This window comes from Seriola dumerili, unplaced genomic scaffold (genome assembly GCF_002260705.1).
Source record: "Seriola dumerili isolate Sdu_G_001 unplaced genomic scaffold, Sdu_1.0 BDQW01000044.1, whole genome shotgun sequence".
NCBI classification, from domain to species: Eukaryota; Metazoa; Chordata; class Actinopteri; order Carangiformes; family Carangidae; genus Seriola; species Seriola dumerili.
The window spans coordinates 6,978,108-7,100,003 of NW_019174299.1; the positions used below are offsets into that span (position 1 = coordinate 6,978,108).

Sequence of the window (121,896 nt, forward strand, 5' to 3'; positions counted from 1 at the left end):
GGCACTAGAGGATCAGCTGTACGAAAAAGACCAAAAGTTGTTGACCAGATAGCGTCAGGTGAGGTCTTAGTGTCGACAGGACTGAACTTACACACCAGCAGGCTGTGAAAATAGAATTGAAAACCAGTAGGGATGACAATGGCCTGGAATTATTTACCAAGTTTATGCAGTACCTCCCAGCTGTATAGGGAAAAATGAGTCCCTTTATAATATCATTAATAATCATTTAAAACACAACCCTGACCGAGATAAGAAAGCAGTAAATGGGTGGATGGATTAACCAATTAAAAAAATAACCAAATTTTAATTTAAGTTCGATACAGACTAGGCTTTGAAAAAAAGCCACATATCTAAATGAAAGGTAAGACTCTAATACTTTCATCGCTAACAGTGTTTTAGAGTGAAATACAGTTAAGTTCCGGTGCAACACGACACTTTGTATCAAACTTTGTACATTAATATACTGAATGCTCCAGCTAAGGTTTAGTTATTGTAACGACAAAATGAAATTGAGGTGGGGTCTCCCTCTTTGCCAACTTCATGGCAACAAACTCACCAAAATATCAAAAAGAAGGAAAAATTGCAGTTGAAAAGATGAGATTTAGCAGTGATAATAAACAATTTGTATAGATGAGGGGCCCTATCCTCCATCTTGGGGCCCTGTCTTAAAATCTGTGATCGTTTGTTTTAAGGGGACAAACTTTGGCATATTTTTCCAATATAGAAGAAATGTAAGGATTGCAACACAATTATTTTTCAGCATCAACCACATCAGATTGAGTCGTTAAATTGATCATTGAAGAGTTCAGAGTGTTAAACGCTTTTATAGTGAAAATACCCATCATTATTTTTCATGAAGCCAAGGTAAGCATATTCAAACGTCTTTTATTGTTTGATTCTAACAGTCAAAATACAAAAGATGTTAAGTTTAACTTTCATAGAAAACTCAGTGAGAAGCTGTTGCCGGTTCATTTTTGCTGAAGAAACTGAGATTAAATGATAAACCAATTATCAAAAATTGTTGCCATGTCAGCTCTATAGTTCTGTTAGCTGCAGGGCTGCCTAAGGGAAATAATGAAACGGCCCAAGTATCAATGGGACCCAATAATTATTTTTTCCAAGGCCACTTAGAAGGTTAAATCCAGCCATGGTCTAACGTATCAATACAACTCGTTTCAGATGTGTTTCAGCTCTTCATGAATGAAATACTCTATTCAAACCCTCCAGCTCCATGTTTTCTCTAAATGGCTGCATTGTTCCATCAATAGATATTATAAACCAAACTTTAGGACACTCCACTCATTTTCAAACATATTTGCCTGCAGAGCAAAGTTTGCTCACTGGCCATTCAGTGGGTTCAGAAAAAGTCAAAGACAGTAAACAATTAAAACTTTTAAAATCTGCAGATTAAATTTTGATTGCAAAACCTCTACGGGGGGAGCTGTTAATTAAACCCTTACTTGCTGGCGAACCACACTTTAAAAACCCTGGCAAAACTTTAAGAACTCATTTTATTTCAATGAGAACAAATAGTTTTACACCAATTCCCAAGGTGTGAAGGCCAATAACTTCATTGCTTATCTTTAAAAATCACAGAAGTGGGGGAGCAAGAAGCATCTTGTCGATGCAAATCGCAGGGCAGAGAAGCCGTAAACATTCTATTGGTCGGCATTAATTTTCTTTCTTTATAGTGTTTTGTGATGTCTAGCAGCTCACAGGTGCTTGAATGCCAACACAACTGCGCCTTGTTCAAACAATAAAATAAAAATATATACTACTGAAATTCTATCATATATTCTCCTAATGATTTATATGGGTAATATGGATTTAAAAGCTGCTTATTGGAATAAGAAGGGTTGCAGTTAGAGGCTATAGTCCAAGTGAATTTTATTGCAATGAGGTCTCAACGAAAAGCAACATTACAGCAGCGGGAGAGAAACATGTGTTTTACATGTTGAATATCTAAAGGACATTATAAGTATGTTATTACTTGAAAAAGACAAACACTGCTTAAAATTGCTCTATGAGTGGTTTCCTACTTTATTTCACAGTGAAATAATACCCACCATCGCCAGTGGTGGAGTGCCATAACACAAATTGTCGTTCACATAGTGCAATACAGGAAAATTGTGATCCTCTCATTTTTTCTTCATCAGGAAAGCACAAACATTAACATACATTTTTGGTTTCTGGTCTAAAGTTACCTGTCAATTCCTTTTTAATGTTAACTGTTGCGCAACCACTCTAATCCATATTGATTACTGCCCATTTTTTTGCCATGGATGTGAACGCGCTGTGCATTCTGCAAAATCTGACTGAGGAAACAAGTATAACACAGATTCGGCCTCGGCCAAGGACCGACATAAAACAAGTTGCATAATGATTGGCTTATCACGTACCATCAGCATAATCTTATAAAATGAAATGTTTGATCTTACTAAAGATCATTTTGTGTTTAAAACATTTAAAAACGATATTCTATATTTTTATCTATATTATCAATTTATCCTTGCTCTCTCCAAAATCGTACTGTTTTTCAAAACGATTTTCTCAGCCACATTGTGCAATTACTTCGATGTCCCACCAGTGGCCCTGTGCCCACAGTTTGAGACTACTCTCTATGCCTCGCAAATTCTCCAAAATATGCGCTCAAAAGGAATGAGAGAGACAAAGTAGTGATCATGAGTTGTGTATACTGAGCGACTAAGACAATCACAACAAATGCAGACGATGACATATTTTATAGGATGCAAGAAATTTAACATAAATTTCAGGGGAAACAAGGGCAACATTTCTCAACCGGGTCAACTAACATCTGTCGCACACTGGGTGGGGAGCAGGGAGGTCTCTAGGGGTTAAGGAGTACATACTATAATATGACCTTCAAGCATCCCCTGGTAGGATTCTGACCAGTTGCGTAGTGTAAGTATAATACACCCGCCCCAGTTTTTTTTCTCACACGTCTCAGTATCTTAGTAAGTGCAAACTATTCCCCCAATAAAGATGTCAAGGTAGCTTTATGTACAACCTAATCTTAGGCATGTCCAACTTGCACAATCAATCATGGAGGTTGCACCAAAATCAGGAAACACTAGAGAACCATTTGATCTGAATTCCAATTCTTGTGACTTATGTTTAACAGAAGCGCTAAAGAGTTTACTTATACATTTTTCCTTCATGCTTGTGCTGCAAAAAGAGCAAGCCCACTCTTTAATTTATTGCAGTTATTACTCTAGCATTTTGCTAATAGCCTGTGTTTGCAAGCTTGCTCGGCTGTCCTATTTTGCACGACACCTTTCCTTGTAATTTACACAGCCTTTTTCCATGAAGCAACAGACTTACAATATACCGCTAAAAAATTGGATATGAAGACGATAGATATCCAGGGATTGTATTTCTGTGTTTAACTAGTCCGTATTCCTTTCTTTATTCCAAATGGACAACTGTACATGCGGAGCCTTTTGATATTCAATTTCAAGAGTCTTTCCCTGGGCTGGATTAAATGCTTGTGTGTAGCTCCATTCTCGAGTTATGCGTGCACTCAACCAAGTGAGGAGCCTCTCACTGATTTCTCACTGACTGATGAGGGCACTTTTCATACTGTGAAGCTCAGGTTATCATATATGAATGGACTGCCGTAAATTGGACAAAGAGAGATTAATTTCCACAAGAACTTATATAAGTGTGAGAAAACTGGACTCTCAGCTGAGATAAACTTAATTTCTGGTAGCCTCCCCTGACAGTAAATGGCTATAAGATGGAATATATGAACTCTTTCAACACTGTGTCCCGACTGACCAGACCAAGTCTTCATTAATTTCACACGAGTAATTAAGGAGTAATTCTGTGAATCTGGTGTGCTTTTGTAACGTGACAAATCCTATTCCCTCGCACTCCTCTTGAAATGTATCACTCATAGAAGGGTGAGGCATACAAAGGACAAGCCATGCAAGACATTGTCATTTCCCAAGGGTTTTAACACTATAATACTCGACAGAATTATATCTAGGAGTCTGGGAATCTTTATGAATATGATTTCACTCTCGATTCCCCTCGGCCATATTTGAAAATATTTAAAATCTAGAAAGTCAAGGTACATCTGAGCTGCTGATGTACAAGTACCACTAAAAGCCTTAGGGCGTTCACTTTGGAAGGTTTTTAAAAAAAGATGGAATCTAACTTCCCATCAAAATGAACAATTCATTTTCAACGCTGCCAGCCTGAAAACGGTTGAATTATTGTCATTCCTTCTTCATCAGCTGAGATGACCTGCAAACAAACAATTCTTGTCAAACCGACTCTTCGTCATGTTTATCAAACATGCATGCTGATTTAATGTGATGTTATTTTTCACAACAAGCTTAAACAGCTGCATTGATTCTATGCCACTTGTTGGCCCACTTACTGTGGCACTTGTTTTTCTCTTTTGCGGCAGGGAGGAACATGGGGTTTTTTTAATCCCACCTAACAAAGATTTATTGAGTTTGGTTGTTTTTCCCAACAGGGAAAAACAGTGTTCAGATGATCACAGCAGCAGAGCAATTTGAATCTCTGAAAAAGGGTCTGTTAATTTTGACAACTTTGTGTGACAAGTAACAAAATGCCACCTTGTTCCGTCAGCATTGTGAATAAACAAGACCGTTGGACTTTGCTTGTAGGAAGCCAAATCAAAATAGAAGAGCTTCCATAGTGTCTCTGCCAACTTCTTACAAACCTTAAACATTGGAAATTAGACTTTGCAAACAGCATCTTCTACCACATCCCGCAGGGGTTCAATCCCAGCAGGTATGCCTTTATAAAGAGGGACTTGGACTTTGTTCTGTGTGACCTGTGAAATTCAGGTAGGCGCGTGGATGTGTGGTGAGGAGAAGAAGTTAGGAAGCGTCAGAAAATCGTTCTGTTTTGTCTCTTCACACATAGCGGATCCACAATAGTTTTCAGCTGCTGTATTTCCTCAAAAAGCTGACCGGGGCCTTTATTTACCTTTACTTTTACCTTTTGCTGTAGAAGTAACAGGTATTCATGTCTAACTTCCTCTGTTGATGTAAAATTTGATCATACTGGTATTTTAGGTGTTAAGCCTCGTTTTGGGTTGCTCCCGTTTGCTTGTGTTAAAGTTCCTGCATGTTAATAAAGTTTCAAATTGAAAGCCCTGTAGCGTTTCAGTGAGCGCAGAAAACACTTTATTTCTTAACAGGAGTTTTATTGTTTGCTGCAGTAAGCAGTTAGTGTCTCATTTCAGCTGCTTGGTGTTTCTGTTGTTTACATTCTATTCAGCTCAGCTAGCTTCTTTTAGCAATACCGATGACTTGTCTCCCTCCCTCTCTCCTGCTCTCTCTGTTCAGTGTATCTTTATGTTTAGTTATTTCCTCTGTCTCTTCAGTAATAATAAAACATGTAATGAAAGTAGTAATTTGCAGTAATGGAGGCGAGATCAGTGTATTGGAAGTGCTCCTCCACTTCGCATGCAGTTAGACTGCCCAAGAGGTGTAGCCCTAAGCACAACAGTCGGCATTCATACACGGTCCAGTCACATGGCATTCGGCTGACCAAGGTGGAAATACAGTTATGAGTCACTTAAGTCAGTCAGTCAGACATTATAGGGCTGCCCCCGTTGTTGCGGCCCAGCCAAAAAAACTAAAACAACTCACTCACAGTGCTTCAGTTACTCTCTGATCGTTTCTACTGCCTCTACTCTACCCTTCACTTTTTTCTCCGAGAGGCCCTTTACTTAACCCACAAGACAATGTGTTATGATGTGTTTAAATCTAAACCACCTGGATAGATAAGAGCTGGCAGACAGCCACACCACCACACACACGCACACACGCCACGCACGGCACGCACAGCACACACACACAACACACACAACACACACACACACAACACACGCACAGCTGACCCATCGAGGCCCTACTCATTAGCTAGTCATGATGTGTGGAACCCGGGCTGACCAGCTGAGCAGGTTTTCTGCAGAGACTGAAGCCTGCTGTTTGTTTGATGAATCCTTGACTCCCCTTCCACTGCCAGGATGACAGCTCTGCGGATGGAAATGCAAAGCCATGGGGAGGGGGGGGGGGCTGGATGGGTGGACAAAATAGCAGAACATTGTCATGAAAAAGATAAAACTCTATCCAACTAAAATCGACAGTTACAAAGGCAATGAAGAATGGAGAAGTCGAATGTGTCTACCTTTAAAAAGATGTCTCATAATCAGCCACCTCTACTAGTGAGAAATGATGCAGCTGAGATCCAACGAGGCAAGCAGTGGTGCGTGCACTGAAGGTGTATCAGTCAAACATGGAGTAACTTACAGCTACAATACTACATGAGGTGATTCCTGTAGGGAAACAAAATCAGACTTTTAAAGAATCGTGAAACATGTCGAAATTGCATATGTTCATGTGGAAAAAACCATATTATTCATGGATTCTGTCAGTATGGCCGACAAACTTGGACAGGGAGGGAGCAAGGAGTTACATGTGTGTTGGTATTAGGGCAGTGCATGTCTATTTGATGGAATGAACTGGATCCATTTAATCAGAGTTATGTGGTTGTTATTAACTGTATGAAGCCCTGGGGGGGGGGGGGGGGTTTGAATGAGGTCAAAGGGTGCAGTAGATTAGAGCTAATGGAAGTATAAAATAATTCAGTAAAGAAATTGGTATAAATTAAAGCAATAGTGTTGACCCTCAATATTGCAGATTTAATAAAATCCAGGGCCGTTATATAATATATATATACATATATATATGTATATATATATTGGAATATTGATTCTCCTTGCCTCTGCATAACGGCTCTGCAATTTTATATATTTTTTGTTTACTGCATTATTTTATACATATATATATATATATATATATATATTAGGGCAGGCATTATATTGACTTCTGAAAACATTCAAATGTTTTGCAGAACACTTCTGCTCAGCTCCCACGTTCATCACATAATCTTCAGCAAACCAAAATTACAACCACTTTTATCTTTGTCTGTCGTACTGACTTTTATATGTGTATTTTTTTTGTTAATATTAAATAGGGTTCATAATGTGTTCATTTCTGTTTTCCATTTTTCCTTTTTTTCCAAGAAACCACAAACGTATTTTGTTAGTAAGATGAAATCATGGAGAGTACATAAAGAGTGGACTCACACAGTGTTTGTGTAATCCCATGTAGGACAGGCCAAACGTTTGACATGACCATGGGACATGAGGATTAACTAAAACTTTACTTATTTGAATGGCAGGAATTGGCCAATCCAAAATGATGAATTTATGAGTCAGTTTGAGGCTTCTTCAAAAATGCTCTTAAGAAGTAGAAACTCACACACGACAGCCCAAAGGCTTTCATTCATGTTTCAAAAAGGAAATCATTGTAGGGAATAATAGCATAACTTCCCAATGGTGCCTGGAAAAGGTCTGACAATAAAGCTGTTCTTTATACTACAAGTGTTTGCTGGAGTTTTTACCACTTTGAAAAGAGAGGTGAATAATTCATCTTTTCAGGTCATTTTGAAAAAAAGTGCTAATACAGAAGATAAAATCTTGATGTATGATTTCATTCAAATTCTCTCTCTTCCATCATAATTCAATCAACAGAAATGTCCTTTTGCGACATTCACAAATCTGCACACATCCTGACTGAAGTGAATGAAATGAAGCGGTTTTAGTCTGTGCAGGATGGATCCATAAACCATGGAGACAGGCTGGTGACGACCCCTGGAGGTTCCCGTCCACTGGGGCCCACAGGGCATCAGCGTTACATTGTATCTGTGGGCAGATGCTGTGGCATCTTGGGCCCAGGGTTAGACAGTAACCATCAGCCTGTGCTGGCACTGAGAAACTCCAGGCTATGCGGGGCCTGCCAGGACATGGGGCCAGGAGCCCTCAGTGGAGCAGATTGGTGGCCATGATGGAGCTTGATTTCCATCATCCATTATCCAAGGCCTGCAGATAAGTCAGGGTCCCACAGGGGCCTTCCTCTGAACTGCACTCTCAGGAAAAGTATGGTAGCCACATGTGACAGTCTGTGGTGCCAGGACAGCAAGGGAATGGGATGATGCAAAATAGAAACAGGTCTGTTGTTCAGTATTTTATATGCTGGGCTCAGATTAGGTAATCTTTCTGAGGAGCGAACTGTCTTGGCATGAATGGATTGATGAGATCCAGTGACAATTGCTGTTTTGGTTGTTGGAGGCTGTTAAACTGCTTTAGATTCACAAAAACTATATTTGATATATTTGTGTGTACAGTAAATCAAATGTTAATTCTGCTTTGTTTTTCAAGATTTGCACGCAGAAAAATTAGATAAAGATAAACCCACTCTGTAGTTTCATGAGGTTTTACCTAGATATGTGACATATTAAAGGAATAATGAGTGGAAAACATAATATAGGCCATGGCACTGAGGTGATAGAAAATTTCCACCACGATCATAAAAACACTCAAATGAGGCAATACCTTTTGGAGACAATAGCATTCATCCCTCCAGTGGAGTTTAGAGACTTGACAAGGCTCACTGAAGCTGTTATGTGAGCTTGTGGCAGCCCAACACCTTAGTAAAACATTTTAAGTTTACTGTTTTTTTTCCATGTACTATGTCATTCATCTGTATTTTTCATACTTTCATCCATTACAGCTCACCGACTCTAGATCCTCTCTACTGCAGGTCTCAGGGAATGTATCCTTGCTCTCCTGCAGCTGGTGCACCAAGATTTAAACAGTCATGACACTATATTTTATTATTCTATTAACATACACATTCTGTAACATACATCTTACAATATCATATTAGCATATTTTTTTGTCGTTAGATTTATTATTACTCCTTTTTTTGGTACCACTTTACAATAAAACTACCCTTATAAAGGATTTATAAATGGTTTACAATTAGGTCAATTTGGTTAACACTTTATAAGTAATAAATAAACAATTATAAACACTGATTAAAAAAAAAATCCATTCATGAAGGAAAAAAAAAACTTTTAGAATGACTTTTAATATGTAATGTTTAGAGATATTATTAAAGCCATTTGGTCATTTTTACCAGTCCTACAACCTGAACAACCTCCAACCTTTCTTTCAAACCTCTGATACGACCCATGCAAGAGTTTTCCTGAAAAGGCGCCCCTACAGCGGGAAGCGTACTGGACCTAGGTTGTCATGTTACACACGTACTGTACCTTCATTGCCATGGTTACTATAATAGCAGTCATGGCTTGGTTAGGTTCAGGAAAGGATGGTGATTTGGGTTAAAATAAGTACTTCCTCAAAATTAGACGATCTTTGTTGTCATGGTTACAATAATAACATGGTTTAACGGTTTATATTCATCCATCCACCACAACCTCCTCCTGACCTGGACTTTCTCCCTCTTTATACTACGTCAACGACACTTTTCCCTTTGCTCCTGTCATAATTACTATGGCCACTAGATGTCGCCTAGCAACAAAACGTAACTATGGGTCATTATAACCTGCTGCACGGACGGACTATGGGCTCATTTTTTTCCAGGAGGACAGTCTCAGTTGTTTAGTTCTATACATTTAAACTGCATCTGAAATCCTAGTTCTTTTACTTTAGCTTTTAATGCTTGTTGAAGCCTGGCCTTAATTATTATTTATATATGTGTGTATATATCTTAATATAGGCCTACATAAATACCTTTTCCATTGAGCTCAAAATGCACCCATAGGTTGTCTATGGAAGCAGCTTAATACGACCCCAAATTATGATGCGAAGAGGAAGTCAGTGTATAGGCACAAAGTCTGCATTAGGAAGAGGTTGGGGTGGATGGATGGATCAACAAAACATAAGGCTTTCACACAGGAGACTGCAGCTTGTTTCCTGTTTGAAACCAATAGTCAACGTTGTTTCTTTTAACCATGGCCGTTCTACAACCTTAACCACGTGTTTATTACTGTAACCATGGCTATGGAGCTCCGGTACGTCTCCTGCCATAGAGGTGCTATATCTGGGTTGTATCAGAGGGTAGGGACAAATAACCTAGGGCAACAATGTCTTAGTTGACCGTGTTGGCCTGACATGACATGTGTACCCTTGAAATTTTGATGACCGTGTAGACCTTACCTCTAAAATCCCAGTGCCGGTTAGCATTTACGCTTTCATCATTCACTTTCTCAAAGGACAGCGTGCCATCTGGCCCAGGCATTCAAACCAGTGACCTGCTGTTCACACATACACACTTTTCTACACAGTGTCGGTGTGTGATGATATGTTTGTCATCAGCTTGATCATGCAAAAAGAATGGCTGTGACAGGAGGATAATGGAGGAAAGATTTGATTTAAAGTGCATTCCTTTAAATGTTTCATATTTCTGTGTGATGTCTTTTGTCATGTCAAGTGTACCAGTTTTATTGTAGAGTATATCTGGTATAATACACCATAAAACACAAATGTCAGAATCTAAATCCTGATGAAACCCATGATCGTCCTTCTGTAGGGGAGTCGACTTCACGACCTTGCGACATTGATGAGTATTCTCCATTAACGTGGCATGCCATTAATTAAGCTGCAGTTTGATCAATTAACACAAAAAGCAGCGACTCGAGACGATTTGGAGACACAATTGATTTTATGACCTCTGCTTGTTCTCCTCCCTCCTCTTTTCAGCCATATTCGTGTCACTAATGTTATGCCACTTATCTGCTCTGCAGCACACATGCTTGCATTCAAATTAATGTGTTCATGTCAGTGGTGTCCTACAAAAACCTGGTGTTTTTCTCCTCATTACACCTGACACAAAGAAAAACACACACATACACACACACACACACACACAAATACACACACACACACACACACACACACACACACACACAATATGTAAGAAAGTAAGAAAGTCAAAAGGGCGCTGGTGTTTATGGCAAAGGCAAACATTAATGAATTTCAAAAAGGGTTCTTTGTCTTCTTTATGAAATAAAGACGAACACACACACGCACACACAGACTTGGGGACATTCGTTGACATAATGCATTTCCTTTCTCAGTGGTCCCCAACTTTTTCCAACTCATGGCCCACTTGAAAATCTCAAAAATGTTGGTGGCCCACATCCGTCCCCATAACATCTGTCTCTTGACTCTTTCATTTTAATTCTTCCTGTTTCTAACCAACTATCTATTTTAATACTTCAGTTTTAGCCATGAACGTAATCCTTCAGCACGTATTTAGACTGAGACAGCAGTATACGATGTGGTCAAGCGGCAAAGTGGTCCAGCCGGTGACAACATAAAAGTTCCTATCATTGGCTGATCCCAGTGATAGGCCTTAATAGTAGCAAATGAAAAACATAATGAAAGGAGTTTTAAAGATCATTTCATTTTAAAACATTTATATTATTTATAGAAAGATATTTTTTTATAATTACACGTTTTCACCAAAATTGTATTGCTCTGCGAATTATGTCAGCCCACGTGCGATACCATCATGGCCAACCAGTGGGCCCTGGCCCACCGGTTGGGAACCACTGCCCTTGTCCCTTACCCTAACCTTAACCATCACAAATAAATGCCTAATCCTAACCCTGGAACCAAGTTTTAACCCTCCAAATGCAGTCTCTACCGGAGGATTTCAATTCTTGTCCCTACACTGACACGAGTCCCCATGGGTCAGTGTGCATCCAGGTTTAAGTCCCCACCTGGAGATAAGAGCAAGACCACACTTACACACACACACACACACACACACACACACACACACTGGCTATTGTCCTACTGTCCTCCTGAACCTTCCGTTAATCCACAAAGCAGCTCCATAACTGAATTCTTGGGACATCCACACTTGGAATAAATTACCTCACACTCCATAAATTTTCCCAGATGCCAAGAGTCACTTTGAGAATAGGGTGGGCACTGTGGTGGGGTGGTGTGAGGGTGCACATGTGGATGAGAATAAGAAGAAGATGGAGTTCAACAGATAGAGAGTAATATACTTTTCTCCAAAGCTGCTTTATAGAGCACAAGGAACTTTAATATTTTCCACAACAAAACAAATATATTTTTTTTTATTTTGACAATCTTTTCACTGGTATTTCTTACCACTGACAGTTTACCAACAATATAATTGATTCTATGCTTGTTTGGATGTCCACATACTTCTGGCCATGTAGTGTGTCTTGTCATATGATACCTTCTGTGGAGGGTTCCATGTCTTATTTCGAGTCCAATTTTTAAATTCAGGACATAAACAAACTAATCCACGAGTGATAATGTGTGTGTGATTTTTTTTAAGAGTTAACAATTCTGCACTAAGTTGAAATGAAACATGAAATCTTCCTGTTGAAGTTTAGACTCTTTTAAACATTCTAGCAAGTAACATTATGATATTGCATGAGGTTTGGAAAAAAAGTAATGGATGGTTTTCCTAATGTCTGATCATACTATGCTGAATTTCTGCCTTTCTTCCCTCAGTTCCCTCTGCATGCACGTGAAAATGTAGTTAGATGTAATCTGCCACAAATGGCACAATTCAAAAAGCAAATTAACTCATAACAGACAATTTTTTATCAGTTCAATCCTTGTGTAGATTGATTTTTTGGCTATGAATGGATGTTCGACAGTATTTAAATTTAAGAAGCTGGCAGTTTATTCATATTGCACAATGCATAAATCTATTACAGGCTAAACTAAGGCCAGAAATGATGGAATTACTCCCTTCTCTACATCATCAAAGCCAATTGGATAATAATTCACTGGGCAGTGAAAAGAGACTTTTTGTTCTGGATTTATCGTAAATTTTCCACCATAAGAACATGATGATGCAGTCTGCCAAAAAACAAAAAAAAAAGAAGAAAGCGAATTTCAACTGGAATGAGTCTTTGTATGTGTGTACAGTTGGAACAAACATGTGACTCTTTTCTAGCGGCTGTGTGCCACACAAAGCAGCGGATAATGTTTTCATGTGAACACATTGTCAGGACCCAACAACTGAAACCATCCCTAAAGGACGACCTGATTTATAAGCAGCAGATATCTTGTACCATGGACACTGTGTGCCTCACGGCTAAGGTTTGATCAGTGTATGGGGTTGCAGATCAACAAAGCCAATATTGACTTGTTGGGAAAAAAAAAAGAAGCTGTTCAGTGTTATCCACTTCTAAGGTCATCAGGTATTGAACTTCAAAATCTCATATCAGTCATATGCTTCCTCTCATCATGTGCTTAATCCCCTAGCATCGCATGTCTTTGGTTATGGCTGGTGCAAGGGCAATGGGGGGTGCTTTAAAAGGGTCCTCCTTTCCTCCTCCATTTCATTTCCCATGTCTGTGAGATACACATGAAAGGAGGGCAGGCCGGATCATTATGGAGAGCGATTCGCCTTCTGGTAATGAGACATTGCTGCAGCCAAGGTTAAGTTAAAAAAAAAAACAAGAAAATTCTGTGTCCCATTCGCTCATTCACCTTTTCTTCGGCACTCATTTGTAAGACTATTGTAGAGACCGTGTTTGCATGCACGCTGAGAAGCCTGTGAGTAATCAAGGTAAAATCAATATAAGGTTAATGTTCCCTGAAGAAACTCCAATGTCAACACGCCTGTCCATTTAACCCCCCCCCCCCCCCCCCCCTTTTTTTAAAGGAATAGCTTTACAAAATGACTTTACTGAATCTATCAATCAATGAACCGAAGGGACTGAGTTATATGAGACACTTCCTCTATCTGCGAAATGATTATGAGGGCAGCTTTTACATAAAGGGTTACGTTATCTAAACATTGCTAGTTTATCTGGGATGATAAATTTTAACTGGGAGGCAAATGAAAACGTGTCCCTTAGCTGCTGCATGGATGCTGCTGTATGGCAAACGGTGTCCCCTTTTTTTGCACTTTTCAAGACTATCACCTTTACAGAAAATCCCATTGCCATGTTTGCTCAGAGGCACCCACCGCTAAATCCATGTGTACTTCTTGTCCATTGAGTCAGTGTAAATTGCCTTTTGTTTCACCCCAGTGCCCCTCTAATTAGTCCAAGTGCCCAAGAAAATGACCTAGTCAGTCCAGTGGCTCTTGTAGTAAGCTGATTCAAAAGCTCCTGCAGTTGGCCAAAGTGCATTTCTTGTTGGTCCAAATGCCCTTTTGGTTGGCCCAAGTGTCATTTGAAGTGCCCATCTGGTCAGTCCAAGTGTGCAACTTCTAGTGAGTCCAAAAGCCGCCTTGGTTATCCCTACTGCCCTCTAATTAGATCAAAAGCCTCCCTGGTCACCCTAAGTGCCCTTTTTTTTATCCAAGTGCCCATGTGCTCCTCAAGTACATATAATGACCCTCTGATCCCCCCATCTACTTCTGGCCAATCCAAGTGCCAGACCTCTCGTCCAGGCACCTTTGTAGTTGTTTTAAATTGGCAGTTGGCACAAGCATCACTTAGGTCATCTTAAACGTAGAAAAAGACCAGGGGATTAAAACCAAAAGTAACACAGAACAAAGCAGTTTCACTTTCAAAATCAGTGATTCACCATTGCTCTTTGGCAGACATGGGACGTCTTTGAGTGGATGGGAGCTGACCTGCCTAACATTTACTTGGCTTTTTTCTGTGATTAACTTAAGATCCAGGCTAATGACTAAAATCCTTCACCAGGTTAAAATACATAGTTGAAATTGACCAAGCTGTAAAAAGTCTACTGTATCTTAAAAATGTGACTTAAAACTGGATAAAAGTGCATTTTGAGCTTCTGGCAGGAAACAACAACAATGACACATGATCATAGAGGATATGATGTAACTGACAGGTGACCAATGAAACAGACCGTTACCATGATTAAAATCTCAGATTTCTCTGGTTTGAGAATTGATGGCAACATTTGAGATAATATCAGAACACAACTCAAAAAATATATATAACATAGGTCTAGTCATTTTTAGACATTTTAATGTGGAAAAGCTATCATGTTTAGATAGATTATAACGCTAAGTGCCTGTTGGTCCAAATCTCTAAGAGATCTTCAAGTAAGTTTAAATAACCCATCTGGTCAACCAAAGTGCTAGCCTGGCATTACCAGACCTATTTGTGTATTACATGCATACATTATGTGAAGATACTTCAATAAGGTTACAAGGTACTTGATAGACTAAGGTTGGCCCAGGCACCATTCTTGTGAGTTTACCCATGAGCCCAAGTACCCCCTTTGCTCCTATAGGCTCTGTGTACACCACTGCTAAGACGATACTAGGCAGATCCTAGGTGTGACTGTGAATAACGGTGTGAGTTTGAGGCACAGTGTTTGTTGAAAAAGAGCGTTCATGCTCAGCAAACCTTCCCTGGATAAATAAAGCGTAAAGAAAATCAACAACAGCCCTTTCAGTCGACATCAATCAGCTGTTGTATATGAACATCATAAACTACTTGCAATATCTCCAAATAGTCTTCAAGGCCAGGAAATGTAGTTACAGTACAAGTGTCATAAAGCATATCCTCAGCTCCCTCTCTCTCCAGACAATGCCATCCATCAGTTGGACTTGATCCATGAATTGTTTTCTGCGCCGCAGTTAATGAGCCTGCAGTCTGGCAACAAGGAATCGACTCATCCTCATACTCTCCTATGGATTTCACCATCACAGACATTACAGATGGTTGACTCTTGATCATTTTTGTTATTGATTTTCTTCACAAGGCCAAATGTGGCACAGCAACGACGCAGTAGAAATGACCACATAAATCTGCTGTGATACATGCAGCACGTAGGAGGTTCCACTGCAAAATGTACTAAGTCTGCAGCAAAGACAAAGATGAGCAATTAAGAGAGTGAGGGTCATCCTGACAGTTTTTGGGTGCTGATGAAAAGACAGGAGGTTGTACAATTCATGTTTGGAGTTTGAGTGAAGTTTTTGATCATTTTAGTTATTCTTTCACTGCTTTGACATTTAGACCCCCCCCCCCAGTGCTTCTAACATGACTTGCATCATTGCTTTTGCACAGTATCTGTAAGGATTAGGATCTTCACTCAAATCAACAGGCTCCAAGAACTAAACTCAGGTACCAAATCTTGAACTTGACTATATAACTGTATATTCATGGATGGACTTGCCTGCTGGGAGGATGTTGCAAGTTTGAAGTGACTGTTAACACTTCTTGTTGGACAGTTAATCAGAGGACTACATAGGGATGCAAGACGACCACAGACACACAAAAGAAACAACTACAAAGAGACACAACTTAACTACAAATGATACGGCTGATTTAAGTGTCGGGGTCTTGCCCTTATGTAGAAGAGTTGGGGTTAGTTAGTTGGGTTGTCTTATTATTTGTGTATATTAAGAAGTGTATAATTTAAACATCAACAACATAAAAAAATTGTCATAATACTTTCTTGCAGTCTCGGACGAAAAAGCATATCCACTCCTGCAAGGACAAACATTAATCACACCCTGTCACACATAGAAGGGATTACTTATTTATGTATAGCAATATTTCATTACAAGTAAAACGCTTTACATTAAAAATGAATAGTACAAAAAGTTACATGTATAAAGAAAAATATGATAAACATAAGAAAATACCATAGAGCAAGTGCAGAAAAAAGACACCCACACACAAAAACAGCGATGAGGACAGTAATAGTTTGTGTGAGAAGGGAGGTAAGGAGTTTAGAGCCACTCTTCTCTGAAGTGGAAATTTCCCCAGAGGAAATCAGCAAGAAAGTAGAAACCATTTATGTGCTCAGTCCTCCCTATTGCAAAGAAATTATCCTGTACAACCCCCCCCCTTCATATCTCTGGAAGCCGAGCTACCTTGACCTTCACCACGCTCTACCTGTTGTAAAGCCTCTCAATTTGCAGCCCATTTTGCGCTGGATATAAAAGTGGAGCGAGATTGACCATCAGAGAATAACATGCATTGACATATCCATGAATTCCAATGAAAACCAAATGGACACAAGGAAAAGAGTAGCGCACAGTTTACTTCACTGGTGAACTTTAGAACAGGACACCTATGGCTGCAATGTTTAAAGAAAAAAAATAAGTCTGACTCACCAGCTTGCATGGCTTTCACACAGAGGTGAGCAATGCCATTGTCTCACTGGAAGAAACTTTCAGTTTTTTTAACTCTACAATTCTCCAAATGTAACTTGGCAAACCGAAAGACATCTCAACGTGAGATAGTATATGAACATATAGTACAATAGTAACTTGCACATTCAATATAGAGTGAGCTATGGGAAAACATATTAAGACCAAACATGGAAGCTGAGTTGTTTTCTTGGTTCTCTGTTGAATTGTACTCTAAATATCTGGGTTCATAAGTGATTGAGTAGCGCATCAAAACTGTGTTTCAGTTGTTAAGTATTATAGTCATTTTATAGTGCAATGCTAAATTGGTGTACTGCTGTAAAGGTGCAAGGTATAATATGTTTGTATCCCTTGGATGAAAAGTATCTGTTATATAGATATGTATAATATATATTGCTATATATTATCATTTGTTGTAACATGGCACTGCCTGACTCAATTGCGATTGAATCATTTACAGTTGTCAATTGTGAGATCACACACCCTCTTTATAGCATCAAATAACTAATTATAAGCAAACTTATAAGAAAATTGAACACCTGAACATATATCAGCGTGAGAAGAACTACCTAAAATGACCATCTTTGGGGAAAATTCATTTGACATGTGTTTTGAGTTTGGCCCATGTCCCATCCGCTGACCTATGACCTATACTGCAGCCAGCCACCAGGGGCGGTCAAGATGCTTTGGCTCATTGTCTGGACTGTATTTGGAAAGCACAGGGGAACTTCAGCTTTGAGGAGTCGTACCATTTATTTACTGACAAACAGCCCAAAACACACATTGCACTACTATGTTCAGAGCTACACTGCTAACTGCTAAGTAACTAACTCGCTGCTCTCTCGCGCGTGCGACGTACAACGTACAATGTACTTACTGAGCTGATCTACTCCTGCAACAATATTCCGTCTCAAACTTCTCAAACTTACTGCAGATCTCACACAGAGATCATACATTTGTGTAATTTGCTCGTTTTCTTGCTACTGCTACCTCTTAATGCTTAATTTGGTTTCCACACACGTCCCTGCATGTGCATGATGCGAGCAATATCACAACTGATCTCAGAATGGTTGAAGCTGAGTCAAGGACAGCTTGACAAGCACACTTTGGCTATAGCTAGTCAACAGTCAAAGATCTCAGGATTATCCTCCCTGCGCAGACCTCCAAATTAAGCTGCTTTCCTCTCCAGTTGACAAGCTTCAGCCTTTGTCAACGGGACACAGTCACACCCACAAAAATGACAGGAAAGACAGATACAACGGCTGCTAGTCAAGCTAGCATGCAGGGAAAATACTTGAAATGAAATTTAATGAATGGAGATTACTTGATGAACGCAAACAGGCAACAGATCCTTTATGAGACAGAATGCTGTTCTGAGATCAGATGTAAGGAGAGTTATCACTTCCACTTCAGTATCGTTCTAATTGATGTTTATTTTTAGCTTAAACTAGTCAAGAACCGCTTGCCTTACTTGACCTAACTGTATGCCACTGGTACAGAGCTTTTTCTGTGTTTTTTGAGTGCAGATATTCCAGTTCACAAAATACAGTTTACTGTACATGTAAAAATGCTCTTCTGGGCCTGTATTTTAAAAGCCTGCTGATATTTCAGACCCTAGTATTTGAAGCAATACTATGGCAGCCTCTTGACATCAGCAAAAATGTTTCTTTTTGAAAACAAGAAATAGGTTTTTAACAAAATGATATAGAACAATTTTTACAGATATGTCTATCACATTAACCTTCACGAGTTCAAAGCAATTTTTGCCTTTGTCTGCCTGCTAGTAAAAAGTGCCTCATTAAAGTAAGTTCTTTACAGTTAATTAACATTTAATTTAGAAAACCAACTGATGCCAAAGATATGCACTGCTGTTTTACAGGTATTGACTGGGGGAAAAAAACAATATTAAGCATACATGATCCCATTTATATACTGTATTTATTAATGTCAATGTAAGACATAACACTGTTGATTAGAAGCTCTTTTAGTTTTTGGACATTTTCAATTTCACAAAAACTGTGATAAAAACTCTCCATCAGTCCATCCATCTATACAAGTCTCACAACACTTTGCTTTGTGACGACAACTGAAACTTCAGTAATGGTTTTGCTTAAGACTGAGTCCCAGTGATGATCTGATAGAGAGAGACACTGCAGTCAGTGTTCCTGTGTAGCTCTCTGACTCTTCAACCAACAGATAAGAAAAACAGGCAGCTCACTGAACAAAACAATAAGAGTTCAAACAACAAATGTCCCTCAGCAGAACAAGAAGGGGAGAAATGGTGTTTAATCTCCACTTTGATAGATCCCCCGCCAGAGTGTGTGCGTATGTGTGTGTGTGTGTGTGTGTGTGTGCATGCGTGCTCTGTGACAACAGCAGCAGCTGAGTGTGCTCTCACACTTTGCCCTCTGCTGCACCCTCAGCCCCACAGGTCTCTCATTCTACACAAATTTGTTCCCACTTTACTCGCCCTCTTGACATTTTCCCGCTAACTCAATTTATATTTATTATTTATCATTACTTTTCTTTTTTTTTTTTCTTGCAGAGCATGTGAAAACATTTCAAAGTCATTGGCAACAAGGTAAAAAGTTTCTTCACATCACAGCCCCTGAGAACACAGACATACTTCAGACACTGAAGACAGTTCCACTTAAAATACAAATATAATACTTTTGAAAAAACCCTACCTGCAGCCACGAGGGTCATATTATATTATTGTTTCCAGAGACTAATGTCATGTATATATATTGTCATTGAAGGTTTACTGCACATATAGTAGATGGAGGAGTAATGTACATCACTGTACCCTGTAGCAACTCAGATCAATGATTTCACTGTAGAAAATATTATGTCACAACAGATTTCTTGCACTTTTAAACAGCCTAAGATCTTGGATTAAGTAAGAGTCTCCTGCACTAGTCTAGATTAGTTAGACTGAGGTGCTGTGAAAACCAAGAATGCACCAAGAACAGTTTATAACAGAATCAGGACAGGAAGTGATTATTAGAAGAATGTATGTGCCATGTTTGAAATTATTTATAAAAACATCATGTATCTAAATGGTAGTAGGTTGCAGGCTACGGGACCATCTTCACAAGCTCAAACAAGACAAATCATTTATATGAATGAAATAGTCCTTCAACACATCACAGTATGATGTGGATGATTAAACCTGGTTAAACAATGATAAACCTGAGGGTCGTTGTTCTCAACACTCACAAGTTCATCTTCAAAGTCTAACAACTATAACAAAGTAATACACTCTGGATGAATGAAATGGCCTCACAACAACTATCTAATGTCACCTGTTTATTTTTCCCACAGGTTGTAGTGGCAGGTAAGCACCGCTAGCTGCTGTAGTTGTAATATTATATGAAAAAACAAAACGTCACATAAGGCAGATTCAGAAATATTCAGGAGGAAGAACATTGTGTGAGCTGTGTGATTTGTGAAATTACAGTTTTCCACAGTATTGTTTGTGACTTGTGTGATACCAGTGTCAAATTAGTCCAAATTAGTCTTTGAAATAACATATGATTTTCATTGATTGTCATACAGAACATATGTAGTTTACAATGGCAACTTGAAAGAAATACTTTTTTATGCCTCCGCACCGACGACAGCCGGAGCCAGGTTGTCCATCTGTCCATCCATCTGCCCGTACCTGTGTCCGTCCTTTTCTTGTGAATGTGATATCTCAGTAACGCCTTGAAGGAATTTGGCACAAAAATTCAATTAGACTCAAGGATGAAATGATTAGAATTTGGTGATCAAAGGTCGAAGGTCAAGGTCACAGTGACCTCACAAAACACATGTGAACGTAACATCTCTCACTTTTTAGCTGTAACTCTTCACACAGCAATTAGGACAAAGTTAACGAGTTAACCTGAAACCAGTCTGAATGATGAATGAGACACACGAGTGTGAGGCGGTAATGATAGTTTTTAATTGGTCTTTGATTTCAGGCTTATTTAGACAAAAACAGGCCCCTCATTTCCGGCCAGTCACTGTAATGAGCATATTTTATCAGCTGGGCTAGCTTGGTAACTGAGCTAATGTTAGCACCATGAGCTGAAAATGCCAATCAGGACAAAGCTGCTAACGTTACATAACCTCTGACATAGTAGCATTTAGGACAGGCTTCTACACCAGCTTTTGTTTTTGTTTTTTTATGTTTTTTTGACATTTATTGACAATACCTGTGACCCCACAAATGTAGGAAACATTTGAAGCCAATGTAAGAGCAGATAAACACACTGTTAATCAATTCCTTATACTCCAGACCTTGTGTTTTTGGTTTTGAAATAACTAAAAGAGAGACACCATCCTCCTTACTTTTTATATGCATTGCTCCTATTACACCCCCATGCCCACCGCCTTAGCTTGTAGAATACAACATATAACATATAAGAGTCTGCCACACTCAAAAATCTAGTGAAAGGGTTTTAAGAAACAGCTGAAGAGGTTGGTTACCCTTTTTGGCTGGATCGCAACAGCAGGGCCAGCCCTATTATCTCGAATCTCACTACTGACTGACTGACTGACTGACTGACTGACTGATGATGATATTTCCACGACTGGTCAGCGGAGTGCCGAGCTGCAGTTTACCAAGCAGCTCCGGTTCTGGGAATGGGAGGCAGAGGAGGACTTCCAATACACTAAACCTCGCCTCCATTAAATAAACTACTTTCATTACATGTATCATTATTACTGAAGGAGGCTGAGGAATAACTAAACATAAGACACACCGAGCAGAGAGAGCAGGAGAGAGGGAGGGAGAGAGAGAGAGGTCATCGGTAACAAGACTTTGTACTAACCACTATGACCAACTCTACATATCAAGCAGAGGGAGTTAGACATAAAGACCTGCCTCTAGTAAAAGTCTGTTACGTTCTGGAGGTGAAGTAAATAAAGACTAAACTATTGTGGATCCCAGACGGAGACTGTGCTCTCTGAGAGACTAAATAAGAAAGATAGTCTGTCTCAAGGTGCTCCAGAGACTCACCTGCTGGAGTGTGTGCCATTTGGGCTTAGTCTTTGGCCCTTTGCTGCGTGTCATCCTCTCTCTCTCTCTCTCTCTCTCTCTCTCTCTCTCTCTCTCTCTCTCTCTCACTATGACTGAAAAAAAGAAAGATAGTCTGTCTTGCCTAACTTTCTCCCTGAGTGATCATGTCAGTCTTTGTCTTTCATTTATGTGTTTGGTGATTTTGTCAGATGATGTCACAGTAATAAAATCAGGATTTGACCACAGGCGGTCCAGACATATACTAGGTTTTGACCTTTCCTTGTTTTGATCATGTTTTGTTTCTATCTTGTGCTCTTTTAGCTCCACTCACAAGAGTTCCCCCCCCCCCCCCCCCCCTTTGCGCTGATTGGCAGCTGGTGGCAGTGACCATGAAACATCCACGTGTGCTTGCTTTTCTTTTCTGGTTATTATTATTCTGGTGACACACACCAGAGTCCATAAATGGGGACCTGTGAGGATTGTAAGTACTGCAGTGTAAAACAGGTACAGACTGGTAGCTCTCTGTGCGCTGATAAATGTGTCTGCACATTAAATCTGGCTGTGAAACTCTAATGACTCGACTTCTTGTTCCCCTGCTTTCCCGCTTTGACTCTTAGATGAAGCCGTGGATTCTTCTGTTCACTTGCGGACACGTTATCTGCTATTTATCAGTGTCCAAGATTCAGGAAACTTTTTTTTTTTTTTTTCTTTGAATGGGCGCCAGCATTGCACCATCTGTTTCCCCCTGTCCAACGCTGGAGCTGCTGCGTGAGAAATTGATATCCAGTGCTCCGTCTCCACCTGCAAGAAAAGGAGAGAGGGGGGAAAAAAAGGTTGCAGACTAATACCTGCAAATTGTAATAGGGCAAAGGTACAAAACTGTGATCCACCATGAATTAGACGGTTATCCACTGAGCTACTCAGTCATGAATGTGCTATCTTGATCTTTGCTGGTGTCCTCTCCCTCGAGTCATTCAGTGTACTTTCCAATTTGCCAGAATTGGAATCAAATCTGATCGTCCCTGTCTTGAGTGGTGGCCGAGAAAAACAAACAAATGATACAAGAAAAAGAAAGAATGTTCCTTGATGTGGGTTTGAGAGCAGCTGTTGTAAGGTTTGTGCCCTGCTTAGCATCTGCCTTTGCAAATAGATTACCCAGGGGGGAGGCCACACTCTGCCCACCCCTCCATCACACACTAACCACAGCTGCTGCTTTGATGAAAAGCTGAATGCAGGTCCGCTGTTTTCTCCTCGCAAAGGTCCAGCTCTGAACCGGGGCCAACAATATGTGTAGGGGGTAGAAACAGGGGGTCAGTGGTGGTGTTGAAGCGGCAGGATGTTTTAGAAGCCAACACTATGATTGTTGAGCTGAGTGTCATGGTCTGCCCTGAAGGACTCTTGACTCTGGACTTTTGTGTTATAATTGAACTCTTTTGGACACTTTATGTTTGATTGTTTTGGATTTGATTTATTTCCTGTTTTGCTGTGGCACTCCTGTTTTTCCTCAGTTTGGATTTTTGAAGTTTCCCTGAGTCTCTTGCTCCGGTGTTTCCTGTGTTTAGATTTGCTGTTTTACTTCTGTTTGAGAATTCTCAGTGTCTCCTTGTGTTTTTGTTTTTTGGACTTTTGTTTCCCCGGCCGGAATTTATTTCTTCATCAAGTGTGACTTTTGTGTTTTGTTATTTGTGTTTGGTCTGCATTCGGGTCCTCACTCTACAAAACTTGACACTGATGATTTGTGTCAAGTCCGACTGGACCAAGTTGGACTTAATCTGTTTCAGTCTGCCTTTGCAAATAGTGATGGTGACATCTGACAGGTACCGTCATCACTGTACAGTGTTTGATTATTTCTATTATTCTTTATATGACTATGAACATTATGATGTAATACTTCACATTGAATACTTCCATCATGGACCTATAATAGCTTCATTAGACAGCTGTAATTAGAGGAATGTAATGCCATATTATTTCAGGCATATGTTATTTGGCCTTTATTATTTCACTTTCTTACCGATCATTTGTTGCTCATTAGAAGAAAACTGTCCCGTAAACTAAAGTCAACAGTCAGTCTACAGCATGACAGCTGGAAGCGATCATTGGTCCATGATGGAAGTATTCAATGTTAAGTATTATTTATAGAATAGCGTCTAACTGTAGCATATTTTCGATCTGATATGACATTGTATTTTATTTCTCATTAACCAATGATCTTGTAAAACGCTTTCTCATAGTATATTAATTAATCAGTATAATTTGGTGTAACAGTGTCTAAGTATTGTTTATTTTGGATATAACATGTAATTACAGGCGGTTTCTAATTGCAGCATAATTTATGTGTAGCCTCTAAAAGTTTGTTTACTGTCTAATGAAGAACATATTTATAGTTTTGTCTAATTTGATGCAAACTACGGCTTGCTGCGTCTCATTTTTGTGCCACCATGATTATTTTATTAAAGTGGTTTGGCTCTTACAACTGGAATCAGCAGTGTGTGAGCAGGAGAGAGAATAATTGAAAATATTGGACAAAAATAGATCAACTATTAGAGATCAGTGAGAGCCACAGTTCATCTGAGTGCATCAGTTCCTTCACCATTCATGCAGCACATGACAGGATCATTTTTGTTTTAATTCAAGTACAGAAGATAGAAATTTGTAGTTTCTGTTAATCAATAGCACAAATCACAAATTCAAAAAAGTTTTTTTTTCTTTTAGTTTTTTTCTTCTTCTAGCCTCCATATAGTATATTTCTGCAGTTGTTGCAGCATAAATAAGCGAACTAAACAGTAGCCGGGTTTCCGTTGCAGTTTTGACTCATGATATTATTCCAATTAAACGTAGCCATGGATTTCCAGCCAGTCTGCTTCCCTGTTGAAACTGGCTCCCTGGGGCACGATGCAAAAAACAGTGTTTCTATTTCAGTTTTGCGAAATATTGCTTTGTCAAATTGTCTGTAAAAACCATAGCATATACAATTTTTTCCAAACTCACTTGTTTCCATTACTCGTTTTTTTTTTTATTTTGCAATCTTAAGTTGTGCATTAAGCAGGTTAATGGAAACGCACAGAGTTTTAATTTATTATCTTATTGTCTGAAACATGTTCTAAAGGATTCTCCCCTGTATGTGGTTATATGCTGTCTTGTCTTTTTTTTAAATAATAATAAGGTCTGAGTGAGACTGAATGTTCGGTGCACTGGCGCTGTGAGCTGCAGAATATGTTGAATAAGTTTTCTTCGGTGATCACTAACCACCTGAGCAGCAGAAATTTGCCGTGCTCAGTAAAGAAAGAAGAAAAGTTACTCCGGAAATTGGTCTCTAGTTTATCCTGCCTTCACAAAATTACATCTTCATGGACCAATGAGAAGACCCCTCAATATGTGTTCCGTCTTCCAATAGCTAATTACCTCAGCCACCTTTAACGGAAACAGGAATTGACCCTCGAGTGTTTGCTGACATTTCTGGAGCCAAACATCAATCTAAGTTATCGCAACGGTGGCCACTTCATCGCTCTCAGAAGCGGTTCCATGCTTCATTTCAAGTTTGGTTTGGTGTGGAAACCCCCCTCCCACATTGTTCCTAAACATTAGAGTCCAACTTGTTTCCATTTTCTTTGCAATATTCAACAAAAACCAACCTAAATCACGAGTCTCAGAATCAGAAGCTGGATGTAACAACTCAGCCTGGGGTTCTATGTCTAGTAGACAGTAGAGCAGCAGTAGCAGTATACAGCACTGTAAGGACATCACACTTGCTGGATTTTAAAAAAAACATTGCCAGTGAACATAATCACAGCAGTGAATATACAGTATTTGACAAAGCAAATTACTAGTCTAACTTTGAGGAGGTGGGGATGGAGGGGATACTGATGAAACAGCCCTTGACAAATTTTCCCGAACTGATTTTGACTTTCTATAAAGCCATTACCATCAGAATGAGTCCACACTTTTATCCCTTCTCTTTGGCCTCGTGCTGATTTAAATGGGAACATAAATTCAGTGTGCTTGTTCAATTCTGTAGGCGAAATTAAAAAACTGAATAGGTGCACTGCATTAATCAGTTGCAGCTTTTTCAAGCACTACAAGCTCCAAGTGTAATTATGATGATGAATAAATATTGATGTATCCCTGAATTAAATTATCAATGCATTGCAGTGGGGATTCATCATTGTCCTATGCAGCCACTAGAATAGAACTTTAATATTTATTTATTTTATGGATTAAATTAAATTCGTATATTTTGTACGTGCGCACTGATGTGAAAAGCTTGGACTGAAAGTTAGAGGCCGGGGAGATTTAAGAGGACAGTTGTAATTGCTTTATGTCATCAAAACAGATGAATACAGAAGGATTCATGATTTCAAATACAAGACATTGTTTACTTGCATTAGAAGCATTTCATTTAACACAGGATCAGTGTCAATTTACAATCCTGTCTCCTAAAAATGACTTATCTACAACTGCAACAGAAAATACGCTGTGTAAAAACATCATCACTGGCTGGATTATGTTCAGGGGTAATGTGTTTTTGTTTTTCTATGTAGTGGGTGGTGGACATACAAAGTGCAAGAGAGTCAGACTACAGACCAGGGTTTGCCAGTGGTTTAGTTAACAAAAGCACTTTTGGTTTTGGTTAAATACTCTGGTGTCAGAACAAAAGCACAGTTCAAAAGTCATCATGTGCCTCCACAGACTGTGATTCATAACAACAGGAAGCTCGTCTCAGTTGGAATAAATATATATATTTCATACATGCGATGTTCAAGAATGCACAGAAACAGACAGTTCATCACACAAACACCAAACAAGAGAAGTATATTTAGTTACAATAATTCATGTTTTGGTGAACATTCGACTGGTTCATGCAAATGGATGGAATGCAAATGGATGCAGCAAGGCAGGGCAAGTTTATTTATGCAGCACCACTCAGACACAAAGCAATTCAAAGTGCTTTACAGAGGCATGGAAATACATGAAACATAGAACATTAGATGACATCGCAATAACATTTACAAACAATAAAAACACATTTGAATAAATAAACTTATAAATAAAAAGTATATAAAATCAGGTAGGAGACTTAGGACACCATTTCAAAAGAAGTGCTGCGGTGATAAAAGACATTAAAAACAAGCAAATGCACAAGATTAAAAATATGTCATGTATGTGTTTTATTGGTGAGCTGCAGCAAATAGTCATGTCCACATTTAAATGAGCTGACAGTTTCTCAGGTGTTCAGGAAGCTTGCAGCAGAGAAGTAGATAGAGCCACAGAAGTGACCAGAGAAGCTTCTATGGATGTTTGGACTCTTTTTATTCAGAACTTTTGGGGAATGTTATTATTTACAGGAAAAAGAGAAATGACAGGAAATGAGGGGAGAGACAAATGGAAAATGGCATACAAACCAGGGATGTTGTTCGTGGTTCATGGTCAGCGCCTTAACCCCTTCAGGCCACAATGGAGTATTAATTGGGAAATCCAAATTAAGCGCTAAAAATGAAAAGTTTGTGGCCTCATGTTACATAAAGGAAGCACTCGGGTAACTGTTCATTTGTGCAGCCTGTCATGAATCACTGTCATATGCCATTTTATCTCTGACATGAAGTATACTTTCTCAGAAATAGCCCGCCTGCCCCGTAACGAAAAACGATGACAGCGTGACATGAATTACGATGTTCAGTGAGATGAGGCAGGTTGTTTTGATGGCTGTGTAGGAGGCTCCTCAGAAGACATGGACAGAAAAATAACATAATATCGACTCAGTGTAATTCCTGGAATGAACCTGGGCGTTGAAAGGTTTGGAGCAAAGGTGCTGATGCCAGAGAAGGAGGAGGAGGAGGAGGGGGAGGAGGGTGGGGGGGCAAGCAAGTACAGCTGGTGGATGAGTGAAAAAAAAAAAAGGAACTAAAAAATAAACTAATGGCCAATAAAAACGTGACTCTCACTGCTTTTTCTGCCGCTTTATGTGACACAATAAACAGGACAGCTTAAAGGGGGGGAAAAAAAGGAATGGCCATTTTATCAGCTGGAAATGAGTCTGTCTTTCTCAGCCCCAAAGACTCATATTCATTTTATCCTTGTCACTGCCCTAGTGCACTTCCCACTAGCTTTTGCTAGCATGCTTGTTTAGCCTTTCTGCGCAGATTTAAACAGTCAGTCTGCATCCTCGATGCTGGAGTCGGAAAGGTGTTACTGGATGCTGACACACTCACTTTTTGTCTTCTTCAATTTGCAATAAGGAGACAGTGCATTAACAAACTGTTGGGTTGTGTCTGTAAACACATAGCAGGGTTTATTATGTTGCCTCTTAGCTCTGGGCTATTTGGTGTACTGTGAGCGCACTGTTGAGTTGCACATGCTGGTTTTAAGGGGTTTTATTTGCAGCCAACCAACTCGTTGGATTACTTTGACCCAGCTGTTCGTTCATTCGCTTCCCTGCACGGAACATTGTCGAGCTGTCTGGACCCATCGGGTGTTCAGAGGTTCTTCAGAGGATTTTATGATGACTGATATTAAGTGACAGTAACATTAGCTGCTAATTCTGGCCATCACAAATTTAATAGGTGTTACATTCCCTGCCAGCGTTGCCTATTTAAGACTATTTAGATGAAATTTAAAACATCATTAACATTAGCTGGCGATTTGGTGATCAAAAATCAAACAACATTAAAGTTACATCAGGTACTATGTTTAGCCATTAAATGATTAAACGGATTAATCTGAATTCCTGTTAAAATATAAATTTTTCTATAATTTTGCCTAAATATTTGGCCTATGCTTCACTGTCCATGCAAAAGTAACAGAAAGGTTACCAGAGCAGAAACTAGGGCTTCAAACTTCCACCGGACAAGAGCTGGATATCAGAAACTATGATCCCGGTCGCCCCTCCTCCTGGTTTTGACTTATTTTTCACTAATTAAAACAAACGCCATACTTGGGCCTCACAATTAGCATGCAATACACCCCTGCAGGACTTTCTAATTTATCTCCAATTTGCAAGCAACAATCATCTGCTTAAAAAAAAAAAAAAGATGTATAATGCGACCATTTCTGATCCGTGTGGAGGGAGTGCTCTCACATCACTTTTATGAAATGGGACACAGTGTTGACAGAAAATTCATGGCCAATTCGACACCCTTTCCCCAGGAGAAATACTTTAGTCACGTTAGCGGTGAGGTTCTGGGGCTAGCAAGGCCAGTTAATCTATCACTTGATATGTTATTAGTTGTGCAGGTATTTCATCACAAAGCAAACAAGCATTAGAGAAAGTGGAACTTCGGTAATCCCTCAGCTTTTCATTTCTCACCATCATCTGAATGCCTGTCCAAAATGTCATGGTAATCCATCCAATAGTTGTGAAGACATTTCCATCTGAACCAGTGACAGCACAAGTGGAAAACTCACAGAATCCCTAAAAGTAGGAAGGATACATCATCTGAGAACCATAAATGTCTGTATAAAATTATGTGCTAATTCATTTAATAGTCATGGGGACATCTCACTTAATACCATAAATGTTAAGCTCGTGGTAGCAAAAAGATAAAAAGCCAGAGATCAAGTTATTAAGGTTTAACCTCTGGGTATTATGAACGTCTGTACTGCATTTTGAGCCAATCCGTCAAGTGGATGTTGAGATACTTCACTGGATATGTGAAAACTTTGACACGCTGCTGGCGCTACAGCAGATGAGAAGGTCAAAGGATCACCAAAGTCGGTAGGATTCATCCACAGGGGCCTTGGATATTTGCACCATATGTCATGGTATTTCAGCCAATAGTTCAAACTGAGAGCTATCTGAGTGGTGGTCCAACCGACCAAGACACACCGCCACCCCTACAGCCGCGCCACCAGCACGACTGACAACACATCCCACTGCACGATCTCACTGTATATTTGTGTCCTCTTGTCGAACCTTGACACTGACCCTTGGCAGCTACTATGACAGACATCTGTCACGGATTGACCCTTTCAAGGCTGCATGTCTCTCGTCTCCGGACCTGGGGGAAGAATTATTCTCGGTGTCTGCAGGTCTTACATACGTGGAGGGAGGATTTGTGGAAGTCAAAGCTCGACATTGTGACTAACGAGATTTCAGCATCATAGATATCATCGATCTCGAATCCAATCTAAGAGGCATTGATTTAAAAAAAAAAAAAAAAACACACCACCAGTGATAACTGCTTCTGCTACAAGATTCAGAAGTGCATCAACCTGCTCACATGGACCACAAGGCCCGTAGTTACATTTATTCAAGGCTCTTTTCTACATAATCAAAGCTGTAAGCCTCACATCACTTCCAGCACAGTGCCAAACAACAGTCGGCTGGCACGCATTGAGTGGACAAACTCCCAATCTACAGCAAGGTCAGAGGGTTAACAAACAGATCCTTCATTATAGCCAAAACAATCTTCTTCTCCCACACAATTAGTGCCAGAGCTCCCGGCGGAGCCCAACAGCACAGAGCTGCCGTCTGTCTGCTCCCAGCTCCGTCCGCTGCTTTCTGCCGCTGTGCTGGCTCGAAGCATCAGGCGAGGCGTGTTTCCACGGCCAGCAGTGAGCAAAGACAGCTACTGCCGAGGGCCCCGGGGCCACGAGAGGGTCCCCAAACACATTAAAAAAAAAATAATAAAGAAGAAAAAAAACAAGACAAAACAATAAACAATGTATCATCAACTTTGGGTTTCATTCTTGGACCATTATCATGTCTTCCATTGTTCTCTTCTGCAACTAAATGAGAAATTTAGTGCAAGAAAGCCTCACATTTTACATAATGTGTTCATTAGTTCATCAGTTATTTTGCACATTGCAAACTTCATTTTGAAGATGTTATGCAGAAAGTGGCTTTATGTTTTATTAATCTGAATATTTATATTTTTGTCTTATTTTACTTTAAAAAAAAAGGTTTCAAAGTATTGAACACACTCCCTCTGTAGACTTGAAAGGTGGCTATAAAAAGTTTGTCATTTTGTCCTTTGGTGGAATCATGGTCACCTGAGGCATTGACACGCATTAATAGTATTTAAGTGAGTTCAGCATATTTCTTTTAGCGGTGACTGAGAGATCACCTGCCAGGATGATGGAAGCTACTAAAATGTGAGTCTTACAGTCTGAGACCTGACATGTAGTGTGGGCTGGTACAGGAGCTTGTGGCGGCTGAATTGTCTTCTAACTGGACAGAAGCCATGGATAATTCTATACACTAGGAAGCTGCTGGGCTCATTTCAGGCACTCTCGCACAGAGCCAAGGATATAATTTAAATGAACTTTATTTTGTCAGGGCATATCAGAGTAAAATGTCCAAAACAGAAATCCCAAAAAGGGAATTAAACGCCGACCGGTTTTGACTACTACAGGGTTTTCCTCATGGCGTGGTGGGAAAGAGAAGTGAACCACAGTGTTGTGCTTCTTTATATATAGACAGATCTCACCAGCATTACAAGTAGGCTATATAAACAAGAAGTCGATAAGTCTCTCTCTGAAGTCATTTATTGAGACGATCACCTCCTCTGTTTCTACATTTCAACTTCAAGAGCCCCTTGCATTCACCTGGAGACTCACTACGGCATAACCCAGAGTATTTTTCTTTCTGTGTTCTTGAATTCTATATAATATTTCTCATAATGTTAGGTGAGCTGTGGGGGGCGGAGGCACAAGGGGAAGATTGGGATGGGGGGAGCTGAACAGCTTGGTGAAAGAAGCTGTTGGTTGTCTGATCAGAGACACGCCTCTTGCTGTCTCCTCAGTGCTAACTAATGCTTTAAACAGTAGGGTCATTTTCACAGCACATGACAGCTGAGGGGCCCCGGATTGATTGTCATGTTCAGTTTGAACGACTGGTCTGGGCCAAGTGGCTTGTTGGGAGGAGCTGTCGTTTGACAGTCCGGGCTTGTTTTCGAGGCTCAGCCAAGGCAGCGTGGTCAGGGTTTCCTCCACGTTTGAATGCACCATTGTGCCGGGGGGGGGGATAGATGAGGAACAACAACAAGACGAACAGTAATGTGCTTCATCCATAACATGCTGGGCACATATCCCATAATTACTGAGCGTGTTGGGGTCCAAACATACATTAGCATTGATCATCACAGCACAATGCTACCTGGTTGAAGCAACTGATGACACCAATCATAGCCTAAATGAATCCCACTTAACACTATTGGCTAGTTATCCCAGAGTGATTACTTTCCTTTTAAATTAGAGGCGCACATCTGTCACAAGGTGTTACAGACGCTTCGTATTCCTGTAGATCAGCATTGCAACCAGCAGGAGAACTGTGGAGTTCCAGTCGTGGTCGACTGTAGAACGGCTACAAGGACCTTGGTTGTTCTTTGCAAGTAATTCTCTTTCATGGTAAATACAAAGTGTTAAGCTTTTTTTCTCCCCTCTGCTGGTTTTTCAGAGTGCCCTTTAGGTAAAAGTAAATGGAAAAATAGTTTTGCATTTTTTTCCAAATGACTTTGGTCACTTAGCGGAGCGATGAGCCGTTACGTGCGGCCTTAACGACTTTCCTCCTACAGCTATTAGCGGAACAAGTCGGTGGATTTACAGCTTGCGGTGGGTCAGTGTCAGTAAAATGATCCGGATTATTATTCTCCTCAGATGCAGGGTCAGAAACAGCAGGCTTTAGATATTTGTGGAGGGGTTCAATGTAGGGAGATAAAAACAGTCTAGGTTTATGTTGTGTTAATGATCCGCGCAACAGTTCAGTATCAAACCAAAATGGATCATTTACATTATTTCAAACATGAGAGGCACTAATTAGCCATTAATAGCAAATAAATTGCTATTAGACAGTCATATGTCCACAAAACATTATAGTGCTGTACTTTAAAGAGCCCAGTCACCCTCTGCTGTAAAATCTTAATAATATGTGGCCTGTCTTGAAGTGTTTTGCAGCCTGTCTTTATTCACCAGAGAACGGTTAATGCATCAGATGACAGGTGTAGCTAGTTAGCAACACATGCTAACCTGTGAGAGAGAATTTGCAGACTTTATTGTTTGTTTGTTTTGCATTCAGGCTAAACACAGATTTGAAATGCACCTTTAACAAATGTGAATAAAATACATTTTCCTATAAGAAACTGATTGCATAATGGAGACACTCTTTGTGACAGTAACATGCAGCATTCTCACACTGAAGTAGCCACGGTATATCATCGTAATGTTTCCTGTGGGGTCTTTTTAATTCAACTACAATGACCTTGCTTTTGATTCTTAAATTCTTGATCACTACCGTGACTTTAACTTTAACCATAGTAGACAAAGCATAGAGTTTTTGTTGCCTAAATGTCAGTTAACTATTTAAATTGACCCAAGAACAAGCATAGGAGTGTAATATTCACTTTCATGGACTTTCAAAGTGTATCAAGTGAGTTGAACCAGTCTCATTAGGAGCTTACTTTGGAGATCATGGCAGAAAAACTGACCTTTAATCACATCCTGATATTATATGGCAACCAACATTCATGTTCAAATGCATAGAGTTAATTCCTGAGCACAAATGAACAGATACTTAAAGGCTGATCATTGCTAAAGACTTCAGATTTTCACTATGAGGAATTGGCTCCTACATGAACACAACATTTTTTGCAGTTAAGAAAGTTTTGGGTATTTTACATTAGAGATGTTTGTCTTGTCTTGTTTTTGTCTGAGAGCATTTCAATAAAAATATGAGGATAGTTAACATAGTCCCGATGAAGCAGATTAGCTGGGCTTTTGAGGATTCTAATTTCATAGTTCATTAATAATCACTGTTAGCAATAGATTTTTTTCTCTGTCAGGAAAAATCGACACTGGTTAGAAAAAGTTCCCACACTTTCCTGCCAACCAGCCCACCTCTCTGCGGCACTCATCCCCTTTGATTTGGTGAGCATCCAACACCAATTAGGAGTCAGCGTGAACAAGAGGAGTTAGGAAAGCTCAGGTTGAATCCAGAGGACACCCAACCTGCAGCTTATCTGCACATTTCCCACGGCCATGAAACGACCAGTGTCTCCCCGGATGCAAAGCGCTAGCAGAGATTTAACCACGCTCTTAACCCAGCTTCCCTGGAGACGGAAACAGGCATGCTGGTTGCCCATGATAGAAACGAAGCAGGCGGCTGGGAGAGGAGCACAAGTGTAAATCTCAGGACAGTTTCAGAGGCTAAAGTTTCAGAAGGACAAATATTTTGTTGTGTAAATGCTGCCCATAAAAACGAACATATGCTTTGGTCCTTGGAGAGTTTTCAGACAAACTGGCTTAGATTACTGAGACAGCAAGGACAGTGCTGTTTATCAAACGGACAAACTTGAGGATCAGGGCAGTGTAGCGAGGTATTTGGATGGGATATTAAAGTGATATTTCACTTTCCTCCACTGCTTTTTGCTTTTTAGCACCCAGCAGCATATTCCTCAAGCTGATAGAGTTCATGCCACCTTCTCAGAGTCCTATCTCACTCATTGATGATCAATAAAAAGAAGGAAATCAACCTGGTTTCTGGAAGCTTTGCAGTGGAAAGACACATTTGTTCTCTTTTAGATGACGCTTCAAAAACTGTAAAATAAGGGTTAATCCATTACACTTCAACTAGTTAGTTCAGTTTCCAAGGTTTCAGCTCTGGTCTCATTTTTAGAGCTGCAGCTTTACATTATGCAGTGATATAAAGCCAAGAACCAGCTCGTAACTGTGATTTATGGTCCCGTGCAGTCTTTCATCTGGAGCTGTGAAGTGGTTGACAGGTCGAGACCGGGCAGGTAAAACAGTGAGCGACAGCCATGAAGAGCTCAGTCCCTGCATTGTGTGAACGCTCAATAAACAGATGAATACTTGTGATTGTTTGCCAAAGCAAACCTCAACCAAACAGCAGTTGACCGATCATAGCTTAGCATCTATAAGTAAGCACACCAGGCCTGTCAATCTTTGGATTCTGCTACATGCAGTGTGGTATAACTCTGCATTTGAAGTGATTAGAAAGGTGGTATTCTTCCCATAACCAACAGCACAGAGAAAAAACAGTGAACAGGAATTGACCAGAACACCGTGTATCTGCACTAATGTTAAAAGTAGTATCTCTCTCGTTTTTGTGTGGAAACCAGTCCAGAATATGTTAAATGTTAGTAGACCTGTTTTTTATTGAATTTGGGGAAGTTTGCACTCCAGTAACACCAGTCAATGTTACTCAAGATAGCAATATGTCTGCCAGGTATTTTCATCAGGATAGGGGAAAATTATTTCAGCACTTAGCACAGCTATCAAGCGCACCTTTCAACACCATGGACACCATGAACGCAGCATTTTCGTTGCAAGGTACCTTACCAAGGAAGGAGTAAGCCTCCCAGACAGCACATTTGAGACCGTCTCTATGGCATATTAGCATATTAGCATAGCGACAGTTTCTGTCAGAAATGGCTGCCAGTATCTGACGCTTGCCTATGAATCATAGGCTAGCAACTGCCTTGGTAACGACATACTGATTGATTGACACACATACAGACCAATTTACACAAATCTCATTTTAATTGAGTTAGCTTGTGACTTTTTAATGTTACAATCTAACTTGTTTAAAATTAGATTTTTTTTTTTTTTGTTAGCAACATTAGTTTACTAATCTGCCAGAGACAAGTCAGTTCAGCCAGTAAAACTAAAGTCTAGATAAGCCTGCTTTTCTTCTACCTAAAATCAAGGATCCACTGTTTCAAAATTTACAAAACATTTCGAGAGGTAAATCTGCCACTGTTATCTCTGTAAACTGCATATTTGCTGTACGAGAACAAATGGCTTCACAAGCTACTGTAACTTCAGTGCAATAAAGAATAAATAGAGACAATACATATATTCTCTGAAACACCTGAGCGTCACCTTGAGCAGAGGTGACTACGTGACAACATGAACATCTACAAGACCGTCGGGTGAATTCTTGGCATTTGTCAGCACATGTAGGGTATAATCAAGCAGCCTTATTGACCAGTCATTTGGGTAAGAACAAATTGGAGGCCGAGGTTGGCATTAATGGACCAAAGTCATGGAGAGATGGTGGTAGGATGGGATGGGCAAGGGGAGAAACAAGACACCTGGTGACTAATTAGATATGACATCCAAAGCCTGCTATCAATTTGTACCTTACACACACAAGCTTTGGCAGGACTGACCTAGACCAAGGACAAGGCAGCGAGGTAAGAAAAAAAAAGAAAGAAAAGCTCATTGAAGTGTAGAAGATGGGATCAACACTCCTCTATTCTGATTATTGTGTTAGATAATTAATCAATCAACAACAAGCATGATTTGACCGATGAATTGTTGAAGTCTCATCAAGCAAAAATGGCTGGATTTTCTGCTTTTCTGTTTTATACAGACTGCAGCTCTGACAGACGAAACGAGTCTGAAATAAACGAATCCGGCTTTTATTTATCATCCAGTGAATCATTAAGAACCAGCTGATGTGAAGATGCAGACAAACACACGCTCCCAGTCTGAGGCGAGAAGCCAAAGTCAAAGCCTCTGAGCCAAATAGAAATCACATGGCATCATCGTGATGTCAGAAATTCAGTATCTTTTGGTTGTGAACTGTTTGTTGTGTGATAGCCTGTTTCTTGACTTTTTTTTCAACTTCACTGGACATTTGTTTATGTTTGGCACGCTCCAATACTTACCTCACCTTACCTAGCTTTTTGATCTTTTTGATTTCATTTATTCGCAGTCATTAAACATTACAAATACTTTGTATATAGTTTTTATGGAGAGAATGTGCAGGTGAGGTAAGAAACGCTTTTGTCTACCAGGTGTAAGTTGGTGTTCCACGGAAAGAGCTACAGGATGGGATTTCTGTCGTGACTGAAGCTCTAACCCTCAGAGAAACGCTATTATTTACAACAACAGTGCCGCCACACATGTGCCCTGCTGGCCACAATGCAGGGAGCAGCAGTGGCGGACGGAGACAGGAGGGACAGATGGCTTCAGACGAAAGAGGAGGGGAGATGTACAGTATGCCATATTTTCATTTGAACTCTAGCCTGAATCCAAAATGATGCCCCTGTAAAAATTTCAAAGACGCAGCGACAGATTGAACCTCGATCCTGTGAGAAAATCCAGGCAATGAGAGTTTAATTGGGAGCGCACACATGTAAATCTGCTGCGGCATCAAAGGCGACTTCAATTACTACAAACTTGTCTGTTCGGACTATCTGTTGTGTGCTACTGCAAAAGACTTTGTGGGTAAAGTTCAATCTGATCACTGTGGCCAACATCACAGCAACAATATGTAACAGGTACACCTTTAAATATTCAATATAATAAAAACTAAAAAAAAAACCATCTCATTTAACCTGACAAAATGTTACAAACATGCAGAATAAGTCTCCATTACATTCTGCTGACCTTGTCAGTGCAGCGGCTGAGACAGTGAATCAATAGATGCCCTGTCTGCTGAGGTAGACAGCACCTGAGGCCGTGGATTTGCAGGAGGAGGAGATCGGTCACCAGGGGAACGCTGGAAAGTCAAAATTTGTGTGACTGATACAGTACAGAACATCTTAATCTGCTCTGAGAACAGCGAGGCACTGGGATAAGCTCAGGAATCTTCTCAGCTCAGTCAAGCATGTAGCCACACTCATGCATAAATCCAAGTCATAATACAGTTACACACACACACACACACATACACACACACACACACACACAAACAAAACGTCTGAGTGGGACAGCATGAGGGAGGATGAGACAATGATGCTGGTGGGTAAACTGGGTCAGTGCAGCAGTGAAACTGTAAAAACTGAATATGAATGAGAATCAGAGTATGAATGAAAATGAGGCACAGTGTTTAGAGGGTGTCCGCAAAAAAACATTAAACAGACTGAGGCAAGGAGAGATATTATTGTATAGACTGTATATTCAATATGAAAATATACTAGTCAAGACTAAAGATCTAAAGCTGCTCTAGTGGCCCCTAGAGGCTGCCAGGTTCATCCCGCCACAATATGCGAGTGTCGGACAGAATGAAAACATACTAACAGTTAGTAAAGATGTTGAGATAAAAATCATTTTTCCTGAGGATAACGCAGGAGAAAAGGTCATTAAAATCTAAAGGGTTCATCCTCTGGATAACATGAATGAACTAAACAAATGTGATTGAAATACAGACGTCAGCATCCTGGCGCTGCTGGAGGAAATGTCATAGTGAGTGATTTTAAGTCCAATCAAACTGAGGTGAGGTAAAAAAAAAAAAAAAAAATGTGATGAAAGTGCGATTTCATCAAACAACCTGTTACCTGAAAACGCACAGACCACAAACAATACATAAAACAGGCACAACAGCACAAATGGTTAAACTAGAATTACCGCCTCGTGGTTGTCTTCCTCCGAGCATTGGCATGTGAAGTAAATAGATACGTGAAAATCAGACAGACAGTATTAGTGCAGACTGGTTTAGCAGAGCAGCACGTTTATGTTTTCTACAGACTCACATTAGGGAGATGTTCTCATCTCATGTCTCTTCCAGATACAGACAGTGTGTCATGAATCCAGCGGGTGCTACATCATGTTGTACAACACGGACAGTCAGTGTAAATGACACTGTAGCCAGAGTCAGTATGGGACACAGCGGGCTCATGTCCAACCCTACACCTGCTGTGTCCCACTGCGGCTGTTTCGGCGTCATCGCTCTGCGGGGTTCAAGACACTGTCAGTTTCATCGCTTTGCATTCTGACGGCGAGTCCTAATGAGGAGTGTGGAGGTGACTCTACAACCCTCCCGCCCTGCTGTCTGACCACATCAATCCAAACTTTGTCACTTAATCCTCAGTGGACGGAGCTCACGCCAGGCTCACGTCCTGACGGAAGCTCCCGGAAAAAGATGGCGGCCGCTCAAAATGCAGCTGTACCTTTGACCTTAATTTTGCAGAGGAAGCTGGAAACATGGAAAATGCTGTTTTGCTACCAGGAAGAATACGGTGAAACATTGAAGAGATGTTGGACACAGAGACCGTGACTGGCCACTAGAAATTCAGTGCACCCAGAAATGCCCATTCAGAATGGATTATCATTGTGATTCTCAAAAAAGGAATTTTTTTTTTCCCTATCTTGTCTGACACAACTTAATAAATTAGCCAGTGGACGTGTGAAGATGTTTGCTGCAGCCATTTTAATACTACATATGAATTCTAATGGTTTAGAGTATGTGGTACATTCACACTTGAAAAATGACAAAATCTAATATGCTCAAAGATGTCAGTACCCAATCTATGTGCAAATGTAACTTTACTGGATTAACATTTCTAATGCATTAACTTTACGTAGTGGAGTACCTCAAGTTGTACTTAAGCACAGTCATGTGGTGAATGTACTTCGCTGCACTGCAAACAGGAATATGAACAGGTACCCACAACTACATGTGTGGATGGCAAGCTGATATATGAGAAGATATATTTGTGGTTTTAAGAACCAAAAACCATCTCAATGTAGTTTTACATCTCCTCTCTCAGGCTTCTCTCTGGAGCTCTAGTGACAACAGATCAGTCAGCCAATCAGAATAGAGGAGGCTCTGAGCCTCCCCTTTGATTGACTGACTGTTTTCTGAGTGATCTAATAAAAATATAGCAGATTTTAGGTAAACACTCAGAGAAACCAAATCCTGCAAGGTTGGATGGTGGGTCCAGGTCTTGGGGCATGGCTGAGGGCGGTGACTGATTTGTTGTGACATCACAAAGTTACCGAATTCCTGACACCTTGGCTCAGTTCCTGAATACAGGCTGTGTGCATTTCCCTGTGGACTGAGCACTTCGATACTTTCACAGTATTAATATAGAACCTAGACCTGCCAATAAAATGATAAATAAAATTACACTAACAAAGAAAACAGTGGTGTTATACAGGACTGCGTCTCCACCATGAATAGAAAAAAGAGTGGGTGCTGCATAGGTGGGTGAAAGAATTTAAAATTGTCAATCAGTGTCTCTGGCAGGATTGTTTTTCTTTCAAACCAATTATTTCAAAGCTCTTTTCACTCGTAGAATAAAGACATACAATCGTCTGCACAGCTTAATGCCCAGAATGGCCGATTTCAGTGATTTCATGCTGTCAATGCTGAGTGGGTCCCTGCTGCACAACACACGACTTCAGGCTCATACATAATGAGTGAAGAAGACATTGTGAATGATGATTAGCAGTCGCCTCGGTCGCCCTCCGGGAGGGCAGTTAAATACTAAATAATTAACTTTGTTAACCTTCCCACAGGTTTCCTACAGGTGTGGCACTGATTTCACCCCTGTGAGCAGACTGAGACGTGGGGGAGAATTTCAACGAGCAGATTCATGATGCACTTAATGACAGAAACAGACCTGGACTCACAGATATGCAGCATTTCATTTAGTGCACGCAGATGTACAGCCGAGGTTTAACGCCGTGATTTTATGGGTGATTACCTGAAATGACACCCCCCCATGTTAACAGTAATTATTAGCAACACTTCAGCATTAACTGCACCCTCATCCTGATGAATTCAGGATTTATGGAAATAAAGAGACAAGCAGACATTTTTCCTGTCTGGACTTTCAAATATCTTTATCACTATTCGTCACTTCACTTCTATCACTTATAACATGTAGCAATAACTGTCAAAACACAAGTGCGGATCAACATTTGAATGGTTATTTAATGCAAATAGAAACAAAGTCATCCCACTGGATTCATGTTTAGCAAAAATAGTTGTGTACTTTGATATTTTTCCTCAACACAACTTCATTTCTAAAGGATTAACACAGTGGGAGAACAACAGGAAAAAGAGAGAGACGAAAACTGAAGAAAAAATAAAACTACAATTATCTCCTTGCAATTGTCTGCCTCTGCCAATCAGACTGGTTTCCGGTTACCTCCCTGTTTATCTAGAGCCGTAAAAAATATGAACCATTTGTGTGAAATTTTGACGTAATTTCTGTGTGAAGTTTGTGCCAAATCGTAAGATTGCCTCGAGGAGTTCTCGAGATATTAACATTCACAAGGCTAAAATAATGTTTGGTGAGGTCACCGTGACCTTGACCTTTGACCTTTAGCCACCAAAATCTAATCGGTTCATCCTCGAGTCCAAGTGGACATTTGTGCCAAACTTGGAGAAGTTCCTTCAAGGCGCTACTGAGATATTCGTTTCTTAAATGGAAAAGCAGCCAAGACGATTAAATGCTTGGTAAACAGCAGGATTTCAGACTCATTCTGGACTTGGAGACGGGACAGAGAAGTCTGAGTGAAGAGCCTCAGTAATCAAGGCGGGAAGATTTGAAGGAATGGATGACTCTCTTAACTCAATAACTTTCCTCTAATAATAATAAATAATCTGTTAATGTGTGGTTTTTGTCCCATGTAATTAGTGTGGACTGATGGGGCCCAGAGAGGAATTGCTTCACTATAAACAGTGACTATTTAATTTATCAAACTTCAGCTGAATTAATTGTGACTGCGTGTGATTTGTGGGCATGTGATTTGACAAAATGAGACAAAGTGTTGCAAACATTTTGCTCAGTTTTTGACACGAATACACAACAAAGGACTTGTACCCATCAGGATCTGCACACTCATGTTCATGCTCTCAGTGACGCAGCAGACAGACAGGCAGAAAGAAAGAGCACTGAGGTGTTTATATAGAGAGCACAGTAATTAGCCCCAATGCAAAAACATATGCGTATCTGTGACTCATGATCACACTGAAGGGGGTTGTAGTTGAATGGCATGTGAGGACTAGAAAGATGAGAGTTGATTTCTCCATGTTTTCCATTTAAAACTATTTTTTAAACAGTTGTGGTTAGTTTTTTTTTTTTTAAATTAGTTTTCGACCAAACCAATTTAGACAAACATTATTTAGGCACAATATCCCTCAAACATCCTATAATCAAAACACAGCCCTTAAAGTAAAAATTTCTGAATTTGAATGACTGAAATTTCCCTTAGTTTTATTGGAGGACAGTCACCTTAAATAGACTTTCTCATGCAGACACTTTGAATTAATTACATTAACGACGGGCCCGGTGAGCACAACACCAGGAGACATTCAGGACACATTTCAGCTTTACGTGACAAATTAAAGGAGGTTTTAAGAGATCGAAATTAAGTGGTTTTGTTCCCTGATGAATATAAAGTGACCTCAGACTTTACATTAAATTAGATTAAATTACACTTTAAATTCAAAATTCACAATGATCAAGTCAAAATCGCCACATTTGTTGTTGAGAATATGAAGATGCTGCCACACCTGTGTATAGGAGGAGGTGATTAGTGAGTCTGGCATGTGACACGTATCGCAGCGTTGGCTGGTGATGGATGAGGAGGCTTCAGACAGCTCTGAGGGATGAAAGAGAGTCTTTACCCTCAGATCAGATTCATAGCCTGCCTACTACCGACGCCACACCTCCCTCATCTCACTGACACGCTGGTTATCATGTTTTTAGTTTTTCTTTTTTTTCATACAAAGTGGCACAATCCTTGCATACAAGGAGGATCATCAAGAAATGGATCCAAACCACAAACCACAGCCTCTGCATGGAGCAGCAGCAGCAGGGACATGAGATGTTTGATTGTGAGAGAATTTGTCTCTTTTGGAGCAGATTCTAGTCAAGTTTAAGTTTAGTCTCGGGACCTCAGATTACAAGTTAACACTCCCCGACCACTGCAGTTTCAAGATTCTGCACATTATCCCCACTCACCCTAAAAGAGGTTGGGAAATGTCACAAAATTACCTGAAATCTGTCTGACACATTAATGGGTTTTTGAAGGTTGAAAGTGATTCAGATGTTTTCTCCCCCGAAGCTGCCGATAAGCCGAATCTTTGTGCCTTCTAATCTGACCTTTTTCCGACCAAAGATTTCCATAAAATTACTAGGGTTCACTGTTTCCCCCTGGAGATGTTATTTTTGTCACAGTGAGAAAAAAAATAACCTGCAATGTTATTTAGACCAGGGCACATTTAAAGTCTACGGTAAAACCAGGGATACATGTTACAATTATAACCGTAACAATAAACTGTACCCATCAGTTAGGTCCAGGACTGTGGGGTAAATGATTCAGCAGTGGGAATATACACTTCATTTATCAACTTGGCATAGATGGGAAAATTGTTTTATTAGCCCAATGTATTATTGTGTTAATGTAGTGTTACCATTTGGCTGTTGTTATTCAAAAATTTTAAATGTATTTTTCCATTTCAGTTTCTTCATTAACAACGTAGGGCCCATGAACAAAGGCTGTACAAAAGTTTGTTTATAATATCTGGTGGAAAACTGAGTCAAAACCATAGCAACAAGCTGGCAGCCCGGTCTCGGATTAATACATGTCCTGAACATCTGGTTTGGATAGTGATTCTGTAGCTTGTAGCAAATTTTGCTCAAACAGGAGGAAACAGTGCATTTGTTGGACACTATTTTCAGTGGCGGATTAATCCACATTTGGTGCTCAAGTGAGTATTTAGTCGGGTTTCCAACGCAGGAACTTTCCCCGGGAACCAGGAACTTTTTGAGGAACTATGCGTGTTTCCACCACAGGAACCAGGGTCTAAATTTAGTTCCGGGGTAATTGATCAACCCCCAAAAAAGTTCCTGGTCAGGGGGGAGTATTTTTCAAAGATTCAGGAACTCTGGGGGGTGTGGTCTGCAGTGCTAAACATTTCTGACTGGTCCAGTACTCGCTGCATTTTATTTCACCGGCGATGTTTAAAAGTCCGCAGGGAGCGAGCGAGCACTGAGCGAGCAAACACATTTTGAAAATAAAATGCTGCGTCCTGTATTGAATATATACTGGACGCAATTTGTCCTGTATTTTTTTTCATGTCATGTCCTCAAAGTGCTGTGGATTATGTAATCGTCATGTAATAATTTTGCATAATCTTCCCGGGACTTTAGGCTGCGATGGAAACACAGACAACAATGGACCACAGGAACCTTTTAGCTCCTGAAGAGAAGTAACTGGAACCTGGAAGCTCCTGGTGCTTTTCAAAACGCTGCTTTTGGTGCAGCAGTGGGACAAAATAAACTACAGTGTGTGTGTTGATGGAGATGAGGGAACATGTCACCCAGTGACACACTGATGTGTTTTTAATAGTTTTTGTAAACAGTGGAGCTCTGGGGCTCACAGGAAGATTTATCAGGTGGTGATACTTAGAGGAGACCCCATAAGATACCTCATTTACACCTGTGTTTTGAGTGGTTAGATTTCAATCAGATAGAGCTTGACCACATGCAAGTCCAGGTGTAAATGCAGCCAAAATGCACTGAGGCCGATTTGTGATCGGTTGCATTGAACACAGGTGTAAATGCAATTGCGTTGTCATTCCACATACAACAGTTACATGGTTGGACGTACGTATTCGCACACGACTGTTCTAAACCAGCGAGGCAGTAGTCAAGCAGCTAGCAGCCGTTTGCCAGCTGCAAAAAAAAAAACAGCAAAAAAAAAAAAAAGCTTAAAAAAGCAAACACAGTAACACAGCTTCACAGATGGCTGCCATCTTCTTCTATTCTTCTTCTATCTTTTCCTTTTTGATGTTTTTATTTTTTGGACCAACGCACATATAAAACAAACACATGATAATAATACAAAACAAATACAAGAACAGAAATGTGCTGCAAATGAAAAACACGTGCGGAAGGAAGTCAAAACAAATGAACAGTAAAACACACTGCAAATACAGAAACAATGCAAAAACAAAATCACATGAACCTCCAAAACAAATGCAACAGAAAAAATGCTGCATATCCAGACAAGTGGAGTGGAACACCCATAGACGGTATATAAACACGCTAACACTTGCTACATTATCTGTTGCTCTTTTATAATATTATAAAAACTATGACCAAAAGTGAAAAAGAACACAAACCTTTATATCTCCTTTTATTGGCTTTTTATGTCACCTACCCTTTCTTCCCTCATATGCTCTCATTTGGTCAAAGGTCAAAGGTCAGGTAGTAGGTCTGGTCTCTCACGTTGAAGCCCAAGCTTATGGCGAAGGTGTTCCACTTAGAGCTCCCCCTGTAGGCCTGGAGGACTTCTGTTGTGTTGGCTGGATATGCAGCGTTTTTTCTGTTGCATTTGTTTTGGGGGTTTGTGTGTTTTTGTTTTTGCGTAGTTTCTGTATTTGCAGCGTGTTTGCTGTTCACGTATTTGTTTTGGCTTCCTGCAGCACTTTTTTGATATTCAGTATGTTTCCGTTCTTGTGTTTGTTTTGTTTTTTCGTATGTGTTTTTGAATCTGCATCGTTTCTGAATTTGCAGCTTCTTTCTCTTAATGGAAGCACTTTGGGCCGTTGCAGCGCGCTTGCCCTTGTCGGCCACCATACAATTTAGACACGGGAGACACATTAATACCAGGTGTAAATATAATCAGATTAAAATCATATCAAGATACAATCTGGATGTGAGATGCATTTTAATGTAAATGGAATGATCTGTATCAGAAACACCTACAATGTGATGCTGGTTTGGAACAACCTTAAGCTACATTTTGTCAGTTAATACTCAAGCAACATGACAACATCACAATGAAATATGGAAGTCTGACTGTATCTACTGTAAAAGGGACAACAGTTAAGCTGTACTGGCGAAACAAAACTTCTTTAATATATAGTAGTTTGTAAGTGCAGAAAGCAGCAGAGCAGCTCTTTCAAAGGTTTGTCCTTAAATCATTACATAAAAACCAGTGGAATGAGGAGATCCTTGGGAAAACAAAGTGGGCTGCACAGTCGACTGTTTGCGTTTCGTCTGGAGGACGATCCCCCTGACAAAGTGACAGGCAGAGAAAATACCAGCAGCAGGTCTGATGACAGCAGCTCAGTCTCACAGTGTTTGCTCCTCCTGATCCTCTAACCGCTGAGGCTCCTGAGATTTCTGGGTACACACGGGCAGATGACGCGTGAGTTGACATGGAGCTCTGCAAATAGTCCGCAGCGAGGAGGAGGTGAAGGCTGCTGGGACCACGGAGAGGAAACCCACTGGTAGTGTATTGATACTGGGGTTTACTGGGACTGTGCTCTGTTTACCATCATCTCACAGTAGTGGTCGTAATTGTTGGTAATAATTAGAGGTGGATAAATAGTGTTTATTTCATTTTTTTTTGTTAAATTATCATTTATTTATCATATCACTGTGAATCACTGTGGTGCAGATGCAGATTTTGTTATAACAACCAACCCTTTTTGTACCATGACAATAAAGGCTTTCTATTCTATTCTATTCTATTCTATTCTATTGTCCTTACCAAACTGTCCTCTGAAAACAATTACTGCAGATACTTACTGGTTTATCTCTATTGTACTATAGTCACTCAGAAATTGGACACACTCACTTTAATTTAGTCTTCCAAACAAGTAGGAGGGTTATTTAATTTAAACTGGGAATTTGTTTAGAAAGTTGGCACATGCAGCTTTCACTACTTGACTCTGGTCTGGTGATTCATTCTCAGTTTTTAGCAAAGAAATTAGATTAGGAAATGGAGTCGTAAACAGCAGAAACACCAGATAAAACATCTACAATCACTGGTTGTGGGGCTTTCAACCGTAACATACTGTTTTCATCAGAAACAACAGAAGTGATGATAAAATCGGACATCTGTCCCTGCTCTTGTAGCTCCTGCATTTTGTTCAAACTAAATGAGTATTGTTTGTAGTATGGACTATGTATTAATCTGTACAGTACACTGTATTTTGCAGTTAGCATTCAAGAAATATACATTATGTAGTGATACAAAAAATACAACCACAGAGCCGTTGCCAAATTAACTTGACAAGGAAGAAGCAAAATGTTTTTCTAAATAAATAGTGCACTTATCATTTCATCTTCAAAGATCGACCTGAAGCTGTTCACTGTGATGTTTAGCAGCTGTGAGTTTCTCTTCCACGTCCTTTGAGAATTGCACAAAGTGTCCATCAACACCTCATCTGCATGCAGCCGCTCACCTGCTGAACTGGAGCTCCATGTTGAGTTTGAGCAGCCATACTGTACAGGTACAGATGTGAGTGGTGTGAGCGGTTATGAATGACAGAGAGCCGTGTGAAGCAGCGCTGTGCGTTACGTGTCATGGACTGAGTCTGTTAACCAGACAGGTGTCAGAGTTTCCAGTTCCAGTAAAAGGTTTCTCGGTGAAGCGGTGAGCTGACAGCAGACAGCAGCCTGTTGACCCAACAGCTGTAATAGAGAGCTGAGCTCCATCCTGCAGCCTGTCAGCTCCACAGAGAATCTCGTCTTCCTTTTTTAATTTTTTTAAATCATTTCTGCTAGAAAAGTCAAAACTACGGTGGCCCTGAGAGCTCAACGTACTGCAACTTAAGAAAACACATGCAAATAGCCGAAACACAAGCAACTTCAGAAAACATCTTCATCATGTTAATGTTCATCAGTTTTGCACTTTCAAAACGTGCTGCAAATACTCACAACACAACAGAGGTGTTTACAGGGGACACGAAGAAGTGATGAGTGATAGTGAGAGAGAGACAGGAGAGTCAGAGAGAGAGAGAGAGAGAGAGAGAGAGAGAGAGCGATGGTGAGAAAAAGCAAAGGACCATGGGTTGGACTCAAACACTGGCCACTGTGATTAGGACTACACCTTCATGGTACACGCTCTACCAGGTGACCCCTCCCCCCTCTAGTGTGTGTCCACTGGAAACACTTTTGTTGCGTTGTCTGTATTTGCAGCTCATTCACGTATTTGTTGTCAAATTGATGAAGATGTTTTCTGAATTTGTTTGTGTTTTGTCTATTTGCATGCTTTTTCCTCAAGCATCAACCTCCGAGGCTGAATAATGAAGCCAACGTGGAAGTGCCAAAAACTGCATTTTATCCAATGGTCGCTTGAGGCTGACTCCAAAAGTGAGTCAATACTCTCAATCTTAAAATGTTCAACTTTATAGCAGAAATAAACATATTTACAGCCTGGTACAAAAAACAGTTTTGGTCTTCCTCCTTCATGACAACCAGGGGGTGAAATTTTATATAACTATTTCTTTTATTAAGGCTTAAGGTTCTGCATAATTGAGGGCGTGGCCTCTCTGAGTGACAGGTGGGTCAGAATATGCTTGCTACAAACCGAAATGCACCAAAGTCCTGGCTCCACACATGCTCCACCTCTTTGCCCATTTTTGTATTAGCTGGGAGTTCGGCATAGTCAGACTCTGCCAAGATGGCGACGGTGGAGCAGCTCACTCTGAGCTTCAAAACTGCTCTTCAGAAACCTGTGGGTGAGGTCACAGAGGCTACGTCCATCTTCATTTACAGTCTATGGTTTTCCTAAGATGCAGTGCTTTGAGCTCTCAGGGCCACCATACAAAACTCCTCACTCCACAGAGAAATGTTTACTCTGACACATATATGAACATGAGGAAAAGAAATAAGCCGCTGTTGGCAGGTTTCCCCATGTTTTTACCACACATTGCTGGACATTTGTTCAGCTCAGATGACTCCTGACACAGACACATAATACAGAGTGGATTAGGACCAATATGGGTTTTTAGAATCTGGTCCTGACACTTCAGTGAAAGTATTTACTATTACCACGCCTCCCCAACCAGCAACAATCCTGCCAGGAAGTACAAGGATGCAGAGATTAGTGATTCCCTCAGGGTGGAGAAGCCTCTAAAGCAGCACTTGACCCCCATGTGACACTGAAACACACACAAAACAAAGTCTTTTCTTTTAGGCCGACTGGCATCTCCTTTAATTATATAAATAAGTACAGCATATGAGTACTAAAGATTAAGCTCATGATTTAAAAAAAAAGCCAGAATCTGCAAACTGATGTTGGTGAAAGGTGGAAAAAGGAATGATGAATGATGAACGACTGCTGGGCTGATCGGGTCAAAGACGGACGTGTATGGTGCCTGTATGTAAACAACACGTCATCTGCATGTTAAAAGTGTAATGGTTATAAATCATGCACTGTGACACTCTCCCCAGACACGACACTGGGAGAATATTCAACCACAGCCTCTGCCTTTCTGTCAACACGTCAGAGAAGAAGAGGAGAGGACAGAGGAGAATAAACAGCATTTGAAAACATGGTGCGAAAAATAAAAATAAAAAAACAATTTCTAAGGTCAAAATGTAAAAATAATACCAGGGTTTGAAAAAGTGATTGAACAAAGTCATACAAAAACAAAATAAACATTTTGTGGATTTATGAGTCTATAGCTCAGTTCATTACACACTATATGACCAAACATGACAATATGTCCAGTGTTGGATCAGATTTATCCTGAGCATGTTGTCAGAGGAAACACCACAAGACAATTGGTTTTAAATGGTTTCTGCTTGTGGCGGAATAAATGCACTCCGCATATGTTGGTGGCAAACTGCCCACTGGATGTGTGATGTGGATGTTTTTGTCCAAGAAGATCATAGAGTTCCCATACTGAATCTGAATGAGTCAGATTGTTCCTTTTTTCAGTTCCCACAATTCAGTACAAGGGAACTAGAGATCATCTTGTGATGGGATCACACCGGTTGACGTGCTCATGGGTCTGACCTCACCCATCCTCACCGCAGTATGCTGCATGTCCTCCCCTCTCTCTCTCCCCAACTTCCCTGCCTCTCTCTCTCTGACAATAATTTAAAAAAAGGCCATATGACCCATGGCAGTGTCTCCTGAAATGGTGCCCCTATGGCAGCAGGCGTACCAGAATTTAGTTGTCATGGTAACAATAATAAACACAAGGGCTGTACCAAGATCGGTGTACCTATAATAACAGTCATGGTGTGGTTAGGTTTAGGAAAAGAAGGTGATTTGGGGTAAATTGAACATTAGATGATATTTGTTGTCATGGTTACAGTAATAACCACATGGTTAACTTTGTCAAACGCTCATGGATAATAGAAATAACATAAACTGCTACTCCTGTGTCATATTCATCCATCCACCACAACCTCCTCCTGATGTGGGCTTTGTCTTTCTTTATACTACGTCACTGACGCTTTTCCCTTTGTTCCTAATAACCATAATCCACATATCGACCTGGAAGCTAACATGACAGGTTATAACTGTTCATACAGATTTTGTGTAATTATAACTCTACATATTACTGTTGTATATTTGACTCTGTCGCACCAGTCAGCATCCTGTGAAGGACTGGCAGCTACAGGCGAGTCTGGACTGAAGAAGCGACTGTTCGTTAACAACAATGGCTGCAGCTAAAGAGGTTAGCATAAATGCTGCTAATGCATCAGTTATACCAGAACTGGAGAGTATTTCTTAATTGAAAGAAGAGCGGAGAAGGATGCAGAATCTGACTGGAATACCCTTTTGTCCAAAAACACATAGTTTTGTTCTGGAAGTGACTGTAGAGACATTTGTGTAAATGTTCTCAGAGTCTGTCTCCAATCAGCAGGAGCACACAGCTACCTCTGTCCTGCGTGATGATCAGCCTGTCAGAGCAGCTCAGTCAGGGCTTGGCTACCATCCCTAAAATACCGTGACCCTAATCTCTCCCCAAGACTTCTACTAATTCCTGTTTGTGCTAATGAACCTCACAGTGGCGAGGCATGAGGGACAGAAAAAAAAAAGGGTCATTAAAAAAAAGGGCAGCATCTGTCTGGAATTAAAAGAGAGCCATCTGTCATTACAAGATGAGCGTACACCTGGCAGGTAATGAGTTCCAAATGTGCTAAAAACCTCAGGCAGGGAAATATTAAATGTGAGTGATGTTGGAAACTAACAAAGGGAGCTGGCAGATGAGGAAGATCACTACTTTTAATGCGTCTTTTTGATCCTGCTCTTTCTTTTGAGTGCTTAGTAATTGTGCCAACACTGAGTAAACAAGCCCCTGGCATTGCTTTAATGCATTCACGTTTTATCTTGTGTTTCCTGCCACCGCCTGAAATGCCTCCCATTAGTGAGTGCCCAAGGTGAACACAACCTCGCAGCCATGATGATTGTACAGCACGACAACGGACAGAGTAAACATGCGACCTGCTAATGAGCGGCCTGAAACAGGTCGCTGTGTCCGATTCCCTTCTGCTCCGTCTGTGACTCGGGTCTGCGGCGGCTACAGTGTCCTGTCTGCTGCTGCTGACACTTAATAAGAGCGGTTGATAGAGTCATAATCGCCTCCACTCCTGGGGCGCACCTGTGAGGGCGTGCGGGTCTCACAATAGCACCTGAAGGAGCCAGAGTAAATAAATCTAGTAATAAAGCTGTGGGCCAGAATGGATTCGACTGCAGATGGTGCAGTGTGTGTGTTAGTGTCTCCTCACAAGGACAAACGTAGGAGCAGTTCTCTGACCATTCAACCGGCTCGACTCGAGTCTCTGTAAGGGGGCAAAAACTAGAGTTAAACTTTCCGTCTCTTCAGTGGGAAAACTGACTTGTTGTAGCAACAACAATTATGATACAGCAAAGAAAGAGAAGGGATAAGATGTAACACGACTGAGGTGGTGAAACCACTTAAAGGTCCCTATTGTATGAAGTGAGATTCCCATGTGTTGTTTGATTATAAAGCAGGTCTAGGTTCTTTATTAATACTGTGAAAGTATCAAAGCCTCAGTCCACAGAGAAATGCACACAGCCTGTATTCAGAAACTGAGCCTTAAAACCAGCCATCAGGACTTCTGTAACTTTGCGATGTCACAACAAAGCAGTCACCGCTTTCATCCACGCCTCTCCCAAGCCCCGCCCACCTGGACCCACCATCCAATTTTGCCGGATTTGGTTTCTCTTAGTGTTTTACCTGAAATCTGCTATATTTTTATTAGATCACTCAGAAAACAGTCAGGCAATTAGAAGGGAGACTCAGAGCCTTCTCTCTTCCGATTGGCTCACTGCCCTGTTGTTACTAGAGCTACAGAGAAGCCCGAGAGAGGAGATGTAAAACTACATTGATTACATTACATTTTTGGTTCTTAAAACCACATATATCTCTTTATGAACCAACATTTAAAATAAAGCGCAGGAGAAGAGTAAAATATGGGACCTTTAAAAACATTATGCTGTGTTAGTTTTCCCACACCACACAAACTGATTTGATGCTAAGATTTCAGTTCACCACTGACATTCATCAGCTCTCAAACAAACAAATCATTTCTGACAGGCTGATGGGACTGTCTTTATTTTAGCAAGCTATTGGACAAATTAAAATTTCAGAACTGATCAGCAGGACATTGGACAGCTGTGTGATTTTGAATGTCAGCATTCAATCTGACTGAACTCTGCACAAAGTGAAAAAAGCATTTTTAATTCATGACTAGAGGTGAAATTGTCTCACAAAATCCATCTGACTGCATCATTAGCTCTCCCTAAGAAGATTTAGGTTTTTTTTTCCAACTGCAGCACCACACCTTTGAAATGCTCGTCACAATTTGAGACAGAGCTTTAGACTTCATGATGTAAGGATATATGGTGACTTATGTTGAACAGATTGTACGTTGTAAAGCCCTTTGAGGCAAAGTTGTGATTCATAATTTTGGGATATTAAGATAAAACTGACTTTACTTAACTCGATGTGATGGTGGCACCAGATGAAAAGTCAGGATCTCCAAAGGTATGGTCACAAGTCATCCATAGGGGGACATGAATGTCATGGCAATCCATTAATGGGCCATAAATGTGAACACCATGGTGCTGCTGAAAAGTCAGAGGATCACCAGAGTCACTAGGATTCATCCTCTGACAACTGCTACATAGTGTTGGATTCTGTTTTATTTTGGTGTTTCCTGTTGATCCTGTTGCTAATTCATCTCCGTGGATCGCCCGATTGACACACACCTGTGCTAGACTAGTTGGCTGAGTCCGTTTAGGCTGGCCCTTTGTTTCAGCTCGCTCTCTCTCCCTCCTGTTGCAGCAGCACCTTTGTGGTGCAAGCTATCTGTTTTCTTTTCAGGGTCACCCATCTATTTTCAATAAACTTTAAAGTAGTAAACTTCATTCTGGTGTTGTGTCCCTGATTATGTTCGGTGTTTGAGCTAGCCATAACACAACCATGAATGTCTTTGTGAAATTTTGCAAGAAACTTTGACCTCCCTGGATGAAAAGTCAAAGTCATCATCGAAAGTCATAAATTAAGGTTTGTAACAACAATCAACCAACAACAGCAGGCTGATGTAACTTTGTGCTCCACCATCTTTACTCTGTTCTAAATGTGTTGTTGGTTTTTGCAGGATCAGTCCAATACCTTTTTTGCCAATTTAATCAAACATGGACTAACACAGTGTTAAAGGAGCTATTTGAATGTTGTTTTGCTATTGCTACATAGCCAACATTAACATTAACAGCTGTTTACTTTCCAGTCTGGAGGAAATGACTTCATCATCAAACTTCATTCCTTTATTCACCAACAGCACCACACTTGTTTCTATCATGTCTTTTCTTCAACTGAAGTTAGCATGCTAACCAGCTAGCCCCGGCCCGTCTTGTCACTTTCCTGAAGACGCAGATGTATTATAACCTCTTGTATTATAAAGACAACAATGGCTGAAGCTTTTGTCAAGCCACAATCACCAAGAAACCACGGCTGTGTTGCTTAGGAAGGCTCCTAACTGTGTGAAATGACTATCTAAGCAGCCATGATGAGGAAAGGAGCTTCCATGCTTCTCACAAATCTTCTCTCCTTCACATCTTTCCTTGACCTCAAGATGTTTTCCATCGAGGTCGAGATGACTTTTTGACCGACTTATTTTAACATAACTGTGCTGACTCCAGATGTATGAGAATAAAATGCAACTCTTTCAACATATTAAATAGAAGTTTAAATGGAATGAAATAAAAAATACAACATTAATTAAAGTAACATCAAAATATGTCCAGTGAGCTCATCCTATACACATTCACTGTAAATGTACATTAACAGATAATTACGCAATAAATAAATGTGGGGAAAAAATTCCCTTGAAAAATTAATCAAATGTATAAAAACATAGAAAAAAACAGGGGAAGTCATTAATGAGATCAGAGTTTAATTCTGAAGATAATCAGCTCCAGTTGCTGCTTGAGCGAGGAAGAGTGCAGCTGCCTGACTGCAGGTTTGTGATTAGTTTTCATAGACGCTGATGAAGAGAGGAGTTTTTTTAAAAAAAAAAAAATCCTAAATTTCACACCAGGTGATCAAATATTTGCAAACAAGCAGCAGCCAGTACCTGCTCTCTCTTCCAGCCTGCGTAACCGCTCTGTATAAACCACTCAGCAATTAAACACACTGTGAATTAATTAAGCCGTGCCAAGTTTGCATTTCCAATTAAAGCTCTGCCCCTAAACAGGCAGACACACCCCACATACATAAAAGGGCAGAGAGTGAATCAAATTACAGCGGAGCAGCCTCAGTGAGATTGAAATTCAGCGGGGGGAGGTTTGGTTTGATAATAAAAACAGGGATCTGGTATGTCAATAAAAAAACTACTGAGGTGCTTCAGGAAAGATTGAGGTGAACAGAGGTGTAAAGAAAAAAAAAAACGATGCCAATTACCCAGAGAGCAGATACAAATACTACCAAACCAGAGTCTGTGAAATTGTGTAGAAATATGGCTGAATACAGAGTGATATGACTAAAGTAACAGCGAGACTTCTCTGATTCACGTGTTCAATTCCCAGAAGTGGATCTTACATTTTTATTGGCACCGGGAAAGAACTGGATTTTGTTTCTCAAACAGACCGGGCTGTAATTTGTCTTTCAGGAGGTGAAAGAATTTTATATCACACCATTTAAACCCTCCTGTCACCCCGCTTGCAGTCACACAACTCTGACTCTTTTTTTTGTTTCCAGTCTCCAGGTGATGAGACTGTTACTCAGCAGCTTCACTGTGCAGAATCCGCATATTGGGACATTACTTCACAGCTCGACAGCTAATCATCTCAATCACTTGCTTTACAGTTCCTCAGCCAAGGAGGCGTCTGTTCGTGTGTCTTAAACGCAACATATCCTCTCCAACAAGCCTCAAGATTTTATTGATTTTAAAGTTCTCTGTGGCTTCTCTCCCGTCTGTATCTCTGACCACTCAGTTCCCTACACACCAGTACGCACCTTGAAAACCCGCAGGTAAACGTCTTCTGTCTGTTCCAGAGGTCCAGCTGAAAACTAAAGGGGACAGAGCGTTTGCTGTCAGGGCCCGAGGCTCTGGAACAATCTGCCCGAGGAAATCTGTGACCTCCTGTGACCTCCTTTGAGACTCTTCTTAAATATTTTTATCAGGGCGCTTTTCCTGCTTTTACTTTGCCATGAATTATTTTATTTCACTTAAAATATCTTTTGGTTTTTTATACACTTGATTGTTTTATATGTTTTATGTATTTTTCTCTGAAATTTATGGATTTTATTGATTCTGTTTTTTGCTTTCTTTGTCAAGCACTTTGTAATGTAGATTTTGAAAAGTGCTCTACAAATAAAGATTATTATTATATTATATCACAAAAAACCTCATGGTTCAGTGTGTTGCTCAGCTATACATAGGCTGCTGACTAAAGCCCATTTCTACAATCTTGTATTCGTCACCGCACTAATATCTACCTGTGTCACTATTCACAGAGATGGTAGTATGTATGCAGACACCGAATCATCACAGCCATAATGTGATTGCTGAACATATCCTATCAAAACCATGGGCTCCACTCCTCTGCCACTAGAGCAGCAGCGGTGCTGATGCTGGCCGATAAGGTCTGGCTCGCGTTCGGCATTCCAGTTCATCCCAAAGGTTTTTTTAATAGGTGTGAGGCCAGGTTCTTCCACACTGAACTGGTGAAAACCATTTCTCTGTTGACACGTTGTCTCTGACTGAATGTTGACACGGGAGAGTTGACACATTCAGTCAGAGACACACTGTTTAAATATAACTGTGTGCGGATTTAAAGGAGCCGTTTGTTAGTTTTGTTATTGCTACATAGCTAGCATTTGCTTTAACAGTTGTTTACTTACCAGTCTGGAAGAAACTGCTTCTATTGCTCCTATTTCTATCACTTCCTTTCTTCTACTGATGTTAGCATGCTAAGCAGCTAGCTGTGGCATGATCGGCCCGTAGCGTCCAGGCTGCCTTGAAGAAGTAGCGCTGCTCGGACGTATTATAACCTCTTATGTTGTAAACACAATGATGGCTCAAGACTGGTAAGTTAACAGCTGTTAATGCTTATGCTAGCTATGTAGCAATAAAACTTACAAATAGCTCTTTTAAGACTTCCTTTATGCTCTGTCCACATTCTAATGCTCATACAATGTAGTCTGAAATACAATTACATATTATAATGGAAATCTTCATAAAAGTCTGACAACAAAAGACGATGCAAGTTGAAAGAAAATCCAATTTCTATTTAAGTAATTAAGATTCATGAGGTTCAGATGAACATAAAGCATTTATTTTTTTTGTGAATCATAAAAATCAAACATTGAACCAGTAAACATCCATATCACAGGCTGGCCAAATGATTGTAAACAAACACCAGAAACATGGATCTAGAAAGACAAACCAACACAATTCTCAGAAACACACTGAACTTATGGAAAATTCATGTAACAGAAAAAAAAGAACTGAAATTACAGAGAAGACAAGAAAAGAAAGGATGAGGATGTATTTTGGGGACACACTGATTGTCAGCTAAATGAAATGGCAAGCTGCTTTTCAACGGACGACAAAAACAGTCGATAAGTTTAGGGCGAGAAAATAACCCTGAAAAAAAAAAAAGGCACATTTCACAACTCCAAACAAGAGTCATCGAAACCACATTCAACATATTCAACATCTGATTGTTCACTCACTCACGCACTCTCGCACAATCTTGTATTTGCCTCCAGCTGATGAAATTATAAATATCTACTGTATCAAAGAAAATGTTTTCATTTAAATGTTCCATCTTCAGGTGAAGAAGGAAAAAAACTAAACAAAACAAAAAAAAAACACCTGTAACATCTGGATCTGGGAGGATGAAAACCGAACAGCACAACAAGTGAGAACGTAAACATATAAATGACGGATAACAACGATGCTTTGTGTGTTTCTGCATGCAGAGACTCTTACAGACTCCTCGTCCATGACCACCCAGATTAGACAAAAGCTGACGGAGACAGACAGCTGTGTGTGACAACCAGCAGTGTTTACCGATCATCTCTAAATGATGAGGATCTGCTGCTGAGATGCAGATTCTCACTGCAGTTTGGTGACGTTGATGACGTTTGTCTCTGCAGCACCGCGACCGGAGACACCTCTACAGCCTTCAACAGTGCACCAGGGCTACAACAGCTGGGGTATGTGCCAGGAAGAAGTCTCTATGAATAATGATATAATAAGATTTTTTATGACTATTTATGTTTTCCGGAGGGTGCGCATGTAGGAGAAGAAGAAAAAAACCCAACAAAAACATTAAAAAGCTGTTTGTGCTATGGATTTGTTGACCGAACAGGTTGTGTCGACAGTCAAATTACTTTGTCACGTAATCATGAAGCAGCTGTTAAGAACAACATTTCACTAATCAAGATCCCAGATGATTTGTAGTCTCTCATATCATGACATCATGTAAGCAATAATAATGGACAAAGTGTCTGGTTGGTGTCCATCAGGTTCTATAACAGAACATCTTTGAGTGTATTATCATGCTTATAACCACGGACAATTACAGAAGTAAAAATCATCCATATTTTTTTTTTTTTTTTTAAGTGTTTCTAGTTTGTTTGTGCACTTTCAAGGTCTGTTGCTATGGTTACCGTTTGACGTATTTATCCACTGAGCACCGAGTTAAAGCTGCAGCTGTGTTTGAAACTCCTCGTTCACTCACTCACTGTTTCCTACATAATAAAAACTGACAGGTCACATGAGTAAAACATCCATCACAGGTGAAGAATGGAGGAATTCACACATATACACTATTTACACTGTAGTAGCAAATGGTGAGTGATTTCAAACACGGCATTTGTTAAACAGTGGACTTGGTATGAATCAACACATCATCCAGCTCCGGTCTCCTACACTGCTAAAGTCCCGTGGTACCCTGAACACTATAAGCGAACGTAAAGTGCAAAGGGTCAATTCACACGGTGACATCTGCCTCTGAGATTTCTCCCGTCACCATGGAGGTGGATGGAATATCATAGGTGGTGCACACACATTTGAAAAATGACATTTAAAAATGAAAAAAAAGCAACATATCTTTCCAGAAAGTGTCCTTGACAATCCACAGAACGCACTACCTACAGTTCGCAGTGGCGCTACTTTCTCCTGAATAAATAATCCCTAAGAAAACAGCCCACAGCTAGTTGTACTTAGAGCACCTCCATTGTACATTTCATTCACCTAAAAATCTGCAAAACAAATCCACTAAAAATGAAGAGGAAAAAATGTTTTTTTTTTTTTTTTTTTGTACGAACTGTGAAAAGCAGAGACAGAACCATTAGACGGGTCCGAGATGGAAATGTAAGGGGAGTAAGTGAGTTCATTAACAGGCACAACTCAAGAGAGAAAGCTGCCAAGTGTCAGTGAAATCAGGATTATTGAGCTATAGTACAGAGTGTAGTGTATGAAGCTGTGTAGTTACAGTTGGCCCAGTGGTGGCCCTTCACTTTGGGCCACTGTTGGCACTCCCCACAGCCATGGGGCACTGTAGATCACGATTATCCTGTCAGGTGTTGGGCTGTGTGATAGATACAGATATGAGCCTGACAGAGTCATGAATGGGTGCTGAGCAGTAAGAGACGGGAGACATGCCCTGTGTGTGAACTACAGGTGCGAGAGCGTCTGGTGATAAACTGAGATGGAGCTCTTCCTGGAGGCCCATCTGTCTGGATCTGTCACGGACGGAGCTTCATCGTTCACAAGCGGGACGAGGAGATCGGAGGCGGCCGCCGCTGAGGAATGGATACACGTCAGCCGTGAAAGACTGATCATCCCTGATTTGTTCGTTTTTTTTTTTCTTCTTCTTCTGTTGGTTTCTGTTCCAATTTCATTATTAAGCTGTGTGGATGCCAAGCAGGACACGAGTCAAGGTGTGACAGTCGCTTTTTCTTGTCGCTACTCGACTCTTTCAGTCGCTTCAATATATTTTTATTGGAACAATCTGCCCTGAAGGTCCAGTGGATCATTCACCACCTCAACACTCTAACTTCCCCATAGTTTGGGATTTGAGTGAGGCATACTAAGATAGCATCTGACACCCCCTGTCCCTGTGTCCGACAATCTTTGTGACTTTCCAAAACCGACAATCCGACAACCCTCCCAACTTTATACAGTTTATACATGTGCGTACAACACTTTGAATGAAACAGTTCATTTGAAGCGTATTGAACCCCCCTTTTTGTTTTTTTTGGGAAAGTTCTGTAAGTGCAAACCTCAGACTGTCAGGTGTTTGTTTACAAAAGATCATTTTAATAAATTCCCTTTCAATAGTTTCATGCACTGTTCCAGCTTTTATAATGGAACATAAACACTTGACATTTGGTCCCTTTTAACAAATTTGATAAATTACTCTTAATTACGTTTAGTTTATGCAACAAAAGTCCCATAAAAAAGGCACACTGTCCAACCAGCAGCAAGTAAGGCCTCGTGTCAATGAACAAAGAAACCGGCCGAACAGATAAGAGATTTTTTTTGTTTAGAAAGTTTTGGGAACAGTGAGTTCTCATTTCCTGGTGTCAGTCAGGATGATGTTGGCTGTGACAAACATGAGGCAGAAGGCGGCCCACAGCAAAACAAACCACACCCAGAAGGCATGGCGGAAGGGGGACTGGTGCTTGTTGATGGCATCTCTGCCCACCACGGGCTCAAGATGGCGTCTTGCGTAATAAACAAGGCAGGCCGGGATAATGTACTGGATGCCTGTGCCAGCATAGGATCCTGTAATACCCACCAGGGACTCCAAGTTGTGGGTGCAGAAGGCCACCACGATGGGGGGCACCAGGGTAATGAGGGGAAACACAACGCGGTCCACCACCCACGGGTAGGTGCCTCCGTCCCGGTGGAACAGGGTCTTCCAGTTGTTGCGGAGCGTGACGGCGATGATGGGGAAGTTGGTGCTGATGGTGAAAACTGGGAACAGGCCTAAGAAGTAGCGCAGCACTGGGATGTCCAACACGTCGCAGTTGTCCGTGAAGTTCAGGGTGTACATGTCGTGCAGCAGCGAGCTGTCGAAGCAGAAGATGGCGGTGAACGAGAGGAGGACGTAGAAGCCTAGGATCAGGATGTAGTCTGCCAGCACCAGGGTGCCGACACGTTTCTTCTCGGAGATGGGCGTCACCAGGGAGGGCAGGGAGTGCTGGCACATGAAGGAGTAGACGCACACCCCGAACAGGTTGGGGACTCCAGAGAGGGAGGCGACTGGCGGGTGGCCCTCACCGGTGCCTTTACCAATGCGGATAAGAGCCAAGATGATCATCATGGTGAAGGCTGTAAAAAAAAGAAAAAAGAAAAAAGAAAAAGTAGAGGAAATTAATTAAAGAAACAATAAAACAAATTTACATTTAACCAAGTTACTACGGTGTGATGACGGACGTTACGCCTCTTATGGAGGGATGCAGCGGTACGAGGTATTTTGAAGGTTCAGGCGTTTATTGGTCAATCACAGAGGCAGCTACTGTATGTGTAGCATTTTTAAACAGCAACATACACAATGTCAAAGTAATGGTGATGCCTTGGAACAATTACAATGAAAAAACGCAACAGCTGAGACAACTAATACACTATCTTACATTATTTGTATTACTAGGACTACGTATCATTTCCCTCCTTTTGCACATCACCTCACACCGTTCAAAGAACCTATAACAAATGTGAGTTTCCACTAGAGGAACAACCCCAACCTCCAAAGCTTTATATTGTAAAGCAATTTCCATTTTCTACCACAGTCCACCAATCACACAGACCTCCCACAAAATCTGCACCGGTAGTACCACTGCACAGCCTTTAACACAACTGTCTACCTCATGAATCTCTCTGGGTTTGGACCAAAATGCGTCTCTGATTGTCTGTTACCACACGAACCCTCAGTGTTCCCAGAGTCCAAACGAAACGTGGAGAAGCAGCTTTTACTAAACATCACACAGCTGGAAAAAACTTCCAGAAAACAGAGAGCTCAACTTTGATCCGGGTTAATGTTTTGGTGCTTGCTCTATCCCTATCCCCTTTTATCTATCCCCTTGGCTATTTTTGACTTGTCCTGACCTTTAACTGCCTTTTGTCACTTTTAGGATCCGTAATGTCAATCATTTCAATTGCATTACAATGCTTGAAATGAACCTGCCTTACCTTAGATATAAAGATTTAAAAAAAAAAAATAAAAGCAGTAAAGATATTTTTCTGTTGAAACTTTTAAGGCAAAGCAATACAGCTCCAGCTCAGGTAGATAAAGTTCATCCTCTCAGTATGGAAGTGCCTTCCAGCTTTTTGTCCCAGAAACATCAGCCGTAAAAACCAACTAAGAAACATTTCATGGCCCGACATAAAGTCACCGGAGACGGGCGAAGATAGAGAAGGCCCCCGGCCCCGCGAGTCTCCACCCCCTGCCGTTCCCATCGCATCTCCAATTGATTTCTGGAGATGCTTCTCTGGAAACTAGCATGACCGTATCTAAAGGAGACCTCTGAGCGTGGCCTGCAGTCCCGATACGGGCTGACAGTCATGTGTCCCGGTAAGGCGTCTCACCTCCACGCACACTCAATCAGCCCGTGACACCAGGAGTTAGTCATAGCCCTGCGGTGGCCAGCAGCCAGCTCCTCAACTTTCATCATCAGCTGTCCTTTAAACACAGCATGACATTTAGGAAGTGACACTCGGACCATAATTTGCCACACATATGCAGAAAATGATTCTATACTGGACACTTCCACATAGTCTTTGAGACTGGGTATAATGCATAACTGAAGGGGTGAGATCCCCGCTGCCTTTGATGGAGATATTTCAGAGGGGCGGTACTGCAGTTCTCAGAGTAGAGTAGTTTCTGTTTTCGGCACAGGTCGAAGTGCTTTAACAGGGTGGAGGGGAAGTGTGCAAGGTGGGAACTTAGAGTTTCAAACAAGCTCTATTAATCAGCTCCTGTGTGTCCTTGCACTGGCACTTTAATGTATGTCAGGAGGATAAAATTCATAAATTCATTCCAATTATCAGGAACAGACTGTACAAAGGGAAGGAGACGCCATCAGAGACAAAGGCGTTCAGGACTGAGGTGAGTGTCTGGAGAGAAAAAAAAAAAAATGACCAAGAAATCCTTACTGTTAGTATTATGAGACGACGACAAAGAAGAAGAATGAGAAATTACTTTAGAGAAATACAATATAAGACTGAAAAACAGTCTTATATTTTAACAGCAACAGCACAATTCAAACAGGAAGTGAAAAACAAATCTAAACCACAACTTTCTGTTGCCTCTATCTTGAGATCACTGAGATCACTGATTAAATTTTATATACAGCCAGACCATACAGCACATTTGTTAAGTTTGTAATCATGAAATATTCAGCAGATGAATTTCTGTAACTTTTGTTAACCGTTAGCATTTCCTGCTAGTTCAGTTGTGGGACAACAGAAACAGCAAAAATTGTACAAATGAGAACAACTAGACTGTCTGACCCGCTCCTCCACACGTGTTGGCTGGGAGGAGCACATCTGTTGAGAGGGAAACATATTTAGTTTCAGTGTGGATGGACATCTTTACAGAAACAACCTGATAAACACCAGCATGGGACATACTGTGGATCTGAAAACGGGGGCTCTAGGGAACAGACCAGCAGAGCACAAAGGGTCCACACCTTCGTTTCACACTTTGCATAAACTCGCATCAGTGTAGATGTGAACGCTCACACACATCAGTGGCCAAAGTCTATAAACTTGTTGCATGAGTGTTCAGTATTTAATGCATCTCTGGCCTCCGTCCAATGTAATCTGTGGCTCTAGGAAAAGCTCCACGAGGTGGAATCCTCCCCACTCTGACCTAACCCCCCCCCTCTCTTATATAGGGAGGTCAAATGGTTGGGCAACAGACCAGCTTTCAAGGACAAGGACACACAGATGTAGTGCTGCAACTATCATCATTTTCATAGTCTGACAGTTATTGTTCTGATACATTTTAAGTGTTTAGATGATAAAATGCAAAAAAGAAAAAAGATTTCTGATTTCTTTCCATAAAATCATTAACAGTCTCCTATCATCTTCTATGTTGGAGACATGCGCTCCTTTCTCCGCTTTACTCTCCACTCCCCTTTAATGTGTGAGAGAGCCATCACTACATCCCATCTGTCTGCTCCCTTTGCTCCTCCTGTCTTCTTTCTCCTTCAAACTCTCATCTTCTTCCCACCTTTTTGTCCGCAAGAGGCTACGTGTGAAGCGGCGAGCGCAAGCCACCTGTCTGTCTGCTGCACCATGAGAGGAAAAAAATGCAGGTCAGGAGAAAAGAAGCTCTTCTCCTCCTCCTCGACACCCACACTGGCAGGCTGCGCAGGAAGGAGACAGGCATGGGGCTTTTAATTAAGAGTACCTCAGGGTGGCTGGGCACCTTTTTTTTTTTTTTTTTTTTTTTTTTTTTGTCCAGCCAAGATTAAGATGCTGCAAGAGAGCCTGTAAGAAAACTGCTGGTTGCACTGGTGAGCTCCCAGTGAAATGTAAATGAGGGTTAAAAAAAAAAAAAACACACAAAAAAAAACTCCAAATCCCTCCAAAATTGCAAATTCTAAAGCATAACATCTTTTTTTCTGCCCACAATTCACAAGACTTTATGCTAATTAGCGGCAGAGAACTCATTTGTCTTACTTAAGACACAGGAACCAACCCATTATTTTTCAAAGAAATTGAAAGTCGATCAAGAGCAAAGCTGCTAGAATAAAGCTTTTCATAATGTGCTCATTTGTCACCAACTCTCGGCTGCATCATGCTACATGAGGTGGGCAAATCACATTCGCCTGTGACAATTTTATCACACTCGTTGCACATACAGCTATGAATCTCAATGGTGAAGACCTGTGCAGCCATGAAATAAGAGCATATTGGCTCGGATCACATCAACTGCTTTGAAGGGAAGTTCATCCCCTCCCCCTCCCCACTCTATAATTTTTAACAATCATTAACCATAGAGGAAGCAAATAAGAAAAAAATGTTGAATTTCAGTGAAATGGCATCAGCAAACTCTTCTTCGTTTACTTTCCCTGCATAAATCTTCATCTTAGTTTCACTCCATATTTTAACCCTGGTCATCCACGCCCCCTCCTGCAGTGGCTCTATGCCCCCCCAGTTTGAGAACCACTGGATTAAGGAAACAGACCCTAGTGCTTTATTTACATAGTAAAGTCAGTCTGGCCATCTTGGTCAGTGGCGTCGTGCTAGAGAGGGGTGTAAGTCACATTCACATGCATTATTCAGTGACTATTACGAATCATACTGAAACCAGTAACGCATACCAATGAAATCTACATCAGCCTGACATTCTGTTTTAATCTGAACAGGACTTCCTTTATGGTCCTCTCTCTTATTATGTTCTGACAGAATGAGAAAAACCCTTTAAGAGATGCTGTTGACTCCCTGTTGTAGTTTCAACTGACAAAATCTCTGTCACCCACCTACAATCCCGTAGCAACAACCCCTATCTGCCCAAAGACCCTCCACAAAACTCATTCATTCTGATGCGATGAGCCATTTACCTTAGCCGGTATCTGTCAGGATATGGTGATTACATGCACTTGCAAACTGCTCCGCCAATACTCTCCAGCACACTTGACATGTGAACACAGGAACTGAGTAAATTAAGCAGGTGTCAAACGGCCACACGTCACGTCCACATAACTAGTGGCCGTCCATCATGCAGCCTGTGATTTATATTACCTGAATGGGGATGGGAATGACCTTGTGAGGAATGCTTCAACTTAACAACCCTCCAGAGGGGAGGCTGCTATAGCTGTATTCTCTCTGCTAGCAAACAAAGCTGTTGCTGTTAACCCAAGGCTGGCACGCACTCTCAGTACTCCAAGGAGTCATTGACTTCCTATGGAGAAGGACTCTTTGGGGGCTATCTAAGAAGAGATGGGATTCCTGGAGTCAATTAATGAGTAGAAAATGGTAGAAGGTGAGAGGTGATCAATCTCATGTGCGACAGAGCACGAGGAAGCTGAAAGTTGGGGGGGTTCTCTCTCGCTCCTTGGAGAGAATGACTCGGACACTTAAACGTGAGCAATTCATTGATGACAGTGAGAAGGTCAAGGACTTCTCAGCTGTGCCTGAAAAGAATGGCGCTGCTGTGACAGCCTTTTCAACACTAGACAAACACGTTGTGATCTAATGCAATGCAAAGTTGTGGTGATGCAGCTCTACTGTTTTCTTGTTTGCCAATTCACCCCGCTAGTGGTTTTAAAGCAGAGCAATCATCCAATCATCAATTAAGAGAGACACTGCTTGAGCACTCTTGGATAATCTCTGGGGTAATTAGCACCGGCTCTTTGCCCAGTTCTCACCAGGGTTTCAGGATCTCTTGCTGTGGTAGAGCTCTATCACTTCAAACCTATCAGGACCGGAGCTGCTGCTGCTGCTGGTGCCGCTGCTGTTGTGTTTGGTGGGCGACTGGGTGATAAGTGGCTGCCTCGCCTCGTAACAAGTTGTGTGATAGCAGATAGGACTATCAGTAAACACAGCACAGAGCGGCACAGCAGTTGGTCTACTGTTTAGCACCCCACACTGCAGCTCAGGTTCACAGGGAGGAGCCAAACTCCATGACACTATCTAACAGCTTGATGAAAACATCAATTAGTTCACTCGCTGAGCCACAGCCCTGAAAATCTGTACTTTATCCAAAGATAAGAGGCTAAATGCACCTGCCTCTATAACCTGCAAGAAAAGGAACAATCCAAAGAATTCACATCTCTACAACAGGGAAATAACCAATCATTCGCCTCTGCTTGATATTATTCCATTATACACCATCCACTCCATTATGATGCACAGAGCTGGTGTGGAGGAGAGGAATTGATTTATATGTCACAATAAAAACACAACTTTTTTTTAACTTTAATGCAATGTAGGTAGATGTCCACAGAGAAATGCACACAGCCTGTATTAAGAAACTGAGCCTTAAAACCAGTCATCAGGACTTCTGTAACTTTGTGATGTCACAACAAAGCAGTCATCGCCCCCATCTCAGCCATGCTCCAAGCCCCGCCCACCTGGACCCACATTCCAACCTTGCAGGATTTGGTTTCTCTGAGTGTTTCCCTGAAATCTGCTATATTTTTGTTGGATCACTCAGAAAACAGTCAGCCAATCAGAAGAGAGGCTCAGAGCCTCCTCTCTTGTGATTGGCTCACTGACCTGTTCTTAAATCCACAAATATATCTTCTTATGGATCAACAATTCAAATAAAACACAGAAGAAGAGGAAAATATGGAGCTTAAAGACAAGACCTTGGGCTTTTTTCATTATTCTATGATTTCTTATAAACTAGGCGATTGATCAATGAAGAAAAAAGAATCTAGAGATTAGTAATGAACACAATCAATAGTTCTGTTGCCAGAACATTTGGTTGGCCTGAGGTTAACTCTTAGGTTTAAATGTTATCAGTTACATTCACATAAAATGAAAGAAGTCTTGGAATCGAGACAAAAGAGTGCCGCTATTTTTTACATCTTTAAAAGGTTTGTGAAGAAAAATCAGTCTGTTGTCGAAAAGTTCTGTTCCATCTGTAATTTAATAAGGCAAAAGGTATAAATGAGCATTTAACATCAATGTTTAAATGCAGCATTTTTTTTTATTGAAAAGGCAATAATTAGTAAGTGAAGAAAGGCTCACCGGCTCTGGATTTTAAGCAGCATATTACAAGTATGAACAAGTGATTTATCTAATGTATCTCACTTATTATTAAAAACATAACTTCTTTTGAAGTAAAGGGTGAAGGTGCAGCTTTAATTCCTCCCCTCAAATCTCTCATGCCTGGGAATGAAGGCAGCTCTGAGGTATACAAAGCACTGAGGTCACGACTATAATTAAAAGCTTAGTTACTGGATATGGATCAGATTGATCATGTTCTTCTACCAAAGCAGACATCCACCAAACAAGATCTTAATCACCCTGCAACTCAACAAGGAGTCAGCTCTCACAGTAGCCAAACAAACATCGGTACTGAGCAGGGATACAGTACAGAGGCCACCAAGAACAATGAAAGTGACTGTGATCATTTTGATATCAATAAAAACGATACTGAAGTGGAAGCGATGTCTTTCCTTACAGCCCCACAAAGGATCTGATTTCTCCTGTTCGATTCCATCTTGTAATTTACTGCCCTCCTGTGGTGGCGGCAGGACATTGTCTCTGTTAGCTAGCTTCACCACCAGACGTTGCATCTATGGTTTCTGTCATTTTCATGGGCATGGGTGTGTCACATCGAGATTTTTTTGGATGCTTTCACATTGAGGATAATCCTGGGATCAAGCTATAGCTATTTACAGATGACTCAAGCGGTCCTCGATTCAACCCCCACTGTCCTGAGATCAGTTATGATATTACAGTATTATTATACACATGTCCAGATGTGTGTGGACACTGTAGTTGTGCATTAGAAAATTACTTCAGCAATCTTTTCTTCCTAAGCATTAAGAGGCAGCAGTAACAAGTAAACTACAAATTACAGTGATTTATCATCTCAAATCAGCATGAGACTATGTCCACACTACTACGTTTTCATTTTAAAACAGCGTTTTCAAATGAAATTGATCTCTGTCCAGACTAGCACACCAGCAGATTGTCTACTCTGCAGTTGATTATTTGCAAAAAAAAATACTCTGAACGAGGAGCAGCAAGAACAGCTAAAAAATGCAGCTGTTAAAAGGAGGAACTTAACTGAACAACAGCTGCTAGTAAAACTTGTAATTCATTATCCATGTTGCTTTCACCACTTGTAGTTGAGGCTGATGAGACCCAATCAGGGAGCGATCATTTCCAAAGGTCTCTGTTTTCACCCATCCCGACTACAACACAACCCCGGAGTTTTCATACTAAACCGGGACCAGCAGCGTCTCCGTTTTCGGTGCTCGAAAACGCCGGAGTAGTGCGGACGGGAGGTGAAAACACAACAAAAGAGATGCATGCAAAACGAAAACGTATTGGTGGGGACGTAGCCTAAGTTGTCTTACTAATGACCTTGGTCAACATATGTGACGACGAGGAGTTTGTGGAGCTTCTCTCTCCACTGCCCCGGTCCAACCGACAATTACACACTGGACAAAAATAGAAATGCAACAATTTTGTTTTTGCTCCCTTTTTTCATACGTTGAAATGAAAGATCTAAGACTTTTTCTCAGCACATAGGAGGCGTCTTTCCCTAAAATTTTCTTCACATCTGTGTTTAAATCTGTGTTTGTGAGCATTTCCTCTGCCAAGATAATCCGTCCATCCGGCATATCAAAATGCTGATTACATGCATGGATCTGAAAACCAGTCAGTACCATCTGCCTCGCCTCATGCAGTGCGAAACATCACCTATATATATATATATATATATATATATATATATAGGTGATCAGGTTGCTGATTGTTGGACCGCTCCTCGTCAATGGCTGTGAACAGATGCTCAATATTGGCAGGAAGTGGAACACGCTGTTGTACCCGCAGATCCAGAGCATCTCAAACCTGCTCAGTGACATGTCAGGTGACCACGCTGGCCATGCAAGAACTGGGATCTTTTAAGCTTCCTGGAACTGTGTACATCATGCTTCAACATGAGGCGATGGCGGCAGATGAATGGCACGACAGTGGGCCTCAGGATATCAACATGGTATATCTGTATGTGTATGTGTGTGTGCGTGTGTGTGCGTGTGTGTGTGTGTGTGTGTGTGTGTGTGTGTGTGTGTGTGTGTGTGTGTGTGTGTGTGCGTGTGTGTGCGTGTGTGTGCGTGTGTGTGCGTGTGTGTGTGTATGTAGAAAAAGTCTTAGATCTTTTATTTCAACTCATGGGAGTAAAAACTAGTGTTGCCTTTATATTTTTTTTTAAGTATAAGATAACCGGTATGTCTAGACTTTTTTTATTTTTTTTATTACACCACTTTGATGTTTCATACTTATTCAATTTGCATATTAAAAATTAATCATGTAATGTAACACCCAAGCCTTTTAATTCTGTTCTCATTTTCATATTATTATCTTTTCCTTCAAAATCTGCAGTATGTTTGAGAAATCTTAGGCAGCATGTTGAGACTGAAGTGCGTCATTGTCTATACTGCGCATATGATGTTTACTGTCAGCTCAAAGGAAAGACCCTAATACTTCTTCAGCCAGGACGGTGAAGATGTCCAGGCAGATGCAGGAGAGAGAGACAGGCTGCTAAAACCACGACACAGGACAGGCCCTGAATTTAAGAGGGATTTGCTGCCAATGCTGTCATGAACATGTCATCGCACATTCAGATGGTGGTTTGTGGGCAGTGGGGAGTGTCGTTCGGCTTTTTTTGGCTTTGCTTGCTTATCTGTAAAAGTCCCCGCATGCCGCTGTGTGGTGCTTTAGTCCTTGGCCGTAAACGGGAGAGTCGTAGAAAGACAGAAAAGGAGTGATATTTTCCCAATCGGGATTTTTTTTTTTTTTGTTTCCCTTAAATGTAATTTTCCAGAACCTCTGAACTGTGGTTCTGTTGTACGGCTCATTAAGACCCGCTCATATTTCACCATCCCCCTGTGAGCTGCATGCTCTGGACAAACTGAACTTTCCACTCAACCAGCCACCAGAGTCCCGCTGACCTTCAAAAACAATATCTCCCTCCCTCACCCATTTAGAATGGCACTGGGCAGCTGTGAATATCCCTGCGGGCACTTCCTCGGCTCTTTATACTATGCTGTAGTAAACTAAGAGCATGGGATGGATGGTGAGAGCCACGGATCACTGAAGCTAATAGTCTTTGACTTGCACTCATGTTTTCTTGGTGCAGTTTACTGTATTTCACATAAACATGCAGTTTATCAACAGTCAGGCTTACGCTCTAATTATTTGACCATCATTGCTTTTAGGTGTGTTTGAATATAATCTGTAAGAGTTTGTATTAAACAAAAGAAACAAAAAAAAAGTAAACATTACCTTTTTAAATAAACTATATAGTGTTAATACAGGCACAACTTCAAGTGCAGAGCCAATAAAATGTGTCCACCCCCTTTAAAGTTTCCATGTTTTATGGTTTAACAATATTGAAAGTAGAATCAAAGAAGATTTAACGTGGCCTTTAATGTCAAGGAGAAAGTGTAAAAAAACGAATTAAATTTGTATCTACAGTCTTACTCCATGTAAAAGCAAATTTTTTAAAGCTCTAGTAAATAAAAAGAGATGCTTCAGAAAGACAAATAATCCGGTAAATATAATCCAAACCAGCGATATAACGACTTCTTTTCTATCACTGCTCTACTCTGAAATAAATGTGACAGCTGCTCTTGAAAAACGCAGGATGCATATGCTACTGACTCAACAGTTAATATAGAGAGTAACCTCAGAGGCTCCACACGGCTATCCACGCAACCCAGGAGAGACGGGCGGAAGTGATTAACACTCGTTTACTGACTGAGGAGGCTGTTAACAGGTTCCCTTTCCTCTCATACCACTCAATATCAATTAGACAAGCTCTCTGCTCCACTCAGTGTTGCACTCAGGAGGTGGTGTTGTGGAGAGCTGACAATGTATCATGTCGATGAAATATTCTGTAAATGGCCAATAAACCGCCATTACTCCAACTACCACCACTAATTTTACCTGCTAACATGCACTGGTAACATAAGGGGTGTACAATGGTTCTGCCACTTGCAAATGAGGATTTATCAAAAAGGTTAACGTCGTGTTCTACAGTGAATGAATGATGTATGTTATGACTACACACAGCGTTGAAAAGACAGATGTAAAGGTTAACGGGGGGGGGGGGGAACTCCAGAAGAACTCCAGTTAGTCATTAACAAAAATGTATATAATATAAATGCTTTTCTTTCAACCCGAGGTCCGAGTTGTTACTATGGAACACTCTCACAAATTACTCCACAATAGCTCAGTAAATACATGTAAATAGGAGGCCGGGCACTGTGCTTTGAAGCGTTCATTGCAACAGCAGTTCTTTGCCTTTTCAAGCAGAATCAGGTAATTCTGTCTGGATGGAGGAACTCAGCGACAACACTGTATGACAAAACACCCAAACGGTACAAGGACGTAACCTTGTAAGTAGTGTACTACTTTTCCCCTTATCTTTATTAAAAATATGTGATGACCGATAATTATTGTTACTGATTAATGTGAAAATCCAAAAAGCTAAAACGGGGTGTTAAGTTGCTCTATAAAGAAGTGAATTATCCTTATGTCATTCAGAAACACTTAAAATGTAATTGATATGTTGTTCCATTCTTATTGTATTGTTCTGTACTGTTCTTGTTTTTTTGTAACATAAAAAATGAGAACACATGTAAATGCCTCTCTGGGCCAGTCAGTAAAAACTATGATGTTTGATTTGCCCTGAGTTGCACTGCCCTTCTTATCTCTATGGGTTTTTATCTTGAATACACCAGAGCACAGTTGTGAGAGGCGTCATTTTCTGTGTGTTTGGTAAACGACTGATCACTAGTGTCTCAGATATTGAAAGGAGACACCCTCAGGTCATGACGCAGAGGGCGCTAAAAATGGCAGAATAGCTAAAAGCATAATCCCCTTTAGTTGTGTCAGATATAAATTTGCAGTGTTTAAGATATAGCGCGGTGACAAACCAAAAAGTGTAAATACGTCCAGAGACTTCCCTTCGCGCCTATTTCCATTGTAATCCAGGTAGAATTAAGTGAGATGAAAAAGGGACAAAAAGGAAGTGACCAAATGATTGCAGTCACAAGTTGTGATGCAAAAGGTTTTCAGACTGAGACGTGCTAATGGCTGCTCCATTGAAAATCCCAGCATGTTGCAGGCAGCGCAGCAGCAGGCAGCCACACCATCACTCATGTTTGGTGTAAAAGAAACAGGGCTCACTGGACAAGAAGGTGACTACAGTTGAGTGGCAACGACCGTGACGAGGCCTGAGCCGAGGGCAGGAAGCAGCGCCCCGACGCACCAGCCAGCTGCTAACCCTGACATCCAGCACACATGTCGCCACCCAGGGCAGCGCAGGTGTATCCAAGGAGTGGTGAGGAATGAGGAATGATCGGGGGGGGGGGGGGGGGGGGGGTCTTACTGTATGTCGGCAGAGGGTTTGGTGTTAGTGATTCAAAATAAAATAGATCCTGAGACCCAGGAGCACAAATATAATCAAACTGAGTTGATACTGTATAAATGCTGTGTATCAGTGGGCCGTGGCCCAAGAGGGCCATCAATTCATTTGCAAAACAGTAGGATACAATTTTGTATAAATAAAAAATTATATATATTTAATATATTATATAAAATATTAATAACTATATTTTATTTACACATAATGTTTTAAAATGAATCAATCTTTAAAAACATAGTTTAAATCACTGTGATAAACCAATGATGATGATGCCACTGGACCACATCATGTACTGGTTTTATCTCTCTGTGACTGCGCAGTAAAAGATTACATCCATGGCAAAAACTGGAGAATCACAATGTAGAGCTGGTTAGCAACAAGAAGAATTAAAAGGAAAGAGAGTCAAGAAAAATCTTTGATTGTTATCATTAAAATAAAAAGTGCTCTGACGATGCATTATTTGTCCTCCACATTGTACATGTTTTTAAATTTTCTAGTGGGCCATGCGTTGGAAAAGGTCAGGAACTGCTGCTGTATATTTATTGTATTTAAGTAATGTTCCAACAAAGTTTCCTCCTTTAGTGACCAGTGGCTGTGATTGATTTCATGAAAAAGCAAACTAAGAAGCTTTTACAGTCACCTTTAAAGCCTGCAAGGCTTCAGTGGTTGATACTACAAAGGCGTTTCACTTTAAGCTTGTTATTTCTGAAATGGATCAGATGTTGACATGTTCGAAGCAGCTGTAAAATAGCTGGAAAACTACCTCTGACTGTCTAACATTTGATTTAAAGGCACAACCACGTGTAAACAGGGGAGTGCTGCAGGATATTGTAGCCTCTTATTACAAGGCATTACAGCGCTTTTGAGAGCAGAACACCACTTTATATCACACCAAACACCTTGCAGCTGTCCAAAAACTGAGACATACTTATGCATTTCTGAAAAGAAACAATGTCTTAACAGCATAATACATTCTGTTGTCCTCGAAAAGCAGCTCTGTCAGAAAAGCTCCAACAAACCATCCACATATGAGACACACTGTCTCCACGGAACAGGAAATGTGCTCGGTTCTGCTCATTAAACACAAATATTTACAGCTAAAAAGCTAATGGTCAATATTAATGACCTAAGAGAATACCTACTGGGGAAAGAATGGACATCTACGGATTGATAATTAGGTGCTGTGATTCCAAGCATTCCACAAGGTTACTACCCCTGTTCTTCTCTTCTCCTGTGTTTTATTTGAAGTGTTGATCCATAAGAAGATATATTTATAGTTTTAAGAACCAAAAACCATCTCAGTGTAGTTTTACATCTCCTCTCTCTGGCTTCTCTCTGGAGCTCTAGTAACAACAGGTCAGTGAGCCAATCAGAAGAGAGGAGGCTCTGAGCCTCTCTTCTGATTGGCTGACTGTTTTCTGAGTGATCTAATAAAAATATAGACCTAGAAGATTTCAGGTAAACACTGGATGGTGGGTCCAGGTGGGCGGGGCTTCAAGCGTGGATGAGAGTGGCGGCTGCATTGTTGTGACATCACAAAGTTCCAGAAGTCCTGACGGCTGGTTTTAAGGCTCAGTTTCTGAATACAGGCTGTGTGCATTTCTCTGTGGACTGAGCGCTTTGATACTTTCACAGTATTAATATAGAACCTAGACCTGACTTATAATCAAAGAGCACATGGACATCTACCTTTATATATATGGAACCTTTAAAGGATAATTCTATTTTATATAATTTTATTCATTTTGCTGTTGTGTTTTCTCATGTTGTTGCTCAAATACTTGGAGGAAACATAAGAGATGGAGATATCCTGAATCATTAACCAGTGCTGTAAAGAGCCCTGGAAAAGGCACAACCAATCAATTACATAGAGAGCCGAGGGAGGGTGAGGTTATTTAGCCAGCCAGTGGACAGTGTGTGGACGCTGCTGCGTTTGTGTGTTGTTTATGCGAGCTTGCACGCGGCTGTGCGGGGGTGGCGGGAGCACCATGATTCAGTGGTGTTGTGATTTTAACAGCGGACCCAGGACGGGCGGTTTATTTTCGTCCGTCGCCCTGTGAGTGACGGTCCAATCAAGCTTGGGACGGGCTGTCAAGCCTGTCAGGCTGAGGAATGAGAGGAGATGGGAATCAAAGACACAGAGCAGGACCAAACCATGATGGACGGACCTGAGCACAGCAGCCACACAGGCGAAGGCAGGGGGAGAGGAGGTAGGGTGGGGGGCATCAAAGAAATGTGGGGAGACATCGAGAAAATGGAAATATGTGTAGGTTGAAAAAAAGGGAGGAGAAAGAGGCGGCTGGAGGAAAGCAAAGGGAATCAGGAAACAGGGAAAGGAAGGTGAAAGTCAAAAAGAAATCTCATGTTTGAAGAAGTCAAAATGTTTGAAGTCCAAAATCTTCAACATGTGAGTAAACTGAATAATCAGAGTTAGAGAGGGAATATTGTAGGATATTTTTTCTTACCGATCCAGCGCATGAATGAGGTGAGGATCTGAAGATATTTGGTCTTCTGAGCGCTGAAGAAGGTAAAAGGTCCCAAAAGAACAGTGAACACACTCTGCAAGATAAAGAAAAGATGTGGTGAATATTTCAATTGGTGTATAAGACACAAAATGCTTTACCAGTTCAAGGTTAGACAACCCTCTTATGTCACTTTTGTGGGTTTTCTTGACCCCTGTTAATATCAGCTCACAGCTCTGTTTTGGACTCGCAATTGTGATAATTCCCCAAACATGTCATTTTGAAGCACAAGTGGAGACTCATTGTGTGCTGTCAGAATCCCATCAGCACTCTCAAAGACAGGGGAACAGACGAACAGCTGGACCAATCCATAGTCCAACAAAAAAATTTCAAATCCTCTCAGGCCACAGCTCTGATTGCCTATCAGATACTTTCTTTATCAAGAGCTGCAATCAGAGGCAGTGGCTCAGCTACTGGAGCTCCAATTCCATCAGTTCCCCTCACTCCTCCTCCTCCACGCGTTTACCCCCCCCCCCCCCCCCCCCATCCCCATTCTCTGACTGCACAGTCTGAGAGCCATGTGATCTCAGAGGCACTCACTTGTGTGCCATTTCATCTCAAGAGCAGCCAGCAGGGTTTCAAAGAGGGACCTTACTCCCAGACAAACATATGGACAGACACACACTTACACACACGTCTGTGAGGACATAGAATAAGACTTCAGTTCAGTGTTGGACATGTAGAAAAAAGTAGAGTGGACAGAAAGACGGCTACTAAACACTCAAAATATAAGCATGTTGTTGACTTTTCTAGCCATGGAAGAAAACTACAGGTACTACTTAGGTTTTTATTGATTTTGAAGTATAAATACCAATCCATGGCAATATGGCTTGATATCATGGAGCAATTTCAGATGAGGCTATGCTCTAAATTAGTCTTGATAAAACGAAGGCTTAAAAGTTTCCAAGTAACATGTCTGACCTAGTTCGTTAGGGAACAAGAGAATTTCGGACACAACAAGAGTCAGCTGTTATCTCCAGATGTACAGCTGGACAGCTGGAGTATCTGTGGGTGTGTGAGGAAAAAAAATAACAGTCTTTAATTCTGCTGAATAATGATGTTGCCTACGTGTCTATATATTAAAGTATTACCCGCTGTCTTCTTGGCAAAAGTGCAGCCTAAGCTCAAGACGAGCCAAAGCATAAATCTGCACGACCATCGGAGGCAATGAGTGAATCATTATGAAGAGGGATGTGTCTGAAGAAGAGAGTGAAAATGATGGCAGCTGGCTGACAGACAGCAGTGTTTTTAGCCCTGCAGGGTTCAGCACAGTGGGTCTTTCCTGGCACCTTTCCTTTCTGGACAAAGATCACTTTGTGAATGACAGCATGTCGTCACGCAGCGTGATATTTGTGTCTGAAACGTATTTGTCATGCCTAATGAAAAGAGCTACAACTGATGACCGACTTGGCACTTTGAGAGTGTTTAGTCATAATTTGTTCAAGTTGACTCTACTGAAGAAGCTGTAATCTTAAAGGTCCCATATTGTATGAAGTGAGATTTCCGCAGAGAAATGCACACAGCCTGTATTCAGAAACTGACTTCTGTAACTTTGTGATGTCACTACGATACAGTCACTGCTCTCATCCATGCCCCAAGCCCCGCCCACCTGGACCCACATTCCAACCTCGCAGGATTTGTTTTTTTCGGAGTATTTACCTGTAATCTGCAATATTTTTATTCGATCACTCAGAAAACAGTCAGCCAATCAGAAGGGAGGCTCAGAGCCTCCTCTCTTGTGATTGGCTCACCAACCTGTTGTCACTAGAGCTCCAGAGAGAAGCCTGAGAGAGATGTAAAACTACATTGAGATGGTTTTTGGTTCTTAAAACTATAAATATATCTTCTTATGGATCAACACTTCAATTTCTTATGGATCAACACTTGGGACACTGGGACCTTGAACATAGACTGCAGGATAAACAAATAAGCAGAAAGTTGAGCAACAGATCGAGCTAAGCCAAAAAAGGGGTAATGTTCAACAATGACGTTTTTTGTTAAAGGGTAAATATAAACTTTATTAGTTTCTCTGGAGCCAAAACAATCTCCAAGTTTCCATACTGATACAAAAGAATAAATTTTTGTGGAATATAAACATGTTTGGTCTAAAGTCAACAATATAAAACTAGGAGATTATTCTGATTGAGATCAAGAGGTATCTGATCCTAGAATAAGTTAACCAGAGAAATAATTTGATCAAATGTTCAATGTGTTTGGTTTTTGATTCTCAATGATACAGATACATTTGTGGATATTTAAGAAGTACTGATGTTCGATGTCCTAGCCTACATCACATATCTTGATTTCATAAATACTCTTATTTCACAGCTGTTAACATAGTTACATAGAGTAACAGCTCCTAAACGGACAGCTCTTAATACCAGGTTACAGTCCCGCCTCGATGGGGAGAGATTCAAGAAATATCCCTGAGGGTTAATAGCACTGAGCCTGTTGTAGTTTCTCAGCAGTTTCAGGACCACTCATGAATCAAGGCTGCGCAGCCTCCCATAAAACCCCCGACTGAACAATGGCCTGAGGACAGTGGACTGCTCAACTGTATCTCAACAACAAGAGCAATATAAGAGCACAACACCACCTCAAAGATAAACAACTACAACACCTTCTTCCCTATAGAGAAAACTACATTTGCACCAATATATATTATATTATTTGGATTTATATTTCTGTTATATTGGTAAATAACTGACAAAATTTCACATCACATCCAGCTGTTTTTACAGATCACCAGGAAATGTCCCTCAAGATCAAAGAGCACCACTGCTGACCACCATTTTCAAAGCATACCTTTATTTTTATGTGTATCTCTAAAACCTTGTTATGGTTAATGGGCTAAATCGTGTAAGACTACTATGACAGTCCATTAATTAGACAATGAGGGCATAAACTAAATATCAGAGGATGTATATACTCCCACAGCAGCGACAGGAAAACCTTGATCCTCTGAAAAAGGCGTTCTTGAATTCGGTGAGTAGAAATTGGATCACAGAGGGACTAGAGCTGCACAGGAAAGAGATGAAGTCACAGAAAACGACAGCATGGGGATGGAAAAGTGGAAGTGTGAGTGGGCGAGTGTGAGGGCATCAGATGCCATGTGGCTGTAGGGTGACTCAGACCCAGAGAGCTGGCATGACCCTACCAGAGCAGAGAGCGAAAATGGTAATGTCCCAGTGAGCCAGAGATCACACTTGTCCACCAAAAAAAAAAAAAAAAGAAAAAAAAAAAATGGTAGTGCTGGGGTGCACGTTCAAGAGGATCTGGCTCTGAGGCATTAAGTAGGAAGCATATAAGAGGTGCGTCTAGTCCAGGATTGACAACAGACTGCCTTTATTCCTGGTACTCTTCTTTTTTTTTAAGTATACTTTAGCCATATTCTAGACAGACACATTTTCTAATCTGTTCCCACTTTAAATTGCTATTTGATGTGAATGGAAATGTAACGCGTCCTCCATGTTTACCCATCGTCTTGACAAATTTAGGATGATGTACATTTCCACAGCACTGATTCCATCAGCACATCAGCAGTCATGTCGAACTCAGCACATAAATACTGTTACGACTAAGAAATTGTTCAAACCCCTTTTACTTTACATCTTTTTGTGCAGCTGAATTCTTCCTGCACAGATTTTTCACACTGAAGCCTATTCGCTATTCAAACAGCATAATCCCCCTCGTTACAGATTGACATTTAATCTAAAAAGGTTCAGGAGTGTGCTGAGTTTTGGTTTTGGTTATTATTTGAATATCAATTTTTTGTTTGTTTGTTTTTTTCTTTATCAAAATCATTGTTTTGTCATTTTGTCTTTATTTGAAAACTGACTGTATAAAAGGCAGACAGGGAACAAGAGTGGAGAGAGTGGACCCCCCATGGATACCAGCTTTTATCTGAGAATTTACAGCATGTATCATCACAAAGCAGAGCAATCTGGTACAGGTGAGAGTGTGCTGTTCAAGGCAGACATTAGCGACCTCTAGACAAAGACACCCACAGTCAGCTAATAAGGATAAATGTATATGAAGCTTCAGGTCATCTCCTTTTCTGGTCTTTCCTTTCCTGGCTACCACAATGGATGAGAACAGGGTCACTTCTGACAGTGCTCCATGACCCACAATTGTGTGATTATTTATTCAGAGCCCGGACTGTGAGCACCATCTCCACAGGTAATTACTGAGGAGCCGCACAGAAAGTAAACACTCACGTGTAGATTTATTCTTTTACACAACAAATAGACAACTACAATGTATCCATACTGTTTATCCCCACACTGTGTGGCTGTGCCGATGTGCAGTGAAGTGGCACATAATGTTGGTGCTGACGGCTTTATGTGATGGGTGTCACATGACGAGCTGCTGCACTACAGCAGCCATGTTTTTTTGCACTTCAGACTTCCTGATGTGTGAAATGATTGAACACATTCACACATCTCCATGTGTCAAATCTAAAAATGAAGCCTCAGAGAGGGATGAGCGAACCTGCTGAAAAGCCACAGAAAAACCTATGAAAATGAAGAGATATCATCTTCTATCATTCAGCGAACTCCACGCTTGATTCAATTTAAATAGTAGTAATTATATTAATATTACAGAGAACAACATTAGCTCCAGTTTCAAAGGTCTGCATCAGCTAGAAATGTGCAGCAGTGTCAAGAGAAATAAAACTGCCAGACAACAGGAAAACAAAGAGATGAATATAACTAGAATTTCATAACGCTGACAGATTGACACTTGGTTCCAATGCATTTATTCATTTAATACTTTGTTCAGACTGTTCTGGCAATTTCATCTCACTCTGTACGTCGGCCTTGCAGACATACAGATTTCTGTGTGCATTTTTGCGTCCTCACCACAGAAACTGCTTACGTTTCTTGCTCAGTTTAATAAATGTCTCAATAAACCAAAACAGAGTCCGTCAGGAGGAAAGTGGCATGAATCACTTTTGGCTTGATGCTTCCCTCCCATGCTTGCCTGTTCGGCAAGCTGATGGGTATTGCTCCTCTGGAGCAGCGCGCTCATCAACTACGGGCATTTCACTTTTGACAACAAAGACATTCTTAAAAAAAATCTGCCATTTTTCCTCCTCAGTATGAGACAACACCTGGCTGGCTGCAATCACACACTTCAGTGAAACGCAATAAACACTGAGTCTGAGATGAGAAACTGTAAAGGTGACCAAGCAATGATGGATACAAACACTGAGATCTGTCCTATTACCTCTCTGTGGAGGGTTCACACTGAAGGAGCATCAGCAAATACTGAGGAAAAAAGATTCTTGCATAACCTGCTCTCAATGTGAGGTCACGGGCTTTCATTCATTTGCAGAAAGCACGAAAGGCGCATCACATAAACAATGAATTATCACTGTATTCTAATAATGATGGACAACGCGTTGTGTGCAGCGCTTGGCCCAACATGTATTTGATTTTTTGTGGTGATTTTAATCCAAATTTCAGGCCCTGTCACTAATAATATTTAGAACCCTTAAAATGTAAATATCTGAGGTCAAATTGGGATTCAGAAATGGCCCTACACCATTGTGACCTAAACCGTGAGACAGCCACAACAGTATGAATTAAAATGTAATAACTAGAAATACTGCCTCATGGTTGTATGCCTCCACCACTAGTTTCAGGTTACATTCCTTTTTATCCAGAACCATATAAAATATTAACCATTTGTGTGAAAGTTTGCTTGAGTAATGTCCAAAAAGGGTTTTCTGAGGTCACCGTGACCTTTGACCTTTGACCACTAAAGTCTAATCAGTTCATCCTTGAGTCCAAGTGGACATTTGTGCCAAATTTGAAGAAGTTCTGTCAAGGTGTTACTGAGATATCTCGTCCATGATAATAGGACAGACGTCCAAGCCAAAAACAATATGCTTCCGGTTCTGGCTGTCGTGGCCAGAGAGGAATAAAAAAGGAACAGAAAAATTAATAGAAGAAAAAGAAGAAGAAGAACCTATAATGACAATGTTTTACTTCAGTAAAAAAGTATCAAACAGTTATCAGACTGAATTATCTAAAGTCTCTCCACTTCACCGATCAGACAAAGCTGAAATAGGGTCCTTTTGATCTTGTACTTCTGAATATTTTGTGCTCAAGTGAGCAGTTCAGATAACAGATCTTTATTGTTAACTCCACTTACCGGGACTGAAAAAGTCTGCAGATGATACAACTCAGATAATTGCCATCTCTGGGGATCTACTTTTTAAAACGTGTTTCATCCACATTCAAACACGGGCTTCAGTTCTTTGTGGTGACACCATCGTTATTTCGCTTTCAAACAACACCTTTGTTGCCAGTCCTCACTGCTGTACCAAGGTCTCATTACAGACCGTGACTCAAATCATGGCAACGCTCTGAGGGCAACATCTTTTTTATCATTACAGTCTCAGCCACAGGGATGAACAACCCGCTGCCTCCCTGTTCTCTAAACCCATTTTTCCAGTTCTCCACAAAGCAACAAACAACACTCCCAAACAGTCAGAGTTACTTCACATTGGCATATGCGCACAGAACTACCCGAGATGCAGTCGGTCGGGAGTGTAGATGAAACATGGAACTGATGTCGAACTCTGCAGCATAGAGCATCGATCTCAGCGAAGCTACCCTGGCTTTTAAATGTAGGTTGTGAAAACACCTTTGTTGTCCATTGTCTTCCATCTTTCAGCCGTCATTAATTATTTAATTATTTAACTATTGACGATTATTTCATCATTAATTACATAATTAATCAACACATCATTCTCTCTACTGTCCTCTGTCTAATAAAGGGAATAACTACTTTTAAAAAAGTAACAAAATAACTTTCCCTTGACTTTTTTTCGACAGCCTCTCTGTGAAGCTGCAAAGTTATAATTTGGGAGTAAGAGATTAATGGGGCTTAGATATGGTGAATGATCTCAATTATGGTGAAAACCTGCCACCAACTGGCAACCCAGGCCGTGGCTGTCAATCACTTTCAAAGTCTTTAAAAGACCAGTGTTTTGGATTTGTGCGGATGAGAGGGTGCCAATCCAATCCGGTGCCAATCCAATGCTCTAATTAATCGCCACATATGAGTGTTTCTCCTGAGCCATGCATTGCGCAGGCTCTTCATCCATCACAGTTGGGCTACGCTAGTCGACCCCTGACCGTCCAGCCCATTAAATAATTAATCAACATAGTTTTTTCTTCTTTTCAGCAGGGTCGGCCAAACGCTGCGGTGGCACAGATGTCCTCGGGCTCTTGGAAGTCACTGTAGCTGAATTTATGTCCAACAGAGCCATATGAGGGCTTTGTTCGTGACTGCCAAGTTGGGAAATCACTGTTTAGTTTTAGAGTTTGGCTGGTGTTTGTCTGCCGCAAAGAGGGTTAACAGTAAGAGACCCTGAGGGCGAGCAGAGATCACGGTGGGGAGGAAGTCCAGCACTGAAAATCCTAAGTGCCCTGGTGGTTCCATGCGGTGGTCCAGCCTGGGCACTGATAATCCACCCACAATCAAACATAGAAAGAAGGATTATAATAGCCAATCCCCACAGTCCCAAGATCCCTGGCCATTTGTGTCTGATGTTAATCTTTATTCCAAACAGATTTCAAACAGATAAAACTGAAACTGCAGGTCATTATTCAGTCACTTTTTCTGTATTATTAATCATGAAATTTCCTAACCAAACTGTTTTTTCTCAGACACTGCTGCCCTGATTAACAAATGCAATCTGAACCCGTTTCTAATCAATTACTGTCACCTGTAATCCTCACTCACACAGATGCAGATCTCACCTCATTACTATGGAAAGATGATAACCACCTCATTTATTAACCACGAGATCGTTCCTGTTCGGCACCTAAACTCGTTTTCTGTGAAGCCTAATCCTATATTTCATAAAAACAGGCCGTCATTCTGTGAGGCAGCAGGTCTTCACTGTAATACAATGGAGAAAATCCTGTATTTCAGTTATCTCACCCACTACAATTAACTAGATTTTTCAAATGTGGTACAAAACTCATGTTTTCAGTCACATGAAAACATTTCGCATGACGTACTGTAAACACTGCCCACTGATCGTTATTATGACCCATAGTTACGTTTCGTTGCTAGGTGACATCTAGTGGTCATAGTAATTATGACAGGAGCAAAGGGAACAGTGCGGTGACGTAGTGTAAAGAGAGACAACGTCCACGTCAGGAGGAGGTTGAGATGGGTGGATGGATGGGTCAACAAAACACAGGAACATGGAGGGGTGTTTAATTCCCATGTGAAACCAGCAGGTTATGTTGTTTCTAATATCCACGAGCGTTTGTTGTTATTATTGTAACTATGACAACAACAATGTTGAGGAATTACTTATTTTAACCCAAAACACGGTCTTTCCTAACCAAGTAGTTTTTGTGCCTAAACCTAACCGAACCCTGACCTTTATTATAGTAACCATGGCGACGAAGGTAGGTGCGCTGCTCTCGGTACAATCCTTCTGTTATTATTGTAACCATGACAACTGAGGGGCGCTATTTCAGGAGACACTGCTATGGGTGGTATCGGAGGGTTGAAAAAAAAACCACCTGTATGGTTGAGGTTCAGGTTGGAGGACTGCTTGGAAACAACACGCAGTTATAATGGAGACAGCTAGATCTGTGCCTCCTGCTTCCTCACCAGAGAATAGCTGCAAAAAGTGCAAAAATTCAAGACCTGTACACCTGCACACATCATTTAACTTTGATTAAGACTTTGAATGTATAAAATATAGAATCCAGCAATCTAAGACTTTTTTCAACCTACAGACAGTTTGACAGAAATTAAGACATTGTTTACATTCCCAGAGTGAATGATCCTCAATTTGCATTTTTTGTCATTAAGACTGATTGAAATTAATTAGCAGTGAGAAAGGAACCAATTACTCAGTACACATTTAAATGTCTCAAAGCCCAACAATATTATATGTATATGTATACGTGTGTGTGTGTGAGTGTGTGTGTGTGTGTGTGTGTGTGTGTGTGTGTGTGTGTGTGTGTGTGTGTGTGTGTGTTCATGACAAAACCAGGAAAAAGATTATTTAGATTCTCAGACAGTATTTCATCTTAATGATGCAAAACAAAATAAAATGCGGTGTGACTGCATGATGCTGAGAAAAACAACACGTCAACTACATCATACACAGGATGTAATGGAGTATTGGATATTACGGGCCAATTCAGTGCCTTGGTGTTGACATGTATGATTAAAGACTTGGGGGTAACCTCACCATGGTGGTATGGAACAGAAATGGCATAAAATAGGCCATAAAAGCCCAGGAGACACGTACAAACCCTTATGATAGCAATAACAAGTCATCTGATTCACTGAACACACACGGGCAGCGGGGAGGGAAGAGAGGCATAAGACAAAGATGCTCACCACATGATTGTGGGGATGGTGCTGTGAGGAGAGGCAGATAATACAGAGGGGAGCAGAGGTGGTGCCTGGGAGGCAACACGGTGCAGTTACAACCATATTGGAGCTATACGTTTGTCAGGATGAAAGAGGGTCTACCTTCAGCGTCATTAATCACCAGCAAACGTGATTAACATAAATAAATAATAAAAGAGAAAAAATGATTTGACGTGTCATATTTCAAGAACCAATTAATGAAACCAATTAAGATATTGTGGCTCCATTCTGCTTTATGTTCCCTTCATCAAGAAAAAATGAACTGAGTGTGTCGGAACGTCAACATGAAGCCTCTAAGTGATTGTGTTTGCTAAGTGACAATGCAATTAATAACAATTAATAACAAGATGAGTTCACTTCAAATGATCGTTGGATGAATCATAAGTCAACTGACAAAAAATGTTTTGATAAGTGAATAATTGTTTGAGATTTTTTTTTTTTTTTATAATTTAAGTTTCAAATATTTTCTGGTTCCAGCTTCTCAAACGAGACAATTTCTGTTTTCTATCACTGAAAACTGCATGTGTTCACACTGCAGGTCAGACAAAACAAGCCATTTTTTTTTTACATTTAACAATTAATCAATTCATTAATCAAATAATTGTTTGTTGCTCTGTCACCCCTTGCGCATATAAAAAAAAATAGGACTTGGCAACAATTAAGACACATGGTTTAAATGTTATGTCATCCATTTGACTAGGATGAGTTAATTTGTGGGTGCAGCTAATGATAAAATCTGGACATTTACATTAGATGTTTTCTATTCAATAATCAGCGTGACTGACGACGTGTGTATAAAAAGGTCAAATACAGGGTCAAATTACAGCAGCCTCAGGTCAAAACAAGCTCACCTGTGACCTAAAGTGCGCCTGTCTCAACTCATTTTCTAAAACTTGCCTTTTACTGTAGTTTGTAAATGTGTTGGAGAATATTTGCCGCGAACGTGACCTGAATTGGGTTTCTGGGAAGTCAAAGCCGACAATAACAGCAATGGAGGAGGAGTAAACTTAATATAAGGCTAGATCTGTCTTTCACCTCAGCGGAGGTTTTACAAATGAGCCTCTTTCTTGGTGCCATTTCAAAAGTGTTGACAGGGCATCAAGCTCACCTGTCTCCTGAGTGACAAGTGTTGGCCCGGCAAGTTGGACTACACTTTTGGCTGACTCAGAGAAAAGAACAAAACATCATCACTTCAGCCTCCACAGGATCCTGCAATGAGTAGAAGAGACTTGCCTGAATTCTAAAAAACCTTATTAGAAATATTATTAACAAATGGCAGATTTAGGGTCAATGTTATGAATTTCTCTGAGTGTGTGTGTGCATGTTTTTTTTTTAATGTTTTACGAGATAGGCATAAAGGGTGAATGTAACAGGGCTTATCTGCTGCCAGCAGGAGCCCCTCCATCCATCTCTTATGTCACTGTCTCTGTCAGCTCCGGACGCTGCTCCCAACCCTTTGGGTCTTTGGGTCAACATCAAGCTACAGAAATTCAACTTCCTCAAAGACATACACACACACACACACCACATGAATAAATAATGCTGCCTCTCCCCGAACATGCCTCGCATCCAAAAGACAACTGAAGCAGGCTTCAGGAAGCCAGTGAACCAGACTGTGGATCACCTGTCAGGCTTGATTCAAATCACTGGAGGTCCTCAAAATCTAGTTCAAGTTCAAGTCTAGGTTTGTATAGTAACTCACTAACCAAGCACATAAAACATATTTTTCTTAGTAGAGATTCCCTTAGTATGGATATCAGGGCGGATCCAGGCATATTTTGGGATTGCTATGGGCCAATAAAGCCAATCAAAATCAGAGTCTTTCTTTACTGGACTCTACTGAGTTTAGTGCACCTCAGTTCCTTCCTACAGTGTGAGCATTTTGTGGTATAAGCCAGTGGAAATAAGAGTGTGTCAATGTGAAAAATGATTTGGGCAGACCAGGTTTCAACCTCCAGGGCTAAAAAAAAAAAGTGCCAAAAACTGCAGTTCCTCTCATGACCACTAGAGGCTTCAAAAGCTCCAAAAGTGAACCAATCCCCATTGATCCTCAAAACCGCTTTTCAGGTGATGTCACAGAGGCTACATCTATGGGGCATATCGATGCAAGCGACTATGATTTCTGATGTCCAGTTTGGCCAAATTTCAACAAAGATTTGTCAAACTCTCTTATTTGCATAGAGCTGCTATAAAATATTCAGGTAGCACTTTCTCCATGGAAGCAAATCACTGCTGTAAGAATTTGAATTATATCATCAAATATAATCAATTTCATTCAGGTTCCATTGCTTGTCCCTGCTGTCCCGAATGCTCAGATATTAATTTTTAGCGCAACCAAAGTGATTTTTACAATTCATCCCCTTGTGCAGCCAGAGAGAATGAAAATAAGTACAAGTTTTACTGATTACGTCACACGGAGGCACATCTGAAACCAACCCTCAATACAGAATCTCTCCTCTACAGGAAATGTCTTTTTCACGTTATGTCTACATTGCTGGGACTGTGACTCGTGGAGGTCAAAGACACTGTCCTACATCAACACTGAGAGCTGAAAAACCGCTGCTTCTTTGCTTTTTTTTCCCCTTTTTACATGTGGACAATGGAAATTGGACAATAGCGTACACTGATGTAGACTTGCCTCGTCATTCTCTGCACATCTCTATGGCAGCAGTGCGTGAGCTTACGTACTGTAGATGTAGATGATAATAAAAGCACAAGACACGCATCCTATGCTGCCTGTGTGTTTTGGCCTCGAGTGAGGGGGAGTAAATGTAAGTAAGTGATACAGTGAGTGAGTCACAGATTCACACACAGCTGGTTCATGACCTCATAGAAGCCAGAAGTCAGGATCACTCACTCACCTGCTCTACAATAACGCCGCAGTGCACCGTCCAGCAACAAACTGTGCCCTCGTTAAATAACCTCATCACACGGGACTTAATTCCTATAATAATTATCAAGACCACTTTTAAGTTTACTAGTCTGCATTTTTACTGTTACTGCATTTTTGCAGAGCCACTTTACAACATGATTTATGCACTAAGAATTCTACTTTAATAAAAACACATTTGCGTTTAGATCTTTAAAAATTACAAAGATCAGTGGTCTGGCTAGAGGACACAGTCCATCCACTATGGAAAACAGGCAGGAAAATGAAAACTGAGTACAGCAAAGGAAACAATAGAAGAAAAAAATCTGAATAAAATCTCATAAAGTGCTAATATCTAGATGGCTAAATTTGAAAAAAATCCCATTAACCCTCTGGAGTCAGGGTTGATGTTTTCAACTGTTCGTACTCCACATGCATGGTCTCAAACTCTGGATCCTTTTGAGTAGTGTAGCTGTGAGAAAAAGAAAAAAACGTTACAAATCTTTAGCTCTTAGAAGTACGTGCTATTTTGACCATTGGTGTGCTGAAGGTTCAAATAAGAACAACTATAGACACACTCTCATAACAGCTTTCATTTCATTTGCTACTGGTGAAAGTGAAACACACCCAACACGGCAGCGCTACACTTTTAATTAGGTATGTGGCCCTGGAGAGTGCCATGTCTCTACACGATTAAAGATAGGACTTTAATGAGGGGAAGGCAGACGACTCAGACAAGAGCAGAGGTGGAGCAGGGATAAAGTGAGGGCAGAGATGCAAGGAGAATGCATCATCGTGTTCCCTGAGAAAGTTCAGAGCCAGTCAAAAGATTTTATACTTCGAATATATACGGATCACCAAGTGAAGATGACAAGAAAACAGATTGTACAATTTTGGGGATTCAACTCTGACTCGGGCCTCCATGCTAAAAATTAATGCAATCCAAGGACTGTGGGTAATATCATCCACCAAGAGTCTGGAAAGATTAACTATGTGACATTCAAATTTAGACCATAGAGCCAACCTGATTGAAAAAAAATATAGAGCTCAGACACTTTTATTTGACTGCAGTGCTACTAAATCACACAGTCTCATCACTGTCACCCAAAGACTGCTCCAATATGGAGGCACAATTAATGAGTTGGCTGGACTGTTTGTGGCAGAACTCATGTGTAAAAGTTAATCACACACCGGTCCTCTGCAGTGTGATTTAGCAGGTGATCAGGAGGTTCCACTTCTGTGATTTTAAACAAAAAGTCGCTCTGCAGAGAGCCCTCAACTTCCATTAGCAAGGTCACATTTACCTTGGACCTTGTTTACAAACCCAGAATGAAAATCAAGCATTTACATTTACTCATTTGGCAGACGCCTTTATCCAAAGCAACTTGCAAGTGAGGGACAACACTAAAGCCTCAGCGCGGTAAGAGACCTTGAAGGAAGTACTAAGAACTAAATCTGTTCAATAAGGCGAAGCACAAGGGGATCAGGTAAAGAAGTGTGACCAAAGTACATAATAAGTACTAGTAAGCATGTTATGGTGTCTAACCCTGTCTAAAGGGGTTTTCAGAAAAACAAAATCTAAGACAAACGGTTACACACTGCAACCCTCGTCCTAGGAACATAGGGAAAGACAGCTGTTGTGAATGGTCACACTCACAGGCGGGGGAGAAAGGTAAAGTTCAAATCCTTCTCAGTCTCTCAGGGCAATTGCTGCATGAAGTGCAGTAGTGAATTTCGGATTGTCGGTTTTAGAAAGTTTACAGAAATGGCTGAATGTAGCCCCTACTGTTCCAACACAGGAAAGGCGCAGGGGGGAGGTGGTCTGAAGATGCTGTTCAACCAAAATTGAACCTGTTGAAGTATACTCATGCCTTTAATCTCATTCTTACTACTGCTGTTTAGGAAAAAAAAAACAACATTTACATTGTCATACAGGAAACATAGCACTGCTAACAGGCAGGCCGTAGGGTTTCTATCTATTAATAATCACCAAACTCAAACATGGCTGGAATTAAAGAAGGTACCATGGAAAGTGATAATCATTTTTGGAAAGATAGATCCAGACTGTTTTGTTCAAACTGCAAAAACACTGTATCCTACCTTCCCATGATACAATCCAATAGCATCTTTCATTAGACAAACTTTGTTAAGACGTCTTTGAATTACTGTTGAGTCCAGTGGTTTCAGACCAGGTATTCATTTTCTCTAATCTGTTTTATTTTGGGGGGAATTGTCGGAACATTGACCTCATGAAGCCATGTGGAACTTCAAACAACTCAGAAATCTCAAATGTGATGAGGGACCCCAAAAGGTCAGAAGCCAAACAGGTTGGGAACAACTGGTTTAATCTTTAATAATATATAATATTATTTAATCTCATCGTGTTAATTATTATTCTGTATTGTAAATGGACTGCACTTTCAATTTCAATTCAATTCAATTTTAATAACGTGGTTGACAAAAACATGCATTCACAGGCATTAATCCTTTTTGAAAGCAAAGAACAGTCACTTGTAAGTAAACACTGATGAGCATCTACTTGCTGAAGACTTTATGACTTTGAATAAGCTCCTGTTTCCAAGACATTTGCCTAATTAAAAGCCATAATATGCAGCTCTGCTCTTCAAAAAGGAAACCATTACACGCCTACCATGCTAAAAAAAAAAAAAAAAAACGAGCAACAGCACACAGTGAAGATTTATGACAGGCTTCGGACATATCTGGGGAGGAAATGAGAAACGATAATTTGCCGGTGGTTTAATAGGACGATGGCTATTTCACGCCACTCATCACCCCCACTATTGTAAAAGGGTAGACAGAGGGGAGGGAGGAGGAAGAACAGGAGGGAGACTGCGTTACAGTACACCACACTTCCCTCCCAAATTAAACAGATTAAAGACCTTAGGAAAAAATAAAAAAGAATAAATCAACAAAGAAACTGTTTTCTGCATGTTCGATACGTCAAGATGTAATTGAAAAAGAAAATGAGTGGATATTTTATCCTCCACTTTAGAAAAGGGCACAGTGGGTCAGTGGACAGCACTTAAGCAGCTGCTCCCTGAGGAGCGACTAGAGAGCACCATGACCTACCTACCCAATCCTTTCAGAAAGGCACCGAGGTGCGCTGCTGCTCCAGCGACAAACTGTAGCATACAAACCCACAAAAATGCAGCCGGACGCGCACTGAGCTCAAGGTTACACTGGTCGGGTCTCAATGAGGACAGCTATTGTTAAACTGTCTGCATTTTAAATATGGCCGTGAACCGCCATCTATTTCATGGAAATCACGTTCATTTGCCTTCAGCAAGTGAGACCGCTACAACACTCTGGGACGTCCTTGTAGCGGATAACTAGCTTCACACTCCTCATGTTCGGCATGTAGATTTGCCCCCCCCCCCCCCGTGGTCAAAGTCGAGTACATGTCTGTCAAATCCTGATTTTATAACCACAACGTCATCTGACAAACTCACCAAAGACAATGACTGCGCTGTGATTTCAGCTGTATTTACTGTTAATGATCAGAGAGAAAGTTAGGAGAGACAGGCTATTTTTCTTATTTAGTCTCTCGCTCAGCTCACAGCCTCCTTCTGGGATCCACGATAGTTTAGTCTTTATTTACTTCAACTCGTCTTCAATGAAACAGACTTTTATTAGTGGTAGGTCTTTTTGTCTGACTCCCTCTGTTTGGTATGTAGAGTTGGTCGGAGCAGTATTTTAGTACAAAGCCTCTTTTTCAGTCGCTCCCTTTTGCTGTGTTAAAGTTACCGCATCAAATGTTTATACAAACTCAATACTTCCTGTATCATTTCCAATTAAAAGCCCTCTAGCACTTTAGTGGACCAAAAGCCTTTATTTCTTAATAGGGCTTTTATTGCTGTTGCTGGTGTTTCTGTTGTTCACATGCTATTCAGATCTGCTAGTTGATTCAGCAGTTACTGATGACTCCCTCCCTCTCTCCTGCTCTCTCTGCTCGGTCTGTCTTATGTTTAGTTACTCAGCCTCCTTTAGGAATAATGATACATGTAATGAAAGTAGATTATTTGCCATAATGGAGGCAAGGCTCAGTGTATTGGAAGTGCTCCTCCTCTACCTTGCAGTTCCAGAGCAGCCAGGAAACCAAAGCGGCTCGGTAGACTGCCCCTTACAAGAGGTGCAGCCCCCAGTTGGCATCCATACACGGTCCAGTCATGAACCAGGTTTATTCCCAGTCTGTTTAGAAAAAAAAGTCTCTAAATCTAGTGACAATGTGCTACGTTGGCAACACGGCGTAAACAGCCCCCTAATAGAACCTGTTTGAACCAGAAACTCCACCTGAGTCAGGTGGCATTCAGCTGATAAATGTTGAAAATGTCATCACTCAGATTCCAAGGCTGGCCCCGCTGTTGCGGTCCGCCTTGTTAAAGCAGTAAAGTGCATTAACTTTACCTCAACCTCCAAGGAGAGACGGACACTAACAACTGTGTCACATGAAACAAGTGCAGAAAAGCATAACTAGGTTTGAGGTAACTTAACCTCGTCTCCTAGAAATTACGTTCATACAGACAGTTACATTGTCGTGGCAATGTCATCCATCTTTTGCTGACCTACTCCCACCTCCTCTTCTGTTGGTTGTGGGGCTCTGTAACAGCGTCACACTATTTCCTCCTGTGATGCTGACAAACAGGAGTAATTACTGAGTGAGAGTAATTAATGTGGCTGCCAGAGGGTTTTATCGCTTGAATGTAAACATTCAAGTAACTTTTGTGCATTTTCTGAAATGAACGATGCTGTTGTTTTGTTGAAAGCGCAGTGTCATCAGGGCCACACACACACACACACACACACTTATGGTGCCCTTGAAAATGATAATATCTGTTAAGACTCTAGTTTGAAAAAAAGCTGTATTACTGTTTAGGAAAAGCATGATGCATTAGTGTACAGTGCACGTTATCTAGTATAAACAACTCGTCATAATGAATCATTCAGATTATCAGACTGCAACAAAATGGGCTGAATAAAAAGCTACATTTAAAGAGAAAAGGTCTGTCAGTTATTCCTGCATGAACTCTGTGTCTCCTTGACAACTGCTCCCTCATCACCAGTCACCACCAGTCATTCGAGTGCCAGCAGCATCGAGCATCTCCTCCCCGGCCTGATCCGCTGCTCTGATACAGCTTCCTGCTGTTGTGTGGAGTGGAGTCCCCCCGTGTGGATCGCAACTCAAACACTTCTTCCTGCTGTGATAATCTCTATTAAACCATCTGTACTGTCATCTCCCCACAGACCCAGCCCTGACTGGGAAAGTCGCTGCCACTCGACTGCGCTGTATATGTGTGTATGTATATATATATATATATATATATACATATATACATATATACATATATGTATGTATACTCCTTTCTGTAGATGGGAATGGAGGCTAATCCTGATCCTGAGTCCCTGCACTCAGGTGCGTAAAGTTCATCTGATATAGGTATTTAAATAGTGTGAGCGTGGAAAAATATGAAACTTCCAGCTATTAGTGTTTTACCAGGAGGATAAAAATGTGGCCTGGTTTCTCATCTGTTTCTTTCAAACTCTCAGTTTCATATAACTAAATACAACACACATGATGAGTTCTGGGTACGTTGCAAAATCACTTAAATAAGGTCCAACAGGACACGAAACAAAAATAGTCAGACAACCTGACGGGTTTTAAAGGTCCATAATTTAAACTTTTGCTGTGTTTTATTTTTATATTTTAGGTTTTCAAATTGCAAATATATTGAATTTCTTGCAGTTGTTGGGGAGATAAGAACCAGGTCAATAAGATAATCAGCTTTTTTATATTTTCCTCTTCTCCTGTCTTTATTTGAAGTGTTGATCCATAAGAAGATATATTTGTGGTTTTAAGAACTAAAAACCATCTCTAGTAACAACAGGTTCCAGAAGTCCTGACGGCACATTTTAAGGCTCAGTGTCTGAATACAGGCTGTGTGCGTTTCTCTGTGGACTGAGGCTTTGATACTTTCACAGTATTAATATAGAACCTAGACCTGCTTTATAATCAAACAACACATGGACATCTGCCTTTGTACTATATGGGACCTATAACACTTGTAGAGCCTACAATTTGTAATCATGTGGGAGCATTACAGTGGAAACCGCCTACAGTGATCATGCCTGTCTGAGTCCAACTGATCACTATAAGTGGATGATTATTATGACCAAGTTTTTTTCCTCACATGCAGATTACCACCTAATTGATATTTGTATATTCATTAAATAAATATAAAGTAATGATACAGACATCTTCGCCCCTTTACTGTCCTGCTCCAGGCCTGGTCTGAGTGGTCAGGGTGAAATCATTACACTCCACTCACGTAAGACATCTGCTGCCGCGAGAGAGCGGGGCCGATAATTACACACTGCAAAAGTCCAGAAACATGAGCAGAGCAGGAACGGCAGGCAAAAATAACTCACTAAGCTACAGCGGTGAAGATGTCAACATGGAGCGCAAGTGCACACAGAAAGCGCACGCACACACATTTACATACAGTGAACTTATGTTGGGAGAGCATGCAGGGACGGTCACTGAGGCACCAAAAACCTCTTACTAATAAGTCAGAAGACTCTGAGCATAGGACAGAGTGGCTAAAAAACCCGCTATGGGTTACATATGTTGTCATGTATGAGAAGAACCAAAATGAACACTGTAAGCAGAATACGCGATTACTATAAGCCAATTATTTAAACAGCATTTGTATTGGAATGATTCTTTTAGATCCATAGAAGCGGTCTCCACTGTATTTAAGCTGAATGATAAACTCCTGTTTTTGTTCTCTTGCTGACATGTGTGAAAATTCAACTTCAAAATTCAACCAGCCTTTCTTCTCTCAACATTTCTCTCTAGTGTTTGTGGTCGCGGAGAAAAGCAAACTCTCTTTCTGTACAAACTTTATGTGCCTCACAGAGTGGGTGCAGTTAGCTGTGTGCATAAAACACTGCAGTAAAAAGATGGCCTCCACAGGGAACAGTCATCAAGGTCACTCAAACTCCTCTTGGAATAAATCTTTATTAGTCAGTTAATTAATCAATCAGGTCTGTATTGAGGAAAATGGCAGGGTGGGTCATTTCTGTACTCTTGGGGGACGAGCAACAACTTTACCTGTGCTTAAAATTATTTCAATACATGAGACAGTGTAGGCTTAATAGACACACACTGTAATTGAAACATCTGCATGCAGATAAAAGTGAACAATGCAGTGTAAGCATCGTCTGCCTTTGACCTCATATACTGCATTGATTTTCCATCACTTCCCACACACTGGGAGAACAATAAATCAGCCATTTAAATTGTACCCGCTCGTCCAGCAGGGTGGAGTGTACCGACCACTGCTTGGCTAGCCACTGTGACAAAGCCCCTGCAGTGAAATTCAAAAAGAAAACTTAGCAGGGGACAATCAAGGACAGAGAAGTTTAATTGAGGTCTTGGGAATCTCTACTGGAGCTGAAAAAAAAAAAAAAACCACAACGGCTCCACTGTTGCACAGGCCCTTAATCTTTTCAATCAAAGCTGTGTAAAGGGCCAGGATCAACACTGAGGGCTCTGTTATGCAATGGCCTCCATCATCTCCCTTTCACACACCCAAAGCCAACAAATATTGTAGATATTTGGAGAAAAGCCCTCAGCTGTTCACCCAGGCAGAGGACATGAGAATCAATCAGCAGCAGAGCGAATCACGGTCAATTGATCCTCTTAAGAGCTTCCAGAACCTTGGATGAAGAAAATGGCTGTCATGGCATGTCCACAGCTGACAGTGCTGCTGTGTGAAGTCAATACTGATTAAGTCAAAAGATGAAATATCAACTGGGCTGCTTCAGGCCTTACTATCATGAAGTAATTAGCCTCTATGTGAATTCAGCGCTGAGGTCTTTATAAAAATGTAAACGTCTGCTATAATGAGAGCTTCATGTTATGATTACAATATCACATCACTCTACATTTGCTTGTGGAAGGCTGAGTAAAAGTCAACATGACAGAACTGGACAGATGCACTGAGAAGATCACAGGCAGAATCCAGCTAATTTAACTTTAAGGAAACCACACATTTATCTCCGTGTCCCTATAGGCTGGGTGTCAGTGTCAGGACTGACACTCAGTTGATGTGACTGACACATGATGAAGGGAAACGGGCTTGAGGTGTGGAACTAAAAAAGAAACTGTGATGCCTGAAAACACACTAAATTCAATCATGCCATTCATGCGTTAAAGTGAGAAACAAGGGTCAGGCAATAAAGAAAGCAACTCTCAGTCCAAGACACTGGGAGCAACAGGTTGAAAGAAAACACTGGGCTGATGCACGCACATTGAAGTTATTGACAACAAACTCAAAAATAAACTGGGTTTAAGGCAGGATGTTTTCCTCACTGTTGTTGCCGTAGTGCTGTTGGGTAAAGGTCTACTCAGATGCACAGGGACAGCTGTTCTCAAACCTAAAAATAGCTCACAGTCTGTTGTCCACTGTGAACAAAGACCCCCCCCAAAACACTGCGGTGCAACCGTCTGGAGGAAACCTGCCAAAATGGTTGGGAGAGGTTCACCTGTAAAATCTGAGAACACCACGTCCTCACAGTGGAGATGCCACCACAGAATAAGGTCAACGGACACGAAGCTCTGTTAAAACCCCCGGCTGTTAAACTGTCTGTTTTTAGGGGTGAGATGGATTACAGCTGAAATGAAAAGTCTATTAATTGTCAGAAAAAATTATCAGCAACAATTCTGAGGATTCATTGTTGAAGTCATTTAACAAGTAAAAAAGTCATTTTTATATCTTACTGAGTTTATGGACTTGCTGCTTTTTGCTGTTTTCTATCAATGTGAACTGAATATCTTTCGGTTTTGGATTGTTGGTTGGACAAAAACAATCAATTTAAAAAAGGTACCAGCTTGGGCTTTGGAAACTTGCAATATGCATTTTTCACTTTTTTAGTTAGTTGAAGCCTGATATGTGATTCACTGTAACATATTTGTGGTGACTCTCGATATGTGGTTCCTGTGAGCCAGACAGATACTCAAATACATCCACAGGTTTTCATATCAAGATGAAGTCCAGAGGCAGGAAAGGAGTGAGTAAAGGCATTTTAACTCCTGTGGACAACAATTTATCCTGGAGGACTCACAAGGGAAAGCTGTCCACCAGTACAACAACCGCTGTCCTCAGTCTGCATCACTCCGAAATCAGCCTCCCTTTCCTGTCTACTCTTTGCGTCTCTTTCCCTCTCTCAGCACCAATCACCCACACAGGGATTAAAGCTCTTTAGAGCAACACCATAATCAGGCTGCTCTTTAATCTCTCAACATTTTCCAAACTCTAAAAATGTTATGGCTGCAGTAATGTCTCTAGCATCACTCCGTGAGTCCCTGCAACCAAGCAGCTCCCTTTCCACTGCATGGTCCGAACATAACACTGCTACAGCTATCCATTGGTGTTTATTAAAAGGTCCATATAGTACAAAGGTATGTTTTAATGTGTTGTTTGATTATAAAGCAGGTCTAGGTTCTATATTAATACTGTGAAAGTATCAAAGCCTCAGTCCACAGAGAAATGCACACAGCCTGTATTCAGAAACTGAGCCTTAAAACCAGCCGTCAGGACTTCTGGAACTTTGTGATGTCACAACAAACCTCACCCACATGGACCCACCATCCAACCTTGCAGGATTTGGTTTCACAGAGTCTTTACCTGAAATCTATATTTTTATTAGATTACTCAGAACACAGTAAGCCAATCAGAAGAGAGGCTGATGCCCAATATTAATGCCCTAACAACATTCTGCCATTTCCCACATATTCTCCCATCATGCCTTTAAACATCTAAACACACACCTTCCAAAAAAAAAAAAAAAACCAACAGAGGTCATAATAAAAGTGTATATTTTTCAGCTAGCAATTTTGAGCATGGCTTCCCTTAGTGACCCCCTGAAAGTCTGTACCTCAGGAAGACCTGAGTGAAAATGGTCCATTACAGAAATGGACAACAGTGTGGAAGAAGGGCACCTTGTCCTTGCCGCTCAGCTCACAATTTAACCCTGAGATTATAAAGGAGCCCAGGTGGATCCTGGTTGGGTCTAGGTTTTGATCGCTCTTTCCACAGGGTAGAGCCCACCTGATGAAAAACAGTCAATTATTTAGACTCATCATTCAGAGTCTGGGCAGTGTCTTTAGGGCAGAGCCTGTGACCCAGTGAGGGCGCAGGCTCTGCCCTACACAGAGTGGAGTGACGAGCTAGTCTGGCCACTGTGCCGTACGCTAACAGGACTTACTGAATGTTTCATCACAGCTTAGTGACTGCAGAAATGAAAAAGATTTCTAGTGTAAAAAATATAAAAGAATACCATGAAAAACTGACAATGTCAATTAGAAGATGGAAAAAAATCCTCAGAAACCATCTGAGTAATATCCATCTGCAGCAATATTTAAATTATGACAATCAAATCTTTTGTTCAGCAGCGACATCTTCACTGTTGAAGACAAGATACAAACAAAGACTACTGCAATGCCAAACTGTGCAGCCAAGTTTTGAGACTAAGCAAATAAAATCTCAACAATATAAGTTATAAAATGTCATGACAAGCAGTAACATATATATATATGTGCAAAATTACTTGAGATAAATGTTTAGGAAACAAATTAGAAAATGGAAAACAAGTTAATTTGTTGGCTTACTTGGCATCTGAGACAAAGAGAAGTCCACAGCAAAGAGACACTAATTACTTGATTAAAATAATGACACATCAAGTACTTCTTATCATGACATCATAGTTTTACAAATTCATTAGAAAATATTACTGTGAAAAACATCATTGAAGCTGCAGACTGCTGATAGTGACCTTATAAAGCAAACAGGATATTGGTCATTTAATACACATTTCTGCTCTGGTTCATTCATTTTGCTGCCCCTGGTATTTGATGCACGGCTGCATAATCAATGCATTTTAATGTGAAGGCAACAGTAGGCCTTTATTATGAAACTGGAAATGCTGACAGGGACATTTGTGGTTAGCTAACATTATCAATATATATCTTTTCTATGAGTAGATCTACTGTAAGAGGTTTCTGTACTTTTTGTTCAGGTGGTCCTTCTGGATTAAATCATTTTAATACATATTTAACTACAGTTGGTAAAGGAGACCAGCTCAAAACAAAAGCTGGTGTTTAATCTTATTAATGCCATACTTTTAACAACTGGAGTTCAAAAAGACACAGCAGACAGCTATGAGGTTAAAGCATGATGAAGTGATTTTGGTGAGGAGAAGCAGAAGCATGTAATTCAGGAGGTTTGAAAGGCCTGTATCTGTTCCTAACACCAGCAACCGCACAAAGCATGTTAGTGTATAAACCTCCTGTGACGTCACCTGCAGGTTTCTGAAGAGCGGTTTTGAAGCTCAGAGTGAGCTTCTCCGTGGTCGCCGTTTTAGCAGTGCCTGACTCCGCCCCTAACTCCCAGCTAATCCAAAAATGGGCAAAGAGGTGGGGTAAGACTTTGGTGCATGCCGCTTTGTGGCAAGCATACGCTCACCCACTCAAAGAGGCCACGCCCTCAGTTATGCAGAATTTTAAGCCATAATAAAATGTAAATAGGTGAGTTATATAAACAGTTGCCATGAAGGAAGAAATAGAAAGCTATAGAGACCAAAACAGTTGTTTGTACCAGACTGTTAACATGTTTATTTCTGCTTTAAAGTTAGACATGGGAGTCTAAGGGGATTGAGCCAGACTCTGGTGGTCATTAGAGGAACTGCAGTTTCTAGCACTTCAGTGTTGTCTTAATTTTTCAGCCCTGGAAGTTGCTGCTTTTACCTTATTCACAAAAGAATGGTTCTAATCAGTGCCACACGGAGAGGTTTCACATTTTAACTTTGGGAGAAAAAAAAAGCCCACTGATATTGGAGCAGAACTTGTACGGCCAAAACTGAGTATCAGTATAATTGGAGAAAAAGGTCAGAACAGGACATCATTATTTGTCAGTGTCGACTGGTAAAAACGTTGTTTCCTGTTATATATCTATTTCCCTAAGCAGTCATGATGAAACTGGGAAATTAGTCTGCAAAACCGCAAGTGGAAACAAGTTGACCGGAGATTACAAATCAGCATTATTTCAGTTTGCGTACATACACTAAGAGGCTTATCCCGCAGGAGACAAAGGAAAGGAAAGTTCATTTTTTGGCAAATTATTTGAGGTCGGCTCATTTCATTAAAATATAAGCAAGGCTAGGAAGGAGAGAGCGCAGAGAGCGCGGAGGCTGAGAAATTACACAGGAGGAGATCAGGACATCTATCACTGTCGCCGTGCAGAGTTAAAGCTCGAGTGGAAATCACAGCGTTTGGCTGGCTCTAGACTTCAAGGACACATACAATTCCTGTGGGCTGCAGACGTGGGGTGTGAGGGACACAGAGTACAGGAAAAGTCTGAGCTGAATCTGACAGAAATGCAGGCGAGGCTTGGCCCACTACACCTTTTACAGAAATGTGTGCACAGCTGTGCTGGGTCGGAAGTATATTCTTACAGCAGCTGCATCACTGTAGCGTTCAAAGAGGAGAAATCCCCTGTGGGGAAAAAAGCTGTACTTACATTGTTCCAACATTTTAACCTTGTTTTTATAAATATGTCAAAACAGTTCAGTGCAGGAACTGATACTGTCTCTCTTATTCACTTTTTCAGCTGGTATCTTGACTTGTAATTAAGCATCATGGGACCTATAATGCCGGGATCAACTCTAAAAAATTTGTGTCTTATTGATGGTCACTGTCTCAGATTAGAGGATTGTTGGGTTATAAATTCTTGCCATGAGTTGGCAGAGAAACTTGACAGACTACATGTTGAACCCCGACCAATCATAGCTGGCCGTCTTTCACAACTTGAATGACGTACAACGGTGGAAACACCTCACTGCTACAGCACAACAGCACAAGCATGATTTTATAAATGAAAAATCAACTACAGTAGCAATAAACAACTGCATGCTGGACTTGACTTTTCCCTGCTTACACATGCTTTAATGGTCTCATACAGTATAAAAGGTAGATGTCCATGTGTTGTTTGATTATAAAGCAGGTCTAGGTTCAGTATTAATACTGTGAAAGTATCAAAGCCTCAGTCCACAGAGAAATGCACACAGCCTGTATTCAGAAACCGAGCCTTAAAAAGAGCCGTCAGGACTTTTGGAACTTTGTGATGTCACAACAAAGCAGTCACCGCCCTCAGCCATGCCCCAAGTCCCGCCCACCTGGACCCACCATCCAACCTTGCAGGATTTGGCTTCTCAGATGTAATGTTCGTGTTTACCTGAAATCTGCTATATTTTTATTAGATCACCCAAAAAACAGTCAGCCAGTCATTGGCTCACTGACCTGTTCCAGAGAGAGGCTTGACAGAGGAGATCTAAAACTACATTAAGATGGTTTTTGGTTCTTAAAACCACAAATGTATCTTTTTGTGGATGAACACTTCTAATAAAACACAAGAGAAGTGTAAAATATGGGACCTTTAAAAAAGCAGATGATTTTATTGACCACTGGACTGTGCTTTGATTAGCTGCAGCTGATTCAGAATTATGAAAAACTAGAAATAGACACTATATTACACCAGTGTTAGCGTCATTGCACTGGCTACCTGTAACATTGAGGAGAGATTTTTAAATTCCTTAACTTGTTTTTAAAACCAAAATCGGTCAAGCACCTTCGTATCTTTCATGTTGCCTGGAGTGTGTTCCAAACCACTCAATTTGGTTGCTTAACGCTGGTTTGCTAAAAGTGGCACAAATAAACATGCGGTGAAGCAGCTTTTGCAGCTATGCACTGAACATTTGGAATATACTCCCACCACGATCCTCTGTTGATATATTCAGAACTTATTTTTATGGTCTTGCTTTTAATTAAATCAACCCTCTTTTATATTGCTTTATGGTTTTTATGTCTTAAAATTGCTTTTACTACTATCAGGTGTTTTTACAACCAGTATCATCTCTTTTATCTCTCAATGATCTTTTCTCTATTTTTTTCAGGATTTTATTGCTTTGCTGTCTTTTATTACTTTAATGCGTCCTGTCTTTAAGCAAACTGATGGTCATTCATACTTGACAACTAGGTAATTAACTGTCAGAATATGACATGACTTGATCACCTGGATCTTTTCACTCTGTTGGTCCTTTAAAGTATCAACATAGATTTATCGCCTTGTGGTTGTCTGCCTCTGCCAATCAGACTAGTTTCAGGTTACATCCCTGTTTATCCAGAGTCATATAAAATATTTGTATGAAATTTGTGTCATGATTGCCATGTGAAGTTTTGCGTAATGGCTAAAAAGTGTTTTCCTCGAGTCCAAGTGACATTTGTGCTAAATTTGAAGAAGGTGTTATTGAGATATTGTGTCCATGAGAATGGGACGGATAGACAACCCAAAAACAATATGCCTCCGGCTCTGGCTGTCGCTGGCATGGAGGAATAACAAGCAGAGCGCTCCTCTCTTTTATTAACATTTTTGGGGGAGTCTAAACAAGGACAGACAGTGGTCTGCAGAGAGTACAACAACCAGACAGCTGCCAACAGTTTTATTTTGGCATTAGGCCAATTCATGGAATTAACATTAATTAGCTACAGCTGATAAAATTTGCTGCTGAAAGTTGTCATTTGAACTGCTGGGATTGACAGTTAGCAATTCAAAATGTGGAGTCTGGTATGTCAGTTTATAAATATATTCATTAATTAATCAATAATGCTAATTTGTCAGATTAGTTGAGAGCAGATGTGCCTGTTCACCACAGACTCTGGCCTCAGTTCTAACATTTAAATGTTGTCTTAAAAGGTTTTCAAATTGCAAATATATTGAATTTCCTGTAGTTGTTGGGGAGAAAATAACCAGTGGTCAATAAAAGAGATATATTTTTGGTTTTAAGAACCAAAAACCACCAGTGTATTTTTAAAGCTCCTCTCTCAGGCTTCTCTCTGGAGCTCTAGTAACAAAAGGTCTGTCAGCCAATCAGAAGAGAGGATCAGAGGCTCTCTTCTGATTGGCTGACAGTTTTCTGAGTGATTGAATAAAAACAAAACAGATTTCAGCATCATCAACTTCATTCCTCAACACTCAGACAAACCAAATCCTGCAAGGTTGGATGGTGGGTCCAGGTGGGCGGGGCTTGGGGTGTAGCTGAGAGCAGTGACTGCTTTGTTGTGACATCATAAAGTTACAGAAGTCCCGTCAGCTGGTTTTAGGGCTCATTCCTGAGTACTAGTAGTCCTGCAGACTATGAGGTAAGAAGAAAGGCGTTAGAGAGAGGTGAATGCTGCTGGGATAAGGAATCAGCACTTACCAGAAACACCCTGTACGCATCTTTCCTTGTGACGGAGCCCCAGCAAGGGTCTGTATCGTTGTACTTCACACTTCCCGCGCTGCAGGAGTGGTTTCCACTGCAGAGCAACATAAACACAAACAAACACAGCTAAATGTTTAACATCCAACCTTGTGAGATAATGCCATCTGAGACTGATGCACGCACCAGATCATCCCCTCTGCTGTTTTAAATCTATAGTCTGAACTCTCATAACAGATTGGCACCTAAAATGTCCTGGTTTACGCATCATAAAAAGACACAATAAGATTAATCAGCTAAAGGAAAAGCTGAGGTGCAGCAGAGGTTGTCAAAACTTGAAGGGCATCACTTACAAACAGTCACAAAGCCTATCACTGCTTCGTGACAGAGTGAGCTTTAGTTAAATCATCTGGTTCTTCTCATGCTGTGAAGAAGTCTGCAGTTTGTGCCCTCAGGCAAAGAAAACTGCTTTTGATGTTTCAGTTACATCTCACATTTATTCTTGCTGGAAGGTTAGCAAGGTTTGGACCACAGTGGAGGAGAATTTAATATGATAAGACAGCTTCTGTACTGTGCCTCAGGACAGAATGAGGTGGAGCGGCTTTGTTACAACAACAATTAGAAGAAGAGGACAGAGATTATACTTTTTCACTTCAAATCACAGGTGATTTTATTATTTTGAATTAACTCAGAGAAGCAGGGAATGAAAGAACACTGATGCAGGGTCAAATGAAAGCAGTGATAACAGTGTCTTTTATGAGAGATTTAGCTGCGTGTCAGTCTGTCTTCAATTGTGCTCAGGTTGAGTGGACAAAAGCATAAAGTATCAGGTCAGGGTCTGGCTTGGCAAAGAACTCGTGAAGTATGCATTTTTCCTGTAATCACTGGTCACAACACGTGATGTTTAGTGTCAGTTTAGCCAATCACACAGCACAGCTGCTGTCATTTACCTATATTTATGTGTAATTTGGGAATTTTAGAATAATTATTTGATTAGCTTTGTTGGTGGTTGTATCCTTCCACCAACCAGCCAAGATGCAGGAAATATGGTCACAATCTCTGTATTGATTGATTTCCAAACGTCAATCATGCATTGAGTAACACGCAAGAAAACATTCCACCTTAAAAGTGTCCGGTAGCTGCAGGTAGCCTCTGAGCTGCTCAGTGAATTCAATTGTTGTTGAGTGAAAGGATGTTTTCTGTCTTTTCATCTTTACTAATCATTCACTCTTCTGACAGTTTCTTTGTCTGTGATGCTTTTACTCACTCTGTTCGACCTGGACAGCTTGTGCTGCTGGAAATGAAAGCTAGTTTAGCTGCGTTTTCATAGCCTAGCCTGTTAGCTTAGCCTGACCTCTGCCTGCACTGCAGCTTCTCCTCTGAATGGATGTTTCCAATGCGGCTTAGTTTGCTTGACACAAATCAATAAATGAATGTAAACTTGCCACCATAGGAGCAGCGGTTACATAACCTTTGAAACAAGCCCCAATTTAACAGTGCACATGCACCATAGGTGCGCTCGGTACATAAACAAACAGCACTACACCTCTGCACATGACAGGTGAGATCCCAATGAAGTCAGCGGCAAGTCTAAAGACAGATGTGTGGCTGCATTTCAGATTTAAAAACTATTTAGACAGTGAAGAGCTTGGAAAAAAACAAATCTATATGCAAGAAGCCATGTGTACCTGTTCATACACAGTATAGCCAGGGCACTGGGGTACATTAACAACGACCATTACATCTACTATTTGTTGAGATGTGTCCAAAATGTAACTGCTTTAGGTCCATTCGTAATGTAAGCATTAATGTTTTTAATAATGCACCAGGTTAGAGGAACAATTTACAGCATTAGTTCTCTCAGAATCTCAGTCATATCCAAGAAAATTTGATGATGTAACTGAAATATCTGTAACTGAATCGATAATGAATTGGGACCTTGTGAATTGGAATCGAATCAATTAAGGAAATCAGTGGCAATACCCAGCCCTATAAAATAGTGAAGAAATCATCAATTTAAGCAAAGGTTATAGAAAGAATAATACTTTCTCCAAAAGTAAAAGTTGTCGGAACTGTCTAAAACGATCAAAAACATCCCTGTCAGAAACTTTAACCATCACTCTCCTGAAATCATCTCACTAAAACAACACTAAAGGGGGAATGGCTATTTCTGTGGCCGGGGGTCTGACGGGCAGAGTCTCTAACTATATGAAACACCTTATTCTCGCCCAGTCTGGCCAACGGACTTGCAATAAAAACCTGTCTGGAAGCAAGTCAACAAGACACAGACGTCAGGATCACCAGTTAGAGGTCAGCAGGCCTAAAGGCCTCTGTCAGCAGAGCTTTATTGTCTCAATCTTGAGTTCAGAGGGTGAAAATTGGACCCAAGTGTGTGGGGGGACGAGAGGAGCCAGTGAGATGAAGAAAGATTAACTTTGTCTTGCCAAAACGGAGAGAAGCAAATGTTCCAAATGTTCTTCAAGGAGAGCATCTATAAAACCCATCTATATATAATTTTATTTCACAATAAAACTGACAATGAATGTGATAAAGTGAGTACATTGGTCTTACCAGGCAACTTCCATTAGCGATATAGGCACAGCTGCTGCGTAGATGGCCAGGTCCCCGTACAGATAGACTATGATGCAGATGTAGAACATATTGACGCCGACTGAAAGACAAAAATGAAAAGATCAAGATATGAATGAATGACTAAGGGAGACGTGCCAAGTTTGTGTTTGTGGATGAAAATGAAGATTCAAGACGTAACATGAGGTTGAGAGGTGACACGCAAACACATTCTTCAACTTTGTCAGCTGTCCAAACACTTCATTGTGAAATATGGTTGATGCACCATGTGTGTTAAACTTTACCATCTCTATTAAAATGCACCCTCATCTGCACACCTCCACTCATTACATCCCTTCATCCTTTTTTTCTGGGACAGCAGCGTGGACTGCAGAGGCACGTCTCATTGGACCAATGAAAAAATATTAATAGCATGAATTTAAAAACCAATCACTCCATGAGGGAAATTTTTCCTCGTCAGCCTTTGCTCTCCACAGCGACAAGCTCTTAACCATCTCGCCCCCGCCCTCTCCTCCTCCCCTCCCTCTTCATCCACACACCCCAAGACTGGCAGGCCCTGCCCAGCAGCCTTTGCCAAGCAGAGATCGAAAGCTTTCACCAGCAGTCAGATCATCACAGTGCCCCTCACATCCATCATGCTCTTCAATTCTCAGAAGGGGGTTCAACTGTCCAACTCGACCTCTCAGCTAATTCATTACTGCCAAGGAAATTAGAGCACAGAGTCCATTAAAAAGAAATAAAAAGTGACAGATTTACAGATTTACAGGCTACACTGATTCTTTTATGAATTAAGCACTGAGGGGGCCCATCAAACAGCGGAAAACATACGGAACTGGCAGCCTAAGAAACAAGCACTCATCTAGTTGTAAAAAAAGATGTTAAGACTGGAGGCTGAACAGAGTACTGCAAGTCCAAATTAGCTGATACTTTATCTGAGCTAAAACTAATTATTTTACAATCAGTTAAACTGCAGCTTATTTTCTCATTTAATCGTTTGGCCTATAAAATATCAGAAAATAGAAAAACAAAAAAAATTTTTTAACTTTCATCTGTTAATTTCATGCCAGGCCCCATTATGATTGAGCTGCTCACATTTAAATGACTGGATCAGAACTGGGATTATATATTCTTGATCCTATTCTAGGTCAGTATTTGCTGAGTGGATTTTAGGGATGAGCTTTGGAAGAGCTGGTTGTGTAATAAGCCAAACTGCTTGTCTCCTTTGGCACGTCATATTTGAGGATGTTTCTGTGAAGTTGTTTCAGGGAGACCCCTCAAAGGAGTGTGATAAAACTCATTAGAAGACATACAGTCATATTATGTTTACTTGATACTGGGATTATGTATTTTATTTCATTTTAAAGTAACTTCAAAACAAATCAATGAAAGCATTAACCAACACTGAAGGAGATAATCGATAGATATGACCGTACTGATTTAAGGATTTTCTTAGGTTCTGCTTCGACCTCAGTTCATTTGAATTTAATCAATATTTTGAAAATGAATGTCTCTCTTCAGTCATAAGATGCAAATGATGTGAAAAGTTAGACAGGACCACTTTTATAAAATCAGAACTTCTATTTGAACTTTCTGATTGTGAGTTTTGTCGGTTACCATGGCTATGTTTGCTGGTTTATTCCCAGCTCAGCCACTGAAACACAAATTCTTTCTCTCTGGCTACAGATTGTATTGCATAGAGTTACACGATTTCAGCCGGAATGGTAATTTTTTTCATTTCATTTTTGCTGGAAAAAAAATGATGATGTGATTTGTGTTGGCTCTGTACCAAACAAGGATGATCCCTTACATCTGGAGAATATGATTGGTAGGCTGGTGCATCTCTGTGGCACCACAACGCTTCATTCATGGTTTGTTTGTATGATTTGGATATTCCAGTTGACCATACTGTGATTTCAATAACATTTTGATTACTTGTTCAGGCCTATTGTCAATTATAGACTATAAGTATGTGTGTATACTATGACTGCATATGTATAAACAACATTTAACAGCTGAGAGGTTAAAAAAACTGTAGTTCATAAAAGCAAATTTTTTTTAGCAAAAGCTTTGGTATCAGTGTCAAAATTCAGGTCTCAAAAAGTCTCAAATGTTTAGCGCAGCCCTAGCACCGATGCTTAATTATGTGCAAAATTATATGCAAAGTACAATATAAGTAGTTCTGTGGTGAAACAGTTCATGGGACAATGCTAGCAGTATATGATAGCATATGATATTAAAATATGGTCCATATCTTTTAGGGTTGAGATAATGAGAATTAAGTCTTCCTAAGTCTTACTTCTCATCAGCTGAAGAAACAAATCCCTCGCTATGCTGCACGTTAAGTCTCCTGTGGCACAACATACACGAGGCATATTAGTGTCTCAGTAGCAGTTAGCAGAAACAGGACGTACTATGCTCTGCTGCTGCTGTCGGTAAGCGATAGCAAGGCGAGAGCTCTGCATGACCACAGGGATGCAGGCCTTCACGGCACTGTAACTAATATTTCCCAATTACCCAGAGCCACAGGCGAAAATGCAGCAAAATGGGTCTTCACGTAGGAGCCCGGCCTTTCATGTAGCTGTGAAATGCAGCACTATCCATCAGCACATTGCCTCTGACTGACAGCAGACCTGACAACCTCTCTGTGAGGAGCTACACAAAAAAGCTGCTGGGCCACTGTTTAGTTAAGTGCACAATAGGGAAAGGCAGTTTTATTACCTTGTAAAGACTCAACTGTGCTGATATACTGCTGCATTTAGGGATTTAATTCTGTGTGCTGCATAATAGGAGTAGGACAGGATGTTATTTTAATTTTTTCCAAACCCTGTAAAATTAAATTGTCTTGTTTGGTTACAAACGACTCATTAGAACCTTGGTCACATCTAAAGCCTCTGAAATAAAGAACAAAATGAATTTTAACTTTGAGTTTCACTTCATTACCATCTCTCCTCTCTTTATATTCAAATTCTGCTTCTTGTAGGAATGTCAGAGTGGAATTATGATGAACTGAGATTATAGACATTAACAAATCAAATCTAAATTGAGCCAGCCCCAGCGGCAACAACACCATTAATATATGTCTCTAAAAATAAGTAAATAGGACAGTACAGAGATAGAAATGGCTGATTGAGGTCTACCTTGTACACACACAACTTACTGTATGTGTAATGCAGAAACCATTAGACTGAATCTCTTTGACACTAAAAACACTCAAAGATTTAGGGGCAGTGGAATAAATCCAAGAATCCTTGGAGAGATCCAGATCTTACCCAGGGCCTGCATGACTGGATTTATTAAGGACAACACTGATGTTTGAGATATTTAAAAGCAAATAAATCTACCAGTGTTCATGTTTAACAAATATTTTCGATGAACAATATAATCTGAATGAATTGCCATTTTGTTTTCTCTTCAACCTGTCATCATTTTCAGTCGACTCCTAAGCAATTATTGGTTGCAAGTTACAGTTAACATTTGTCGAATCGATTCTAGAAATATGCCAATTCAAAAGTGTTATCTGTGCAAATCGACATAACAATAACCTGTATTGTGGCATCATCCATGCTTATTACCATCTTCCATGTCTGGCTCTGGCACAGAAAGAAGACATCCCCACACTAGACCTATTTAAATGATTAAAATTTTAGATTATTGAAAGTCAGGTCTGAATCTGTGACAATTTTTTGATTGAAGTGATCCATTAAAGAAGCTATAAGTAAGTTTTTGCTATTGCTACATAGCTAACATTAGCATTAACAGCTGTTTACTTAACAGTCTAGAAGAAACGTGGGTTCAGCATCAAACTTCATTCCTTTACTCACCAAGAGCTGTCTCCAGAAGGTGGAAAGCAACCCTCTTGTTTTGTTTCTATTTCTATCACTATATTTCTTCTATTGAAGTTAGCACGCCAAGCAGCTAGCTGCAGGCTAGTCGTCCCATCGTGTCACTTTCCGATACCGAGTCACTGTAGTGTCCAGGCTGCCTTGAAGAAGTACCACTACTCAGAGGACGTATTATAACCTCTTGTCTTGTAAACGCAACAATGGCTGAAGCTCTTGCCAAGACTGGTAAGTAAACAGCTGTTAATGCTATGGAGCAATGTAGCAATAAAACTTACTAGTAGCTATATGAGCTATAGCCAAGATATATACTGAGCGTGACACACGGATAGTACAATATAAACAAAGTCATGTTCAATTACCTCTAACATCCCTTTGCCATTTCTGTATTGCAACTCCTCATCAGGTGATATTTGTGCTGATTGCACATATAAGCTAAAATCACCTGTTCACAGCAGCTTAATGTATCAGACCAAGGGTGCCACTCGAGCCAAACATACTTTCAGCATTTACTTCATATACTTTATGTTTCAATCCATCAGAAAGCAGAGCTGACTGAATAGATTCTAAGTCATGACAAAACAGGCTTCACTTGGTTCCATTTTGAGAAATAAATGAAGCTTTCATAGGGCAAACTTCCATCCTGGGACTAAGCTTGTAATATCGATCTGTTGGGTTGATCACAGTTAGCCATTATAACATACTCCCTGAAATTAAAGTGCATCTTTTAAAAAGCTGACACTGAAGACTATTGTAGTAGTGGTTTATGGAAAATAATTGGGCTGCACGATAAAGCAAATGTCCATTTATTTTCCCAGTGGCTCAGGCACTCGTGATTTCATTTTGCCAGTGCTCTCAATGCACAAGTATGACATTTAAGTAAAAGTCACTGAAGTATTAAAAATAGATGTGCCCATGTTTGGTTCTCATTAAAGCCACAAGCTCAGGGTTACAGTGGAGTAAATTAGTATTCGCCACCATGGGTCTTCCGTATGTCAGGGGAAGGACGGCTCACGTTGAAGAAACAATCCTGCTGTTTGCACAGCCACCATGTTAACCACTGCATCAGATCACAAAGGTAAGAAAAGCTGAGACAAGATGCTGATGCAAGGACAGCCCTCTGTAAATCTCTCTGTCTTTGTGACTTTAGCCAAAGTCGTCTTCTAATCAACTTTCAAATCATCAATGTGAAGGTTATAGTAACACTTTTCCACAGTGGTGCAAATAAAGAAGCCTCCATCAACATTCCTGTCAGTGGCTGCGGGTCAGGCTGATACGATAGCCATGGCCTTATTCCAAACCTGACTTGCTGCTGCTGCTGCTGCTGCCATGTCAATTTCAGCCCAGAAGGAAGTCAAATGCCCTCTAAGATGAGATGCTTTTAATTGCTAGCAAAGGTGCAGGGCAGAAAGACAGTGTGCAATCAAGCCTACAGTTTATTACCTGTGAAGAGTGGGGAGGTAGTGTAAAAGCTGTCCTGTAAATTTAGCAGAGTATAATGGACTTGTTTGCACTTTCTTGTTAATTAGCTCCATAAATCCATTAAGAAAGAGCTGAATATAAAAGGAGGTACAGTCTGCAGTTTGCCCTCAGCTGATTTTATTTTTCTATGATTTCCAAGAAAAAAGGTGCTACTGGTTATCAAATGTCAACATCCGTCTCCTCACACCCATAATCTCCTATTTGGAGTAGTTTGCTGTCTAACAAACTGTCACATATTTACATTTTCAGGCATTTTGGTGCAAATAGCTCCCAACGGCCTGATTGTGTTTGATCTTAGGTTTAGCAGATTATTTGAAGTGCGAAACTATGAAACCCAAATGCACACTAACCAATAAGCAGTATTGAAATAGTGTATATTGTCTAACAATCACTTTAAAACCCAAAGATATTTCTTGAACTGATAGAGAAGACCAAGAAAACCTGTAAATAATTACCATTTGAGGACCTGGAACCAGTGCCTTTTCTGCACAATAACGATATTAATAAGCCATATAGTATAGAGGTAGATGTCCATGTGTTGTTTGATTATAAAGCAGGTCTAGGTTCTATATTAATACTGTGAAAGTATCAAAGCCTCAGTCCACAGAGAAATGCACACAGCCTGCATTCAGAAACTGAGCCTTAAAACAAGCTGTCAGGACTTCTGGAACTTTGTGATGTCACAACAAAGCAGTCACCGCCCTCAGCTACACCCCCAAGCTGGGGTGTACAGCTACACCCCACCTGGACCCACCATCCAACCTTGCAGGATTTGGTTTCTCTAAGTGTTTTCTGAAATCTGCTATATTTTTATTGGATCACTCACAAAACAGTCAGCCAATCAGAAAAGAAACTCAGAGCCTCCGCTCTTCTGATTGGCTCACTGACCTGTTGTTACTAGAGCTCCAGAGAGAAGCCTGAGAGAGGAGATGTAAAACTACATTGAGATGGTTTTTGGTTCCTAAAACCACAAATATATCTTCTTATGGATCAACACTTCAAAGTCTAAGGGCAAGTCTAAAAAAAAAATATGGGAACTTTAATGCACACATTGACTGATGGAAATCGTAAAACTGTGCAGAGCTCAGACATATACTCCAGCTCCATTTGTGCAACCAGTTGCCAGTAGGTTTGTGACATTAGTACCAGTCTGCAGGTTGTTTTTACATAAATTATAATTTGTCCCAGCATGCAGAGGTCATCCAGGGTCACATGACCGGCTGAAGGTCTACAGTCTACAACTTTGCTAACACAAATTAAGATCCCAATTTATTCATTATTTATTATATTTATTAGCAGATATAATATCCTCCAAGGACATAAGAGTAAGAAAACATTTGGGAGCACAAAAGGCACAAAGATTGCATTAAAAAATGCCTTCACTGCATCTGTTCACATCAGTGGATGAAGGACGAAATTCAAAATTAAATCCTTTTTTGGCACCAACTGAAATGTGTTTGCAACACTGAGAATCAGAAACTGAACCATACTGAAGCTGTCATGAAGCTCAGGTCAGAGTTGTAATTTTTTTTTTTTTTTACTCATTCTTTGATCAAATCAATTTGAACTTGAGATTCTACCAATTTCAGAGCGTTTGAGCAGAGTTGTTCTGCTCATTTAAATTTTGAGAACTTTGGCTTGTGTTGGTTTTTTTTTGGAATGGCTTTTTAAAAAAGAAAATGTTCATATTTTTCAGTGAGGTTTCATGTTGGCACTGGGATGAAACTCAGGTATCATATCAACACTAGTATCGAAAACTGTCAAATTATACCCAGCGTCTGCTGTCACATTTCATTATCTGTACACAGTGCGTGCACAAAACGAGAGCTCACACACAGCAGGTCAGAACTGAGCAGGTCAGTGTTGTCAGGATAAACAAAAGAGCTGTGTTTCCTCCTTCAGCATGTGCTGGGTCCTGTGCCTGTTTAATTCATTTCTGATTAGAGTCACTGGGCCGCTTTCCCATGGCATGGGGCGAGTGAGAAGAGGAGATAAAACTCATTTCCTTATTACCAATCGATACCTCCACGTGCCTCACCTGCACGCAGTCTGTTTCATGGAGGGAAAGGTCATCAGCAAAGCCTTTTTTTTTTTCTTTTTTTTTTTTTTTTTTTTTTAAAACACTTCACCTTTAAGAGACAGGACAGTCGAGTGAGTGACAAGAGGCCGAATGGATTGGAGCACACTGCAGCTTTCACAGCATGGGCTGCAGGACGGCATGCACAAGTGCGTTCACACGTGTGGGTGTGAACATGAGCCGAGTGGACGCGCGTTATACTGTGTGTGTATGTGCATGTGTGACGAGTGCTCCACCTAGTGGTGAAATGCTGAAGCACACAACATGTCAGCTCGGATGATGTTGTCAGAGCTTTGACCTTTCGTTGTTCCTTTATTCCTGCGACAGCAGGGACGCAGCAGACTGTTGAGTCACCTCGGCAATCGGGTTAAGAAGAGTCGGTCGGTGTAATGCAAGCAGACAAGGGGGGGGGGCTGCATGCGGACATAGCCAGGACAATGTACTGATATGAATGAGGAATGTAAAGCTGCAAGGTTTCCTGTCTCTGCTTCAAGGTGAGTTTGCTTTCAGTGTGCCATCACACGTTAGCAGAAGGTTCATTAGCTCCCAGATCATTCAGGTGGAAGCCTCACTGTCTTTGCCACAAGTACAGGATGTACCCCCTCACATACACATGCACAACGGGGAGATTAACAGTCATCATGGGGTCTGAAAAAGGTAATTACAACCAAAGGCAATTTCACCATATATAATCACAGCCAATTAAACAGCCAGCAGCCTTCCTTTGTGGACGTGAAAAACGGACATAAAAGGTGTAAAAAGAATCTTTTAGGAATGATCCCACACAACCTTCACTCCTCCTCCATAAATGTTACACGTGGCTAACGATGGTGGTGTCTGCAGTTAATTGAATAACAGTCAGTGAGAGTAGAAGCCAGAGGCGAGAAGAATATTACCTTTGTTGAAGAACATGGAGGCCATTTGACCCATCTCGACCCGCTCCACAATGTCGAAATGATCGGTGTGACCTCCTGATCTCTCTGTGGAAACAGTAAAACATCGTCTGCAGTGAGTACCACTCACAGTGGAGGTGGGTAAATGTCAAAGAGCAGTCTGATGATTTAAAAAAATATACACATTACATGGATTCAAAACTGGTCTGTAAGATACTTTATGAGATTACTGCTGAGATTCAATGGTTAGAATGAAATGGTAGAAAAACAAATTGTGAAAAATGCCAATTCAAAATACCCAGAGTTCAGGTGACAGCTCGTAACAGCTCACCTTGTCCAATAGTCCAAAAACCCAAAGATATTCAATTTATACAAGATATAAAACTGAGAAAAGCAGCAAATCCTCATGTTTGTGAAGCTGGAACTGAAGGACTTAAAAGACTGATGGTCAAAACCGTTAATGATTTCATTTTCTGTCGATCAACCAATAGATTAACTGTTTAATTATTTCTGTACTAATTATTATTCACTATTCAAAAATGCTGAGATTTGACGTTCAAACTAAAACGAATGAAAACAGTCCGTACAATTATTTTTAGAGCAATTATTTTTTAAATTTATTAGTCAACTAACAGGAGATAAAGCCCCAGCTATATTTTTTTAATCACTTTAAGTTATATGGAACTTTTCCAAATTAAAATGTCTGAAAAAACTTTGTCGAGTTGTGTTCTTACATGGAAATCTGTGATTTTAATCATGGTAACCAATCCTTTGGTCGCCTGTCAATGACATCATATCCTCTATGACCATGTGTCAGTTTGTCTGACAGAAGCTCTGAAATGACTTTTATTCAGTCTTAAGTCACATCTTTAGAATACAGTTTTTACACCTTGGTGGTTTTCAACTGTATATCTGAACAAGATGAAGGATTTTAGTCATCGGACGTCTGGTTCATAAGTTATCAGAGAAACAATCAAAACAAAGGTTAGCATCAATCTCAGCTCCAACTCTTCCCTGAAGTCTCTGCCCTCCGTACAGCGTCGGTGAAACACTGACTTTAAATGTGAATCTGCTTTATTCAGGGTTTTTAATGGTTATAATCACATGGTCTGACGGTAATGTGGTGAGGACAACAACTCCCATGATACCACACTATTTCATGACGTCACCCAACGCCGTCTTTCGTTGTTGTTTTGATTTAGAGAACCCTAGTGGCAGAAGTTACATACTGTGAGTTTAAGTCACTTTCCAGGCAAAAGGAATAAACATTTAATGGTTCCAGGACCTCAAATATGTGAATTTACTGCTTTTACTTTTGACTTACAGTGAATTGAATATCTTTGGGTTTTGGACTGTTGGTCACACAAAGCAGGAGATGCGATGATTTATTTCTATAATTATTTTAACCTGACGATTAAATGCTAAATCAAGACAAATAATCAGGACATTAACCAATGATTGAAATATTTGTTGGTTTAGTTCTTTATATTTTACCACATGATTATCTTTGGTAGATATTTAAACAGCAATAAAACATACTCTGATTAATTTAAAATTCTTAAAATTATTTTTAATGAAAAACATGTACAAATGTCAACTAAAAGTATTTTAATCTATTTTGTCTGATCTTCCTATAAAATAATTCTTTATCCATCCCGTCATGATAGATACATCCAAAGGATCAGGAAACAGTTACATGAATCACTTTTGGAGGATGCTGCTAAACCAGCAGGATTAACCTTGTGTTTGCTGTCAGCGCTTGCACTAATTTATTTCCTACAAACACTTGTTGCACTGATGATACTCACGAACAGACAAGATGGGCTTCGTCTCCGGCTCCGATCGGCCTCGGCCCATGACATCATCATCCGAATACTCAGACGTGGAGTCGCTGTCGTCGATCTGAGGAAGATGACAGGAGTGTGTAAAGCTCTGTTTTGGCTGCATGTTTTCCTAATTTCAGTTTACAAGCTATTAATGCAGTGTTTATTTGCTCTTGTATATCACACAGGGGAAGGCAACATCTGGAAATTACAAGCAACAGCTGGGGAGCACTTTGGAGAACGGAGGACCGCTCACAGCTCGCACACCAATACGTCGCTTTTTATCATTTCAAAAATTCTCTCCAGATTGATATCAATTAGCTGTCAACGCTGGTCAACTCTGCGAGTGTGATCAGCTGAATTGATAAGTGACATGTTGGCTGGGACACGGCTGGGAAACGAAGATGAGGAGCGACAGGAGGTAATGGATGTGTGACAAACAACGAGTAAGCGGCGGGAAACAGACTGTAGACAAATGTGAGATTTGTCTACAGGCTAAAATACAATTCAAGATACAGGAGAATATAGAGTAGAGCTGCAATGGTTAGTTGATTGATCAATTAGATCAGCAACATAAAATTTCGCAGCAAACTATTTCTGAGTCATTTTTTACTTAAGAAAAATGCAAAACTACATTACATGACACGACTACAGATTCTAAAATGGGAATATTTGTTTGTTTTGTCTGTCTTCTGCGATTATCAGTTGAATATTCAGGGTTTTGGATTGTTGGTCCAACAAAACGAGGAATTTCAAGACATAAAGTTGAGCTTTGGGAAACTTTGATTGTTCACCATTTCATGACATTTTATAAATTGAGAAACAAAATATGAAGATTAATAAATTATTGTTCATTGCACTCCTAATACAGAGGATAATGTCTATTTACATGGGATTAAATGGAAGCATCTGCTGAACTAAACTAACAACTGTTTAAAATGCAGTCAGTAGTTTGCCTGTAATTAGGACCAAACAACACAGGAAATTATTAAGATCATAATAAAGCGCTGACAGAACTTCCATCATTTTTGCTGGATTTGTTTTTAACATCTGGGGAGAGAAGTTCTCAGAAGAAGAAGAAGAATAGATAGTAACACAATCCAGTCGCATTTCCCTTATACCTCCAGCAGAGGGCGATCTCAGCAGCCAGTGCTACACATCAACCATCTAATCAGAGCATCATTCCCAACCAATTACGTGATACATTAGATCAGTTACAGCCATTCACAGCTGGGATCTTCTGTAAAGAGCTCTGCTCTCATCACATGGCCACAATTCAATACTGCACTTCATCTCTTCCTGTAAGTCTCCCTGGTTTTCCATATGAACTGACCGACAGAGGGACCGTCCTCAGAAACATGGTCTCTAGTTTGAACCTAATAAACTTCTGAAAACACATAATGATACATCACTTTACAACAGAAAAACAAAAACAAACATTTTTCTGTTAATAGGCTTCTCTCAAGCTGAGAGAAATAAAAAGCATTCAGTGGTAAACATTTCCAGTTTTCTCCCTCTCTTGTTTTCCATTATGTGGGAGGAAAATGCTGAGGGGAGTACAGGAGCCATGAATCAAGGCCGAGAGTTTGGGGCTCAGTTAGAGCCAGGCTATTGTCCTCAGGCTCATAACTCCTCAACTGGAAACACACAGGCATTAAGCAAGATGACTTCTGCACCACAGGAGAAACAAAAAGCAAAGGCTGAGCCAGTTAGAAAGTCTTTTTCTTAGTCAAAAAAAAAAAAAAAAATGATTGAAGACCGGGTAATGGAGTACAGTCCTGCACTGATAGCTTCATCTCAATTGGGTTCCTTATAGAGGGGTGGCAAGAGGAACTTGCTAGGATCCACAATAAAACAACATCCTTCTGAATAAAAAAAAAAATACACCTTCCAATTAAAAGGAGAATTTAACATGAAATATTCTACAGTCTGGTGATGTCTGCTGGGATTAAAATGACAACAGTTATTGTTTCTGTCAACAGAAGTTCAAATGTGAAAGAAGAGATGTGATGAATAGCTTCAGATCAAATAACGAAGATAAAAAAAAAAAGGTCACTCAGCTTTGGTGCTGCAGAGATACTTGGACACTGTAAATTTTTAAGTGTTTTATATGGTTAAAGTTATAATCTCTAACTTTTCCACATTAATATGTCTAAAAACAATGAGACCTATGTTATATATTTTGTTGAGATGTGTTCTGAGGCTCTATGGCAGCGACAGAGATAACACATGGAAACAACAAAAACTTTGTTTGGTCAGTTCAGATTGCGTCTGGTTTTCTGCTACAAGTATCTAAAGCAACTGCAGATTACTGATAGTGAAGACAACATTAACTAAGTTGAAGAGAGGCTCAGGTGTCTGCTACTGTTCATCTAAAACAACTAGAATCACCACCTCCTGGTTGTATGCCTCTGCCAATCAGCCAAGATGCAGGAAATATGGTCAGAATCAATTACAGCATTGAATGACGGCCAGAAGTGTTTTTACAGAACATTATGATGTCACACTGACCTTCGACCATTTGGGTATAAAATGCCATCTGCCATTGTGTGATAATTAGTGTATGAATTTGTGAGTTATGGCCAAAAACATGTTTTGTGAGGTCACAGTGACCTTTAACCTTTGGACATTAAATTCTAATCAATTCATCCTTGAGTCCAAGTGACTGTTATGTAATGATATTCCCTTTGATATAAGACAGCAAGGTCACCATGACCTTGAACTTTGACCTTTCCCCACCAAAATGTAATCATTTCATCTTTGAGCCCAAGTAAATGTTTGTGTCAAATTTGAAAAAAGATATTCATCTGTCTTGCAGTTTTACACATCAGCCATGACTCCTGTCAGTCATCTGTTTGTTGTAATCAATAAAGAAGTGACACAGCTTTGGAGTCTACACTCAGTATAAACACACAGCTAGAAAATTAGCATCACACTCCCTGACTGAAAACACTCTGGATTTATGTTTATTTGTTTATTTTATGGATATATGTTTCCTTGAAACATAAAAGATGAAGTGAGGTTCATTCGGTTATTAGCTGCCTAAACAAGCTTCAACCTGTCAGAACAAGACGTGTAAGCACATTAACCAGAGCTAAGAACTGGAAATGTCCCTGCGCTGCATTTATACCAACATTAGTTCCACTTTTTTGCCTGCAGGGTGTAAATAGTGTTTGGCTTAATGTCTTATTAGACAAACTCCCCCTGACAGAGAGGAACATTTACTTCTTTAATATTTGGTTTGTCTGGCACATCCTTACAGCAAATACAGAACCATCCATCCAGCTAACAGCCCATTAAATATACTTAAATGTAGAGTAAGACCCTGCTGCGTCTCAGAGGTTATTATCTTACCTCCTCCTGCTCTCTCCTCTTCCAGCGCAGCTGAGCATTGGCCGCCGCCATCGCCTCAATCACGAAAGTGGTGGTCATGTAGCTGGGAGGGGAGACAAGAAGACACAACAGGTTAACAAGTTGCTTTTAACGACTTTAATTGGTGGTTAAATACATTACAATGAAACTATTCAATCATCATTTTGGCCTTGACCATTCCAACATTACGTTGGAAACTTTGTTTTCAACAGCAGGTGGATTCATTTACACTTTCCTTAAAAATAAATATATTTTTATTAGATCACCCAGGAAACAGTCAGAGCCTCTCCTCTAACTTTATGCAGCTCTGCTTCTTGTTGTGCGTTTAGTGGAAGCGTTCGCTGGGCTTCGTAACAACACCTTACTGAGAACAACAAGGGAGGGTGTAGGGGTGTGACTGAAGAAGCATTTGTTTTGGTCTGAGATGTTGGTGGTCCAGTGCGACATCTAGTGGTAGTAAATATCATCAACCTTCAATGTATTATTAGATCCATATTTGATATTTGATTCTGTTCTCATATTTATATAATTATATGGACCAAATAGTGCTGCATGCATGCATTTAAAACAATCCACTTTCCCATCTACACAGCTTTTCACAAGGAATCAAACATGATTGAGCTGAAAACTTTGCCATTAAAAGTCTTGTGAATAATCATGCTTACCTTAGCAGGGAATAAACATCATATTCAAACAGATGCTGTGTTGTTTTAATACTGACTCTAAATATAAACTACAAAATAATTCAGATGTTGGTAAAAAAAAAAAAAAGCCTTCAGCCTTCAACTCCATGTCTACGTTGTTTCTGTTGTTGCATGCAGAAGGACAGGTGTCAGGAATGAAAAGGAAGTGGGGGAGTGGGTAATCACCAAACTGAGTCTGGGGTCTAACGAGAATTACCTCATGAATCCTAAAAATGAGATGAGTGCTAAGCTGACCACCCAACCGGCTGTAGCAAAGGCTTTGGGCATCGTCAGAGCTCCGGTTCCCACAATCAGATTGAACATATACACCAGCCCCACCTGTGGAGGGAATGAGCAGGACAGAGGGTAAAGACATGTACAAGTCCAACATGACCCTACTGAGATTTAACTCTAACAGGTTTTCATTTGCTACTGCATTGTGTATCCTTAGATTTCATTTTACTCCCACTACAACTCTTAAGTTTTGCTGCTGCAATTACTGAAATTTCTCTATGGGGATCAATGAAATTTCATCTAATATTAATGACTTATTTACTGTTGTTTTTTTATTAAGTCCAAAATCTCAAGCAATACAGTATCGGGTGTTCCTCAGAACCCTGTTTGATAAAGTCAACCATTGTCAAGGAAGACAGCTGGGATTACAAGCCAGCACTTACTCCTATCAGGTAGCAGAGCGTTTTAAAGATTCAAAGCTTTAGCTTCAGCTTCCTGGAAAAAAAACATCTGACCAGCAGGACTTAATGTGTGCGTGGAAAGGACATGTCGATGTAAGCAAAGTCAGGGAGTTAAGTTAGCTGTCAAAACAGAGTCCAGACCATAAAGAGGCCTGGTGTGTTAAAAATAAAAAAAAGAGGATGTGCAAGTAAATTAGTTTCCTCTTCATTTTTAGCAGTACTTTCATGTGTACCATCTCTTTTTACAAAGACATTAATGATTTGATAACCTAAATAAAAATGTCAGTTTTTTCTGTTGTACATTTACAAAGTATATATAGAGCAGTAAATTTAATCAGCTCAAGAAAGGTATGTACTTCAGTACAATCCACCAGGTAAAAGTTAAAGCAGCTGCAAGTCACCCGAGCAGAACGCTACAGTTTCTTCATTTCATATCAATGAAGGGCTGCAGTGTTTTCATTTGCTCCATTCGGATTCAGAAATGTGTCCACTGTAGCTCCAAGCTCCTAGCTACTAAAAGATTTATTTGGATAATAACCCATATTTTTACAGAGCTCTCCCTTTACAGTTACAAGGTGGTTAAACTTGTGCCTGACCTTAGATGATGAAAAAGAAATTAGGAATTTATCACGGCATTCTGCATGACACTCACAAAGGCGGAGTAGGGTTCCCCGGTCTCTGTAATTCCACCTGCCATGGTTTTGATGACACTGGTCTTAACCTGAAGGGGAAAAAACAGCGAGGTAAATGAAGCATGCTATATTGACTTTTTTTTTTTTTTTTAAACTTACATTTGCTTTATTGGCATATTCAATGTAGCATTGACAAAACAGGTTTACGCAAGGTCTATAATAGGAATAAGAAAAAAAAAGTTCAGAGTGTAATGGAAAAAACACAACAAGTGGCTGCCGTGTATTAAAGAACTCCGATCACATATCTTGCAATTTAATGTTTATGATAAGGTTGGCACAAGGGCCCACAAGTTAAACATTTCATTCGAGACTTTTCTTTCACTTTTAGCTCCACTTTTCAATTCGGCATAAACACGATTCACTAAACTGCACATATTTCAATGCAAACGTGTTTTTTTTTTTATCATTTGTCTACCGAGTAGTTCACGGTCTGGTGGCAGAGATTTGATTCATGACAGTGTTTAAGTGTTACAGAGTTACTTATGCCTACAGAAGCTCTCCGGGTGAATAAAATTGTGTATAAGTCACTGTTGATCTCGATGAGCTGATATTTGCTTGCTAGCAAAGCACCTGGCAGCACAGGTTGGTAGAGATCTAACATATGGATAAAGACTTGTTCTGACATTTTATGAATGCCGATAAACGTGGGAAACTGTTTAGGTTATCCTGGGGGCGGCTACACGGCTGTCTTTCTTGAAAACAAAATTGAAGACTGCTTACCTTACTCCTTTCCAGTGTATCTTGCTAACTTAGCTGCTAGGCTAGCAGGTTGCTCCAAACTGTCTGCCGTATCAAATCCACAGGAGCTAGCTAAAAAAAACGCAGAGCCTTGCAACCAAGCTAACATGAGCTGTTTCGGTTTTAGATAGTTGGAGGAAAGCTTAGATGGAGCCACTTTTCCATGGGCTAACAAGGCTCCAACAGTGGGTTGACTGGAGGCAGTAAACTAACCAAACAGCTGACCTGCTCCCGCATGAACACGCGTCAAGTTCACTTTCATACAAACTCAAACTTCCGGTACTCGCTTTCAAAGTAAAACCTTCTCCGTCGTGCCTCTATTGCGGTCGGTGGTTGATATAATAAAGCTTTTATTGTTAAGACCAGATAATATTTTTGTCAAATCACAATATGAGTGCATGTTTTGTTTATCACCGCTGTCCCTGCCTTTTCCCTACACTGGTAACAGCATGTTTACCATTATGGATGACCATGATTTCCAGTGTATTGAACATTACATGTTGCACGTTGGTAAAGTCAGCAACAATTTACATCACCTTGTTCCGGATTTGTTTGAACCCGCCCCCCCGTGCTGCCAAAGTTAGAAAAACGACTAACCACTCAACAGTATGTCTTGTCATATGACACGTATTCATGTCATATGACATGCACACACCTGTCAGTGCTGTTTTTCTGCGTGCATCCACAGCGGCATCACACTGTAACACTATAACGTGTTCACATAAGTGTGCAGTAAAAGGTGATACATTTATGGTGGATAAGTTCAACTTTGTGGCATTTAATGACAA

The 121,896-nt window shown here is 40.5% G+C and overlaps 1 protein-coding gene across 1 annotated transcript; it reads right to left on the bottom strand.

The window, feature by feature from the left end:
- Positions 1-56,258: 56,258 nt before the first annotated feature.
- On the bottom strand, positions 56,259-121,337 carry tmem104 (transmembrane protein 104). The gene is made up of 10 exons (XM_022739672.1): positions 121,091-121,337; positions 120,331-120,399; positions 119,201-119,322; positions 118,283-118,364; positions 114,914-115,007; positions 113,109-113,192; positions 104,797-104,896; positions 102,226-102,322; positions 74,547-74,640; positions 56,259-60,293 (listed from the first exon to the last, which is right to left on the bottom strand). Exons 2-10 carry the CDS (start codon positions 120,373-120,375, stop codon positions 59,530-59,532), a joined length of 1,482 nt encoding a protein of 493 aa, XP_022595393.1. The 5' UTR covers positions 120,376-120,399; positions 121,091-121,337; the 3' UTR covers positions 56,259-59,529.
- Between the last annotated feature and the right edge of the window lie 559 nt (positions 121,338-121,896).

Coding starts and splice junctions, on each gene's coding strand:
- tmem104 (XM_022739672.1), bottom strand. CDS start 120,375: ATGGCAGGTGGAATTACAGAGACCGGGGAACCCTACTCCGCCTTT. Junction 102,323..104,796: donor TCGCTAATGGAAGTTGCCTG/GTAAGACCAATG, acceptor GTTGCTCTGCAG/TGGAAACCACTCCTGCAGCG. Junction 60,294..74,546: donor CTCATTCATGCGCTGGATCG/GTAAGAAAAAAT, acceptor TTTTTTTTACAG/CCTTCACCATGATGATCATC.